Here is a 114,972-nt window from a genome sequence, read left to right as displayed (position 1 = left end):
AGCGTTTATCTGGTCGCTGCTGAATTTTCAACATGTTGAACATATTCCACGACCTATGACGGGTGCTGGCAGTCGCCGAGAAAATCGCGTAAGTAGGACAGGCCCTTAAGGGTTTATATTATATAGGTTTGTATAAAATCTTGATGGGAACACACAGGGTAATTGCACACATTCTTTTTGCCAAGGCAGGGGAATCAAGAACTAGAGGGCATAGGTTTAAGATGAGAGGGAATGGAGAGGGAATCTGAGGGCAACATGTTCACCAGAGGGTGGTGTGTTAATGCCAGATGAAGTAATTGAGGCAGGTATGACAACATTTAAAAGACGGAAGTAAAGAAGGGTCCCGACTGAAACATCACCAACCCATGTTCTCCACAGTTGCTGGCTGACCCGCTGAGTTACTCCAGTACTCTGTGTCCTTTTGTGTAAACCAACATCTGCAATTCCTTGTTTCACCATTTAAAAGATATTTGGGCAGGTACATGAACAGTGAAGCTTCAGAGGAATATGGGCAAAGGAGGTTAGCTCGGATGGGGCAGTTTGGTTGGCATGGACATAATCGGCCAGAGGGCGGTTTCCATGATGTATGACTCTTGGACTGTGGTGTGATTAGGGAAGAATACCACATAATGTATTATTAATATGTTTGCATACATGATAATTGCTTGCAACATCACTGATGGTGAATTTGGAATTCCAGATATTAAAACATAGAACGGTACAGCAGAATAACGGGTCCTTCAGTCTGAACAAGGGTCGCAACCTGAAATGGGATACACATCACTTCTCGCCATAGATGCTGCCAGTCCTGTTGAGTTACTCCAGCTTTTTGTGTCTATCTTCAGCCCACAATGTCTGTGCTGAACATAATGCCACCACCACCACCTCTTACCGACTGGTACATAAACTGTGTCCTTTCATTCCTTGTATATCCATATGCCTAGCCAAAAGTCTCTGAAATGCCACTATCATATTTGCCTCAACCACCAACCCTGGCAACATGTTCCAGGCACTCACCACCCTCTGTGTAAAAAAGTTGCCCTGCTTTAAACTTGACCCTCTCTCTTCAAAGCTATGCCTAGAATTTGATATATCCATCCTGCAAAAAGTTTGCGGAGATTTGTGACTTGCCCTCCAACCGTATATTGGAGCGGGCTAGATTCTTTACAAGAAAACAGCAACCTGAGGAACCTGTTGAATGTTTTATCGCTGACCTGCGCTATCATGCTCAGCGCTGCCGTTTTGAGAATATGCGGGATCAGCTCACCAGAGACATGTTGGTCACCGGCATGCTCGACCAGAAGCTACGCGCAGAGCTGCTGCGCAGACCAGATCTCACCCTAACTGAGGCTATGCATGCATGTCGTATAGCTGAGGTGGTGGAACCGCTACATGGGCAGAGGGGATCTGATAATCGGACTGTTAATCTGACCGGTGTTGCCATGCCTCGCCGCTAACAAAACAATGCTCGCCCTGAACCGCAGTTGTCCTATGCCGCTCGGGTTCCGTTGGTCAGGAAATGCCCCAACTGCAATTATATACACTCGATGCAGTCGTAATGCCCTGCATTTGGGAAAGCTTGCAACTTCTGCAAAAAGATGAACCATTTTTCAGCTGCTTGTCACTCCCGTGGGAACGTTCCTCCAGCTCCGAGACAAATTTTAAACAACCTTCAACAAGCTGATAACGAATTCGCTTCAGAATAGCCTTTTATATGTCATTCAGACCGAAGTCTGAACGAAATTTAAGCAGTCATACATACAATAAAAAACAACAATAAACACATATTAACATCCACCACAGTGAGGCCACCAACATCTCCTCACTGTGATGGAGGCAAAAGTCTTACGTCTGCAGTCTCTTCCCTCCTCTTCTCCCTCTGCGCTGAGGCTATACCCCCCTCGGGCGATGTTATAACAATCCCGCGGCTCAACACCGCGGCCCGGGGTGGTCGTAGCTGCAGCCCACCCAGACCTGCAGACGCAGCCGCTGGCCCGCGGCCGAACCCCGGACTCAGGCCACCGCCGCCAGAACACCGTCCCAGCCACCCTCACGTGAGTAACTGTCGACTTCAGCCTCGGGCCGGGCCGCCCCGACATGGGCGCCGAACCTCCCCCGAACCTCCTCCCGGGCCGGGCCGCCCCGACACGGGCATCGAACCTCCCCTTCGGCCGGGCCGGCCCCCCGACTCGGGCGTTGCTTCTTCCCCGGGCCGGGCCGACTCGGGCGTTGCTCCTCCCTTCGGCCGGGCCGCCCCGACATGGGCGCCGAACCTCCCTCGGGCTACGAGCGCCGCACCTCCCCGAGCTCGGCCGCTCCGACGGGAGCCTCGTTCCATCTCGGGCTGGCCGCTCCTCTCTTGTTTCACGGACCGCCCTCACGGGAGCGAACTCAGGGCGAGTCCTGACGTTCTCTGCCTCTGGAGCCTCGAGGTCACCAGCTCCACTTAGGCCTCAGCGCCGACGGAGGCAGAGAAGGGGAATACGACAGAAAAGTCGCATTCCCCCGCAGGGAGAGACTGCACACCCCGTTCCACCCCCCCCCCCCCCCAAATCACCACTAAAAAACCAAAAACTAGACTAACCAAACAGAATAAACAACACAAAAAACACAAAACAAACAGGACTGCCGATGAGCCGCTGCAGCCAGAGCCGTGCCGCCACTTTCCGGATTCACAGCCTTCTGTCGACACTGCCATTGACTCTGAATCCAGCATCTCCATGGGAGATGCCAGTGTTTACACTCTCCTCCACAACCAATCTCGCCTCACCGATCCTTCTGTGCTTGTTACTGTCAACAACAAATCCTTTACGGCCAAGCTAGATACTGGTGCCAAGGTCAATGTTATGTCAACATCCTTGTTCAGGAAGATAAGGAATAATGAGCTGTTAACTGCTGATCCCTCCATTTTACGTGCTTATGGGGGAGAAGTGCTAAAACCTGTGGGGAGGGCTACCTTCCACTGTGTGCTGAAGAAATCTTCACGTGACCTATCTTTCTTCATCCTTGACTGTGACTGTGTGACTCTGCTGAGCAATCAGGCGTGTCAGGATCTCGGGCTGGTGTCCTTTGACCGCACTGTTCACGAAGTGCGGGCGATGCTGGATCCACTCTCCGAGTACCCTGACCTATTCAACGATGAGCTGGGCAAGCTGCCCCTGGTATACAGGATCGCAACTGACCTGTCGGTCACACCAGTGATCCGGCCTCCACACAGGATGTCGTTTGCCATGAAAGGCAAGGTCGAAGCCATGCTAAAGAAAATGGTTGACATGGGAGTGCTTGCAGCTGTTAGCGACCCCACCAAGTGGGTTTCCACAATGGTCGCGACCATGAAGAAGGGTAAGAGCGAGATACGGGTGTGCATCAACCCCAAAGACTTAAATCTGGCAATAAGACGTCCTCACTACCCGATGAGGACTGTAGAAGATGTCGCTGCCCAGGTCGGCCAGGCCATGGTGTTCTCCGTCCTCGATGCCAGGAGCTCATTCTGGCAAATACCTCTAGACAAACGCTGCTCGGACTTAACTACTTTTGGCACCCCCTTCGGAAGATTCAGATTTTTGCGGATGCCGTTCGGCATCAACTCTGCCAGTGAAGTGTTTCAACGCTCCATGGAGCAACTGTTTGCCGGCCTGCCATGTGCCATTATTGTGGATGACATCCTGGTCTACGGTAAGGATGCTACTGAGCATGACCGCAACCTCCGACGGATTCTAGACCGCGCTCGCCAGATCAACTTAAAACTCAACCTGTCAAAGTGCAAGTTCCGTGTAGCTGAAGTACCCTATGTTGGCCACATCTTCACGGCCCACGGACTGAAACCTGATCCGCAGAAAACCAACGCTATCACCGAGATGCCTGCCCCTATCGACATACCCAGCCTGCAGCGTTTCCTGGGCATGGTCAACTATCTGGGGAAGTTCATCCCTGACCTCAGCGAACTGAGCGCGCCCCTGCGGCAACTGACGAAAAAGGACATTGCCTGGTCCTGGTTCCCTGGCAGGCTTTCGACCTTCTAAAGACAAGGCTGATTAACACACCCACTCTCTAGTTTTTCGATCTGCAACGTCCCATTGTGGTTACGTGTGATGCCTCTCGTTTCGGACGGCGCAGCTTGCCTGCAACTCCATGATGATGGCTCGCTACAGCCCGTTTCTTATGCCTCGCGCACCATGACAGACACTGAGCAGCACTATGCACAAATTGAGAAGGAGCTTCTTGCGGTTGTCTTCGCCTGCTCCAAGTTCAAGGACTTCCTTTTCAGTACCAGATTCACCATCGAGACAGATCATCAGCCCTTGGTGACCATCCTCAACAAACCCATTCATGTTGCTCCTGCGAGACTACAGCGCATGATGCTACAGCTCCAGCGGTTCGACTTTCTGATTGTGTACAAGAGGGGCACCGAGATGCATGTTGCCGACGCGCTGTCCTGGGCCCCCCGGTCCTCCTGTGACAGACACCCCTACGAGCAGGAGGATCTGCAGGTACTCAATGTCAACTTCATTCCCTCTAAACAGCTGCAGTGCCTGTTTGAGCACACCGCCAACGACCCTGACCTGCAACAGCTTGCAGCTGTCATCCGGCGCGGGTGGCCCAGCAGATGCACCTCGTTGCCTGGGCGCCCACCCTTTCTTTCTGGTTCGCGATGAGCTTGTGCTCCGGGACGGCATCGTCATCAAGGGTCACAAGGTGGTCGTCCCTGCCTCCCTATACGATTCGTACTACAAAGCTGCCCACATGGGGCATCCCGGAGCTGATGCCACCATCTCACATGTCCAGGAACAATACTACTGGCCCGGCATGGCCAAGTACATTCAAGCCCGGGTAGCTTCCTGTCCTGAATGCAACACCCTGGCCCCGCACCAGCAACGCCAGCCACTTCTGCAGCAGCCTGCGCCTGCCCTGCCCTGGTCCTCGCTAGCTGCCAACCTATTTGAATGGCGAGGCAAGCATTGCCTGGTATTGGTTGATTCATACTCCAACTGCTTTGAAGTGGACCTTCTCCCTGCTATCACCTCTGAAATGGTTATCAGTAAGCTGCGCCGGCATTTTGCTACTTTTGGTTCCCCAGTCCGTTTGCAGACCGACAACGGCCGACAATTCACCAGTGCCGAATTCCAGGCTTTCGCAGTGAGGTGGAACTTTACCCACTATACCAGCAGCCCCGATTACCCGCAGAGCAATGGCCTGGCCGAGCGCGCTGTCGTCCGCAGTGCCAAGAATTTACTCGAGCAGTCTCGCCTCTCCAATGGTGATTTCTACCAAAGTCTACTCAACCTTCGCAACATCTCACGGGACTCTACCATGCGATCTCCTGCCCAGCGTCTGATGTCCCGTGTTCTTCGCCCACCGATGCCGATCGCCCAACGGTCCCTTGTGCCTAAGGCCCTCCATCCTGCAGCCGTCCAGCAACGGATTGCTTACAAGCATGAGATACAGCGCCGCTCACATGACAAGTCCTGCCGCCCGCTCTCACCACTACTGCCTGGCCAGATCGTCCGCATGCAGACCACCACCGGGTTCTCCCGGCTCGCAACCGTTGTTGGTGTGGATGATTCCCCACGATCTTACCTGGTGGACTGTATACCGCTGCAGCCGCCAGCACCTGCTGGCCATCAATGAGCCTCAGCCTCCTTCTGCGGATCCCTACGCGCCTTCGTTGTGTTTCGAGCCTGTCATCTCTCCTTTCCCCGAAGATAACTGCTGGCCCCGGTCGGTTCGTTTGCCGCGTTCTCCTCCCACTGCTCTTCCTGGTTCCGGGCGACCCATCCCATCCCCTGCACGTTCTCCTTATCCTCCTTCTTCCCCGTCTCCTCCTCCTATCTCACCCGCCCCGCTTGGGTCACCTCCTGCTATCCCGGTTGGGTCTCCACTGACTTTCTCCTTCCCAGCTGCTACTGCCCCGCCTCCTCTTTTATCTGGTGGGGAGGGTGATGGTGCTGTACGCACACGCTCAGGTCGGGTTGTCAAACCTCCTGTTCGCTACGGTCATTTTGATTAATTTGGCATGTATTGTATAATCACACTGCCACTGTTATTATTTCATTTTAAATTTCTAAGGGAAAGGATGTAGATGGTTTATGCATGCAACCTATAATGTAGCTACCTCAATGCCACTAACCACGCCCAGTCATTTCAGTATAACTGTGGTGTCTTCCCTTTGCTCCGCCCCTGGTTCCAGTATGCCTGAAGACTATGTGCAGTCAGTACTGGAACGTGTTTAACATGCTTTGTAATAAAAGAGTTAGTAAAGATCACAGTTGTCAGACTGGCTCCTTTACAATTACCTACACAGATACAGTGCTAATGAAGAGTCCATGACTGGAAGCATTGATTCTCTTTCTCTCTTCACTGATGATGCTTGACCTGTTGAATGCTTGCAGTAGTTTTTTGCTTATGTATTGAAGACATTATTTGGCATAAACTTTACATGGATGAATGTTAAGGCCTGTTAGTAATACAAAACTCTCTGATCCGTCATCATTCAGCAAAATACACTTGACACACAGTAAGACGAGGGAGGGAGATAACGCTTGCAAATTTACTGTTTAATCTTGATCCAACTTTTGTTTCAAGTGGATTGGGATTTTTATTTGTACTAATCTGGTGAGATTTTATTTCCTAATATTGAAAATATTGTTATTTTTTCAAGATGACACAAAGACGTTGTGAGGACACATATTTATTAGCAGTACTGAATGTTAATATATAGCAGGTTCTATATCTCAATATCTTTTCTCCTTCCTAATATCACAGAACCGATTGTGACTGTGACTGTTTTTTGAATGGTGCTTAATTTTTGGTTTTAATAATCTTTCTGGTGAAAACATGAGTCGCAAAGTATGCATTAGATGCAGGAAACATGTGCCACTGTAACTGAAGTTGACACGAAAACATTCAGATGTTATATTTACTAATAATATGTCTACCAACATTTTTGGATATCCACTCAAAGTAATGGGACACTTTTGTGTAAACACCAGGAAATCCTTGTGCCCCACATTCTTTTCCCCAGCTAACTATTCCCCACACATAGGCATTATTTCTTTCATCGCTACAGACTAAAGGACCTCCAGAATCTCCTTTGCACGAGTCGATTTTTCCTTCCAGTTTTCCTAGACAAGAAAATGAAAATGAAAACAATTGTAAAGATCTTAAACTTTATAAAAAATTGAATTCAAAAGTTTGCGTGCATTTGGGTGACCTAAAGTAAAAATTATATATTTCATTTTTTACTGGTGAACTTTGACACATCGGGATCAATTTGAGTAATTGGATATTTCAGATTGAATTGAAAGCATTAAATAATTTGCAGAATATTAACAACAATATATGAATCAGGGATGCAAACTAAGTATGAACAAGCAACTGCAGATGCTGATTAATAAACAGAAGGACACAAAGTGCTGGAGTAACTCAGAAGGTCAGGCAGCATCTCCGGAGAACATGAATTTGGGCGTCTTTCGGTCTGAAGAAGGTTCTCGACCCAAAACGTCACGAATCCATGTTCTATGGAGATGCCCGTCTGACCTGCTGAGTAACTACATCACTTTGTGAACTGTGGTGCAGAAGCTAAGAATGTAGTGCTTTCAGGAAACCAGCAATTACATAATTTGATAAATTTGTTGTGTCGTTCCATGATATGAAATTCCAAGGCTTTAGAAACTCTGTATGTTCCTTTTTGATCCCGTTCAATTTGATAGTGCAGTTTCATTGGAGTTCTAAGGATTTTTTCTCCATTGTCTTATCGGTGTTATGGCACGAAAAAGTATTGAATACTTGGGCCAATGTGGCTCAGCTGAAAAGCTCTGTAGTTGTGGGATGGTCCCTTCCAGAGCTTCTGCCTCACAGAGACATGAGTTCAATACTGCCTGTGTGCATGTTCTCCCTGGGATATGTGTGGATTTGTAGATTGTAAATTGCCCCTAGTGTGTAGGGAGTGGATGGGAAAGTGGAATAACATAGGGATCTAGGATTACTGGTGCATGGTTCCTTAAAGGTCGAGTCGCAGGTGGTCAAAATGGCATTTGGCACTTTGGCCTTCATCAGTCAGAGTATTCAGTATAGAAGTTGGTGAGACTGCATTTTGAGTATTGTGTTCAGTTCTGGGTACCATGTTATAGGAAATATATTGTCAAGCTTGAAAGGGTTCAGAAAAGATTTACGAGGGTGTTGCCAGGACTGGAGGATGTGAGCTATAGGGAGAGGTTGAGTAGGGTGGGTCTCTATTCCATGGAGTTCAGGAAGATATATATCATAGAGGTGTACAAAATCATGAGAGGAATAGATCGGGTAGATGCACAGTCTTTTGTCCAGAGTAACGCTGTGATATAAATTTACCTTCAGCTATTCCCCAACCTGATACGATGCAGGTCTTGTTAGGTGTAAATAAGTAATTAGACCAGTGAATGGTAGGCCTCTAGGGAGTGTTGTAGAGCAGAGGGATCTAGAAGTACAGGTGTATGGTTCCTTGAACGTCAAGTCGCAGGTAGATAAAGTGGTCAAAATGGCTTTTTGCACTTTGGCCTTCATCAGTCAGAGTATTGAATATAGAAGTTGAGAAGTCATGTTGCAGTTGTATAATACGTTGGTGAGACCGCATTTAGAATATTGTGTTCAGTTCTGGGCACCGTGTTATAGGAAAGATGTCAAGCTTGAAATGGTACAGAAAAGATTTACAAGGGTGTTGCCAGGACTAGAGGCTGTGAGCTATAGGGAGAGGTTGAGTAGGCTGGGTCTCTATTCCATGGAGCGCAGGAGGATGAGGGGAGATCTTAGAGGTATACAAAATCATGAGAGGAATAGATCGGGTAGATGCACAGAATCTTTTGCCTAGAGTAGGAGAATCGAGGACTAGAGGACATAGGTTCGAGGTGAAGTGGAAAAGATTTAATAGGAATCCGAGGGGTATCTTTTTCGCACAAAGGGTGGTGGGTGTATGGAACAAGCTGCCAGAGGAGGTAGTTGAGGCTGGGGACTATCCCATCGTTTAAGAAACAGTTAGAAAAGTACATGGATAGGACAGGTTTGGAGGGATATGAACCAAGCGCTGGCAAGTGCATTATCTTTATTCTTTTACTTTTTTTAATTTCTCATCAACTGAACCAGCATCAACTAGACGAGTATTTACTCCTCATCCCTAAATCCTTCAACTGATAAGCTTGCTGCCATTGCAGGAAGCAGTTTCGGGGTAACCATATTGCTGTGGTTCTGGATTTTCATAGGAATCAAAAGGCATACTGGCATCACATCCTACGCACCATAAATCAATCACTTTCTGATTCATTTAGTGCCACAGATCTGACCATTTCTGGCCCAAACTGATTTCCATGATTGAGATCAAAGTTTTAATCTTACCTGCACATAGCATTCCTTCAAAAAAAGCAGATTGGTAAATTGCTGCACAGTTTCCAATAATTTCAATATCGGCATAACGAAGAACGTTCACGCGAACGCCATCTATAAATGGAAAACAGAGCAATATGACAACACTACAATTAAATATTACGTTATTTAAAACAATTTGTGCATATTCATAGTTCCCCCCAATTTAATACCTGAACTATTGAGAATGGAATTAAGAGAATATTGAATAATTGTCCCATAGATGATTTAATTTAATGTTTAATCCAGATACCCAGCATGTCCCTTGATAGAGAATACAAATATTTACCACCGTCTAAAGATGAGTTGTCCAATTATGGCCAAGCTTTCTGAAACTTATAACACTTCCACAAAAAACTAAAGGTGACAGATTTCTAACTAGAGGAAGTGTAAATGTTTATGCATGTAACATCGTACGTCCACTTATCTTTGGCAGAAATATGTGTGCATTTATTTTGGAATGTGCTTATGCACTTGTTAATATTAGTGTGTACATTTGTTATGTGTTTACTGGGTGATTTTGTTTATGCTGGCCAGTGTACATTCAACTGTGTGTTTCAGAAAGAACTGCAGATGCTGGAATAATTGAAGGTAGACTAAAGTGCTGGAGAAACTCAGCGGGTGAGGCAGCATCTATGGAGCGAAGGAATGGGTGACGTTCAACTGTGTGAGTGCTTTTGAGTGTTAAAGTGTGTGGGAATGTGTGTGCACGCGTGTGCAGGAATGAGCATGTGCGTTGTACTTTGTATGCAAGAACAAAGGGCGGCACGGTGGGGTAGCGGTAGAGTTGCTGCCTTACAGCCAGAGACCCGGGTTGGATCTCAACTACGGGTGCTGTCCGTACGTTCTCCCGGTGACCTGCGTTGGTTTTCTCCCACATCTTCGGTTTTCTCCCACACTCCAGAGACATACAGGTTTGTAGTTTAATTGGCTTTCTATAAATGTAAATTGTCCCTAGTGTGTGTGGGATAGTGTTAATATGTGGGGATTGCTGGTCAGCGTGGACTCGGTGGGCTGAAGGGCCTGTTTCCGCGCTGTATCTCTAAACTAAACTAAACACAGGCAATCAGAGGAGATGTGATAGAAGAACTTAGCGTAGAAGCTAATTGATTTTTACAAATCTCTATCATTTAGAGTCAGTGAATACCATTCGTGATTTTATTTACAAGTAAACTTTCAGATTATTATTGTGGACAATGTTTTCTTGCTTGTGGAAGTAAAGCCTGAAGAAGTTAAAATTCTCTTGCTTATTTAAGTTCAGAACAACATCAGAAGTTGTAAATGAAAGTTAACCATCAAGCCTTGGAGACCCACTACTAAGACTCTGAGGCCACAAAGCCCAATCTTTCTGACGTACACGTCTTAAAGCCAGTTGGTAGGCTAGAAGTGAAGGAAGAAAAATCAGAAATATTTAAGAAACAAAAGCACCATCAGAAGGTTTGGTAATTAGAGCTTTAAAATAATTGGTGATCATTTTCTTAGAAGGAAAACCTTCAGAATATTTTAGCATATAACGCTGTGATAAAAATTTACCTTCAGCTATTCCCCAACCTGATACGGTGCATGTCTTGTTTGTCGTAAATAAGTAATTAGACCAGGGAACACACACTGGTTGGACATCTTCACTCAGTGGAATACATTCTTCGTCTTTATAGACATGAACCACTTTTAATAACGCAATGTCATTCTCATATGTTCTGGGATTGTAGTCATAATGCGTAATGATCTTTTCGACTGGTAAAATTTCTTCTCTCTTTGAAATATCTCTTTTATTGTACTTTGCAATCCTTACAACGTAGTTAGATAAGTGATAAGGCCTAGAACAAAGATGAAAAAAATGAATAAAAGCAATATCAACCATAGCACAACCCCATAAGTTTTAAGATTTTTTTGGGGGCAGGGATAGGTCTGGATATTGTGGGGAAAATCAAAGCAGGTTACAATGTGATTAGTTCAGAAGCTAGGGAGGATAGATTGGGAGCCATTTTTTCACACAAATTGGTGGTGGGTGTATGAAACAAGCTGCCAGAAGAGGTAGCTCAGGCTGAGACTATCCCAACATTTAAGAAACAGTTCGACAGGTACATGGATGGGATAAAACAGGTTTGAAGCGATATGAACTAAACACAGGCAGGTGGGCCTAGTGTAGCTGGGACATGTTGGTCGGTTTGGGCATGTTGCGCTGACGGGCCTGTTTCCACACTGTATCACTCGGAGAAAGGGAATGTAGGTGAGGTGTTAAATGATGTTTAGCATCTATATTCGCCAAAGAGAAGGACTTGAAGGCCAGTGAGATCAATATGCTAAGGCTGTGATTGAGAAGGAGGTGGTTCTGAGGCTCTTGAAGAGCATTAAGGTGGATATGTCCCCAGGGCCTGATGGGATGTATCCCAGGTCATTGTAGTAAATCTTTATTGTCTTTCCTGAGTATTGGCCAGAGGAAACAAAAAAAAAACGTTGCTCAACCAGTGTCCATCAGTTTGCATTATGCTAAAATTAAAAAATACTGTGATGAGAAATTTAACACTCTACTAAAACATTCAACAGGAGGTGGCTCTGAGTGCTCTTGAAGCAAAGCATTTAATAGTCTTATAGCCTGTGGGAAGAAGTCCCATCCTGGGTTTTGCAGCTGATGGGATGTATCCCAGATGGGAGGATGAGGAAAATGCAAGCGATGGGTGGTATATTTGCAGGGATGGCTTGATGAGGATCTTTGTATCCAGCAGGAAGGGGAGTGCTCCAGCTGCACAGGCCTGTCCAGCTGGTCCCAGAGGCAGCTGGAGAATGGCCGTATTTTGACCCTTTGTTGTGGTGGGAAGTGAATAGTAGAGAGAAAGTCGCTGCTGGGCTCTCTTGACCAGAGCTGTGGTGGCCCGTGAGTCAGGTCATCAGACAGATGTAGTGGTAGGCTGCTGACCCTTTCCACATATTCGGAGAGAGGTAATGTGAGAGAAGTCAACCATTCTCTTAAAGATAGCGGAGTTAAGGGATATGGGGAGAAGGCAGGAACTGGGTACTGATTGTGGATGATCAGCAATGATCACATTGAATGGCGGTGCTGGCTCGAAGAGCCGAATGGCCTACTCTCCTGAACCTATTGTCTATTGAGATAGGAGTTACACCGGGAATGGGATAACTAGGGATAGCCAGCACAGCTTTGTACACGTCTGTTCGCGTCTCACTAACTTGATTATGTTTTTTGAGGAAGTGTCAATTGAGATTGATGAGAATATGGCGGTGAATATCGTATGAATGGGATTTTGATCAGCCATGATCAACGGCCTTTCGAAGAGCCAATGGCCCCTGAACCTATCATGGTACACGTTGTTCGCGTCTCACTAACTGATTATGTTTTTTGAGGAAGTGTCAATTGAGATTGATGAGAATATGGCGGTGAATATCGTATGAATGGGATTTTGAACGGCCTTTGACAAGGCCCCTCATGGTTAACTGATCCAGCAGATTAAGATGCACAGGATTCACAATGACTTGGTTGTATGGATAGAAAATTGGCTTATTCATAGAATACTGAGGGTTGGGGTGGAAGGTAGATATTCAGTCTATAGGTCTATGACCCGTTGTTCCACAGGGATCTTTGTTTAGTTTAGTTTAGTTTAGTTTAGAGATGCAGCGCGGAAACAGCCCCCTTCTGCCCATCGAGTCCACACTGGCCAGCGGTCCCCGCACATTAACACTGCCCTACACACACTGGGGATCATTTTTACAATTATACCAAGCCGACTAACCTACAGACATGTACAGTACGCCTTTGGAGAGTGGGTGGACACAGAAAATCTCAGAGAAAACCCACACAGGTCACGGGGAGAACAATAGACAATAGGTGCAGGAGTGGACCCATTCGGCCCTCGAGCCAGCACCGCCATTCACTCTGATCATGGCTGATCATCCCCAATCAGTACCCCGTTCCTGCCTTCTCCCCATATCCCCTGACTCCACTATCTTTAAACGCTCTATCTAACTTCCTCTTGAAAGCATCCAGAAAATCGGCCTCCACTGCCTTCTGAGGCAGAGAATTCCACACACTCACAACTCTCTGGTTGAAAAGGTTTTTCCTCATCTCCGCTCTAAATGGCTTACCTCTTATTCTTAAACTGTGCCCCTGATCCTGGACTCCCCCAACATCGGGAACATGTTTCCTGACTCTAGCGTGTCCAATCCTTTAATAATCTTATATGTTTCAATAAGATCCCCTCTCATCTGTAAAAATTTCCAAGCCCAGCCTCTCCATTCTCTCAGGATATGACAGCCCCGCTATCCCGCGAATTAACCTCATGAACCTACGTTGCACTCCCTCAATAGTAAGAATGTCCTTCCACAAATTTGGAGACCAAAACTGCACACAATACTCCAGGTATGGTCTCACTAGGGTTCTGTCCAACTGCAGAATGACCTCTTTACTCCTATACTCAACTCCTCTTGTTATGAAGGCCAACATGCCATTCACTTTCTTCACTGCCAGCTGTACCTGCACGCTTACTTTCATTGACTGATAAACGAGGACCCCCAGATCCCATTGTACTTCCCCTTTTCCCAACTTGACACCATTTAGATAATAATCTACCTTCCTGTTTACGCTACCAATGTGGATAACCTCACATTTAATGGCAAGACCCTTAACAGCATTAATATGCAGAGGGATCTTGGATTCCAAGTTCATACAGTAGCTTACTAAAGTTGGCAGTACAAGTAAATAGGGTGGTTGAGAAGGCATTTGTTATGCTTGCCTTCATTGCGAGGGGCATTGAATGTAGGTGTCAGGAAGTCATGATACAGCTCTATATGACCTTGGTTAGGTTGCATTTAGAGTATTGTGGGCCTGTCCCACTTACGCGACTTTTCCGGCGACTGCCGGCACCCGTCATAGGTCATTGCAGGTCGCCGAAAATATTCAACGTTGAAAATCCAGCGGCGACCAGAAAGACGCTATGACTCTTCGCGTGACTTGAGGAGCCGACTCACGATCATACAGGCGACACCCCGGCGACATGTTCTGGTCGCTGCTGGATTTTCAACATGTTGAAGATTTTCGGCAACCTGCAACGATCTGTGACGGGTGCCGGCAGTCGCCGAAAAAGTCCCGTAAGTTGGGCAGGCCCTTTACATACAGTTACAGGAAGGATGTGGAGGCTTTGGAAAACGTGCAGAGGGGGCTTACCAGAATTCTGCCTGGATTAGAGGGTCTCAGCTGCAGGGAGAGGTTGGATAAACCTGGATTGTTTTTTCTGGAGAGTCAGAGGGGAGTTTTGACAGAGGTGTATAAAATTATGAAAAGACATAGATTGGGGAGACAGATCCTTTTTCCCAGGGTGTAAATGTCCAGCACAAGAGGGCATGGCTATAAGGTGATAGGGGAAAAGTTTAATGCAGATGTGCGGGGCAAGTTTTCTACCTAGGGAGGCCTGGAATGCATTGCCAGGTGGTGGAGGAAGATACAAAGGTGGCATTTACGAGCCTTTTAGATACACATGAGGAATTTCAAGGAATGGAGGTCTATAGATCATGTACAGGCAGATGAGATAAATTTAACCTGGCATCATGTTCACTGCAAATATTCTGGGCTGAAGTGCCCGTTCCTGTGCTGTTTGTACTGTTCTCATTCTATAATCATAAGATCATCATCTGATAGGAGTAGAATTAGGCCATTCGGCCCATTCAGTCTACTCTGCCATTCAATCACGGCTGACCTATCTCTCCCTCCTAACCCCATTCTCCTGCCTTGTCCGCATAACCTCTGTCACCCGTACTAATCAAGAGTCTATCTATAGCTATATCCACTGACGGCCTCCACAGCCTTCTGTGACAAAAAATTCCACAGATGCACCACCCCCTGACTAAAGAAATTCCTACTATTGAGGGAATGCAGCGTAGCTTCATAAGGTTAATTCCCAGGATGGCGGGACTGTCATCTGCTGAGCGAATGGAGCGGCTGGGCTTGTATACTCTGTAATTTATGGCAAGTATGATATTGTGGGAATTACAGAGACATGGCAGCACGAGGGCCAGGGCTGGGAACTGAATATTCAAGGGCATACCTCCTATCGAAAAGACAGACAAGTGGGCAGAGGGGGTGGGGTAGCTCTGTTGGTGAGGAATGAAATTCAGTCCCTTGCAAGGGGTGACATTGAAATAGGAGATGTAGAGTCAGTATGGATAGAACTAAGGAATTGTAAGGGTATAAAATACCCTAATGGGACTTATCTACAGGCCCCCAAACAGTAGCCTGGACATAGGGTGCAAGTTGAATCAAGAGTTAAAATTGTCATGTCATAAAGGTAATGCTACAGTTGTTATGGGAGATTTCAACATGCAGGTTGACTGGGAAGATCATGTTGGTACTGGACCCCAACAAAGGGAGTTTGTGGAGTGCCTGCATGATGGATTCTTAGAGCAGCTTGTATTGGAGCCGACCAGGGAGAAGGCAATTCAATAGACATTCGAAAATAGACAATAGGTGCAGAAGTAGGCCATTCGGCCCTTCGAGCCAGCACCGCCATTCAATGTGATCATGGCTGATCATCCCCAACCGGTACCCCATTCCTGCCTTCTCCCCATATCCCCTGACTTCGCTATCTAGCTCTCCCTTTAAAGTATCCAGTGTATTAAAGTGTTTCCTCATCTCCATTTCACTATTTCATACAGAGAGTTGTGAGTCTGTCGAATTCTATGCCTGAGACGGTGGTGGAGGCCAGTTCTCTGGATACTTTCAAGAGAGAGCTAGATAGGGCTCTTAAAAGGGGATATGGGGAGAAGGCAGGAACGGAGTACTGATTGGGGATGTTCAGCCATGATCACATTGAATAGCTGTGCTGGCTTTAAGGGCAGAATGGTTTACTCCTGCACGTATTGTCTATTGTCTCCTCATCTTGTTCCTAAAATAACATCCTTTATTTCTGAGGCTATGATTTCTGGTGCTAGACTCTCCCAATAGTGGAATCATCCTCTCCACATCCAGTCTATCCAAGCTTTTCACCATTCTGAACGTTTCAATGAGGCCCCCCCCCCTCATTCTTCTAAACTCCAGCAAATCCAGGTCTGGTGCCATCAGACGTTCATAATATGTCACTAATCTTGTCAGACGCATAAGATAGACACAAAATGCTGGAGTAACTCAGCGGGACTGGCAGCATTTCTGGAGAGAAGGAATGGGTGACGTTTCGGGTCGAGACCCTTCTTCAGATACAGATGTATACTAACAGTTATGGGAACGATTTTTGTGGTAATGCCTGGATGAATGCAAGTCTTAATGAAATGATCCCATTAGCAAAAAATTGATTATTTCATACTTCTTCAGCAGCTATGTATCCAGATAGCTGATATAAATTATGTCATTACTCCATTAACGGAATGAAAAATTGTTGGTGAAAATGTCAGTGGCAAAGAATTATGGAAAATTAAATATTTGAGCAGAATGTATTTTTAGTGGAGGATGTCATCATATAAGACAGAATGCCAGGAAATTACCACAACCTGGCAAGGTTGCGCAGCGGTAGAGTTGCTGCCTACAGCGCTTGCAGCGTCGGAGACCTGTGTTTGGGCCCAACTACGGGTGCTGTCTGTACGGAGTTTGTACCTTCTCCCCGTGACTGCGTGGGTTTTCTCCGAGATCTTCGGTTTCCTCCCACACGCCTAAGACGTACAGGTTTGTAGGTTAATTGGCTTGGTATAAGTGTAAATTGCCCCTTGTGTGTGAGGGATAGTGTTAATATGCGGGGATCGCTGGTCAGCGCGGACTCGGTGGGCCGATGGGCCTGTTTCCGTGCTGTATTTCTAAAATAATCTAAACAACCTGGCAACCACCTTCAGATATTCAGCAGCTCAATCCCCATTGTGATTGGATTGATGGTATATAGAGAGTAGAGGGCTGAGTGTGATTAGAATTCTGAGCAAACATCAACCAACGTGTTGGGTATCAGATAAATCAGGCACTAAATAAGTATTTTGGTCTAATAATTGAACATTCACTAATTTACTGAATGGAAAGTACAAACAACACGAGGCAATTTTGAATTGATGTTTCTTATGTTTCAAATACGTTTAATTCTCTTTTGCGTCAGATTGTTTGATTTTGCATTCATCTGCACCAAAGTGCCTCAAGTGGGATACCATCTATTCTAGGAACTCCCCTGAAATCAAGCTTGGCAGGAGATAAGCTTGGGAAAATTCAGGATCTCGATCAGTAGGCCAGGTGGGCTGGGGAATGGTTGATGGAATTTAATACAGAGAAATATAAGGTGTTGCATTTTGGAAAATCTAACATGGGCAGGACCTACACAGTGAATGATAGTTGTAGAGCAGAGGGATCTATGAGTGCAGGTGCATGGTTCCTTGAAGTTGGCATCACATGTAGATAGGTTGATCAAAAAGGCATTTGGCACATTGACCTTCATCAGTCAGAGTATTGAGTATAGAAGCTGGGAGGTCATGTATAAACCTACTGATTCCCACAGCTACCTTGACCACACTTCTTCCCACCTTGCTTTCTGCAAAGACCCCTACTCTGTCGACATCACATCTGAGCCCAAGATGAGGTGTTCCATACCAGGACATCTGAGATATCCTCATTCCTTAGGGGACGGGGGTTCCCCTCTCCCATCATAGATGAGGCCCTCACAAGGGTCTCCTCGATATCCCGCAGCTCCGCTCTTACTACCCCTCCCCCTGGTCGCAACAGAGACCGATTCCCCCTTGTCCTCACCTTCCACCCCATCAACTGTTGCATACAGCACATAATCCTCCAACGCTTTCGCCACCTCCAACAGATCCCACCACTAGCCACATCTTCCCATCACTTCCGCTTTCCGCAGAAACTGTTCCCTTCGCAACTCCCTGGTTAATTCATCCCTTCCCAACCAAACCACCCCCTTACCGGGTACCTTCGCCTGTAACCACGGAAGATGCCACACCTGTCGCTATACCTCCTCCCTTGACTCGACGGGCAGGCGAGGCGCTGCTGCTGCTGAACTCCATGGCTGCACTACGTCGGGACGGGGGAGGCAGGAACCAGAGGCGGCGCTCCGACAGGGACCCTGACAATCTTTTACGGTGAGGCAGAGGTTCATATGCAGCTCCTCCAACCTCATCTATGGTATTTGCTGTTCCAGGTGTGGACTCCTATATGTTGGCGAGACCAAGGGCAGGCTCGGCGATTGTTTCGCTGAATACGTCCGCTTAGTCTGCCTTGCCCTACGCGGTCTTCCAGTTGCTAAACACTTTAACTCCCCTTCCAATCCCAGGCTGACCTTTCTGTCCAGGGCCTCCTCCACTGTCAGAGTGAAGCCCAGTGCAAATTGGAGGAACAGTACCTCATATTTCGCTTGGGCAGCTTACAACTCAGCAGTAGGAATATTGATTTCTCTAACTTCAAGTAACCCCTGCACCCCCTCGCTCTCTATCCCTCCCCAACCATAATTGTCGTACTAGTTTCACTGTTGTCTTGCTAAGTTTCACTGTCTGTATGACTTGTTATCACCTTTCCCACAGGCAACAATGGGCCATTGTGGGCTCCACCTTTCCTTGATCATCTGTGCTGACATTGATCTGTCTTTTCCCTTTCCCCTGACTTTAACTCCGAAGAAGCATCTCTAGGCGAAACGTATGGTTGCCAACTGTCCTGTATTAGCCAGGACATCCCGTATATTGGGCTAAATTGGTTTGTCCCGTACAGGACCGCCCTTGTCCCGTATTTGACTGCTACTACTTGGGTCGAGGGGACCTTCGCGTCGGAGCGCCGCCTCCGGTTCCTGCCTCACCAGTCCCAACATAGTGCAGCCCATGGAGTGCAGCAGCAGCAGCGCCTCACCCACGGCCGCCCCGTCGGTCGGCAGCCCGGCCAGGTCGGCACCTTCGCTTACCGCCGACACCACCACCCCTCCTTCTCATGGCCGATCATCGGCTCATGAGTTGGATGGGGCGCCGAACTTTGCATGCGACGTTGCGCGGCGAGGGCCAAAACTCCTCAGCTGGCCCGCCGGCTGGGCTTTGTGTGCAGTCCAGCACCCGGGCCAACTCATCATTCACCCAGCCATGGCCTAGTCAGTCAACTAATGGCCGTCAGGAAATTGTACCATATTTTGATCTTTTGTCCCTTACTTGCGAGTGAGAAAGTTGGCAACCCTACCGAAACGTCACCTATTCTTTTACTCCAGGGATGCTCCATAACCCGCTGAGTTATGCCAGCTTTTTGTGTTCTGTCTGCAGTTATATTAGACGTTGGCGAGGCCGCATTGAGAGTATATCGTTCAATCTGGGCATCATGTTATAAGAAAGATGTTGTTAAGTTGGGAAGGGTGCAGAGAAGGTTTACAAGGATGTTGCCAGAACACGAGGGTCAGAGCTATAGGGAGAGGTTGAGCAGCCCAGGAGTGCAGAAGGGGTAATCTTGATGTATACAATCACGAGAGGAATAGATTGGATTCAAAATTAGTCCACAATTTGATTGCAAAAGAAAATAAGGGAAATTAAGTAGATGTTTTGATAAAGTAATAGACTAAAAGAATTTGATCAGGTTTGAGAATCTGTACAACGTTTTACCAACATAAAATTGATCGATTGTTCAAAATTTCTAAATGTTATTTTACATAGATGAATGCTTTAACAAACACACAGAATGACTTTTGGAGAAAATTGATACATTTTTGAACCAGTAAGATTTAGAAAGAGTGTAATACTGTGAAGTTCAACTCTCTTCCTTATCACAGTTTCTTTCATTGCTGCTAATATCTGTCTTACTCTAAAATAGTATTAAAGAACATGGTAGTCATACCCACAAACTATTAAAGAGCACGCCGCTAGGAAAAATGGGAATTGGTAGATTTCATAGCCCATTGGTAGATTTCATTAGACCATTCAGTCCACTTCGCCATTCAATCATGGCTGAACCACCTTTCCCTCTCAACCCCATTTTGCCATCTCCCCATAACAACAGACAATGGACAATAGGGGTGGTCATGGTGGCACAGCGGTAGAATTGCTGCCTTACAGCAAAATGCGGCGCTAGAGACCCGGGTTCGATCCTGACTATGGGTGCTGTCTATACGGAGTTTGTACGTTCTCCCTGTGATCTGCGTGAGTTTTCTCCGAGATCTTTGGTTTCCACACACCAAAGACGTACAGGTTTGTAGGTTAATTGACTTGTTTAACTCGCTTGATAAAAACATCACATTATCCAAGTTGGTGATATGCAGAGCACGGCCCTGCCAACTACAAAATTCAGAAGGTTCAGAAGGTTCAAAGACAATATGTGCAGGAGTAGGCCATTCGGCCCTTCGAGCCAGCACCATCATTCAATGTGATCATGGCTGATCATCCCCAACCAGTACCCCGTTCCTGCCTTCTCCCCACATCCCCTGACTCTGGGGATATCTTTAAGAGCCCTACCTAACTCTCTCTTGAAAGTATCCAGAGAACCTGCCTCCACCACCCTCTGAGGCAGAGAATTCCACAGACTCACAACACATGACACCCTTACTAATCAAAAATCTGCCAATCTCCGCCTTAAAGATTACCAATGTTTTTCACTCCACAGCTGTCTGTGGCAATGAATTCCATAGATTCACTGACTAAAGAAATCTTACAAAAGAAATTCCTCCTCATCTCTTTTCTAAAAGTACGACCTTTTATTCTTAGGCTGTGCCCTCTGTTTGTTAACCCAATCATCCCCGGAATCATTCTCATAAACTTCCTCTGGACACTCTCCAATGCTGGCACAACCTTCCTACGATATGGAGCCCAAAACCGCACACAATACTCCAGCAATATTGAATAGACAATAGATAATAGGTGCAGGAGTTTGAGCCAGCACCACCATTCACAATGATCATGGCTGATCAATCCATGTGAGGGGCAAAGGAAATAATATTGAACTTAACTGAAGGTTGAGTCCCTGGGTGTACATGGCTTCCGTTTTAATAGAAACACTTTAGTCCAGAGATCACAAAATTCACAGATATCAGTGTGTACGCTAACCATTCCCCACCCGACCCAGTATTGGCATTACTGGCATAAAAGAAAGTGGGACAAAACAACCAATTTTTACCAAAAATCATTCTTTGTGATTGCTAAAGCATTCATCTATGCAATATAAAAGTTTGAAATTTCAAAAGTTCTATCAATTTTAAGTTGGTAACATTTTGGACTGATTCTCAAACCTGATCAAATGCTTTTAGTCTATTACTTTATCAAAACATCTACTTAATTTCCCTTATTTTCTTCTGCTGTGGACTAATATCTAACCCGATCTATTCCTCTCATGATTGGTTACACCGCTAGAAGATCACCCCTCATCCTTCTGTGCTCCTGAGCATAGATTCCCAGGCTGCTCATCCTCTCCCTCTAACACTGACCCTCAAGTCCTGGCAACATCCTTGTAAATCTTCCCTGCACCCTCTCCAACATAACAACAGCTTTAAGTGGCATTAAAAGTACAAAAGACTGATAAGCACGAATATTGGCTGAGAGTGGAGAGAGACTGAACTAGTTCTGGCAGTTGTAGAAGCAAACATTTGTACGTTCAACATTAATTCACATTGAATGATATTACGGAGCTCGTTGGTATCTTTGGGTGTCCATAAGTCGGGCATATGAAACCCAGGGATGGCTGAGGATATCACTTTTGGAAAGGTAAATGCAGGTGGTGTCGCCTTGTGGGAAATGTACAAAAGTAATGAAAAAATGTTAAAAAGCTAATTTTAAAATGGAGGACATGGTGCTTGGAGGGGGAGGGGGAGGGGAGAGAAAAAAGGAGGTATCGGAGCAGGGATACTTTGTAACTTTGTCATCGTCCTTTATGTGGTGACTATTTGCATACAGGCGGCGAAGAATTTGACTGCGACTTGCATGGAGGATGGCCGTATTCCAAAAGACATCCTCTATGGAGAGCTAACGTCTGGGAGGAGAACCGTCGGCCGCCCCCAGCTACGTTACAAGGATGTCTGCAGGAGAGATATGAAGGCGCTCAACATCAATGTGGAGTCCTGGGAGAGCCTTGCAGCTGACCGCATGAGGTGGAGTGGTATCCTGAACCAACATCTCCAAACGGGAGAAGAGAAACTGATGAACGCAGCGGCAGACAAGCGGGCACACAGAAAGGAGCGTGGCAACTCCAACAAAACAGAGACCACACACACAAATGTGACCTTTGCCACAGAGAGTGTCACTCCCACACTGGTCTCCTTAGCCACAAGCAACGCTGCTCCAGCCGAGGTTTGGAGCAAGCAGCCAACAACTAGGATGCATCGCCCATGGTCAGTCATGACCGAGGGGAGCCTACGATGTTGCATGTGACAATAAAGTGTTCCATTCCATGACATTAGTGGTCAAGTGAAGGTGAGATTTCGTACCTTAAACAATGGGCAGCGGTGAGAATCCAACAGCCGCCAATGAAGATACCCCCACAATTCAAAATGTTATTGCTATAAACAGCGATTTGCCATGGAAATTGTTTCTGTGGAAACAAAATAACATAATTTTCTTCTTTTAAAACAGTTAATCTGAAAAAAGAAAGTCGCAATATCATTATTTAAATTGCGTTGTTTCAAACAGAACTGAATACTTACGCATCAGGGGTGGCACGGCGGCGCAGCGGTAGAGTTGCTGCCTCACAGCGCCAGAGATCCGGGTTCGATCCTAACTACGGGTGTTGTCTGTACAGAGTTTGTACGCTCTCCCTGTGACCACGTGGGTTTTCTCCAGGTGCTCCAGTTTCCTCCCTCACTCCAAAGACGTGCAGGTTAATTGGCTTCTGCAAATTGTCCCTAGTCATGTGGGATGGATCTAGTGTATGGGCCTCACTAGTTGGCTTGGGCTCAGTGGGCTGAAGAACCTGTTTCCATTGCAGTATCTCTAAGCTAAACATTAGAGAATCGGAACAAAATGTCCTATAGCCTTTGGCTCCATATGAGTATCAACCATTCAATTACATAATTCTACAGAAATTGACGTTTTTCTTCTTGCTTTTTCAACTCCACACAATTGTTCTGCCTCCTTTCTATGTTTATTGGAAATTTATTGGAGCCAACCAGCTCATCTTCGGCAAGTGGGAGGAAACCGGAGTGCCTGGGGTCAGGGAGAACGTTCAGATCACGGTCGACCTTGGGCTCTGGAGCTGTGAGTCTGCACCACCTCCCCAAGACTCATGCATGATAGATCATTTCAGACCTAAACTTCCATGGGAATCTTCCAATTGTCCACTTATGTTAACGTCTTTGGAACTACTGGTAATTTCACGGTCAGGTGACCACCACGTTATCCAGTCCATATGCAGTGTGGTATATAAATACAAACCAACTTGCGATCCATCCTATACTATGTTTAAGAAGGAACTGCAGATGCTGGAAAAATCGAAGATAGACAAAAATGCTGGAGAAACTCAGCGGGTGAGGAAGCATCTATGGAGCGAAGGAATAAGCTCCTATTTCTTGGCTCCATCGATGCTGCCTCGCCCGCTGAGTTTCTCATGCATTTTTGTTTACCATTCATACAATGCTATGCTTCCCACACATATATGTTGCCATATTCTACACACAGTTTGAGAACTAATACTGTCACGGGTGGAGGTCTGGTTATGTTCTGCAAAAGCATCGTGGGAATAGATAAGTATAGGAATTAATAACGGCTGGCAAGAGATTGCCAGATGATTCATCTCTACACTTTGCGGCTGAAGTTCCTGTCTATGTCCCACCAGAGTGGTTGCTCTAGGGAGGAAACCCAAAGGACTGGCATGTTTGTTGCTCTGGATGAGTTGAGTGCACGTTGGATCCAACAAGGGGCGGCACAGTGGCGCAGTGGGAGAGCGACTGCCTTACACTCCCTGTGACCCGGGTTCGATCCCGACTACGGGTGCTGTCCCTATGGGGATTTTCACTTTCTTCTCATGACCTGCGTGGGTTTTCTCCAGGATCTCCGGTTTCCTCCCACACTCTAAAGATGTACAGGTGTGTAGGTTAATCAGCTTGGTATAATTGTAAATTGTCTCTGGTGTGTGTGGGGACGGTGGTCATGTGCGAGGATCGCTGGTCGTGGCGGACTCAGTGGACAGAAGGCCCTGTTCTCGTGCTGTATCTCGAAACTAAACTAAGAGATTATTATCAGGACTTGGCAAGATGAATGAAGGATCTTGATAACTGAATTGCATTATTTTATCTATTTGAATCTTTAAACTATTGCTATTCCGTAAGATACTATAATAGACAGACTGAAGATGAATATAAAACTCTGCAATCTGTGATTGCTGGTATTTATTACATTATTTGTCCTCTCCCAGTTGCCACCAGAGCTATGCTTCCAGTCTATTTCCTGGCTGCTTTTTTGATTCCAATGAAACTACCAGATGCCCCATTGAGACTTGTAAAGAAGGCAATGTTTCCTGGCTTTTCCAACAAACAGCCTCCGACCCCCATCTGCCTAGGGTTCGCTTAGCAAGTGGCCTAGCCGCAGGGTGCCACCATAATGTCATAATTTTGTGGTCTATGTTTAAAACCTGCATTTGAATATCGTTCTCTTCAAGTGAGAGGGTAAGAATTCCATGCCAAGGTCAAAGGGCAGCCTTCTCCTCATCCTCAACCATAGATTGACACAAAAAGCTGGAGTAACTCAGCAGGACCAGGCAACATCCCTGGAGAAAAGGAACGGATAACGTTTCTGGTCGAGGCCCTTCTTCAGACTATGTCGGCTATGTAATAATTACTTTATAAACTAAATAAATCTTTCAGTACTGGAATTGAGTAACAGCAATGTTAATGTCTCACAATCGTGGTTGTGTCTCACAAATTTGATTGATATTTTTGAAGACGTGACCAAAAGGTTGATGAGGGCAGAGCTGTAGATGTTGTGTACATGGATTTCAGTGAGGCATTCGACAAGGTTCCGCATGGTAGGCTGCTCTGGAAAGTTAGATCGCATGAGATCCAAGGAGAGATAGCTGAATGGATAGCAAATGGGCTCCATGGAAGGAAGCAGAAGGTGATGGTGGAAGGTTGCTTTTTGGAATGGTGTGCCTCAGGATTCGGTGCTGGGCCCGTAACTGTTTGTCATCTACATCATTGATTTACTTGAGAACATACAGGGCAAGATTAGCAAGTTTGCTGATGATATAAATGTGAGTGGTTTTGCAGATAGTGAAGAAGGTTGTAAACGATTGCAGCAGGATCTGGATCGATTGGCCAGGTGGGCTGAGGAATGGTTGATAGAATTTAAATATGAGAAGTGTGCGGTGTTGAATTTTGGGCCATCTAACATGGGCAGGACCTACACAGTAAATGGTAGACCTCAAGGGAGTGTTGTAGAGCAGAGGGATCTAGGAGTACAGTAGCAGGTGGATAAGTTGGTCAAAAAGGCTTTTGGCACTTTGGCCTTCATCAGTCAGAGTATTGAGTATTGACGTTGGGAGGTCATGTTGCAGTTGTGTAAAATATTGGTGAGACCACATTTAGAATATTGTGTTCACTTCTGGGCACCATGTTATAGGAAATATATTGTCAAGCTTGAAAGGGTTCAGAAAATATTTACGAGGTTGTTGACAGGACTAGAGGGTGTGAGCTATAGGGAGAGGTTGAGTAGACTGGGTCTCTATTCCATGGAGCGCAGCAGAATGAGGGATAATCTTTTAGAGGAATAGATCGAGTAGATGTAAAGAGGCTGTTGCCCACAGTAGGTGAATCGAGGACCAGAGGACATAGGTTCAAGGTGAAGGGGAAAAGATTTAATAGGAATCCGAGGGGTCATTTTTTCACTCAAAGGGTGTTGGGTGTGTGGAACAAGCTGCCAGAGGAGGTAGTTGGGTCTGGACTATCCCATTGTTTAACAAACAGTTGGACAGGTACATGGATAGGACAGGTTTTGAGGGATATGGACCAAGCGCAGGCAGATGGGACTAGTATAGCTGGGACATGTTGGCCGGTGTGGGCAAGTTGGGCCGGAGGGCCTGTTTCCACACGGTATCACTCTATGACTATCTATGACCAATGTTTGCCAACGTACGCTCCTACCTTCATTTCCAAGTCATTAATGCATATGACAAACGCTAACTTTCCCAGCACCAATCCCTGTGATCACAGGCTTTCAATCGCAGAAGCTACCTCTGGTTTCTATTCCAAAACCAGTTTTGGATACAACCACCACCAACTTGGGCTCTAGACCTTTGGACCAATCACTCATATGGGACCTTGTCAATGGTCTGACCGAATCCATCAACCACATTCCCTCATCTATACACTTTGTTACTTCAAAATATTCAATCAAATTAGTCAGTCAGGATCTTCCTGTAACAATCCCTGCCTTGATAATTTATTAATGCTCAGCCTCAGAATGTGTTTTCAATGCCATTGATGTTACCACATATGTAATTGCTTGGCTTAACCCAGGTGCTTTTCTTGAATAAAGATACCCTTAAAGTTAAAGTGTTTAAGAAGGAATGTGGTGATGCTGGAAAATCGAAGGTAGACAAAAGTGCTGGAGAAACTCAGCGGGTGCAGCAGCATCTATGAAGCTATTTCCATCGCTTCATAGATGCTGCTGCATCCGCTGAGTTTCTCCAGCACTTTTGTCTACCCTTATAGTTAAAGTTTAGTTTAGTTTAGAGATGCAGCACGGAAACAGGCCTTTCGCCCCACTGAGTACGTGCTGACCAGCGATCCCTGCACCTTAACAGTATCCTACACACACTAGGGACAATTTGCGCTTATACCAAGCCAATTAACCCACAAACCTGTACGTCTTTGGAGTGTGGGAGGAAACCGAAGATCTTGGAGAAAACCCACGCGGTTACGGCAAGAACGTACAAGCTCAGTACAGACAGCACCCGTGGTTAGGATCGAACCTGGTCCTTTGGCGCTGTAAGGCGGCAACTACCGCTGCGCCACCGTGCCACCTTAGTTATTTTAGGGTGATGACTTGAGTAGGCTCCGTTTTAAAAGGTAACTAGACCAAGTGCAGACCCGTTGGGTCTGTTTCCCCAACGGCGTTTGCGGGGGGGGGGGGGGGGGGGGGGGGGGGGGCTGTGGCATCACACTAACCTTAACCACCCCCCAAACATACAGGTGGGGGAATGGGGGGTGAGAAGAGGGGAGGGAGGGGAGAGGAGGAGGAGGAAACGGGAGAAATAGAAACATAGAAATTAAGTGCAGGAGTAGGCCATTCGGCCCTTTGAGCCTGCACCACCATTCAATATTGTGAGGAAAGAATTAACAGACATGGTTGATTTAGACTAGGGATAAAAAAATAACTTAGAAAGAAATAAGGCAGAAGCCAGACTGTTAGTAGAATAGAAAGTAACGATATAAAGAACTGAGAGAAATTCTAGATAAAAAGTAGCAGTAGAAAGACTTCAGCAGGAGATAGTAAAGAAATTAGAACGAAGGGGAAAGGGACACGAAGTCACGCTCAACTACGCATGCTTGATGAGATTACATGAATATGTACACGCACCCACTATGACAAGATGCCTAATTTAAATGCACATGCGATGCATTATAGGGGAGGTGTCTTTGACGTTGGGTGGGCGTTCCCAGACGTTCTCGTGGGAAACAGGGCTTTATGTTCTGATTGGAAGAAGCTCAATGGGGAGGGATGAGAATGTGATAATAATGAAATGAAATGTATAAAGACAGAAAGCATCTCCATCTTCGTTGTGCCTCTAGGGGACATCAGAGGAGAGGCACCTATTCTGCAGAATATGAAATTAATAAAAACACTTCTTTGTCTGAATTTGTCTCAAGAGCATTTGTGATTTTTGAATCTCACAATATGATCATGGCTGATCATCCAACTCAGTATCCTGTACCTGCCTTCTCTCCATACCCCCTGATCCCTTTAGCCACAAGGGCCACATCTAACTCCCTCTTAAATATAGCCAATGAACTGGCCACAACTACCTTCTGTGCCAGTGAATTCCAGAGATTCACCACTCTTTGTGTGAAAAATGTTTTTCTCATCTCGGTCCTAAAAGATTTACCCCTTATCCTTAAACTGTGACCCCTCGTTCTGGACTTCCCCAACATCTGGAACAATCTTCCTGCATCTAGTCTGTCCAACCCCTTTAAGAATTTTGTAAGTTTCAATCTTCTAAAATCTAGCGAGTACAAGCCGAGTCTATCCAGTCTTTATTCATATGAAAGTCCTGACATCCCAGGAATCAGTCTGGTGAACCTTCTCTGTACTCCATCTATGGCAAGAATGTCTTTGAGCATTGGGCATTGTGACATCACACGATGGAACGTTTACCAGGGGCTGGGGCTGCTTCTATGGGTGAGATGCCAGTTTATGTTTTAAATATTGGGGGGGGGGAGAAGGATTTGATTAAAAACGTGTACTTAAACATGGCGAAATGTAATGAGGAGCGGATACTTAGAAAGAACAAATTTTGTGTAAATATCTTCAGCAAGAAAAATTGAAGTAAGATTGTGATGTCCTTGTTAGGACAACCGATAATATATTGTAATACTATTATTGATCTGTGCAAGAGGGTAAGGACTGATACAGGTCTGGAGAAAGAGGTGGAATTTCCCTATGAATGTGGAGAAAGTGGAGCAATTATGGGGGGGGGGGCGGTGGAGAGGGGGGGAATTAAAGTGAGTCCAGTAGTAGTGGTAGTTAAATAAGAATAAGAGGATAAAGTTGGCAACACTGGTGAGTTGATAGAAATTTTAGTGTTTACATCCAGTTTCTGGGAGGTTGGTTCCCTCGTGCGCCTGTCGCATTTAGGCAACTTTTTAGGCGGCTACAGGAGACTATGCTTAAGAAAGAACTGCAGATGCTGGAAAAATCAAAGCTAAACAAGCAAAGACCTGAAGAAGAGTCTCAACCCGAAACGTCACCTATTCCTTCGCTCCATAGATGCTGCCTCACCAGCTGAGCTTCTCCAGCATTTTTGTCCAGACAGGAGACTATGTGGTCACCACATGGTCGTCGGTGGTGGCCGGGTTATCTCCTGTATGGTCGTTAGTAGTTTCCTCAGTTGCCGAAAGAGTCGCAGCATTATTCTGGCCGCCGAAAAATTTTCAACATGTTGACATTTTTCGGCCACAATGGTGACCTTGGGTATGACGCCAAATGAGCGTAGCTTGACGTAGGTGCTGTCGTAAGTTGTCGCCAGGTTAATATAGGCAGTCGCCAGGATGTCGTAGGTTGTTGTCAGGATGTTGTCAGGATGTCGTCAGGATGACGTAGGTTGTCGATGTTGCTGACTTCGGTGAATTTCAATGTTGTATTCGCCGGCAGTTGCCTAAAATATCGCCTAATTGGGACAGGCCCATTAGTCCAGTCGCCGGTTTTTCAGCAACCTGCTACAACTATGACAGTAGCCGACAGTTGCAGATAAAATCGCCTAAGTGGGACAGGCCCTTTAGTCGCACTACTTGTTTCCTTCTACCACAAGGTGGCAGGGGAATTTTCTTGACAGCAGTGGAGGCAATAATGATGCAACTGTCCCTCAAGGGTGACAACTCATTTTGTCTTGTTTTACACCATTGCATTATAGTCAAGACCTACCTAGAGATCTTAAGAACTGAAAGTAAGAGGGAAAAAAAAGTAAAATAAAGATTTCTAATTTTACCTTTGCAGCCTCCAGGCCTCCCAGAAGCCTCTTGGACCTCCCTGAGGTACGACTTGGCGTGTTACTTGTATAATTTGAAATCCCACAGGATATTTCAGGGAATGAAGACTTGAGTAGGCTCCTTTCTAAAGGTAACAATAACATGTTGTTTACCAGCCATGTAATACATGAAGTGCAAGTCCATTCATAAAAACAATTTAGCAGGGACAGGGTCCAAGGTAATTTGTACGTGTGGCAATTTTTACAACTCTTCCAATTTTCATTTAATTTCCATTGGCATAGAGTCATAGTCATAGAGTGATACTGCGTGGAAACAGGCACTTTGACTCAACTTGCCCACACCGGCCAACTTGTCCCAGCTACACTAGTCCCGCGTTTTGTCCATATCCCTCCAAGCCTGTCCTATCCATGTACCTGTTGAACTGTTTCTTAAATGTTGGGATAGTCCCAGCCTCAACTACCTCATCTGGAAGCTTGTTCCATACACCCACCACCCTTTGTGTGAAAAGGTTACCTCTCAGATTCCTATTAAATCTTTTTTCCTTCACCTTAAATCTATGTCCTCTGGTTCTCGATTCCCCTACTTTGGTGAAGAGGCCCTGTGTATCTATCCAATCTATTCCTCTCATGATTTGATTCACCTCTATTAGATCACCCCTCATCCTCCTGCACTCCAAGGAATAGAGTCCCAGCCTCCTCAACCTCTCCCTATAGCTCACACCCTCTAGTCCTGGCAACATCCTCATAAATCTTCTCTGTACCCTTTCCAGCTTGACAACATCTTTCCTATAACATGGTGGCCAGAACTGAACACACTATATTTATTTACATCGTGATTAATCCACGTGAGGATATTTAGTTAGTTAATATTCAGTTAGAAAAAATAATAATTGGAGTAATTTCTGTTGCGTCAAGTCAAATTAATTTCTCTCCATGTGAAACCAGTAGGTCAAACTGGTTTTGACCAAAGGTCCCAGTGGGAATGTGATGAAAATACTATAATGCACTGATGACACATGTAAGTTGACTGATAACTTGTGATGATGCGTGCCTTTCCTGCTTCTGGCCGTAGGGAGGAATACCATTGTTGCATAAATAACAATAGTATTGTACAACATGGAAAAGTAACACGTCCAACATTAAGGGCCTGTCCTTCTTCGTCTATTTTTTAGGTGACTAGGCTGTCGCCACGTGGTTGCCGGGGTGTCGCCTGTATGGTCGTGAGGAGTCTCCTCAGACGGTCAAAGAGTCGTAGCGTTTTTCTGGTCGCCATTGGATTTTGAAATGTTCAAAACTTTTTGGCGACAGTCAGCGACCGTGGTCTTGTCGTGGCTCGTCTTCTCCTGATGTAGGTGCTGACGTAGGTTGTCGCCAGGATGACATTGATTGTCACTGGTGCTGACTACAGTGAATTCCATTGTCATTGTCGTCATCCGTCGCCTAAAAAATGGCCTTGAGTGGGACAGGCCCATTACATCAGTCGCTGTTTTTTTGGTGACCTGCTACGACTATGACAGTCGCTGGCAGTCACCTAAAAAATCACCAAGTGGGACAGGCCATTTAGGGTGCAGATTTATGTTACTAGGTTACAGATTTTGGAAGATGTTTCGAGGGTGTGTTTGTTTCCCTAGTCTCTTCAATTCATGAAACAAAACAAGACACAGAAGTGCAATCATTTTTGTCTCTACCTCTCCCTCCTTCTAAACCATCTTTGAATGAACAAGGACGTTTTCAACCTGAGCATCATTTTGACCTGAAACACGCAGATGATATTTGCATTTGGATTTTAAAGGCCAGACGCCAAGCCATTGACTTGCTATCGCTGAAGTATTCTAGAGAATCCAGGCATCATGGCAACTTGAACGCCAAGGACCAAAGAAGACTGCAAAAAGTGGTGGTCTACTGCCCAGGTCATCACGGGTTTTGACCTCACTACCATCGATGGGATTTACAGGAGTCGCTGCCTTAAAAAGGGAGCCAGCATCATCAGAGACCCACACCACCCTGGCCACACACTCATTTCACCCCTGCTGCCATCGGGAAGAAAGTACAGGAGGCTGCAAACTGGGATGCACAGGTTCAGGAACAGCTTCTTCCCTGCAGCCATCAGGCTATTAACCACTACCACCTCAAATAAGCTTTGAACTGCATAGACTTGTTGCTTGGGAACGCTGATTTTGTCTTTATGCACTATTATTGTTTGTCTGTTTTTGTGTATGTGCATGTGTGTATGTATACTATATATATATATATATATATATATATGTGTGTGTGTGTGTGTGTGTGTGTGTGTGTGTGTGTGTGTGTGTGTGTGTGTGTGTGTGTGTGTGTGTGTGTATATCCTGTATATATATATATATATATATATATATATATATCATATATGTGTATGTGTGTGTATATATATATATATATTCACGCACTGAACTTTTTTTCTTGTTTATTATATTGTTTACAGTGTACTATGTTTACATATTGTGTTGTACTGCTGCAAGTAAGAATGTTATTGTTCTATCTGGGACACATGACAATAAAACACTCTTGACTCTTGACTTTTGACTAGTTCTTACACTCAGCATCATGAAAATCCCGATTTATATCCAAATTGCTCTCCAAATACAAAGATTTACGATGAGATCCTGAAAAACACAGACTGCTTCCCATATCTCTTGGCTGAGGAAGCCATTAATGATGAAATGCACAACTGCTTTCAATGGACTAGCACAGCCTTTGATTCACTGAAGATTTAGACCGCAGTCCTTGCACAGAATCCATGGTGTACGGGCAACGGTGAAGCCTGCCCGCCTGTGACCTGGACTGTCTTCAGCAGGATACCCCATTGCACTGGAAAAATGCACATTATCTCCATGTAATTTTCGAACATCTGTGTCCTCACCCGGGCCAGTTAACTGGGCTTTGGGGACCTGGTTACACTCAGTTCGCTGCGGTGTTTGCTTGCCTGTCGCCAGAAACAGACCCTCCATTCTGAGCCCCATCACGAGATGAGAGAGCAAGTGATCAACGCCTTCTTGAAGAAGTGAACCATCACCACCAACTCCTGGGCATTTTGGTCTAAGACTACTCAAGGTAGGGAAGACAAATTTGGGATGGTACTGACACCCTGTTACAAAAGAACACAAAGGCTCTTTCTAAGCAGAGGGAGGAACCCACTCTCACTGGCATCACGGCCAGATGCCGTGCGGTGCTGTCAGTCGGAAAGTTTACTTTAGCTTAGTTTATGGTCAGGTGTACCGAGGTACAGTGAAAAGCTTTAGTTGCGTGCTAACCAGTCAGCGGAAAGGCAATACGTGATTACAATCCAGCTAATAACAGTCTATAGACACATGATAAGGGAATAATGCCTAGTGCAGGGTAAAGCCAGCAAAGTCCAATCAAGGATAGTCTGAGGGTGACCAAAGAGGTAGGTAGCAGTTCAGCACTGCTCTCTGATTGTGATAGGATGATTCAGTTGCTTGATAACAGTTGGGAAGAAACTGTCACTGAATCCGTTTTCACACTTCTATACCTTTTGCCCGATGGGGGAGGGGAGAAGAGGAAGTGGCCAGGGTGAGACTGGTCCTTGATTATGCTGCTGGCCTTGTCGAGGCAGCATGAGGTATAAATGGAGTAAATGGAAGGGAGGTTGGTTTGTGTGATGGTCTGGGCTGCGTCCACAGTTCGCTGCAATTTCTTGCGGGCTTGGTTGGAGTTGTTTCTAAACCAGGCTGTGATGCATCCCGATAAAATGCTTCCTGTGGTGCATCTGTAGAAGTTGGTGAGAGTTGTTGGAGATATTACCTGGAAGCTGTACTTCTTCATTGGTGATGATTTCTCTCTTGCTAACTATGCTCAAACTAATTGCAGAAAAGCTTTAGGGTTAGGGAAAAGCTTTTTAATACCCCCTTGAAATAAAACTAATGCAATAGATCATGGCACAAGGAGACCTGTCTGATTTATGGCATCTAATAAAGTAATTCATTGAGAGAAACATTATCTGAGACATTAGGTAGAGGTGCAATATAAATTAAAAACTCAGTTAAAAATTGGCTCAGAAGAAAACTGGAATTGTTCACTCCATTTCTGGAAAACAAATGGTATTTTTGCTTACCTGTTGTGTCGTCTTTTGTCGACTTTGTTTCTGGTTAAAACAAAGAACATAAATATATTAATGGTGAGCACAGTGCAGCGGCTGCCATTTCATACTTCTAATATTGCTCTGGTGATTTGTAACAGCTGCCACAACATAAATGTACAAGCACAATAAACGGAATGCCAAATCATAAACAGCCCATTATGTTGGACTGAAGATGTCATATACTTAGTTTAATTGATGTCGTCACAAGAAACTGCGACTTTTTCGGCGGCTGCCGGCACCTGTCATAGGTCATTGCAGGTCGCCGAAAATTTTCACCATGTTGAAAATTCAGCAGCGACCAGAGAGACGCTACGATTCTTTGGGCAGCTACTCACGACCATACAGGCGACACCCTGGTGACCATGTGGCGGGGTGAAGCCTGTGTGGTCGTGAGTAGTCACCCAAAGCGTCGTACCTTGTTCTGGTCACCGCTGGATTTTCAACGTTGAAAATTATTGGCGACCCGCTGCCACTGTGATGGGTGCCGGCAGTCGCCGAGAAAGTTGCGTAAGTGGGACAGGCATGTAAGAGAGGTTGGCTTTGATGATCTCAGGTATTTATACCAAGTGATTGTTTTGGGGAGCAGATTAAATGCAGGTGTAACTCCTAATAGCTCAGGGGAGGAGTGTAGAAAGAGTCTCAGGTGCGTGGAGGCACGGCAAGCGTGACACTTCTTCTCGACCCGAAACGTCACCAATTTATTTTCTCCTGAGATGCTGTCTGACCTGCTGAGTAATTCTGGCTTTTTATGTCTATCGTTGGTTTAAACCAGGGCTACAGTTCCTTCCTACATGTAAGCGAATCAAGGATTTGCTCAAAGCCTCCTTGCTAAGTTCAAAGCCTCCCCACTAACTCCTGGGAATTTATGTCCAAGACTGGGGCAGCACGGTGGCGCAGCGGTAGAGTTGCTGCCTTACAGCGTTTGCAGTGCCAGAGACCTGGGTTAGATTCCGACTACGGGTCCTGTACGTATGGAGTTTGTACGTTCTCCCTGTGACCTGCGTGGGTTTTCTCCGAGATCTTCGGTTTCGTCCCACACTCCAAAGGCATACAGGTTTGTAGGTTAATTGGATTGGATTTGTATATTAGTGTGTTTAGGCTTGAGTTAATGTGCGGGGATCGCTGGTCAGAGCAGACACGGTGGGCCGGACCTGTTTCTGCGCTGTATCTCTAAACTAAACTAAACTAAACTAAAATACTCAAGGGAGAGAAGGCATATTTGGGATGGTACTGAGGCCATGTTACAGAAGAACACAAAGGCTCTTTCTAAGCAGAGGAAGGAACCCACCCTCAGTGGCCAGAGGCTGTGTGGTGCTGCATTGGGACAGATACCTGGAAGCCGTAATTCTTCATTGCTGATGATTTCTCTCTTGCTATCTATGCTCAAACTAATTGCAGAAAAGCTTTTTAATGCCACCTGAAATAAAATCAATGCTTTAAATTATGGCACAGGGTGATGTGTCTGATTTCTGGCATTAATAATGTAATTGATTAAGGGGCTGTCCCACTTGGGCGACCTAATTGGTGAGTTTAGAAAAGTTTGAAAAAATGTCATGTTGAAGACCTTCGACTATGTAGAAGACCTCCTTCGACCTCCTTCGACTATGTTAAAGACCAGCTTCAACTAGCTACGACAAACCTCGGGAAAATTGGACACCGAACAGTGGAGAGTGAAGACGATCTCCTTCGATCTCCTTCGACCTCCCTTTGACCTCCATTCGACTTTGATGAACTATCCATGACTACCTTCGACTACCTTCGACTATGCTCGATTACCTACGACTGGCATGCCGACCTACTACGACCTACAACGACTAAACCTACGAGTAAAATAAGTATCGATTTTTTTCCATGGTGACATTTTTTTACGCGCCGGCATTTTTTTAACATATTGAGGCCTCGTTACGCGGAGACCACTCTCGAGCATGAAGGAGAGTTTCAAAGACCTCCTATGACCTCGTGTCGACCATGCTGCGAGTATGAGTCGAAGGCAAACTCGTCAGAACTCGCGGTCGCCCAAGTGGGACAGCCCCTTTAGGGGGAAACATTATCTGAGACTAATTTCCTTGTCCTTGATTCAAGTTAGTTTATTACATTTGCTGCTCACAAAAATGGTCTAAATGCTGGGATATCGAATGCAGCTTGAGGGACCACTTTATGGAGTACCTCAGCTTAGAATGTGAGCAAGCCACAAGCACTCCTGTCAATTTACTTTTCCAGCTAACTCCCACTCTGAGGTTAGTTCCTGGGAAGGCAGGATTCACATATGATGAAAGATTGGGTCGACTGGGCTTGTATTTACTGGAATTTAGAAGGATGAGAGTGGATCTTATGGAAACATTTACAATAATTAAGGGATTGGACAGCTAGGTACAGGACATTTTTACTCAATGTTGGGATTTAGGCGGGGGAGGGCTGGAGAGAGACGGAATTGCAGGGGTTACTTGAAGTTAGAGAAGAAACACTTTTTCTAACTTCAAATAACCCCTGCATTCCCGGTAAAGTTGCAACCTTACAAAGAATGCAGCGCCGGAGACCCGGGTACGATCCTAACTACGGTTGCTATCTGAACGAAGTTTGTACGTTCTCCCCGTGACCTGCGTGGGTTTTCTCCGAGATCTTCCATTTCCTCCCACACTCCAAAGACGTACAGGTTTGTAGTTTAATTGGCTTGGTAAATGTAAAAATTGTCCATAGTGTGTGTAGGATAGTGTTAATGCGCAAGAATCGCTGGTTGGCGCGGACCCGGTGGGCCGAATGGCCTGTTCCCTAAACTAAACCTATTTCCTTTATTACTTAGACAAAAATGCTGGAGAAACTTAGCGGGTGAAGCAGCATCTACAGAGCGAAGGAAATAGGCAACGTTTCAGGTCAAAACCCTTCTTCAACACGAAACGTTGCCTATTTCCTTCGCTCCATAGATTCTGCCTCACCCGCTGAGTTTCTCCAGCATTTTTGTCTTCCATCGATTTTCCAGCATCTGCAGTTCCTTCTTAATCCTTTATCACTGTTACTTTTTTGCATGTTTCATTCATTTGTTCTATATTTCTCTACATCACCATCTATATATCTCATTTCCCTTTCCCCTGGCTCTCAGTCTGAAGAAGGGTCTCGACCCGAAACATCACCCATCCTTTCTCTCCAGAGATGCTGCCTGTCCCGCTGAGTTACTCCAACTTTTTGAATCTATCTTCGGTTTTAACCAGCATCTGCAGTTCCTTCCTGCACTATTAAAACAACCATTGTTTTTGAAATTTCTTTTGTTATTGCGAGTCTGAAACTTTCTAACCCCTAACCCCCTTTTCCTCATTGACCCAACTTCTTTCACAAAACATTTTTCTACAACAGAGGCTTCTTAGGAATTAAACTATTGTATTACGTATAACAGAACTACCTGTATTCAGTAAATCATTGCAAAAATTGTTTAGTTTAATTTATTGTCACGTGTATTGTCACAGTGTATTGTCACAGTGAAAAGCTTTTCGGTACGAGGTGCGGTGAAAATTAATCTGGTTGGTTCCTCTTCAGTTACTTGCTTATTAGCCATGGAAAGTTTTCACTGAACATTTTAATGCAAATGGGAGAACTAACGTCACAATTTAGTAATGTAATGTGGCCCAAAACTTAAAACACTTTCGCATGTAGAAGGGAAATGTGCATAATTGTAGAGGACAATCATTGTATGAAGGCTGGAGATATTGCATTTTATTCCTTAACCTTTGCAAGCAGGCCTTCAAGTTGCAAGGTTAAAGCCACGGAGTGGTCGAAGGAGCTATGAAAACAACGGGCTGATCCCACTTCAGGATTTACTTCAGCATTATCTGTTTTTATTATAGATTGTCAGGACCTGCAGGTTTTTCATTTTTATTTTTAGAGGTTAGAGTGGCTGGGCCTGGATTCATAAAAGCATAAGTGACAGGAGTAGAATTCGGCCCAGCAAGTCTACTCCACCATTCAATCATGGCTGATCTATCTCTTCTTCCTAACCCCATTTTCCTGCCTTCTCCCCATAACCCCTGACACCCGTACTAATCAAGAATCTATCCATTTCTGCCTTAAATATATCCACTGACTTGGCCGCCACAGCTTTCTGTGGCAGCAAATTCCACAGATTCACTACCCTCTGACTAAATAAATTCCTCCTCATCTCCTTCCTAAAAGAACATCCTTTAATTCTGAGTCTAAGGCCTCTAGTCCTAGACTCTCCCACTAGTTCTCCCACTAGATTTTCAGTAGCACAAAAAAATAGGGAGAATATTATTATATAAACCAATAAAATTCTCACAGCATGAGATGGAGTACGGATAGTTTTGATATAATACGTGTTTCCATAATTGCAAGTGTTAGATTAGGGAAAACTACTTGTATTATGCAGGCCGAATTAGCTATCAGACGATTTAGATCAGGTACTTTAGAATCACAAAATTTATAGTGAATATAGTTTGCAAATGACAGTAAGTAAATAAGTAAGTAAGTAAGTACGTTTTATTTATATAGCACGTTTTAAGTCAACTCGCATTGACACCAAAGTGCTTTACATAAATTAAATAATAAGTAAGGTTTGGAGGTCTTGATTTCTAGGATGCTGGTGGTCAATGCAATTCACCCAGGATTTCTGCAGTGTGTCTGCTGAAGTTAGAATTAGTGACAGGGGCAATGGACATTGAATAAATGCAACGTATGGGAAGGAACTGCAGATGCTGGTTTAAACCGAAGATAGGCACAAAACGCAGGAGTAAATCAGCGAGACAGATAGCATCTCTAGAGAGAAGGGATGGGTGACGTTTCAGGTCAAGAAGAAGGTGTGAAGAAGGGTCTCGACCTGAAACGGCACCCTAAATGTCCTTCTTTCCAGAGATGCTGCCAGTCCCCCTGAGTTACTCCAGCGTTTTGTGTCTATCCTTGAATAAGTGCAAAACAGGCCATCCCCATTGCCTAGTTCTCTTCTGTGGCTGATGCCAATGCAGATTTCCATGCTTTTGACAGTCACCCAGCAATTGAAGCAACGGCTAGTCTTCAGATGGTGTTGACAGTTTACTCTTCTGTCAGAGATGGGTGGTCAGAGATGACCATATCCAATGTCTGTGGAGCTCTGGGCACAGCCTAACAACTCAGAGTCAGAATTAAAGCTGTAAAACGGGAGGTATCCTCAGATCTGGCAGCAAAGTGGAGAGAGAAAGAGTTAATGTTTCTGGGCAGTGAACTTTCATCAGAGCAGGGAGGAGACACAAGAGACTGCAGACGCTGGAATCTGGAAGGAAAAAAACGAAATGCTGGAGAAACACAGCGGATCAGACACTGATCTGCTGAGTTAAGGGGCATGTCCCACTTGAACAACCTAATCCACGAGTATAGACCCTAGACAAGTTGAAAAAAATGTCAAGGTTGTGGTGAACTCGCCGAAGTAAAAGACCTCCTACGACCTCCTACGACTATGTCTACGACCTCCTACGATCCCCCCCCCTTGACCTCAGTCTTCCACACCTAAGACCAACTACGACTAGCTACGAGTGGAAAATGGAGAGTTTCACTCAAAGGATCACTGAGACAATGTTTTAACTCTATTTCACATTTCAACTATCGAAAACATTTTGATTTTGTGTGTAGGGACCACTATAAAATTGCAAGAACCAGAGATTAAATGTGAGGTATTTGTAAATACAAGGCTAATTCAATGATGTGCTGAATGTGTCTATGTGAGTAAACAGCCTGGGGAATAAATAGATAGATTGGTAACTACCAATATAGTGGATGCATTAGTGATAATATTTAAAAACTCTTTAGATTTTGGAGTAGTTCCTGAAGATTGGAGGGTAGCTAATGTAACCCCACTTTTTAAAAAGGGAGGGAGAGAGAAAACGGGGAATTACAGACCAGTTAGTCTAACGTCGGTGGTGGGGAAACTGCTAGAATCAGTTATTAAAGATGGGATAACAGCACATTTGGAAAGTGGTGAAATCATTGGACAAAGTCAGCATGGATTTATGAAAGGTAAATCATGTCTGACGAATCTTATAGAATTTTTCGAGGATGTAACTAGTAGAGTGGATAAGGGAGAACCAGTGGATGTGTTATATCTGGACTTTCAGAAGGCTTTTGACAAGGTCCCACATAAGAGATTAGTATACAAACTTAAAGCACACGGTATTGGTGGTTCAGTATTGATGTGGATAGAGAAACACAGAAACATAGAAATTAGGTGCAGGAGTAGGCCATTTGGCCCTTCGAGCCTGCACTGCCATTCAATATGATCATGGCTGATCATCCAACTGAGTATCCCGTACCTGCCTTCTCTCCATACCCTCTGATCCACCTAGCCACAAGGGCCACATCTAACTCCCTCTTAAATATAGCCAATGAACTGGCCTCAACTACCCTCTGTGGCAGAGAGTTCCAGAGAACTGGCTGGCAGACAGGAAGCAAAGGGTAGGAGTAAACGGATCCTTTTCACAATGGCAGGCAGTGACTAGTGGGGTACCGCAAGGCTCAGTGCTGGGACCCCAGCTATTTACGATATATATTAATGATTTGGACGAGGGAATTGAATGCAACATCTCCAAGTTTGCGGATGACACGAAGCTGGGGGGCAGTGTTAGCTGTGTGGAGGATGCTAGGAGGCTGCAAGGTGACTTGGATAGGCTGGGTGAGTGGGCAAATGCATGGCAGATGCAGTATAATGTGGATAAATATGAAGTTATCCACTTTGGTGGCAAAAACAGGAAAGTAGACTATTATCTGAATGGTGGCCGATTAGGAAAGGGGAAATGCAACGAGACCTAGGTGTCATGGTACACCAGTCATTTAAAGTAGGCATGCAGGTGCAGCAGGCAGTGAAGAACGTGAATGGAATGTCAGCATTCATAGCAAAAGGATTTGAGTATAGGAGCAGGGAGGTTCTACTGTAGTTGTACAGGGTCTTGGTGAGACCACACCTGGAGTATTGCGCACAGTTTTGGTCTCCTAATCTGAGGAAAGACATTCTTGCCATAGAGGGAGTACAGAGAAGGTTCACCAGATTGATTCCTGGGATGGCAGGACGTTCATATGAAGAAAGACTGGATAGACTCGGTTTGTACTCGCTAGAATTTAGAAGATTGAGGGGGGATCTTATAGAGACTTACAAAATTCTTAAGGGGTTGGACAGGCTAGATGCAGGAAGATTGTTCTCGATGTTGGGGAAGTCCAGAACAAGGGGTCACAGTTTAAGGATAAGGGGGAAATCTTTTAGGACAGAGATGAGGAAAACATTTTTCACACAGAGAGTGGTGAATCTCTGGAATTCTCTGCCACCGAAGTTAGTTGAGGCCAGTTCATTGGCTATATTTAAGAGGGAGTTAGATGTGGCCCTTGTGGCTAAAGGGATCAGGGGGTATGGAGAGAAGGCAGGTACAGGATACTGAATTGGATGATCAGCCATGATCATATTGAATGGCGGTGCAGGCTCGAAGGGCCGAATGACCTACTACTGCACCTAATTTCTATGCTTCTACCACACTATTATTAATTACTGAGAAATGCAATAATCTTGAAGATTATTTCTTACCGTTACAGTTCTTTTCATCACTTCCATCCAAGCAATCATCTTCGCCATCACATATGGAAATATTTGGAATACATATGTCTGTCTTGCAGTGGTAAGATTCTTTGCATTCTATTGTAACAATAGAGAAAAAGGTATCAAGCTTAAAAGGGCCTGTCCCACGAGCATGCGACTGCATGTGGCAAGCGCAACCTAACGTTGTCGCTTGAGCCGTACTGCCTCGCTGGGCCGGCCCCACTTCGAATGCCAGAGCCGTATGGAGTTGTTCGGAGCTGGTCCCGAAATCGCGCGGGTTTCCGAAAAAATGACACTGTCCAAATATTCCGCACGACAACGGCCTGCCAGCCCGCAGCCGCATTGAGGCCGTACGCACTGCCTCGACGGGCGTGCGAAGTGTCTCAACACCGTACGCAGCATCTTGACACCGTACGCAGCGTCTTGATGCCGTACGCAGCGTCTTGAAGGCGTACGCCTTCGCTCGAACTTCATGTCAACTCGTACGGGATCACTCAACCTCTGCGCGGCCCCAACTTCCGGTTTAGTCGCGCTCGCCGCATGCAGTCGCATGCTTGTAGGACAGGCCCTGTACAGGAATTACTCAACCTCCGTTCGGCCCCCACACGGCCCCTACATGGCCCCCGCACGGTCCCCGCTTCCGGTTTGGTCACGCTTGCCGCATGCAGTCGCATGCTGGTGGGACAGGCCCTGTACGGGGATCACTCGACCTCCACGCGGCCCCCGTTTCCGGTTTGGTCGCATGCTCGTTGGACAGGCCCTTTAGGCAATGGCGGCGCTGTGGTAGAGTTGCTGCCCTAAGGGCCTGTCCCACTTGGCGATTTTTTTCGGCGACTGCCGGCGTCATATCAGAGTCGCCAAAAGATTTTGAACATTTCAAAACCCAGCGGTGACAAAAAAATGTTGCGACACTTGAAAAAACACCGCGCGTCAATACGTCATCACACCGCATCACAGCACGTCACCGCCGCAACACGGTGACCGGATACGTCAGTCAGTGATGCCGGCAGTCATCGAAAAAATTGCCAAGTGGGACAGGCCCTTGACAGCGCTTGCAGCGCCAGAGATCCCACGCGCAAGTGGGACAGGCCCTTCAGGGCGTGGAAGTTAGTGGAGTGGCTATTACTAAGGAGAAGGTGCTTGGGAAATTGAAAGGTCTGTAGGTGGATAAGTCACCTGGACCAAATTGACTGCTCCCCAAGGTTCTGAATGAGGTGGTTTTAGAGATTGTTGAGGCATTAGTAGCGATCTTTCAAGCATCATTGGAGATCTTTCAAGAATCATTACTCCGCTGTTCAAGAAGGGAGTGAAGTAGAAGAGTGGTAACTAAAGGACGGTTAGAGTGATTACAGTGCTTGGTAAGGTTTTAGAGTCCATTATAAAGGATGAGGTTTGTGAGTACTTAAAGGCACATGATAAAATAGGCCGAAGACACCATAGTTTTGTGAAAGGGAGATCTTGCCTTACAAGCCTGTTGGAATTCTTTGAAGAATTAAATAGCAGGACGGACAAAGGATAGTCAGTAGATGTCGTATACCTAGATTTTCAGAAAGCCTTTGATAAGGTGCCACACGTGAGGCTGCTAAGGAAGATGAGAGCCCATGGTATCAAAGGGCAGACACTAGCATGGATAGCTGGTTGGCTGGATGGCAGAAGGCAAAGAGTGGCAATAAAGGGGGATTTTTCCGGTTGGCTGCCAGTGACTAGTGGAGTTCTGCAGGGGTCGGTGCTGGGGCCGCTACTCTTCACGTTGTATGTTGTATATCAGGACTTTCATATGAAGAAAGACTGGATCGACTCGGTTTGTACTCGCTAGAATTTAGATGATCGAGGGGGGATCTTATAGAAAGAAAGTTACAAACTTCTTAATGGGTTGGACAGGCTAGATGCAGGAAGATTATTCCCGATGTTGGGGAAGTCCAGAACAAGGGGTCACAGTTTAAGGATAAGGGGGAAATCTTTTAGGACCGAGATGAGAAAAACATTTTTTACACAGAGAATGGTGAATCTGTGGAATTCTCTGCCACAGAAGGTAGTTGAGGCCAGTTCATTGGCTATATTTAAGAGGGAGTTAGATGCGGCCCTTGTGGCTAAAGGTATCAGGAGGTATGGAGAGAAGGCAGGTACAGGATACTGAGTTGGATGATCAGCCATGATCATATTGAATGGCGGTGCAGGCTCGAAGGGCCGAATGGCCTACTCCTGCACCTATTTTCTATGTTTCTATATTAATGATTTGGACGAGGGGATTGAAGGCTTTGTGGTCAAGTTTGCAGATAATTAGAAGATAGGTAGGGGGCAGGTAGTGTAGAGAAAGCAGGGACTCTGAAGAAGGACTTGGACAGGTTGGGAGAGTGGTCAGAGAAGTGGCAGATGGAATGCAGCATAGCAAAGTGTGGAGTCGTTCATTTTGGTCGTAGGAATAAAGGCGTAGACTATTTTCTAAATGGGGAGAGAATTCAGAAATCAGAGGTGCAAAGGGACTTGGGAGTGCTGGTGCAGGATTCCCAAAATGTTAATTTGCAAGTCGAATCGATAGTAAAGAAGGCAAATGTAATGCTAGCATTTATTTTGAGAGGACTAGAATATAAAACGGGGATGTAATGCTGGGCTTTATAAGGCACTGGTCAAACCACATTTGGAGTATTGTGAGCAGTTTTTTTGCCCCAAGGATGTACCGAGGAGAGGGTCCAGGGGAGGTTTACAAGAATTATCCTAGGAATTATTGGATTAACATATGATGAGAGTTTGTAGGCACTGGGCCTGTACTCGCTGGAGAGTAGAAGGATGAGGGGAGACCTCATTGAAACTTACCAAATAGTGAAAGTCCTTGATAGAGTGAATGTGGAGAGGATGTGTTCACTAGTGAGAGAATCTAGGACCAGAGGTCATAGCTTCAGAGTAAAAGGACATCTTTAGAAAGGAGATGAGGAGGAATTTCTTTAGTCAGAGAGTAGTGAATCTGTGGAATTCATTGCCACAGGAGGCTATGGAGGCCACCAATGGATATTTGTAAGGCGGAGATTGACAAATTCTTGATTAGTACTAATGTCATGGGGTTATGGGGAGAAGACAGGAGAATGGGGTTAGGAGGGAAAGATAGATCAGCCATGATTGGATGGCAGAGTAGACTTGATTGGCTGAATGGCCTATTTCTGCTGCAATAACATGATAGATACAAAATGCTGGAGTAACTCAGCAGGTCAGGCAGCATCAGGCTATCTTTTGGTGAAGGCGATGCTTTCTTTTTTCCAGAGATGCTGCCTGACTCGCTGAGTTACTCCAGCATTTGTGCCTCTCTTCGGTGTAAACCAGCGTCTGCAGTTCATTCCTACGCCTGCAACTTATGAACCTTTCCAAATGCGAGTAAATCCTGCCCCTAAGAATCCCTGACAATGTAAACCATTGTTATTTAAAATGCTAAGGACATGACATATACTTCAAGGTTTGTGTGGAGAATATGTGATGTACAGTAATTTTTTTTGAGTGCTTGTTATTCATACAGTATGTTCATACAACCAGCACCCCTGATTGCCCATAAATATCATATGGTTGAGAGTATACTCCATATGAAAAACTGTTGCAGAATATTAATAACAATACTCCAATGACTATGTTAGTATAAATCAAGGACAAGTACTTATGTTTACCTGTGCAGCACAACTCATCACTCAGGTCCGCACAGTCATCAATGCCATTGCAAACATTCTCAAGAGGAATACACTTGCCATTTACACATTTAAATTCAGTCCCGGTGCAGACCTTATCTGGTAATGAAAAAACAGAAAGCATTTTAGCAAAATATTCAGCCAAACTGGGCGGTACGGTGTCGTAGCGGTAGAGTTGCTGCCTCACAGCACTTACAGCGTCAGAGACCCGGGTTCGATCCCGACCACGGGTGCTGTCTCTGTACTTAGTTTGTACGTTTGACCTGCATGGGATTTCTCTGAGATTGTCGGTCTCCTCCCACACTCCAAAGACGTATGGGTTTGTAGGTTAATCGGCTTGGTATAAGTGTAAATCGTCCCTGGTGTGTGGAGGATCGTGTAAAGGGCCCGTCCCATTTTCCCGACCTAATTCACGACCTCTGCCGAGGTTACCCTTGACTCATACTCGCACATGGTCGTCACGAGGTCGTAGGAGGTCGTAGGAAGTCGTAGGTAGGTCGTGGCAGGCCGTGATGCTAGTCGTAGGTACTCGTGGCATCAAGTAGGTCAGGGCGTTTTTTCTAGCATGATGAAAAATGTCCACGAGTAAAAATGATTGTGAATTAGGTTGTGAAAGTGGGACAGGCCCTTTAACGTGCGGGTATCACTAGTCAGGGGTGGACTTGGTGGGCCGAAGGGCCTGTGTCCACGCTGTATCTCTAAACTAAGACTGCATGATCCAACATCCCGATTGTCGGACTGGGAACAGAGATAGACTGTTACTTTGCACCCTTCTAACTTAATGGGGTCATTGTAACCTGGTGCAAATCACTGTTGTCTATTAATGACATGCATCTACTGTGTTCCATTGAGCTCTTCTGTACATCACAAGCCCACCACAGAAATATTCAGTTTTCCTCTTTTCCTCGCATCCCCAGAAGGAGAATAAAGGAGAAACCATCCCCACTCAAGTGGTCTCCTAATGTTTTCCGTAACAATTCAAGCACAGGTGGTGTTTCGTTTAGTTATGTTTAGATGTACAGCACGGAAACAGGCCCTTCACCAAGCAACGATCCCCGCACATTAACACTGGGGACAATTTTCCATTTTACAGCAAGGCAATTAACCTTCAAACCTGTACGCCTTTGGAGTGTGGGAGGAAACAGAAGATCTCGGAGAAAACCCACGCAGGTCAAGGGGAGAACGTACAAACTCCGTACAGACAGCATCCGTTGTCGGCCTCGAACCTGGGTCCCCGGCGCTGCATGGCAGCAGCTCCACCGCTGCGCCGTGGAGTATAGGTCTTTTAGCAATGACATTTAATGATAAAAATCAGACACCTGGAGGATAATGATAGCATTTCACAGCAGCAAAGTAGCCTTTCTTGCAACCTGCCATTGGAGCTCCAATGTTCTTGAATTGGAAACATTCTGATAAGCTGGTTTCAAACCCCCTGCAGCGTGAATTATTAGCCCAGTTGACCATCTTAAATATTCCTGGAATGTGTACATTTTTTAAGAGGCTCTCTGCTCCCCTGCAAAAAGAGAGAAGAGTTAGGGAGCATGCAAACAGGTTGGCAGGAACCATCACACATCTATTTAGGCTACGTGTAGGAAGGATCTGCAGATGCTGGTTGAAACCGAAGATAGACACAACAAGCTGGAGTAACTCAGCGAGACAGGTAGCCTCTCTGGAGGGTTTTGGGTCGAGATCCGTCTTCTGACTAAAACGTCACCCCATTCCTTCTCTCCAGACATACTGCCTGTCCCGCTGAGTAACTCCAGCTTGTTGTGTCTGTCTTTGATTTACAGTATCCTCTTTCAATTTCCCACAATCATCACAATTCCAACGGATTCTACCATTCGCTTTACATCCTGGCGGAAATTTAGTGGCCAACTAATCTACCAGATCTATTCCCCTCATGATCTTATACACCTACCCGTGGAATTCTTTGCCACAGAAAGCATGCCAAGTCAGTGGACATTTTTAAGGCAGAGATGGATAGATTCTTGGTTAGTACAGGTGTCAGAGGTTATGGGGAGAAGGCAGGGTTATTAGGGAGAGATAGATCAGCCATGATTGAATGGTGTAGATTTAATGGGCTGAATGGCTTAATTCTACTCCTATCACCTATGACCTTATGACCTCTATAAGAACCCCTCATGCTGCATGGTGGTGCTGCCTTCATAGTCATAGAATCATAGAGTGAACAGTGTGGAAACAGGCCCTTCAGTTCAATTTATCCAGACTGGCTAACATGTCCCAGCTACACTAGTCCCACCTGCCCACGTTTGGTTCATATCCCTCCAAACCTGTCCTATCCATGTACCTGTCTAACTGTTTCTTAAAGGATGGGATAGTCCCTACAACGACCTCCTCTGGCAGCTTGTTCCATTCACCCACCACCCTCTGTGTGAAAAGGTTACCCCTCGGAATCCTATTAAATCTTTTTCCCCTTCACCTATGGTCCTCGATTCTCCTACTGTGAGCAAGAGACTCAGTGCATCTACCCGATCTATTCCTCTCATGATTTTATACACCTCCATAAGATCACCCTTCATCCTTCTGCGCTCCAAGGAATAGAGACCCAGCCTGCTCGACCTCTGCCTAAGCTAAGGCCCTGAAATAGCATTAATTAATTAATTAATTTATTTAATTCTTTATTTCGAACAGAATAAAAGAATACAAAGCAAGTGTGAAACAGCATACAAAAACAAACAAAAAAACAAAACAAGAATATTTATGAAGTGTCATAAACAATATTTATAAATAAATGAAATCATATGTGTCCGAAAAGGAGCAGGAAGAAGCCAAAGCTTATTAATTCCCACCCCTTATTCAACTGCTTATAATTATCTTATACGAATTTAGCAGCTATAAACACCCATTCCAATATGTACACCAAATTATTTACATTTGTACACTAATCAAATATTTACAAAGCCATACAAAAAAAAGAGTGAAACAAATAAAAAATAAAAAACCCTCCTGTACTATACAGTATCTCGTAGTCATATATACAACCCATCACTCTATAATCACCCTTCCCAATACAATCAGTATAACAAATATCCCACTCACAATCACCTAACCTCATCCCAATATCCTTTTAACAAAGTGCTTTTGTACATCTTTTCAAACTGAATTATGCTTGTGCTAAGATTTATCTCCTGTTCCAAACCATTCCACAAATTCACTCCACAGATTGCTATGCACAAGAGTTGTTCTAACATTGAGTTTTTTTTTAATTAAGTTCCCCTCTCAAATTATACCCACCCTGTCTTTCCATAAACAGGTTTTGTATATTTCCTGGAAGTAAATTATTTCTTGCTTTGTACATGATTTGTGTAGTCCTAAATTTAACTAGATCAGTGAACTTCAGTGTATGTGACTTTAAGAATAATAAATTGGTATGTTCAAGATATCCAACATTATTGATAATTATTATTGCTCTTTTTTCTAATTATTATTACTCTCTAATTATTTTCTAATTATTATTGCTCTCTTCATAGCAAAAGGATTTGAGTATAGGAGCAGGGAGGTTCTACTGCAGTTGTACAGGGTATTGGTGAGACCACACCTGGAGTATTGCGTACAATTTTGGTCTCCTAATCTGAGGAAAGACATTCTTGCCATAGAGGGAGTGCAGAGAAGGTTCATCTGACAGATTCCTGGGATGTCAGGACTTTCATATGAAGAAAGACTGGATAGACTCGGTTTGTACTCGCTAGAATTTAGAAGATTGAGGGGGGATCTTATAGAAACTTACAAAATTCTTAAGGGGTTGGACAGGCTAGATGCAGGAAGATTGTTCCCGATGTTGGGGAAGTCCAGAACAAGGGGTCACAGTTTAAGGATAAGGGGGAAATCTTTTAGGACCGAGATGAGGAAAACATTTTTCACACAGAGAGTGGTGAATCTGTGGAATTCTCTGCCACAGAAGGTAGTTGAGGCCAGTTCATTGGCTATATTTAAGAGGGAGTTAGATGTGGCCCTTGTGGCTAAAAGGATCAGGGGGTATGGAGAGAAGGCAGGTACAGGATACTGAGTAGGATGATCAGCCATGATCGTATTGAATGGCGGTGCAGGCTCGAAGGGCCGAATGGCCTACTCCTGCACCTATTTTCTATGTTTCTATGTTTTTGTAATGTGCATACCAGCTGTAGGTTGGTTTTGTAGGCGTTACCCCATATCTCCACACAGTAACTCAGATATGGCAATATGAGTGTATTATACAGAGTATGCAATGATTTGTGGTCCAGAACGTGACTTCATTTTCTGAATATTGCTATAGACTTTGCTTTGACGTGGTTTATATGTGGTTTCCAGCAGATTTTGTGGTCTAAGATCACGCCAAGAAATTTATTTTCATATACTCTTTCTATACTTAATGTGATCTATTTTCAATTGTACTTGAGAGTTTGTTTTATGTTTTCCGAATAGCATAATCTTTGTTTTGCTTAAATTTAGAGACAATTTGTTGACATCAAACCACTGTTTTAATGTACACAAAAAAGCTGGAGAAACTCAGCGGGTGCAGCAGCATCTAGGGAGCGAAGGAAATAGGCAACGTTTCGGGCCGAAACCCTTCTTAAGTCTGAAGAAGGGTTTCGGCCCGAAACGTTGCCTATTTCCTTTGCTCCCTAGATGCTGCTGCACCCGCTGAGTTTCTCCAGCTTTTTTGTGTACCTTCGATTTTCCAGCATCTGCAGTTCCTTCTTAAACGCTGTTTTAATGTATTCATTTCTGATGCGATGACCTCCAAAAGCTGCTTCAAATTGTCACCGGAACAAAAAATATTTGTATCACCGTCAAATATAATCAATTTCAGTATATTTGATACTTTGCATATGTCGTTAATGTATATTATGAAAAGCTTTGGACTTAACACAGACCCTTGACGTACTCCACAAGTTATGTTCATGTAAGTTGATTTATGTTCATCTATTTCTACAAATTGTTGCCTGTTTCTTAAATAGTTTCTCACCCAATCCAATCATGATGCCAAAGTAAAATGTCGTGATTTATGGTATCAAATGCTTTTTTTAAGTCTATGAATATTCCCACTGCAAGTTTTTTATTATCTATGCAATTTGTGATTTCCTCAATTAATTCCATTAGTGCAATGGATGTTGATCTGTCTGTCCGGAATACATATTGACTGTCGACCAAAAGCTTATCTTTTTCAAAGAAATTGTCAAGTCTTTCTGTAAAAGGTTTTTCAAGGATCTTGGAGAATTGGGAGAGTAAAGAATCAGGCCTGTAATTTGTGAAATGGTGTCTATCCCCAGTTTTATGTAATGGTATTACTTTTGCTCTTTTCATTTTGTTCGGAAATTTACCGGATTGAAAAGACAAGTTACAGATATGAGTTAATGGTTCTCCAATTTCTTCAATAACTTTTTTTATTATAATCATATCAATATCATTCCAATCAGTAGAGGATTTGCTTTTACATTTTCTTACAGTGTCTATGATTTATTTTCCTTCAACTGCTCTAAGAATGATAGAGCTAGTATTTCTATCGCAAAGATCAGTATCTGCCCCTTCTTTTGTTTCTGGGTCATTAATTTTTTTCTGCCAAATCTGGTCCCACATTTACAAAGAATTTGTTAAAACCATTAACCGCATCATCCCTATTATTTATTGTCTTGTCTTTCTCAATAAAATACTCAGGGTAGCCTGTATTTTTTGATCAATTTCTAATAATACTATTTAGCACTTTCCATAAACCTTTCATATTGTTTTTATTATTCTCTAATATTTTATTATAGGATTAAAATGACACTCAGAAGCACAGATCTCAATTATTTCATACCCAGAAAACTATGTGTCATTTCTTACAGTTCAAAGTTGAGTTGCCTGCAGACCACATTTGCCTCATGCATTGTCCAACTCTTCTTCTTCTTCTGGCAAATGGGTAGCTTTTCCGCGGTTTGATTAAAACTGAAAAAAACAACTCCTTGTGTCGAATTATCAGACTCGAAATGAACATTAGTTTGTCCTAGAATTGAAATAAAATTGATATGTTTACATACATGATAAGTTTACACATATGATTATTTGTGTGACCATTTATTACTATAGATGGTGGAACAGATTAGAAAGCAGCCTTTCAACTCTGGGTCCTTGTTTACATTCTAATTTATACTGAAGAAAGATCGGCTGATGTACTTCTGGATTCAGCTGTTAAAAACAAGGGAACTGAAGGCATCGGCCGATACCTCTGCAGTGGGTACACCTGTGGAGAGGCTGAATGGGAAGAGCCTGTACTTGGGGGTATTAGCTACAGGGAGAGGTTGGACAGACTTGGATTGTTTGGTCCAGATCCAGAGCCAGCAACATTATGGGGGACCCCTACCACCCCAGCAGCGGACTGTTCCAGCTGCTACGGTCAGGCAAACGCCTCCACTGTCATGCTGTGAAAACAGAGAGGATGAGACGGAGTTTCTTCCCACAGGCCATCAGGACTGTAAACTCTTATCTCACCAGGGACTAATTTACTGTACTAATTTACTGTTGTGTTGTGTCTTTTTAAAATTGTTGTTTTTTTCCTAACATGTAAATACTGATTTTGTTCTATTCTGTTCTGTAGTTTTTGCACAATCCACAGGCATTGGCACTTTCATTTCACTGCACACCTTGTTTGTGTATGTGACAAATAAAGTTGACGACTTGACTTGACTGGTCTGGATTTGTGGATTGTCCTGATGGAAGTATATACAATTCTGAGAGTCATACTGTAGATGGGGTGGCCAGGCAGAACTTTTCACCTAGGATGGAAACTCTAAATACTAAAGGGCATAGATTTAAAATGAGCGGGCCAAAGTTTAATGGAGATGTACAGGAGATGACTCTTTGGAGATCTCTCACGACCATAGGAGACCTTTCACGACCATACAGGTGACCCCTGGTGACATGTCATGGGTGACCTCTCATGACCATAGGAGACCTTTCACGACCATGGTCTCCTATGGTTGTGAGAGGTCTCCAAAGAGTTGTAGCATCTTTCTGGTTGCCACTGAATTTTCAACATGTTGAACATTTCGGCGACCTATCACGGGTGCCGGCTGTCACCTGTAAAGGTCGCGTAAGTGGGACAGGCCCTTTAGTGCTCGTGCAAGGATATACCTAGAACCAAATAGCGAGTGAGAGCAAGTAATAACAATGATTAGTTTCGCTTTAGGTCTTGGTCTATTATTGTCATGTGTGCTAAGATACAGTGAAAAGCTTTGATTTGTATGGTATCCACACAGATCAAATGTACCATATATAAATAAAATCGATCAAACTCAAGTACAATAAAGGGGGAAATACCGTGGGTGTAATATAGTTCTCAGCTTTGCAGCACATTGCAACGCACCAGTTCCATAGACAGGGTCTGATGTCTTCTTTGGGTGGAGGTGAGTTGGACAGTACTCCAGCTCATTGAAGGACCATCCAGAAGCCTGGTGACAGAGGTAGGGTTGACAACTGTCCCGTATTAGCCGGGACATCCCGTATATTGGGCTAAATTGGTTTGTCCCATACGGGACCGCCCTTGTCCCGTATTTGACTGCTACTACTCGGGTCGAGGGGACTGTCGGGTCAGAGCACCGCATCCGGCCCCCGCCTCACCCGTCCCGACGTAGTGCAGCCCGTGGAGTGCAGCAGCAGTACCTCGCCCGTGGCCCCGTCGGTCGGCAGCCCGGACAGCTGTCTGACCTTCGGACCTTCGCTTACCGCTGACACCACCGCCCCTCCTTCTCATGGCCAATCATCGGTTCATGATCTGGATGGGGTGCTGGACTGTGAGCATGATGTCGCACGGCCCGGGCCAAAACTCCTCAGCTGGCCCGCCGGCTGGGCTTTGTGTGCAGTCCAGCACCCGGGCCAACTCATCATTCACCCAGCCACGGCCGAGTCAGTCAACGAATTGCCGTTGGGAATTTGTCCCTTATTTTGACCTTTTGTCCTTTATTTAGGTTTGAGAAAGTTGGGAAGTTGAGGCAGTGGTGTGCCTTCTTGGCTGTCCCATCAATGTGGTTGATCCACCATTGGTAATATTAGCGTCAAGGAATTTGAAGCACTCGACCATTACCACTTCGGCATTACTGATGCTTGTACTCCACCTTGCTTCCTGAAGTCACTAATTAACTCCTTCATCCCTTTCGACTGTCAGTGTGCGCTTTCAAGCTCCTCTGCTGTAGGGGAACATGAAGAAGTTGGAATGGCCAGAGTGGTTCGTCATTTGATTGTGTCTGCTCTGTGTGATAGCCTGGACTACATCTACAACTCTCTGGAAATTATGGTGGTCTTGGACAGGACTGATCCTAAACCAAGCTGTGATGCAACTCTATTCATTGGAGTGCAGGAGGATGAGGGGTGATGTTACAGAAGTGTATAAAATCATGAGAGGAATAGATCAGGCGCACAGTCTCTTGCCCAAAATAGGGAAATCGAGGACCAGAGGACATAAGTTTGAAGGTGAAGGGGAAAGGAATCTGAGGGGTAACTTTTTCACACAATGGTGGTGTGTGGATGTATAGAACAAGCTGCCAGTGGAGGTAGTTGAGGCTGGGACTCTCCCAACATTTATGAAAGCTACATGGATAGGACAGGTTTGGAGGGATATGGACTAAACGCAGGCAGGTGGGACTAGTTTAGCTGGGACATGTTGGCCGATGTGGGCAAATTGGGCTGAAGGCCTGTTTCCACATTGTATAGTGATATGATTTCTATAGTCATAGCATCACACTCTATGACTATAATTTCTATATCACTGAAGTGCACCGCACGACTGCACTGTACATAGATGATTTAGAAACATAGAAACATAGAAAATAGGTACAGGAGTAAGCCATTTGGCCCTTTGAGCCAGCACCGCCATGATCATGGCTGATCATCCAAAATCAGTACCCTGTTCCTGCTTTTTCCCCATGCCCCTTGATTCCGTTGGCCCCTAGGGCTATATCTAACTCTCTCTTGAAAACATCCAGTGAAATGAAAATGTTTCTAATCATCTTTATCATTGCCATCAAGTTTGGCAGCATTTTTCTACTCAATTGGTGACGAGCTGCATGCAAATTTTTCATTGCAATTCTATACTTTTATTCTCACCTGATGAGCATTCTCCAAAGTGGGAGAACTTGTCACGATTCCTCTGACATTCAAAACTTTTCAGTTGGCAGTAAGACCTAAATCTTCGATTATTGGTTGAGCAGACTGGGGATTCAATCTTCGGACATTGATAAGGCACCTTGCACACACATTTCCCATGAAGGCATTTTTCCCAAGGTTGGCAGAAGACTTTCTGACATGATTTGTAGGTATAATTTTCATGTAAACAGTCCTCAGACAGTCTTTGTAGGCGAGCGACTGAAGTATTTGAAGTCTGTGGAATATCAAGATAGAAAATTACTATAACTATTTTTCAATGTTCAGTTTTTCCAACCATTCCTATTAAATCTTTGCCCTCTCACCCGAAATCTGTGTGTTTTGGTTCTTGCTTCCCCTACTCTTGGTATTCTGCACTTACCCGATCTATTCCTCTCATGATCTTATACACCTCGATAAGATCACCCCTTAAGAGGCTGTCCCACTGTGGCGACCTAATTGGCGAGCTTAGAAGAGTTTAGGAGAGTTTGAAAAAGTGTCATATTGAAGACCTCCTTGACTATGTTGAAAACTAGCTTTGAGTAACTACAACTAGCTACGGGGAAATTGGAAAATAGTGAAGACTGAAGACGATCTCCTTCGGCCTCCCTTCGACCTCCCTTCAACTATGATGAAGACTATCAATGACTACCTTCGATTACCTTCAAGTACCCTCGATTACCTATGAATAACATGCCGACCTACTACAACCTACTTCAAACCTCCGAGTAAAAAACTATTGATTTTTTCCATGGCGATCGTTTTTTACTCGCGAGCATTTTTAAGCATGTTGAAAAATACGCCACGACCTAGCTGAGGCCTCGAGTACGCGGGGACTACTCTTGAGCATGAAGAAGAGTTACAAAGACCTCCTAGGACCTCGTGTCGACCATGCTACGAGTATAAGTCGAGGGCAAACTCTTCCAAACTGGCCAATTAGGTCACCGCAGTGGGACAGGCCGTTTATCCTCCTGCGCTCCAAGGAATATAAACAGATTATAAGGTTGTATGGCATGGCTTAGAGTTTGAAATGGGATAGAATTCCTACATCAGTTTATACTTGTAGGCGGTTCTCCTTCAATAAATCTTAGACTTTCTAAAAAATCTATTTACCACATCAATAAACAAGGTGCCAGAGAGATGCGGCAGGTCAGGCAGCAGCTCTGGAGTGAAATGGACAGATAATGCCTTGGGCTGGAACCTGCTTCAAGACTGGAGTAGAGGACAATAGTTTGTGGTAAGAAGTGAGGGGAAAGGGTGGGAATTGTGCTGGGAAGTGACAGTGAATTCCGGTAAGGAGGAATGAATTAACAAATAAGTCAGGTGAGACAGAGAAGGGTGGATATTTAATTCTTTAGTTTAGTTTTGAGATACAGCACGGAAACAGGCCCTTTGGCCCACCGGTCCACGCTGACCAGCGATCCCCGCACATTAACACTATCCTACACCCACTAGCGACAATTTTACATTCATACCAAGCCAATTAACCTACAAACCTGTACGTCTTTGGAGCGTGGGAGGTCACCGAAGATCTCGGAGAAAACCCACGTGGTAGTGAGCTGCCAAATGAGGTAGCTGATGCAGGTACAATCACAAAGTTTAAAAAACATTTGGACAGGCACATGGATAGGACAGGTTTAGGGGGATATGGGCCAAATGCAGGCAGGCCGGACTAGTGTAGATGGGGCACGTTGGTCAAGTTGGGCCAAATGACTCCATTACGCTATCTAGATCTCCAAGGCCAAGGTTGAGAGATCCGTCTCGCGAGTGGACCCTTGGAAAGCATCATGGCCATGTTCTCAAAGGCTGAGTGAACCAGTGGGATGTAATTTTCAACCTCTCACGGTTGGTCCAAGGTCCTCACCAGACAAAGGACATGCAAGAAGATGAAGGTGACATGCTTCAATAACTACGGACCAGTGATACTCATGTCCATTGCAATGAAGTGCTTTAAGAAGTTGGTTTATGATGCATATCATGTCCTACCTCAGTAATTACTTTCAATTAATCTACCACTCCGACAGTTTGACAGTGGATGTGATCACACTCGCTCTCCAGCCTGTACTGGACCACGTGAAACTTGTAGGTCGGGCTGTTGTTCATCAACCTCAGCTTGGCATTCCACGCCATTGTCCCTTCCAAGCTGACACAAACTCAGGGAACTGGATCTCCGCTCATCTCTGTGCAACTGGATCCTCGACTTCCTCATCAGCAAACCTCAATCAACACTGATTGGCAACACCACCTCATCCTAGCAAACCAGGTTTAACTCAAGGCAGGCACAAAATACTGGAGTAACTCAGCAGGTGAGGCAGCATCTCTGGAGAGAAGGAATGGGCGACGTTTCGGGTCGAGACCCTCAGACTCAAGGCATACACTCAATCCCCTGCTTCTCCCTCTCCCTCTATACGCAGGCACAGCACCACCACCTTCTTCAAATTCACCAACAATACTAGTGTCATTGTACGCATAATGGGCTACATTGAATAAAAGCTCAGAGGGAGTTCAACAACTTGGTGAAAACAGGCAAGAAGAACACTCTTGCCTTCGACGTTAGCAACACCAGGAACTGATTGTTGACTTCAGCAAGGGAATGTTGGTGACCCATTAACCTGTTGTCATTGGTGCAATGGCTGTGCAAACGTCAACAAATTTAAGTTTCGAGGCGTACATATCTCTGAAAATCTGTCTTGGGCTCAGCACATTGATGTAATCACAAAGAAAGCTCTTTGCCCATTCTATTTCCTCAGATGCTTGAGATGATTTGGCATGTTGAATTTTCACAAGAGTACGGTAGAGATTGTAGACTGGTTGAACCAGTGTTGGTTTGGAAATTCAAATGCTCAAGAAGCAAGAGGCTGCAGGAAGTTTGGTTTGGTTTGGTTTGGTTTGGTTTGGTGATACAGCATAGAAACAGGCCCTTTGGCCCAATAAGCCCATGTGACAATCGATTCACACAAATTCTATCCCACTTTCTCATTTCCCATTGCATGCACATTATGGGGAATTTACAGAAGCCAACTCACATGGACATAGGAGGAAACCCATGCGGTCACAGGGGGAATGTGCAAACTCCACACAGTCAGCACCTGAGGTCAGGCTTGAACCCTGTTGTCTGGTGCTGTGAGGCAGCAGCTCGACCAGCTGCGCCACTGTGCCACCAAACTGGCGGGCAAATACTTATCCTTCGTGATATTGACTTTCCCAACATCGAAAGGATCCACAGGAATTTCAGCCTCAAGAAGGCAGCTAATATCATCATAGACCCACACCACCTTGCTGCTACCATCGGGAAAAAGGAACAGAAGCCAGAGAACCTAGTGTGGATGATACAGTGGGATTATATAGTGTGAACGGGTGACCAATGGTCAGCGTGGACTCGGTGGGCCGAGCGGCCTGTTTCCATTCTGTATCTCTTAGCTAAACTCTAAACTAAACCAAGACTAAGCAACATGGAAACATAAAACAGGAGCGTGAGGATGTCATTTGGGCCTTGTGAAGGGACAAGGAGGATGAGCATGATAGACACAGGCTGCTGGTGTAACTCAGCAGGTCAGGCAGCATCACCGGAGAAAAAGGATGGGCGACGGTTCGGGTCGGGAACCTTCTTCCGACTGGAGGATGAGGAGGAATTTCTTTAGCCAGAGGGCGGTGAATCTGTGGAATTCATAACCGCAGATGGCAATGGAGGCCAAGTCATTGGTATTTTTAAAGTAGGATAGTTTCTCTTGTGGCAGGATCTAGAAAAATGAGGAAATGATCCCATCTCCCTCTTTTGTTTTCCCCAGCCAATCTATCATCTACCTGCCTCTCTCTCCCAACTCCACCCCTCCCCCTTCCGACTCCATCTTTCCATCATCCTCCATCCATCACTTGCTAGCTCTTGTCCCATCACTCACCCTCTTTATCTTGTCTACCTCCTCGTGCCACCCAGTCCTAATGCAGGCCTTTGGCCCAACAATTCGGGCGGCAAGGCGGCGCAGCGGTAGAGTTGCTGCCTTACAGCGCTTGCAACGCCAGAGGCCCGGGTTCGATCCCGACTACAGGTGCTGCCTGTACGGAGTTTGTACGTTCTCCCCGTGACCTACGTCCATTTTCTCAGAGATCTTCGGTTTCCTCCCACACTCCAAAGACGTACAGTTTTGTAGGTTAATTGGCTTGGTGTAAGAGTAAATTGTCCTTAGTGTGTGTGGGGTAGTGTTAATGTGCGGGGATCGCTGGTCAGTGCGGACTCGGTGGGCCGAAGGGCCTGTTTCCGCGCTGTACCTCTAAACTAAAATAAAACTAAATTATTTCCCCCCCCCAGAGATGCTTCTTGACTACTGAGTTCCTCCAATACATTGCTTGTTGCTCCATATTCCAGCTATGGGTCATCAGTAGGAATTGTCCATTTAAAACAAAAATGAGGGGAGTTTTGCCTTGAAATATCCTTCCTCAGTGGGTGGTGAATGAAGAGTATTTGCATAATATTAAGGCAGGATTAGATCGATACTCGAAAAACAAATGGGTGAAGCGTCATGGTGGGAATCCGAAGTAAAATATTCACAGTCACAGATTGATGCAGGCCCTTCAGCCCAACTTATCCACACTGGCCAACAATGTCCCAGCTTCTCTAGTCCCACCTGCCCGCCTTTGGTCCATATCCCTCCAAACCTTGTCCTGTCCATGCATCAGTCTAGCTGTTTCTCAAGCGATGAGATAGTCCCAGCCTCAACCACCTCCTCTAGCAGCTTGTTCCATCCACCCACCAGCCTTTGTGTGAAAAAGCTATCCCTCGGATTCCTATTAAATCTTTTCCTCTTCACCTTAAACCTATGTCCTCTGGTCCTCGATTCCCCTACTCTGGGCAAGATACTCGGTGCATCTACCCGATCTGTTCCTCTCATGATTCTATACACCTCTATACACCCCTTCATCCTCCTGCACTCCAAGGAATAGAGACCCAGCCTGCTCAATCTCTGCCTATAACTCACATCCTCCAATGCAGCTGTAGGTCCTGAAATATCATTAAAATGATGCACAGAAGCACAGATTTCAAACCCAGAAAACTATGTGTAATTTATTACAGATCAAAGTTGAGTTGCCTGCAGACTACATTTGCCTCATGCATTGTCCACTTCTTCTTCTGGCAACCAGGCACTTTTTCTGCGGTTTTGATTCAAGCTGAGAAAAACAACCCCTTGTGTCGAATTGATTCACCTACTCTGGGCAGTTACAGCAGATTGCTGCGAAAGTTACAACAGATGAGCCATGATCTTACTGGATGGCAGGGCAGGCTGAAGTGACCTCCTCTTGCTCCCAATTCATGTGTTTGTACGTCCACAAATTCCTGAATATAATGTGGTGATTTGGTAAGATTGATGAGGGAAGGCATTTGGATGAGAGTACTTGGCTTTGGTAATTCGCTTGGAACTAGCCTGCACTTGTTTAGCTGCATCAAAAACTTTGGGTGCTCACGTGGATGTTTGGGCAGCTAGGACACCTTGGACACCAATGTTGCTGAGGATTCCCTGGGTATCAGAGCACTCCAAGAATGGATTATCTAACATATTACTGAAGGATAGGATCAAGCATCTGCCACCATCTTTTAACAACATAATGTTAATTGCAAACCCACCCTGCTAAGCCAATGTAATATTTTTGTCACCAATATAAAGTCAAAGATTCCTAATTCAAATTTGTATGGCTGCCTTGAAAAAATGGTTGTAAAAGCTGCCCAATATCCCATTAAAATACCTCATTAAAATTAAACCATTTAGTTCATAATGTCTCTCCATTCAATACATCAGTTCAGTCAAAGAGTCATAAAGTAATACAGTGTGGAAACAGGCCCTTCGGCCCAACTTTCCCACACTAGCCAACATGTCCCAGCTACACCAGTCCCACCTGCCCGCCTTTGGTCCGTATCTGTCCAAAGGGATTTGGTCCAAATCCCTCCAAAGTTTTCACTGACTTAAATCTCATTTGATAATTTCATGATATAACCACTGATGCTGGCTTCCCCTGTCTGACTGATTGATTGATTGATTGGAATTGAGTTAAAGATACAGCATGGAAACGGCCCTTCCATCCACTGAGTCCATGTGAACCATCAACCACCCATGCACACTATGTTCACACATTCACAACCACTCCCTGTACATTAAGGGCAATTTACTGAGGCTGATTAAGTTACACACCCAAGTGGCTTTGGGATGTGGGATGAAACTGGAGCACCCAAGAGATATTGTGCAAACTTCACACAGACAGCACCCGAGATCAGAGTCAAACCGGGTCTTTGGCATTGTCAGCCAATAGCTCTACCAGCTTCGCCACTGTGCTCCAGACTAGTATTTTTTCCTATTACTATCCTCCACATTATTTCTATGTTTACAAGTTTTGTGTTCAATGCATAACTTAAATGTCGGCGGCACGGTGGCGTTGCAGTAGAGCTACTGCCTTACAGCGCCAGAAACCCGGATCCGATCCTGTCTACGGGCGCTGTCTGTATGGAGTTTGTACGTTCTCCCCGTGACTTGTGTGGATTTTCTCCGAGATCTTCGGTTTTCCTCCCACACTCCAAAGGCGTCCAGGTTTGTAGGTTAATTGGCTTGGTAATAAATGTAAAATTGGCCCTAGTGTGTGTAAGATAGAGTTTGTGTGTGGGGATCGCTGGTCGGTGCGGACTCGGTGGGCTGAAGGGCCTGTTTCTGCACTGTATCTCTAAACTAAACTAGATACTAAATATGGCTCATGTGCTGAAGAATGACAGCGGTTTTATTGACAACCCTGGGTAAACACCACTTTGCACCTAAACCACCCCTTCTCCGGGCACTTTCCTTTGCAACCACAGGAAATGCTACACTTGTCGCTTTACCTCCCCCCCTTGTCTCCATTCAAGGAACCAGACAATCTTTCCTGGTGCGGCAGAGGTTCACCTGCACCTCCTCCAACCTCATCTATTGCATTCGTTGCTCTCCTTGTCAGCTGCTCTACATCGGTGAGACCAAGCGTCGGCTTGGCGATGGCCTCGCCCAATACCTCCGCTCAGTTCGCAATAACCAACTTGATCTCCTTGTGGCTCAGCACTTCAACTCCCCTTCCCATTCCGAATCCGACCTTTCTGTCCTGTGCCTCCTCCATGGCCAGAGTGAGGCCCTCCGGAAACTCGAGGAGCAGCTCCTCATATTTCGCTTGGGTAGTTTACACCCCAGTGGTATGAACATTGACTTCTCCAATTTCAGGTAGTCCTTGCTTTCTCCCTATTTCCCCTCCCCTTCCCAGCTCTCCCACAGCCCACTGTCTCCGCCTCTTCCTTTCTATTTCCCCCCCCCCCCCCCCCCCCCCCCACCCCCACATCAATCTGAAGAAAGATCTCGACCCGAAACGTCACCTATTCCTTCGCTCCATTGATGCTGCCTCACCCGCTGAGTTTCTCCAGCATTTATGTCTACCTTATGATTTCTCTAATTTCAGGTAGTCCCTACTTTCTCCCCCTCTCAGCCCTCAATCATATAATTATATAACCATATAACCATATAACAATTACAGCACGGAAACAGGCCATCTCGGCCTTTCAAGTCCGTGCCGAACACTTATTTTCCCCTAGTCCCATCTACCTGCACTCAGACCATAACCCTCCATTCCTTTCCCATCCATATACATATCCAATTTATTTTTAAATGATAAAATCGAACCTGCCTCTACCACTTCCACTGGAAGCTCATTCCACACCGCTACCACTCTCTGAGTAAAGAAGTTCCCCCTCATGTTATCCCTAAACTTCTGTCCCTTAATTCTGAAGTCATGTCCTCTTGTTTGAATCTTCCCTACTCTCAATGGGAAAAGCTTATCCACATCATCCCACTGTCTCCACCTCTTCCTTTCTTCCTCCCGCCCCCCACCCTCACATCAGTCTGAAGAAGGGTTTTGGCCCGAAACGTTGCCTATTTCCTTTGCTCCATAGATGCTGCCTCACCCGCTGTGTTTCTCCAACATTTTTGTCTACCTTCCCTCATTTTGAAAATCACCAATTGAGAATTTGTTTCCTGCTCCAAAATCATCACAAGTAAATGAATACTATCCTTTAAATTGCATCAACTCTAATTTGATCATTGGTTTATTATGAGTAAATTTTCACATGACTAATGAAAATGCATGTCAAGGCAATTGGTCAATTCATCAAATAACAGTTTAATCAAATCGTGGCTGCACATGTGCAAATATCCCTGAAGATGGCAGCACCAGCCAAAACAAGGCTTTGTTACAGTGCATTCCGAAAATATTCAGACCCCTTCACTCTTTTCACATTTTGTTACGTTGCAGCCTTATTCTAAAATTGATTCAATTCATTTTTTTATCATCCATCTACACACAATACCCCATAATATTAAAGCAAAATCATGTGTTTAGAAATGTTTGCAAAGTGATTAAAAATAAATAACTGAAATATCATATTTACATAAGCATTCAGACCTTTTGCTATGACACTCAAAATTGAGCATAGGTTCATCCCGTTTCCATTGATTATCTTTGAGATGTTTCCGGAACTTGATTGGAGTCCACCATTGGTAAATTAAATTGATTGTAAGTGATTTGGAAAGGCACACACACCTGTCCATATAAGGTCCCACAGTTGACAGTGCATGTCAAAGCAACAACCTAGCCATGAAGACAAAATAATTGTCCATAGACCTCCAAGACAGGATTGTGTCGAGACACAGATCTGCAGCATTGCAGGTCCCAAATAGCACAGTGGCCTCCGTCATTCTTAAATGGAAGAACTTTGGAACCACCAGGACTCTTCATAGAGCTGGCTGCCCAGCTAGACTGAGCCATCAGGGGAGAAAGGCCTTGGTCAGGGAGGTGACCAAGAACCCGATGGTCATTCTGACAAAACTCCAAAGTTCCCCTGTGGAGAAGGGAGAACCTTCCAGAAGGACAACTATATCTGCAGCACTCCACCAATCAGGCCTTTATGGTAGAGTGGCCAGATGGAAACCACTCCTCAGTAAAAGGCACATGACAGCCTGCTTGGAGTTTTCCAAAAGGCATGAGAAACTTTGGTCAGATTCTCTGGTCTGATGAAACCAAGATTGAACTCTTTGGCCTGAATGCCAAGCGTCATGTCTTGAGGAAACCAGGCACCGCTCATCACCTGACCAATACCATACCGACAGTGAAACATGGTGGTGGCAGCATCATGCTGTGGGGATGTTATTCAGCGGCAGGAACTGGGAGACTAGTCAGGATTGAGGGAAAGATGAACGGAGCAAAGTACAGTGAGATCCTTGATGAAAACCTGCTCCAGAGCGTTCAGGACAGACTGTTGTGGAGGTTCACCTTCCAACAGGACAACGACCCTAAGCACACAGCCAAGACAACGCAGGAGTGGCTTTGTGCCAAGTCTGTGAATGTCCTTGAGTGGCCCAGCCAGAGCCCGGACATGAACCCGATAGAACAAGGGCTGTGAGTATTTAAATCGAGTGCGGGGCTTTCTTTCACAGAGGCCCGGGAACCATTGGAGCGAGTGGAGGAAGGTCGATTACCGAAATCTGTAACGTTCCACACTCCATAGGGAGGGTTCTGGTGGAAGCCGCTGATTGGTGGAAGCAGACTAGAGGAAGCAGCTGATAGGGTGCAACCTCAGGTTAGCATTTCTGCTTTCTGGTTAAAGGTACAGTGTTTTTTGTTTATATAATAAAGGTACAGTTTAAAGGTCAAGAGGGAGCAGCTGTTGTGAGTCAGATACCTGCTGATTTCTCCCAGCAGTTTCTATTGTATTATACTTGTATCGGATCCAGGGTAAGGCGGGAGAATGACAGCCAGGGCAGTGTACTGTTCTGGATGTCAGATATGGGAGGTCATGGTGTCGGATGGCCCTCCAGATGTCCACATCTGCACCAGGTGCAATGAGATGGGGTTCCTAAGGGACCGTATTAGGATCCTGGAGCAGCAGCTCGATGACCTCTGTCTGGTCAGGGAGAGTGAGGCGGTCATAGAGGGGAGTTATAGGGAGGTGGTCACTCCAAAACCATGGGAGAGAGACATGTGGGTCACGCTAAGGAAGGGCAAGGGGCAGAGGCAGGGACGAGTGAGTACTCCAATGTCGGTACACCTCGCAAATAAGTACTCCTGTTTGAGTACAGATGGGGGTGACAGCCTGCCCGGGGGGTAACGACAGCGGACGGGCCTCCAGCACAGAGACTGGCCCTGTTGCTCCGAAAAGTAGGGACAAAAAGAAGAGGGCAATAGTAATTGGGGACTCTATTGTTAGGGGGTCGGATAGGTGATTCTGTGGACGCAGTCGGGAGACCAGGATGGTGGTCTGACTCCCTGGTGCCAAGGTCTCGGACTTGTCTCAACGCATCCAAGATATCCTTAAATCAGAGGGAGAGGAGCCTGAGGTCGTGGTACATATAGGTACCAATGACATAGGTAAAAAAAAGGGAAGAGGTCCTGAAGGGAGGATTTAGGGAGTTGGGAGGAGAGTTAAGGAAAAGGACCAAAAAGGTATCAATCCCAGGATTACTACCTGTGCCACGCGACAGTGAGAGTAGGAATGGAGCGAGGTGGAGGATAAATGCGTGGCTGAAAGACTGGTGCAGAGGGCAGGGATTCAAGTTTCTGGATCATTGGGACTTCTTTTGGGGAAGGTGGGACCTGTACAGAAAGGATGGGTTGCACTTGAACCAGAGGGGGAGATAATAAACAGAGAATAAGAGGCGGGGGGTTTCTTAAATGTGCATATTTTAATGCTAGGAGCATTGTAAGAAAGGTGGATGAGCTTAGAGTCTGGATAGACACCTGGAAGTATGATGTTGTGGCGATCAGTGAAACATGGTTGCAGGAGGGCTGTGATTGGAAACTAAATATTCCAGGATTTCGTTGCTTCAGGTGTGATAGAATTGGAGGGGCAAGAGGTGGAGGTGTTGCATTGCTAGTCAGGGAAGATATTACAGCAGTGCTTTGGCAGGATAGATTGGAGGGCTCATCTAGGGAGGCTATTTGGGTGGAACTGAGAAGTGGGAAAGGTTTAGCAACACTTATAGGGGTGTATTATAGACCGCCAAATGGGGATCGAGAATTGGAAGAGCAAATATGTAAGGAGATAGCAGATATTAGTAGTAAGCACAAGGTAGTGATTGTGGGAGATTTCAACTTTCCACACATAGACTGGGAAACACATTCTGTAAATGGGCTGGATAGGTTGGAGTTTGTAAAATGTGTGCAGGATAGTTTTTTGCAGCAATACATAGAGGTACCTACTAGAGGAGGGGCAGTGCTGGACCTCCTGTTAGGAAATGAGACGGGACAGGTGGCGGAGGTATGCGTTGGGGAGCACTTCGGGTCCAGTGATCACAATACCATTAGTTTCAATATAATTATGGAGAGGGTCAGAACTGGACCTAGGGTTGAGATTTTTGATTGGAGAAAGGCTAACTTTGATGAGATGCGAAATGATGTAAAAGGAGTGAACTGGGACATTTTGTTTTATGGGAAGGATGTAGCAGAGAAATGGAGGACATTTAAAGGGGACATTTTGAGAGTACAGAATCTTTATGTTCCTGTTCGGTTGAAAGGAAACAGTAAAAATTGGAAAGACCCTGGTTTTCTAGGAAAATTGGACATCTTGTTCGGAAAAAGAGGGAGATCTACAATAATTATAGGCAGAATGAAGTAAATGAGGTGCTTGAGGAATATAAGGAATGTAAAAAGAATCTTAAGAAAGAAATTAGAAAAGCTAAAAGAAGATATGAGGTTGCTTTGGCAAGTAAGATGAAAGTAAATCCAAAGGGTTTCTACAGCTATATTAATAGCAAAGGATAATGAGGGATAAAATTGGTCCATTGGAGAGACAGAGTGGACAGCTATCTGCAGAGCCAAAAGAGATGGGGGAGATATTGAACAATTTATTTTCTTCGGTATTCACCAAGGAGAAGGATATTGAATTATGTGAGGTAAGGGAAACTAGTAGAGTAGCTATGGATACAATGAGTTTCAAAGTAAAAGAAGTACTGACACTTCTGAAAAATATAAAAGTGGATAAGTCTCCAGGTCCCGACAGGATATTCCCTAGGTCATTGAGGGAAGTTAGTGTAGAAATAGCCAGGGCTATGACAGAAATATTTCAAATGTCATTAGAAACGGGAATAGTCCCCGAGGATTGGCGTACTGCGCATGTTGTTCCATTGTTTAAAAAGAGTAAACCTAGCAATTATAGACCTGTTAGTTTGACTTCAGTGGTGGGAAAATTAATGGAAAAGATACTTAGAGATAATATATATAAGCATCTGGATAAACAGGTATTCACCAAGGAGAACAGTCTGATTAGGAACAGTCAACATGGATTTGTGCCTGGAAGGTCATGTTTGACTAATCTTCTTGAATTTTTTGAAGAGGTTACTATGGAAATTGACTAGGGTAAAGCATTGGATGTTGTCTTATATGGACTTTAGTAAGGTTCCTCATGGAAGCTTGGTCTTTATTCTCTGGAGCGCAGAAGGTTAAGGTGGGACTTGATAGAGGTCTTTAAAATGATGAGAGGGATAGACAGAGTTGATGTGGACAAGCTTTTCCCTTTGAGAATAGGGAATATTCAAACAAGAGGACATGACTTCAGAATTAAGGGACAGAAGTTTAGGGGTAACATGAGGGGGGACTTCTTTATTCAGAGAGTGGTAGCGGTGTGGAATGAGCTTCCAGTGGATGTGGTGGAGGCAGGTTCGTTGGTATCATTTAAAAATAAATTGGATAGGCATATGGATGAGAAGGGAATGGAGGGTTATGGTATGAGTGCAGGCAGGTGGGACTAAGGGAAAATAATTGTTCGGCACGGACTTGTAGGGCCGAGATGGCCTGTTTCCGTGCTGTAATTGTTATATGGTTATATGGTTCTGGGACCTGAAAATAGCTGTGCATCGACGCTCCCCATCCAACCTGGCAGAGCTTGAGAGGATTTGCAGAGAAGAATGGGAGAAATTACCCAAATATAGGTGTGCCAAGCTTGTAGAGTCATACCCAAGAAGACTTGAGGCTGTAATCGCTGCCAAAGGTGCCTCAACAAAGAACTGAGTAAAGGGTCTGAATACTTATGTAAATGTGATATCTCAGTTTTTTTTTTAAATTACTTTGCAAAAATTTCTAAACACCATTTCTAAACAATTTCATATAATTATAATGGGGTATTGTGTGTAGATTGATGATAGATTTTAGAATAAGGCTGTAACGTAAAGAAATCTGGAAAAAGTGAAGGGGTCTGCATACTTTCTGAATGCACTGTATATACTCAATACCTAACTGCTGAAGGCCTTCTATACTCAATACCTGACTCATGAAGGTCTTCCATATTCATACCTGGCTGATCAAATCAAATCAAATTTATTTATAAAGCACATTTAAAAACAACCCACGTTGACCGAAGTGCTTTGCAAACCAGAGCAGGTAGCTAAAATCACAAAAAGAAACAGACACACACAGGAATGCACACTGCTACAAATAATCAACTCAAAGACACAAAACAAAGATCAGCCACATCAGGGGGATTCAAACGCTAGTGAATAAAAATAAGTTTTGAGCCTGGACTTAAAAGAGTCGATGTAGGGGGCAGATCTGATAGGGAGGGGGATGCTGCTCCACAGTCTAGGGGCCGCAACTAACTCTAGGTCACCCCTGAGCTTAAGTTTAGACCACTGGACAGCCAGGAGCCCCCAAGTCAGCCGACCTGAGGGACCTGGAGGTAGAGCAAGGGGTAAGGTGGTCTGTGACATAGGGGGAATGCTGATGAAGGCCTTTGATACTCAATACCTGGCTGATAAAGGCAAGCATACCACACACCTGCTTGACCAATCTACCTGTGTTCTCACTTTCAGGGAGTTATGGACTTGGAGCTCAAGATCCCTCTGTTCATCAACACTGTTGGGGGGTCTTGCTGTAAACTGTTCACCTTCCCTTTACATTCCAAAAGCGCAACACTTTACACTTGCTCAGATTAAACTCAATCTGCCACTTCTCCGCCCCGATATACAACGGATCTATAACCCTCTGCATCCTTTGATAGTGTTCCTCACTATTTGCATCTTCACTAATCTTGGTATTATCTGAAAACTTACCAGCTAACCCATCTGCATTTACGTTCATCGACACAAAATGCTGGAGTAACTGAGCGGGATAGGCAGTATCTCTAGAAAGAAGGAATGGGTGATGTTTCGGGTCGATACCCTTAGGGTCGATAATCAAAGATGCTGCCAGTCCTGCTGTTACTCCAGCATTTTCTGCCTATCTTCGGTTTAAACCAACATCTGCAGTTCTTTCCGATTCATTTATGTTCAAGTTATTTATATATATCACAAATAACGGAAGATCTAGCAGATATCAATGTGGAGCACCACTGGTCACAGACCTCCAGTCAGAATAGAACCCATCCACAATAACCCAACATATTGCTGGGTATCTTCTGTGGATAAACCAGCTATGAATGCAATGGACCCCATGCATCTTAATCTTTTGAATCAGCTATCATATGGAGTTTTATCAAATGCCGTGCTGACTATATCCTCACCATCTCAATCAGAGAGTCATAGACTCACTGAGTTGGACAGTGTGGAAACAGGGCCATTGGCCCAACTTGTCCATGCTGGCCAAGATGCCCCTTATACACTAGTCCCGTTAGCATTAGAGCCGCTGCCATCCAGCGCAGAGACCCGGGTTGGAGGTTTCAATGTTTCAAGGTCAGTTTATTGTCACATGTACCAATTAAGGTGCAGTGAAATTCAAATTACTGACCATGTGAGTTGTCTGTACGGACTTTGTAAATTTTACCCACTTTGGCTCAAATAGAAACATAGAAACATAGAAATTAGGTGCAGGAGTAGGCCATTTGGCCCTTCGAGCCTGCACCACCATTCAATATGATCATGGCTGATCATCCAACTCAGTATCCCGTACCTGCCTTCTCTCCATACCCTCTGATCCCCTTGGCCATAAGGGCCACATCTAACTCCCTCTTAAATATAGCCAATGAACTGGCCTCAACTACCCTCTGTGGCAGAGAGTTCCAGAGATTCACCACTCTCTGTGTGAAAAAAGTTCTTCTCATCTCGGTTTTAAAGGATTTCCCCCTTATCCTTAAGCTGTGACCCCTTGTCCTGGATTCCCTAACATCGGGAACAATCTTCCTGCATCTAGCCTGTCCAACCCCTTAAGAATTTTGTAAGTTTCTATAAGATCCCCTCTCAATCTCCTAAATTCGAGAGAGTATAAACCAAGTCTATCCAATCTTTCTTCATAAGACAGTCCTGACATCCCAGGAATCAGTCTGGTGAACCGTCTCTGCACTCCCTCTATGGCAATAATGTCCTTCCTCAGATTTGGAGACCAAAACTGTACGCAATACTCCAGGTGTGGTCTCACCAAGACCCTGTACAACTGCAGTAGATCCTCCCTGCTCCTATACTCAAATCCTTTTGCAATGAAAGCTAACATACCATTCGCTTTCTTTACTGCCTGCTGCACCTGCATGCCTACCTTCAATGACTGGTGTACCATGACACCCAGGTCTCGCTGCATCTCCCCCTTTCCCAATCGGCCACCATTTAGATAATAGTCTGCTTTCCCGTTTTTGCCACCATAATGGATAACCTCACATTTATCCACATTATACTGCATCTGCCAAACATTTGCCCACTCACCCAGCCTATCCAAGTCACCTTGCAGTCTCCTAGCATCCTCCTCACAGCTAACACTGCCCCCCAGCTTAGTGTCATCCGCAAACTTGGAGATATTGCCTTCAATTCCCTCATCCAGATCATTAATATATATTGTAAATAGCTGGGGTCCCAGCACTGAGCCTTGCCGTACCCCACTAGTCACTGCCTGCCATTGTGAAAAGGACCCGTTTACTCCTACTCTTTGCTTCCTGTTTGCCAGCCAGTTCTCTATCCACATCAATACTGAACCCCCAATGCCTTGTGCTTTAAGTTTGTATACTAATCTCTTATGTGGGACCTTGTCGAAAGCCTTCTGGAAGTCCAGATACACCACATCCACTGGTTCTCCCCTATCCACGCTACTAGTTACATCCTCGAAAAATTCTATAAGATTCGTCAGACATGATTTACCTTTCGTAAATCCATGCTGACTTTGTCCAATGATTTCACCACTTTCCAAATGTGCTGCTATCCCATCTTTAATAACTGACTCTAGCAGTTTCCCCACTACCGATGTTAGACTAACTGGTCTGTAATTCCCCATTTTCTCTCTCCCTCCCTTCTTAAATAGTGGGGTTACGTTTGCTACCCGCCAATCTTCAGGAACTACTATATGTACCTATATGTACCACGACCTCAGGCTCCTCTCCCGCTGATTTCAGGATATCTTGGATGCATTGAGACACGTCCGAGACCTTGGCACCAGGGAGGCAGTCCACCATCCTGGTCTCCCGACTGCGTCCACAGAATCACCTATCTGACCCCCTAACAATAGAGTCCCCAATTACTATTGCCCTCTTCTTTTTGTCCCTAACTTCAGGAGTAACAGGGCCAGTCTCTGTGCTGGAGGCCCGTCCGCTCTCGCAACCCCCGGGCAGGCTGTCACCCCCATCCATACTCAAACATGAGTACTTATTTGCAAGGTGTACCGACATTGGAGTACTCACTCTTCCCTGCCTCTGCCCCTTGCCCTTCCTTAGCGTGACCCACATGTCTCTCTCCCATGGTTTTGGAGTGACCACCTCCCTATAACTCCCCTCTATGACCTCCTCACTCTCCCTGACCAGACAGAGGTCATCGAGCTGTTGCTCCAGGATCCTAATACGGTCCCTTAGGAGCCCCATCTCGCTGCACCTGGTGCAGATGTGGACGTCTGGAGGGCCATCCGACACCATGACCTCCCACATCTGACATCCAGAACAGTACACTGCTCTGACTGTCATTCTCCCGCCTTACCCTGGATCCGATACAAGTACAATACAATAGAAACTGCTGGGAGAAATCAGCAGGTATCTGACTCACAACAGCTGCTCCCTCTTGACCTTTAAACTGTACCTTTATTATATAAACAAAAAGCACTGTACCTTTAGCCCACTGTACCCTTGGCTCACTGTACCTTTAGGCTCACTGTACCTTTACTAAAGCACTGTACCTTTAACCAGAAAGCAGAAATGCTAACCTGAGGTTGCACCCAATCAGCTGCTTCCTCTAGTCTGCTTCCACCAATCAGCGGCTTCCACCAGAACCCTCCCTATGGAGTGTGGAACGTTACAGATTTCAGTAATTGACCTTCCTCCACTCGCTCCAACGGTTCCCGGGCCTCTGTGAAAGAAAGCCCCGCGCTCGGTTTAAATACTCACAGCCCTTGTTCTATCGGGTTCAAGTCCGGGCTCTGGCTGGGCCACTCAAGGACATTCACAGACTTGTCACGAAGCCACTCCTGCGTTGTCTTGGCTGTGTGCATAGGATCGTTGTCCTGTTGGAAGGTGAACCTCCACAACAGTCTGTCCTGAATGCTCTGGAGCAGGTTTTCATCAAGGATCTCACTGTACTTTGCTCCGTTCATCTTTCCCTCAATCCTGACTAGTCTCCCAGTTCCTGCCGCTGAATAACATCCCCACAGCATGATGCTGCCACCACCATGTTTCACTGTCGGTATGGTATTGGTCAGGTGATGAGCGGTGCCTGGTTTCCTCAAGACATGACGCTTGGCATTCAGGCCAAAGAGTTCAATCTTGGTTTCATCAGACCAGAGAATCTGACCAAAGTTTCTCATGCCTTTTGGCAAACTCCAAGCGGGCTGTCGTATGCCTTTTACTGAGGAGTGGTTTCCATCTGGCCACTCTGCCATAAAGGCCTGATTGGTGGAGTGCTGCAGATATAGTTGTCCTTCTGGAAGGTTCTCCCTTCTCCACAGGAGAACTCTGGAGTTTTGTCAGAGTGACCATCAGGTTCTTGGTCACCTCCCTGACCAAGGCCTTTCTCCCTGATGGCTCAGTCTGGCCGGGCAGCCAGCTCTATGAAGAGTCCTGGTGGTTCCAAAGTTCTTCCATTTAAGAATGACGGAGGCCACTGTGCTATTCGGGACCCGCAATGTTGCAGATCTGTGTCTCGACACAATCCTGTCTTGGAGGGCTATGGACAATTCTTTTGTCTTCATGGCTAGGTTGTTGCTCTGACATGCACTGTCAACTGTGGGACCTTCCAAATCACGTACAATCAATTTAATTTACCAATGGTGGACTCCAATCAAGTTCCGGAAACATCTCAAAGATAATCAATGGAAACGGGATGAACCTATGCTCAATTTTGAGTGTCATAGCATTGAGTGTCATCGTACCTGCCTTCTCTCCATACCCTCTGATCCCCTTGGCCATAAGGGCCACATCTAACTCCCTCTTAAATATAGCCAATGAACTGGCCTCAACTACCCTCTGTGGCAGAGAGTTCCAGAGATTCACCACTCTGTGTGTGAAAAAAGTTCTCCTCATCTCGGTTTTAAAGGATTTCCCCCTTATCCTAAACTGTGACCCCTTGTCCTGGACTTTCCCAACATCGGGAACAATCTTCCTGCATCTAGCCTGTCCAACCCCTTAAGAATTTTGTAAGTTTCTATAAGATCCCCCCTCAATCTCCTAAATTCTAGAGAGTATAAACCAAGTCTATCCAGTCTTTCTTCATAAGACAGTCGTGACATCCCAGGAATCAGTCTGGTGAACCTTCTCTGCACTCCCTCTATGGCAATAATGTCCTTCCTCAAATCCCTTAAACCCTTTCCTATCCACATAACTGGTCTGTTTAAGAAAGAACTGCAGATGCTGGTAAAATCGAAGGTAGACATAAATGCTGGAGAAACTCAGCGGGTGAGACAGCGTCTATGGAGCGAAGGAATGGGTGACGTTTCGGGTCGAGATCTTTCTTCAGACTGATGTGGGGGTGGGGTGGGGGGGGGGGGGGGGAAGAAGAAAGGAAGAGGCGGAGACAGTGGGCTGTAGGAGAGCTGGGAAGGGGAGGGGAAAGAGGGAGAAAGCAATGACTACCTGAAATTGGAGAAGCAAATGTTCATACCGCTGGGGTGTAAACTACCCAAGCGAAATATGAGGTGCTGCTCCTCCAATTTATGGTGGGCCTCACTCTGGCCATGGACGAGGCCCAGGACAGAAAGGTTGGTTTCAGGATGGGAGGGGGAGTTAAAGTGCTGAGCCACCGGGAGATCAGGTTGGTTATTGCAAACTGAGCGGAGGTGTCGGTCAAAGCGATTGCCAAGCCTAAGCTTGGTCGTACACATAACTGGTCTAATGCCTTTCAAATGTTATTAAACCTGTCTCAACTACTTCTCGTACTCTCATTCTGAAAAAAAAGGATCCTGACCTGAAACATCACCTATCCATGTCTTCCATAGACATATTCTCGGGCAGCACACTGGCACAGCGGTAGAGTTGCTGCTTCACAGCGCCAGAGATCCGGGTTCAATCCTAACTACGGGTGCTGTTTGTGTGGAGTTTGTATGTGTTCCCTGTGACTGTGTGGGTTTTCACCGGGTGCTCCGGTTTTCGCCCACACTCTAAAGTGCATGTGTGTCGGTTAATTGGCTACTGTAGATTGTAAATTGTCCCTGCTATGTAGGATAGAGCTAGTGTATGGGGTGACCACTGGTCGGCGTGGACTCGTTGGGCCAAAGGGCCAGTTTCCATGCTGTATCTCTAAAGTCTAAAGTAAAGTCTAAATTGAGGTTCCCCAGCATTTTGTGTCTAATTAAATCTATCCCATCTCACCTTAAACCCATATCCTCTAGTTCTTGCTTCCACTGCACTGGAAAAAAGAGTCTATGTATTCACCCTATCTAGTCCCCTCGTGGTTTGATACACCTCTATAAGAGAACTCCTCAGCCTCCTGCAGTCCTAAGAGAGACAAAAAATGATGGAGTAAAGGGCCTGTCCCACTTTCACAACCTAATTCACAACCTTTTTTACTCGTGGACATTTTTCATCATGCTAGAAAAATGCCCCGACCTACTTGATGCCACGAGTACCTACGACTAACATCATGGCCTGCTACGGTCTACCTACGAACTCCTACGACCTCATGACAACCATGCTGTGAGTATGAGTCAAGGGCAAACTCGGCAGAGGTTGTGAATTAGGTCGTGAAAGTGAGACAGGTCCTTTACTCAGCAGCATCTCTGGAGAAAAACAATAGGTGACGTTTCGGGTCGAGACCCTTCTTCAGACTGCTCAAGTGCTAGCCTGTCCAATTTCTCCCTATAGTTCATGACCTTAAGACCTAGCAACATCCTCATAAATCTTCTCTGCATTCTTTCCAACGTAATACATATCCCTTCATACACTCTTAAAATCTTTTTGGAATCTCTTTAATCATACCTGCCAGAGCCATTTCATGCCTCCTTTTCCGTCTTGGTTCTATTATCCTCCAGGGAAACCTTGATCCGAGCTGTCTTGACCTAATGCCTCATTCTTTCTCCTGACCAGAGCCTCAATTTCTATGGTCATCCAGGGTTCCACCTTGCCATGCCCTTTACTCTAACGGGAATATGCTTACCTTAAACTCTCACTATCAACCTTTAAGAAGCAAAACAATTTCAAGACATCTCTTTGCTCACTTACAACCTACTCCAATCATCTTTTGCGAGTTTCTATGTAATAACATCAAAATTGGCCTTGTACCATTTCTGAACTTTAACTTATGGACTAGCCCTGTCCTTATCCAACTCCAACTTGACTCCAACTGGTCCAGAACGCAGCCGCCCGACTCATCACCCACACGAAATCCTGGCATCACATCACTCCAGTCCTCAAACAACTTCACTAGCTTCCCATCTCCCACCAGATCACCTACAAAATCTTGATCCTCACCTACAAAGCCCTCCACCATCTGCCCCCCCCCCCCCCCCCCCCCCCCCCCCCCCCATCTCACTGACCTCCTCTCACCCTACCAACCCTCACGGTCCCTCAGATCAGCTGGTCTCCTCTCCATCCACAAGTCTAACCTCCGCAGTTTTGGGGACAGAGCCTTCTCCAGGGCAGCTCCCAGGCTCTGGAACTCCCTCTCCCAACTGATCCGCAATTCCGTGTCCCTCACCATCTTCCAGTCCCGCCTCAAGACCCATCTTGTCACCTCTGCCTATCCTTAGCCCCACGTCCCCCTCCCTTTTCATCTGTGCATTAATTGCCTCATATTGTGTTTTGAATTGAATTCTGTCTTTACTTTGTGTACTAGTCATGTCTCTACTATTTATTTCATTCCCCTTACATGTTTTTCCTCTACCTGCTAAATTTTTGTATGGTGTCCTTGAGACTCTTGAAAGGCGCCCATAAATAAAATGTATTATTATTTATTATTATTATCCACAACTATTTTAAAGCTAGGTGGTGCAACGGTAGAGATGCTGCGCTTACTGCGCCAGAGACCCGGGTTCGATCCCGATTATGAGTGCTGTCAGTATGGAGTTTGTACGTTCTCCCTGTGACCAAGTGGGTTTTCTCTGAGATCTTCGGTTTCCTCCCACACTCCAAAGACATACAGGTTTGTTGGTTAATTGGCTTAGTATAAATGTAAATTGTCCCTAGTTGGTGTAGAATGGTGTTAGTGTGCGGGGATCATTGGTCGGTGCGGACTCGGTGGGCCCCAGGTACTTCCTGTGCAACCACAGGCGATGCAACACCTGTCCCTATACCTCCTCGCTTGACTCCGTCCAAGGACGCCATAAGTGAGGCAGAGGTTCACTTGCACCTCCTCCAACCTCACCTTCTGTATCCGCTGTTCCAGGTGTGATCTATATATCGGCGAACACCTCCGCTCAGTCCGCCTAGGCCTACATGATCTGCCGGTTGCTAAACACTTTAACTCCCCCTCCCATTCCCACACTGACATTTCAGTCCTGGGCCTCTACTGTCAGAGTGAGGGCCAATGCAAATTGGAGGAACAGCACCTTATATATCGCTTGGGCAGCTTACAACCCAGCAGTATGAATATTGACTTCTCTTACTTCAAGTATCCCTTGCTATTCCTCTCTCTCCATCTCTCCCTCACCGTAGTTCCCTCCAACTAGTTTCCCTGTCCTCCTGATTAATTTTACTGATTGTATGCCTCATTGTCACCTTCCTCTCAGCTAACAATGATCCATTCTACATTTCCTTCAACAGCATCTGCTTTGATCTGTTGTATTCACACCTCACCCTTCCATATCTCTAATCTCGTTCTCCCCTGACTCTCTGTCTGATGAAGGGTCTCAACCATAAAAACGTCACCCATTCCTTTTCTCCAGAGATGCTGCCTGTCCCCCTGAGTTACTCCAACATTTTGTGTCTATCTTAACTGTCAGGCCTCCAGCATCGAAGTAAATGCAATTTAATAGTAAGATTAAATGAGAACTTACCAGTTTGAAGTTTGATCTGTATTTTATGAGGAGTTACGATGAGGGATTACGGGAAGAACCCGCTCAGTGCGCATGCGCGGCATACTTCCAAGCAGCGGTGTGGAATCACAGATAGACACAGTTATTGAAGTAAGCATAGTAAAGAAAAGGAGACATCAGTTATCAGTTTGACCTATATTATGAGGGTGGGAGCGGAGGGCACGTAATCCCTCATCGTAACTCCTCATAAAATACAGATCAAACTTCAAACTGGTAAGTTCTCGTTTAATCTTACTATTTTACTTCGGAGTCATGTGAGTGACTACGTGAAGACTTCATAGCTCTGTGATTTCAAACCGTGTAACAGTTTTATTTCACTCACTGCCGAAGTTCTTGAGGGAGGAAGTGTGTTATCGTAACCAACCAATGAATCTGTTTTTCAAGAAACAAAAATGGTATTTAGTAACAATAACAAATTAATTGCTCCCCCGGGCTTAAATTAAATATTTGCAGTTTGTAAACATTTTCTGCAAACAAGTCAGGTTTCGTCAACGGCTTATTGTAAAAATTTTTGAATGTCGTTTCACTCGACCATTCTGCTGTCATCAGAGTATGGTCAACCGGTACGTCCGTTCTTTCGGCCGTTGATGTGGACGCTGCCCTGGTGGAATGAGATTTGAAAAAAGTTAGTGTCTATTCCGGCAGCTTTTAGTACCTGCTTGAGCCATCTTGCAATGGTTTGGCTCGTTACCCGGCCATGAGGTTTTTTGTGGCTGACCCATAAGGCTTTTTCACTCCCTCTGATGTTATAGGTTGTGTCTATATAATATAGTAGATAGGTCATGACACACAACCGCGGCTCTGGCGGGTAAGCCCGGAACACCACAACTGGATTGGCTATACCTGGCCTGCTCTGTTCTACCAGACCCTGGATGATGAACGAGATCTGGTCTGGGGTGGTCACCATGTTGTCCAGTCGCAATCGATGTAGTGACTGGACCCTCTGAGTGGATACAAGTGCCATCCACATGAGCGTTTTCAGGGTAGTTTGTTCGAGGCTGAGGGATCTGGCTGGTGGCCATCCCCTGAGGTACGTCAGGACCACACTGACATCCCATAAATGGGTATACCTTGGTCTAGGGGTTTGATGTTATAGATGCCCTTCATTAATTTGACCACCAGTGGATGGGATCCCATCGGCTGTTGTCCTGGTGCTGGTTTCAAATAAGCAGACAGGGCACTCCTTGCTGTGTTGACGGCACTGTAGCTGATTCCTCTTTGTGGTGTAGGTAGGCCAGGAACTCCAGTGCGTTGGTGACTGTTGCTGTTGTGTACGTGGTCCCTGTTTCCTGGCAGTACTTCTCCCATTTCTTGATGCTGGTTAAGTACTGCTTCTTAGTGGATGTTCGAAAGGGATGCTGACATGGTGTTGATGGTTTGTTCTGACTTCAACAGACATGTCATGAAGTACTGGGAACCATGGCTGTGTAGGCCAGTCGGGTACTATCAAACCCTGATGCAGAGTCCATCTGTAGTTTTCGTAATACCTGACTGATAAGGGAGGGAAAACATAGAAGAAGGAATTTCCCCAATCCAGCGTGAAGGCATCTACTACCGCTGCTGCCTCTGGGTCTGGTTCCCAAGCGACATGCATAGGTATCTGGTGATTTAGCCTTGATGCAAATAAATCGATATCTGGCGTGCCATATTGCTTGATAATTTTTGCAAATACTTTGGGTTTACATCCATTCGATGTTATCATTGAATTTGCGTGACCTGAGGTCTGCCACTGTATTTAGCTTACCTGATAGGTAAGTTGCTGACAGCCAAATATGTCTTTTTGACACACCATTGCCAAATTGTGTTGACCAATTTGTCGCATGATAATGATTTTATGCCTCCCATATGGTTAATGTAGGCCACCACCACCACAGAATGTAGTATTATCCATTCGTAACCGTACATGCAAGTGATGCATATTTGATGTATATGCTTTTAATCCATAAAAGGCACCCAACATTGCTAAATAATTAATGCCCCGTGTAAGTAGTAATGATGATTTTAGGTTAGTCCATCTACCACCTGTTAGATAATGATAGGGCTGAAACTATGCCAGATTTTATAATGCAATTGTGTAGCCAGGAATGCTGCTGCCATTTTCCCAATTACACTTGTCGAATAGTTGGTTGCTCGTTGACCATTAAATTGTGGCATAATTGTGCCAATTCAACCGTTTTGTCTTTTGGCAAGTTACAGTCATATGGACTTAATTAATTGTGAAGTCTAAGTAGTCCATGATAGTGGATGGCTTCAACTTTGATTTATCTGGATGTAAAACAAACCGCAGGGTTTCGAAAACTGTTTTGTAGCTGAAAAACAGCTGACATAGCCAATTCCATGGTCTTCTTATTAGTTTTGCCAGGGCTGGTTTTTAATGAATAACCTTGACGTTACCCCCATGGGGTAACTGTCATAGTTGCCCCATCCAGGTAAATTTTAGGTATCTGCGTAGATCCTTTTGAATGGGTACTGAATAGTAAGCATATTTGAGGCCAAGGCTTGCCATAAAGTATCCTTTGAAATTAGATTCCTTATTTTACATATTTTTTGTAGGCACCAGACCCACCTACCTCCATGGATATGGCCATTTCTTCTGTCTCTTCCCAGACCAGCGAGTCTGGCGCGTTGTCTGACGTGGCGGTAATGTTGGGGGGTGGCGCATTTTCCATGGGGTCCTGCTCTGGGCCGTGGTCTAAAAGACTCCCGGGCATAAAAAAAATTGCGGTCCCCAAGCTTTCACCAGTCCCATATGGTAGACGTCGACTGGTGGACGCGATGGGGTGCTGCCGCTTGGGTATTGTATTTTTGGGGTTTGCTCGTCCTGGGACCTGCCCTCATGAGGCCGGAAGTTTTTATTCCCATGAGGTTTTTAGCCAAAGAGTAGTGAGTCTGACTCAGTGGCTGGGGTTTAGCACAACCCAAATTCGGGATTTAGGGCAGATCTTATGATTTATATACGGAAGTAATTTATCTCGCCCTGCGTGTTGCACAACAGTGCGAGAGTGATTTGTTAGTTAGTGGTCATCTCCGTATTGTCCACAGAAAACGAGCAAATGGTGTGATGGCTGACGTCAGGAGCCTGAGGATCCGCTGCAGTATCAGCTCCTGGTCCGAGTATTTGTCCCAACGTGCCCCCAGATTTGGCTGTTGACTGCCAGCACTTTGAAGGACTATAATTTATTGGAGCTGTACATTTTAAAGCCTCATTAACCACCTGCTCCTGTAGGTGCCTGTCAGAGAGGTGGTCAATGCTGGCCGTTAGTTTTTAGGCTCTAATGGCCTTCCTGCATGTGGGGTAGCCACGTAGCGGTCCACACACACCCAGCAGCTCTTCCTGTTCCTGCACCCCTGGCATACTCCCGAATTCTTCAGCCAGCGACCCCCTCTTCATGACCAGCCCAGCCCTGGTCGCCCCAAAGCTAACCACACTAAGGAGGAAGCGATGGGCAGTGCCCAGGCACTGTGGAGGGTATGCTTGAACCCTCCAGCGAGACTGCCCCTCACGTAGCGTGTCTCGCAGGAGCTCCTGCTCCAGGAGCCGCTCCAGCGGCTCAGGCGGCTGTCTCTCTCCCATGCGGGTGGAGAGACGTCCCCTCCGACAAGTCGGAAGCCACCGGCCGCATGCCTCTTTGGATGGCTAAACATCCAGCCCACAGCTCAGGCACTAGCGGGACTGGGCTCGGCGCGGTGATGGGGATAGCGGAGCGCCCGGTAATTGTTCCTACTGACTGTTGCTGCCCCCCCCTGCAATGGAACGCTCCTCCGCTGGAGTCGAGCGGGGGACAGGTTCTTCTAGAACTTTTGTGCCTTGTAGAAGCGAGAGCGCCCCTCAAGCAGCGCGTCTTGCAGGCACCTGCTCCGAGAGCCGCTACAGCGGCTCAGGCGGCTCTCTCTCCCCCCGTGCGGATGGAGAGACGTCCCGTCCGAAATCGGGAAAACACCTGCCGGATGCCTCTTCGGGTGGCTATGCATCCAGCCCGCTGCTCAGGTACTAGCGGGCTGGGCTCGGCACGGTGTCGGGGAATAGCGGAACACCGGGTAAACGCTCCTACCGCCTGTTGCTGCCCCCCTCCCTGACGGAAAACGTTCCTCCTCGAACGGGGGACAGTTTTGTTCCAGAGCCTTTTTCTCTGCCTGTAAAACACAAGCAGAAAAAGGCTCCCCTGTAATAGAAACCCGACCTCAGGGTACTCACCTGACGGTCCATTTCATTCTGTAGCGGGAGCGCCTAACTCCTGTTGCAGCCGCTGTTGCACTGCTGGCGTTAATGTCGCGCATGTGCGCTGAGCGGGTTCTTCACGTAGTCACTCTCGTGACTCCGAAGTAAAATCCAACAGTCTTTCCTCCCTTCCTGACCTAATCTTGCCTATCCTTTCTACTGAATTTTCTGCCATTGACTTCTGTACCAACCTTCAGCCTTCCACCGGTCTCACCATGACATTGGAGACCATCGCCCTGCCAATCTAATTTAAACCCTCTTGAGTAGCACCAGCAATCCTGCCCGCAAGGATATAGGTGCCCGCACAGTTCCCCTGCAACCAGCCCTTCTCTTACAGATCATCTCTGCCCCAGACGAGATCTCGGAGGCCCAAAAAATCAGAATCCCTGCTCGCTGCACCAATTCCTCAGCCCCACACTCACCTAACTGTCCTCCTATTCCTACCCTCACTAAAACATCGAACAGCAACTTTGTCTCCCTTCGTCCCCATTATGCCAAGTTAAACTAATCTCGACTGCCTGCACATGAGCTACACCTCTCCATTCCCTGCAAATACGTGATTATCTAAAAGCCTCTTAAATGCCCCTTCTGTATCTGTCTTTACCACCACCCTTGTCAGCGTGAATGTGCACTGAGATGAATCGATCCCTTTGCACTGAGTCTTAATAATAATAATAAATAATAATAATAATAATAATTTTATTTATAGAGCACTTTAAAAACAAACATAGTTGCAACAAAGTGCTGTACATCACTAATCATTGACAAAAAAGTTAATACACACCAAAAATACCAATCAAAAGAAATAGTAGGAAAAGACATGTAAAATAAAGAAAAATCAAAAACACCAAAAACAGAAGCAAAGCCTCAGGCATGGTCAAAAGCCAGGGAGTACAAATGTGTTTTAACACTGGATTTGAAGATGGACAGTGAGGGGGCCTGTCTGATGTGCAACGGCAGGGTGTTCCAGAGTGCCGGAGCAGCAACAGAGAAGGCTCTATCCCCTCTGAGCCTCCGACTAGACCTCGGTACCTCCAGGAGCAGCTGACCAGCTGACCTGAGGGACCGGGCAGGAGCGTATGGGTGGAGCAGCTCAGAGAGGTAAGGCGGGGGCGAGCCCATTCAGAGATTTAAAAACAAATAACAGTATCTTAAAATGAACTCGAAAGTGCACCGGGAGCCAGTGGAGGGAGGCCAGAATTGGCGATATGTGCTCCCTCTTTCGAGTCCCTGTTAAAAGGCGAGCAGCAGCATTCTGAACCAACTGGAGACGAGCCAGTGAAGAACGAGCAACACCAAAATAGAGCGCGTTACAGTAATCCAGCCTAGATGTAATAACCGTCTATCAGCTAGACCGAGCCCGGAGGCAAATTTTTTCCCTGATGAACTCAGAGTTTATTGTTCCAGTTTCAAAACAACACAGAAAATACTGCAAATAGACACAGAATGCTGGAGTAACTCGGCGGGACAGGCAGCATAGAGTCATAGAATCATAGAGCGATACAGTGTGGAAACAGGCCCTTAGGCCTAACTCGCCCACACCAAATAACAATGTCCCAGCTGCACTAGTCCCACCTGCCTGCGCTTGGTCCATATCCCTCCAAACCTGTCCTATTCATGAACCTGTCTAACTATTTCTTCAACGATGGGATAATCCCAGCCTCAACTACCTCCTCTGGCAGCTTGTTCCCTGCACCCACCACCCTTTGTATGAATAACTTACTCTGGAGAGAAGGGATGGGTGACGTTTCGAGTCAAGACCCTTCTTCGGACTAAGAGTCAGGGGAGGGGGAGACTAGAGATATGGAAGGTTGTGTGAAAATGACAGATCAATGCAGACGATGATAGGGAAATGTAGAATGGTTCATTGATGGCTGAAGGGAAGGCGACAACGAGGCATAAAAACAGTAAAATTAATCAGGAGGACAGTGAAACTTGTCAGAGAACTAGGGTGGGGGAGGGACGGAGAGAGAGGGAAAGCAAGGGATACTTGAAGTTAGAGTAATCAATATTCATACTGTTGGGTTGTAAGCTGCCCAAGCGAAATATGAAGTGCAGTGGTTCTCCACTATTGCTTCACTAACTCTGTCGCAATTCCTTAAGAGCCTGTCCCACTTGGCGATTTTTTTCGGCGACTGTCGGTATCTTTGACTGACGTATCAGGTCACTGAAAAAGTCGAGGCGAGACGACGTGTTGACGCGTGGTGTCTCCTCAAGTGTCGTGACATTTTTTTTGTCACTGCTGGATTTTGAAATGTTCAAAATCTTTCAGCGACCGTGATACGTCAGGCAATGACGCCGGCAGCCGCCGAAAAAATTTGCCGAGTGGGACAGGCCCTTAAGGCAGGCTTTTGAGAATTTTATTTCAGTAGAATGGAGGTGAGGAAACACAACTTTCTCAGTAGTAAAAATGGCAAGTCATTGGGCAGCATAAATGTGCATGATATTATCAGCAGTGATGTACGATTACTGGCAATTATTGGTCAATACCATTGGCCAATACCAATTCCACATCTGTAGAATAAAGAAATTAAAGGAAACATATGGCAAGTGCAACAAACTGAATATAGAGCAGCAGTAATAGGAGTGCAGAACTTACGCTGCATAAAGAAGTACTTTAAAAAAAATTAAGACGGTAAAGAGGGTACACAAAATATCACTGGCATACAGTTTTAAGAAATGTCATAAAGAATTTTATATGTAGGGTAAGATTATTGAGTTATAGTCAGAGTTGTACAGCACAGAACAGACCCTTCGGCCCACCTTGTCCATGTCAACCAAGTTATGCTCATCCAATTTGCCAGCATTTTCCCATATCCCTCTAAACCCTTCTGATCCATAATTGTCCAAATCTATATATAACTAAAAGTCTTATCTTGTTTGTATGTATGTATGTCCTTCTTGCCCTTCTGTCTCTGCCCCTCTCTCTCTGTCTCTCCCTATTCTCTCCCTGCCCTCACTCTCTACCCCCCCCCCCCCCTCTCTAGATGAGCCTGCGAGTTGGGGGCTATGCATCAATGGATAGGCGGTTATGGGGGTAAAAGGAGCAAATTAATAATATTAATATAATATCAAGGGGGGTAGTTAGCGTGTGTGCGGGGCGGTAATTAGTGTGTGTGATGCCACATGCCGCCCCCCCCTTTGAGCTTTCATTTTAACCATGCCCCTCACGATCTTGTACACATCAATAAGGTCAAGAAAGTAACCAGAGAAAGAGTCGGCCCAACAGTATCCTGAAGTGATGACTGAATATGTGGTGAACGGGGAATATGGAATATGTGCTTTCCTCGGCTAGTATGTAGAATATAAGAGTATTAGTGTATTGGTATTAGACACCAAATGCTGGAGTAACTCAGCGAATAACTCAGCGAGACAAACAGCATCTCTGGAGAGAAGGAATGGGTAACGTTTTGGGTCGAGAATGATTTTTCTCTTGATACAGGGTTTAACATATGATGAGCATTTGACGGCACAGGTCCTCCACCTGCTGAAGTTTAGAAGGATGAGGGGGAGCTCAATGAAACTTACCGAATTGGATAGATGTGGAGAGGATGTTTCCACTGGTGGGAGAGTCTAGGACTAGAGGTCATAGCCTAAGAATTAGGAAGGAGATGATGAGGAATTTCTTTAGTCAGAGGGTGGTGAATCTGTGGAATTCTTTGCCAGGTCAATGGATATTTTTAAGGCAGAGATAGAAAGATTCTTGAATAGTACGGGTGTCAGGGGTTATGGGGAGAAGGCAGGAGAATAGGGTTAGAAGGGAGCGATAGATCAGACATGATTTAATGGTGGAGTAGACTTGATGGGCCGAATGCCCTAATTCTGCTCCTGTCATTCATGACCTTATGATCTACAGTTGGATAACAGTAAAACACAATCAACAGACTGAAAAAGATTGTAGTACTTGTTGCTTTAATGCTGGTTGATGTTTCTTTGCTTTCTTTCGGTAACAGAACCTGAAGAACCAAATAAGAACATAGAGCAAGTTTTTTTGATGACGTGACCAAAAAGGTTGATGAGGGCAGTGCTGTAGAAGTATATATGGACTTTGGCAAGGCATTCAACAAGGTTCCGCATGGTCGGCTGCTCCAGAAGGTTAGATCGAATGGGATCCAAGGAGAGATAGCTGAATGGATAGAAATTTGACCATGGAAGGAAGCAGAGGGTGATGGTGGAAGGTTGCTTCTCAGACTGAAGGCCTGTGACCAGTGGTGTGCCTCAGGGTTCGGTGTTGGGCCCATTGCTGTTGCTATCTATCATCAATGATTTGGATGAGAAAGTACATGGCATGATCAGTAAGTTTGCAGATGACACAAAAGTGGATGGTTTTACAGATAGTGAAGTAGTCAAAAATTGTAGCAGGATCTTGATCGGTTGGCCAGGCGGGTGGAGGAATGGTGATGCAATGTATACAGAGAAATGTGAGGTGTTGCATTTTTGGAAGTCTAACATGGGCAGGACCTACACAGTGAATGGTAGGCCTCTGGGGAGTGTTGTAGAGCAGAGGGATCTAGGAATGCAGGTGTATAGTTCCTTGAAGGTGGAGTTACAGGTAGTTTGGGTGATCAAAATGGCTTTCAGCTCTTTGGCCTTCATCAATCCGAGCATGGAGTATAAAGACATGTTGCAGTTATTTATATAAGATGTTGATGAGGCTACATTTAGAATATTGTGCACCTTCCATACCCTGCAACACTGCTCTCTCTCTCCATCCCCGCACTTGCAACATGGGCAGAGTCCCCCTAGTCCTCATCTTTCATCCCACCAGCCGTCACATACAACAAGTAATTCTCCGTCAGTTTCGCCACCTCCAACGTGACCCCACCACTCACCACATCTTCCCATCTCCCCCCATGTCTGCCTTCCGCAAAGACTGCTCCTTCCACAACTCCCTTGTCAATTCTTCCCTTCCCTCCAGTACCACCCCCTCCCTGGGCACTTTCCGTTGCAACCACAAGAAATGCAGCAGTCCTGTCCCCTGTCCCTTTACCTCTGCCCTCGACTCCATTCAAAGACCCAAGCAGTCGTTCCAGGTGCGACAAAGGTTCACCTGTATCTCCTCCAACCTCATCTACTGAATCCGCTGCTCTAGATGTCAGCTGATCTACATTGGTGAGACTAAGCGGAGGTTGGGCGATCGTTTCGCCGAACACCTCCGCTCGGTCCGCAAGAACCTACCTGACCTCCTGGTGGCTCAGCACTTCAACTCCCCCTCCCATTCCCCGTCCGACCTCTCTGTCCTGGGTCTCCTCCATGGCCAGAGTGAGCAACACCGGAAATTGGAGGAACAGCACCTCATATTCCGCTTGGGGAGTCTGCATCCTGCGGGCATGAACATTGAATTCTCCCAATTTTGTTAGTCCTTGCTGTCTCCTCCCCTTCCTCAGCCCTCGGGCTGTCTCCTCCCATCCCTCAGCCCTCGAGATCCTCCTCCTCCTTTTTCCTTCCTTCTCCCCGCCCCCCCCTATCAGTCTGAAGAAGGGTTTTGGCTCGAAAAGTTGCCTATTTCCTTCGCTCCATAGATGCTGCTGCACCCGCTGAGTTTCTCCAGCATTTTGTGTACCTTTAGAATATTGTGTTTAGTTCTGGGCACCAAGTTATAGGAAATATGTTGTCAAGCTGGAAAGGGTACAGAAAAGATTTACGAGGATGTTGCCAGGACTCGAGGGTCAGAGGTTGAGCAGGTTAGGACTCTATTCCTTGGAGCGCAGGAGGATAAGAGATTATCTTATAAAAGGGTACAAAATTGTGAGAGGAAGAGATTGGGTAAACGTACAGTCTCTTGGCCAGAATACGGCAGTTGAGAACCACAAGACGTAGGTTTAACGTGAGGGAAGAAAGATTTAAAAGGAACCTGAGGGGTAACTTTTTCACACGTAGGATGGTGGGTGTGTGGAGCAAGCTGCTGAAGGACATAGTCGAGGCAGAGACTATGGGAACGTTTAAGAAACATTTAGACATGTAATGTCAAACGCAGGCAGGTGGGACTTGTGTAAATGGGACATGTTGGTCAGTGTGGGCAGGTTGGGGCGATGGGCCTGTTTGAACGCTGTATGACTCAATGACTCTAAAGGACCACTTGGCCATCATTTGCGCCTCATACACGCATCATATGTTAAATAGGTCAACGCGTCGTGGGTGTAATTCAACGGGACAGGAAGCATCTCTGGAGAGAAGGCATGGGTGACGTTTCTGGTCGAGACCTTCGGACTCATCAGGGGAAAGGGAAACGAGAGATATAGACAATGGTGTAGAGAGATATAGGACAAATGATTGAATGAAAGATATGCAAAAAAGTAACAATGATGAAAGATGCAGGCCATTGTTAGCTGTTTGCCCAGTGAGAACGGGAACCTGGTGCGACTTGGGTGGGGAGGGATGGAGTGCATGTGTTACCATCTCTGGAGAGAAGGAATGGGTAATCAAAATTAGCTTGCAGGTTTGTGAGGCAATTGGGAAACATAGAAAAATAGAAAATAGGTGCAGGAGTGGGCCATTTGCAATATGTGGGCCAAAATCAGTACCCCATTCCTGCTTTCTCCCCATATCCCTTGATTCTATTAGCCCTAAGAGCTATATCTAACTCTTCTGTGGCAAAAATAATTTGATTACAACAGTGGAGATCAATTATATAGAGCCTTTTTTAGAGTGCATTGGGAATAATGTGTACAGATCCAGCCTCCCTACTGAATTATTAGAGTAAAACATAGGGTGGGAGATTGCAACCTTCACGTGGTCCGCCGTGTTTCGACGAATGCAATCAACCCGGCGTGCACAATCAAATAAGATCAAATAGAACAAGTTGTCATACAACTTTAGGCTGTGCACGCCATACACAAGGAGAAGAAGAGTAAAACATGAGTATCCAGGCTCTGAATATGATGAGGCAAGGTAAAGGAGGAACACTAAACATGGTCATATCAATAAAATGTCACTGTTAATTGTAGTGATTTATTTGTAATTCTCTTTTTCTCTTGATACAATTGGATAGCAGTCAATCACAATCAATAGGTTACAATAAATCAGTACTTACTGCCTGGGCGCTCGTAGATGTTTCATTGCTTTCTTTCTGTAACGGAACCCGCAGAAATTTCAGATTCAGATTCAGATTCAATTTTAATTGTCATTGTCAGTGTACAGTACAGAGACAACGAAATGCATTTAGCATCTCCCTTGAAGAGCGACATAGCAAACGATTTGAATTAAAAAGCAAACGATTTTAATTAAAAACCTAAAATTTGGTAACGTTGCTTGGAATTAACATCAATAGTATTATCATAGCACATTTACATAGATCCTTGAACAATGAAGTACGCTAAGTCGATTCACAGATTACCATAAGGGTGGCACGGTGGCAGCGGTAGAGTTGCTGCCTCACAACCCCAATAGATCTGCGTTCGATCCTGACTACGGGCGCTATCTGGATGGAGATTGTATGTTTTCCCCTACGTGGGTTTTTTTCCCCCCCGAGATATTCTGTTTTCTCCCACGCTACAAAGATGTGCAGGTTTGTAGGTTAATTAGCTTGGTAGAAGCACACATTGTCGCTTGTGTGTGTAGGATAGTGTTAATGTGCGGGGATCACTGGTCGGTGCGGACTCGGTGGGCCGAAGGGCCTGTTTCTGCCCCGTATCTCTAAATTAAACTACACAAAAAAGATAGAGAATAAAGAAATAAAAATTTGGTTCATTAACATGATAAGAATAGCTTAGTATTTGTTAAAGACAGACACAAAACGATGGAGTAACTCAGCGGGACAGGTAGCATGTCTAGAGAGAAGGAATGGGTGATGTTTCGGGTCGAGCTTTCTAAAGACTGAAGATGGGTCTCAACCTTGTGGTTTACCCAATCTATTCCTGCTTTCTCCCCATATCCCTTGATTCCGTTAGCCCTAAGAGCTATATCTAACTCTTCTGTGGCAAAAATAATTTGATTACAACAGTGGAGATCAATTATATAGAGCCTTTTTTAGAGTGCATTGGGAATAATGTGTACAGATCCAGTCTCCCTACTGAATTATTAGAGTAAAACATAGGGTGTGAGATTGCAACCTTCACGTGGTCCGCCGTGTTTCGACGAATGCAATCAACCCGGCGTGCACAATCAAATAAGATCAAATAGAACAAGTTGTCATACAACTTTAGGCTGTGCACGCCATACACAAGGAGAAGAAGAGTAAAACATGAGTATCCAGGCTCTGAATATGATGAGGCAAGGTAAAGGAGGAACACTAAACATGGTCATATCAATAAAATGTCACTGTTAATTGTAGTGATTTATTTGTAATTCTCTTTTTCTCTTGATACAATTGGATAGCAGTCAATCACAATCAATAGGTTACAATAAATCAGTACTTACTGCCTGGGCGCTCGTAGATGTTTCATTGCTTTCTTTCTGTAACGGAACCCGCAGAAATTTGGTAACGTTGCTTGGAATTAACATCAATAGTATTATCATAGCACATTTACATAGATCCTTGAACAATGAAGTACGCTAAGTCGATTCACAGATTACCATAAGGGTGGCACGGTGGCGCAGCGGTAGAGTTGCTGCCTCACAACCCCAATAGATCTGCGTTCGATCCTGACTACGGGCGCTGTCTGGATGGAGATTGTATGTTTTCCCCTGCGTGGGTTTATTTCCCCCCCGAGATATTCTGTTTCCTCCCACGCTACAAAGATGTACAGGTTTGTAGGTTAATTAGCTTGGTAGAAATGTAAATTGTCGCTTGTGTGTGTAGGATAGTGTTAATGTGCGGGGATCACTGGTCGGTGCGGACTCGGTGGGCCGAAGGGCCTGTTTCTGCCCCGTATCTCTAAATTAAACTACACAAAAAAGATAGAGAATAAAGAAATAAAAATTTGGTTCATTAACATGATAAGAATAGCTTAGTATTTGTTAAAGACAGACACAAAACGATGGAGTAACTCAGCGGGACAGGTAGCATGTCTAGAGAGAAGGAATGGGTGATGTTTCGGGTCGAGCCTTCTAAAGACTGAAGATGGGTCTCAACCTGAACCGTTACCCATACCTACTCTCTAGAGTTGCTGCCTGTCCCGCTGAGTTACTGCAGCATTTTGTGTCTATCTTCAGTGTAAACCAGCATCTGCAGTTTTTTCCTACACACTTAGTATTCGCTGTTTGGGTTTGAAGATTGATGCACAAAGCTCTTGGTCCACCAGGCAGAAGTGACTCCAAGCACAGGAAAAAAAAACTGCTGGAGAAACTCAGCAGCTCAGGCAACATCAGTGGAGGTGAAGGGATAGTTTTTGGATCAAGATACTGTGTCAGGACGAAGGGTGCAGTGAAGTGTGGCCAGTGTCAATATGAGAGAAGGAAGGTGAGGCAGTGGCTGGCAGGCACAAGCTAGAATTAAGTGGGCAGATGGAGCCAGGTGAGGGATGAGAAGGTGCAGTTGGTGGACAGTGGTGGGTGGGTGATAAGTGGACACATAAGAAGATATAGATAGATGGTGGAATTTGATAAGTAAGGAAGGTGATGATTAGAAGCAAATAAGGGAAGAATGATGTGCATACGGTCATGGTCTATGAAAGCCAGCATACCCTATGCTTTCTTTACAACTCTATCTACTTGTGTAGTCACTTTCATGGAGTTATTAATTTCAAGTTCAAGTTCACATTTATTGTCACATGCACCAATTGGTACAGTGGTATTTGATTTACCATACAGCCATATTAATAAAAAGAACACAATACATAATAGAGTTTAACATAAACATCCACCACAGTGGAATCAACGTTTCCCACTGTGATGGAAGGCAATAAAGTTCAGTCATCTTCCTCCTTGTTCACCCGTGGTCGGGGCCTTTGAGCCCACCGGTATGCAATCGATATGAACATTGACTTATCCAATTTCAGGTAGTTCCTGCTTTCTCCTCCCCTTCCCAGCTCTCCCTCAGCCCACTGTCTCCGCCTCTTCATGTCTTCTTCCCCCCCCCCCCCCCCTTCCCCAGCCACCCTCACGACCCAAAACTTTGCCTATTTCCTTCGCTCCATAGATGCTGCCTCGTCAGCTGAGTTTCTCCAGCATTTTTGTCTACCTTCGATTTTCCAGCATCTGCAGTTCTTTCTCAAACATTTTGGCAATTTCAGATGTCAGCTGAATAGCAGAGCATCTGTTAATTATGTTAGCAGAAAGAAAACCACATCTTGCATAACAAAGGGGCATAAAGGGAAGCTGTTGACACATGACAGGATGTCAGAAAGACTATTTCTTTATTTTGCTTTATTATGACAAAAAGGTTTAAATAATAATACTCTTACTGCCCTACTGACTCTACTGTTAGATAATGCAGTACCAGGAGAAGTAACTACCATTAATACTACTTCATCAGCTTTTATAACCACACATAAGAGGAACCATTTCACATGAATACATGTGACATGGACTTAAGTGTATAAATTTGCTGTGAATGTTATTAATCTGTGGAGTTGCTCGTCTAGCCTTTGACTAGGCATTCTTCCCTTGCGTGCAAGTAAAATTTTCCCCTTGCGTGCAATCTGACGGTCATGTTATTTTGTGTGTGCACGAGAGTCTTACATGGAGTGAAGATTTTGTACTTTATTGTGCAGGAAGGAACTGCAGATGCTGGTTCAGACCGAAGATAGACACAAAAGGCTGGAGTAACTCAGCAGGACAGGCAGCGTCTCTCTCGAGAGGGAATAGATGACGTTTTGCGTCAAGACCCTTCTCCAGACTTCAAACTGAGGAACAGAGTCTGAAGATGGGTCTCGAACCAAAATGTCACCCATTCCTTCTCTCCAGAGATGTTGCCTGTCCCGCTGAGCTACTCCAACATTTTGTGTCGATACAAGGTCCAGTATATTCCCTTCTCAGGTTGAAACATTCTAAGTGAGCTTTCTTTCTGTGACGGAACCTGTCACTGTTTATTGTAGTGATTGATTTGTAATTCTCTTTTTCTCTTGATACAATTGGATAGCAGTCAATCACAATCAATAGGTTACAATAAATCAGTACTTACTGCCTGGGCGCTCGTTGATGTTACATTGCTTTCTTTCGGTAACGGAACCTGCAGAAATTTGGTAACATTGCTTGTGAATTAACATCAATAGTATTATCATAGCACACTTACATAGATCCTTGAACAATGAAGTACGCTCAGTTGATTCACAGATAACCATAAGGGTGGCACGGTGGCGCAGCAGTAGAGTTGCTGCCTCAACCCCAATAGATCTGAGTTCGATCCGGACTACAGGCGCTGTCAGGACGGAGTTTGTATGTTTTCCCTGTGACGTGCAAGGTGTTTTTTTCCGAGATCTTTGGTTACTTCCCACACTCCAAAGACGTACAGGTTTGTTGATTAATTGGCTTGGTATAAATGTAAATTGTGTGTGTAGGATAGTGTTAATGTATGGGGGTCGCTGGTCGGTGCGGACTCGGTGGGCCGAAGGGCTTGTTTCTGCCCCGTATCTCTAAACTAAACTACACTAAAACGATAGAGAATAAAGAAATAAAAATTTGGTTCATTAACATGATAAGAATAGCTTATCATTTGTTAAAGACAGACACAAAATGGTGGAGTAACTCAGCGGGACAGGCAGCATCTCTGGAGAAAAGGTATGGGTGAGGTTTCGGGTCAAGCCTTCTAAAGACTGAAGAAGGGTCTCGACCTGAAACATCACCCATTCCTTCTCTCCAGAGATGCTGCCTATCCCACTGAGTTACTCCAGCATATTGTGTCTAACTTCAGTGTAAACCAGCATCTGCAGTTCCTTCCCACACACTTAGTAATCGCTATTTAGTTTTGAAGATTGATGCCTGAGCTTTTGCACAAAGCTCTGGGCCCACCAGGCAGAAGTGACTCTTAGTAGACTTCTCAGCTTTTGTAACCACACCTAAGAGGGACCATTACATGTGAACACATGCAGCTTGTGGACTTGAGTGTATAAATTTGCTGTGAATGTTATTAATCTGTGGAGTTGCTCGTCTAGCCTTTGACTAGGCATTCTCCCCTGCGTGCAAGTAAAATAATGGTGCAATCTGACGGTCATGTCTTTTGTGTGTGTGCACGAGAGTCTTACATGGAGTGAAGATTTTGTACTTTATTGTGCAGGAAGGAACTGCAGATGCTGGTTCAGACCGAAGATAGACACAAAAGGCTGGAGTAACTCAGCAGGACAGGCAGCATCTCTCGAGAGAGGGAATAGATGACGTTTTGCGTCAAGACCCTTCTCCAGACTTCAAACTGAGGAACAGAGTCTGAAGATGGGTCTCGAACCAAAATGTCACCCATTCCTTCTCTCCAGAGATGTTGCCTGTCTCGCTGAGCTACTCCAACTTTTTGTGTCGATACAAGGTCCAGTATATTCCCTTCTCAGGTTGAAACATTCTGGGTGAGCTTTCTTTCTGTGACGGAACCTGTCACTGTTTATTGTAGTGATTTATTTGTAATTCTCTTTTTCTCTTGATACAATTGGATAGCAGTCAATCACAATCAATAGGTTACAATAAATCAGTACTTACTGCCTGGGCGCTCGTGGATGTTACATTGCTTTCTTTCGGTAACGGAACCTGCAGAAATTTGGTAACATTGCTTGTGAATTAGCATCAATAGTATTATCATAGCACATTTACATAGATTCTTGAACAATGAAGTATGCTCAGTTGATTCACAGATAACCATAAGGGTGGCACGGTGGCGCAGCAGTAGAGTTGCTGCCTCAACCCCAATAGATCTGAGTTCGATCCTGACTACAGGCGCTGTCTGGACGGAGTTTGTATGTTTTCCCCGTGACGTGCAAGGTGTTTTTTTCCGAGATCTTTGGTTACTTCCCACACTCCAAAGACGTACAGGTTTGTTGATTAATTGGCTTGGTATAAATGTAAATTGTGTGTGTAGGATAGTGTTAATGTATGGGGGTCGCTGGTCGGTGCGGACTCGGTGGGCCGAAGGGCTTGTTTCTGCCCCGTATCTCTAAACTAAACTACACTAAAACGATAGAGAATAAAGAAATAAAAATTTGGTTCATTAACATGATAAGAATAGCTTAGCATTTGTTAAAGACAGACACAAAATGGTGGAGTAACTCAGCAGGACAGGCAGCATCTCTGGAGAAAAGGTAAGGGTGAGGTTTCGGGTCAAGCCTTCTAAAGACTGAAGAAGGGTCTCGACCTGAAACATCACCCATTCCTTCTCTCCAGAGATGCTGCCTATCCCGCTGAGTTACTCCAGCATATTGTGTCTAACTTCAGTGTAAACCAGCATCTGCAGTTCCTTCCCACACACTTAGTAATCGCTATTTAGTTTTGAAGATTGATGCCTGAGCTTTTGCACAAAGCTCTGGGCCCACCAGGCAGAAGTGACTCTTAGTAGACTCCTCAGCTTTTGTAACCACACCTTTATTGTGTAGGAAGGAACTGTAGATGCTGATTCAAACCGTAGATAGACACATAAAGCTGGAGTAACTCAGCAGGAGAGGGAGCATCTCTGGAGAAGAGGAATGGGTGACATTTCGGGCCAAGACCCTTCTTCAGACATCAAACTTAGGAACAGAGTCTGAAGAAGAGTCTCGACCCAAAATGTCACCCATTCCTTCTCTCCAGAGATGTTGCCTGTCCCGCTGAGCTACTCCATCATTTTGTGTCTATACAAGGTCCAGTATATTCCCTCCTCAGGTTGAAATATTCTGGGTGAGCTTTCTTTCTGTAACGGAACCTGTCACTGTTAATTGTAGTGATTTATTTGTAATTCTCTTTTTCTCTTGATACAATTGGATAGCAGTCAATCACAATCAATAGGTTACAATAAATCAGTACTTACTGCCTGGGCGCTCGTAGATGTTACATTGCTTTCTTTCGGTAACGGAACCTGCAGAAATTTGGTAACATTGCTTGTGAATTAGCATTAATAGTACCATCATAGCACATTTACATAGATCCTTGAACAATGAAGTACGCTATGATATGGGTGATGTTCCTAAGAGGAACCATTGCATTGTGAGGACGGAACGTCGAAGGACGGGAAGCCGAAGCAAACAAGTGGAAGCCAAGATACCGAACGGAAATGACGCCAAAATCCAAATAACCGAAAGGGCACGACGCCTAAAAGCCAAATAACCGAAATGGCACGTTGCCAAATGGATACAAACCCGAACGGACTCCACACCCAAAGGACAATCCGCAGAAAGGACATGACGTCAAAAAGCCGCCGAATGGACATGACGTCTCCGGGGACGGGATTTTCCGAGATCTTGTCAGCGATAGCTCCAGACACCTGCATCCATCACATCACTGACCGGGGGAGACGGGAGGGTGAGGGGGATTTTTAATTTTCCTTCACCGCTTTTGGACTTTCCTGAATATAAAATAAAACCACATGTGTTTGGAACTTTCGGTTGATTTAACAAAATGATAATCCAAATTGGTTCCATAGATATTTACACCAACAGTAACGAGGGTCTCGATTTAAAACATCACCCATTCCTTCTCTCCAGAGATGCTGCCTGTCTCGCTGAGTTACTCCAGCAATTTGCGTCTACCTTCGGTGTAAACCAGCATCCGCAGTTCCTTCCTACACTGTTCTAGTAAATCTTGTCTGCGCTCTCTGCTGTGCTTCCCCGCTGTACAGTGGAATGTCCAATATCCCAGCCTTAGTGAAACCAATGTTTTAACGAACACAATCTCCTTGCCTTTGTACCCTGCACCTTCAGTTACAAACCCGTGCAAATGGTTGGCATTGTTGATACTGCATATTTTTTTTTACAATTTTCCCAATCTATTTGTGTATTTCCTATTGGAAAGCAGAATATAGTTGAGGCGGTCGTGTCGATCAGACAAAAACTGGTTCCGAAATTTGTTTAATTTCGCCCAATGCATTTGATGATGGTTTTCTCTACAACTGACCCACTTTTCCAACCCGTAGGAAATATGCGACCAGGACTGTCATATCACAGAACCGACTCGGGGAGCTAAGATATTCGTTAAAAAATGAATATCTTTTTTTTGTCTGGTTTCTCGATTCACACCCAAAGGACCACTGGCCTTCAACATGCACGGTAGTGTAATTATTGTGGTAGTCAAAATATAATTGTTACAGCGTTACTGTTGGTGTAAATATCTATGGAACCAATTAGGATTATCATTTTGTTAAATCAACCGAAAGTTCCAATCACACAGGGTTTTATTCTATATTCAGGAAAGTCCAAAAGCAGCGAAGGAAAGTTAAAAATCCCCCCCACCCTCCCGTCTCCCCCGGCCAGTGATGTGATGGACGCAGGAGTCTGGACCAATTGCTGACAAGGTCTCGGACAAATCCTGTCCCCGGAGATGTCATGTCTGTTTGGCAGCTTTTTGACGTCATGCCCGTTCTGCGGATTGTCCTTTCTGCGTGGAATCCGCTCGAGTTCGTATCATTTCGGAGTCAAGCCCTTTTCGTTATTTGGCTTTTAGGCGTCGTGTCCGTTCAATTATCTGGCTTTTCAACTTTTTTTCCGTTCGGCATCTTGGCTTCCATTACTTCGCTTCGGCTGCTCGTCCTTCAACGTCCCGTCCAGATACCACCATTACATGTGAACACATGCGGCGTGGACTTGAGTGCATAAATATGCTGTGAATGTTATTAATCGGTGGAGTTGCTCACCTGCATTTGACCAGGCATTCTCCCCTTGCGTCCAAGTAAAATAATGGTGAAATCTGACGGTCATGTCTTTTGTGTGTGCACGAGAGTCTTACATGGAGTGAAGATTTTGTACTTTACTGTGTAGGAAGGAACGGAAGATAGACACAAAAAGCTGGAGTAACTCAACGCGACAGGCAGCATTTCTGGAGAGGTGGAATAGTTGACGTTTCATTTCAAGACCCTTCTTCAGACTTCAAACTGAGGAACAGAGACTGAAGACGTGTCTCGACCCAAAATGTCACCCATTCCTTCTGCCCGGACATGTTGCCTGTCCCGCTGAGTTACCAGCATTTTGTGCCTATACAAGGTCTAGTATATTCCCTTCTCAGGGTGAAATATTTTGGGTGAGCTTTCTTTCTGTAACAGAACCTGTCACTGTTAATTGTAGTGATTTATTTGTAATTTTACTTTGGAGTCACGTGAGTGACTACATGAAGAACCCGCCAGGACGCATGCGTGTCATATCGCTACACGCATTGTGAAACGACAGGCGGTGTGGAACGACGTTCCCCTGCAGCGGCAAGTTTAAAAGCCGGGACCGACAGGTAAGTGGTTACTCTGCGGTCATTATTGTTCCCATACTGTTTCACAGGTGGGGAAACGATGGACAAATCGAAAAAGTCAACTAGAGCTGCGACAAAGCTGGCGGGGGATGACCACAGAGTTGCGGGTAGCCAGCAGCGGCCGGCGGCACAAGAATCACCTGTAATGGGATCAGTTGTGCCCGACTTAGCCCCCGCACCGGCCAGATCAACACCGCGGCCGGGCGGGAAGGCAAAACGAAAAACAAACAGAGCCGTTGACTCTGATGAGGAGCCGTGAGGCGCCAGCGAGCGTGCGCGCTGGAGCCGGATGGAGCGGCTTATGGAGCAAATGCTCCAACGTGACAGACTCCGGGAGATGGAGTCTAGTCACCGTGGGTCATACATAACACCCACAGCAGCACCTTACGTAGGGCTGCACAGTGCATCTCCCTCGTCAGAGGGGAGTACTGGGGGTCAATTCTGGGCTGACCCCGAAGAGGGGTTTGCCGAACAAACTACAAGTGTGCAGGGGGTGCAGGAAGGAGAAAATCTACTGGACATGGTGTCCAACTACATACAGCCCGATCAGACTGGACGAAACCCAGAACAGAAACTAGCTGCCAGCATTGATTTCCTGTCATTCAAGCAACTACAGGAACAGGCTGTGATGGACACCACTGCCAAATATCTGGCACCAGGAAATTGCGTATTCCTGAATGTTCCAGTCGTGAATAATTGTATCTGGAAACACGTCGGAGCAGGAGTTAGAAGCCTGGATGTCAAGCTCCAGAAAATACTAAAACTACTAACAGCAGGGATCACAGCATTCGCTCGCACAGTGGATGGGAAGGAAATGTCGCAAGAACAACAGGATGCACTGGCACTATTCTGCAATACGCAGTATGAAATCAATAGTATCAGAAAGAGTGCCATCCGACCTGCCTTAAATCCAAAATTTGCAGGCCTGTGCAAACCTGGAGACACAAAGCCACCAATATTATTAATTGGGGGAAACCTGTCCAAGCAGGTTAAGGAGCTTGATGAGGAGGCAAAAACCCTGGGGCTCATAAAGGCAACAACAACAAGAACCTCCCACAGCCAAAGACAGCACCCTTACGCACCCACCAGCAGAACAAGAGAAGCTGGTGAAAGCTCGAGGGCCGGGCATACAGGACAGCGGTCTTTATTAGGCCATGGCCCAGACCGGCCTTAGTGGAAAATGCGCAAACCCCAAACCCAAACCCAAACCCAGACACCGGCGCCTCAACCTCCTCGAAGACTACACAGGAAGAAGTGAACCTTCCACTGGTAACCATGGAGGTAGGTGGGTTTGGTCCCTTACAAATTATAGGAAGTGTGGATAACACACATATTGGTGGAAGATTACACTTATTTTGGGATGCATGGAGTACATTAACTACAGACACTTATATCCTAAACAGTATCCAGGGATATACCATTCAATTTCTGCACAAAAATAGCCCCCCAGTTCAGCATGTACCGAACCGAACGTTCGTACTTTCACGAAAAGAAAAATTAGAAGCGCATGCTGAACTGGTGAGACTTCACGCAAAGGGGGTAATTGAAAAAACCCAACACGATTCTCTGGAATTTGTGTCTAATATCTTTACCAAAAACAAAAAAGATGGTGGTTGTCACATCATCATAGATTTGACCAAATTGAATACATGTGTGCAATGTTTCCATTTTGAAATGAATATCTTTGTTACTGCCAAACAATTGATTTCCAAAGGCTACTTCATGGCTAGCATCGACTTAAAAGATGCTTACTATTCAGTGCCTATACGGACTGACCACAGACGGTATTTAAAATTCAACTGGATGGGGCAGCTCTGGCAGTATAGAGCTCTACCAAAAATTTTGAAACCAGCCCTGGCGTTTCTTCAGAAACAAAAACATATGATCATGGCCTATCTAGATGACATATTAATTGTGAGCAAAACTTTGGAATTAGCCAAACTAGTTGTATCAGCCACCAAACAATTGTTTGAGAAACTGGGGTTTATCATCCATCCAGTTAAATCTAAACTAACGCCTTCCACCATAATGGATTATTTGGGGTTCACTATTGACTCAGTTCACATGTCGGTGACTTTACCAAAGGACAAGGCTACAGTCTTAACTGAGGCCTGCAACAACCTCATTGACATCAGTGAACCATCTATCAGATTGGTAGCAAGGGTGATTGGCAAAATAGTGGCTGCTTTTCCAGCCACACAATTTGGACCTTTGCATTATCAAAATTTACAAAGGGCAAAAATACAAGCACTCAAAATTAATGCTGGTCATTTCGATAGACCAATGAAGCTACCAATCAAAGCAATTATGGAATTAAAATGGTGGAGGTATAACATTCGGCATTGTTCCAGCCCTATCATTATCAGCAACCCCGCAGTGGTGCTACAAACTGATGCCAGTGCACTTGGTTGGGATGCTACCAATTCCATCTCCAGCTGTGGAGGTAGATGGAATGCACAGGAGGCATCATTATTACAGACACTTGGCATAAACTACATGGAAATGTTGGGTGCGTTCTATGACCTAAAGTCCTACTGTTCTGGAATATATCACCAGCATGTTAAACTACAGATTGACAATACCACTGTGGTAGCATATATCAACCACATGGGTGGAATCAAATCGACATCATGTGACAATCTGGCTAATACAATTTGGCAATGGTGTATCCAGAGAAATATTAGGATATCAGCTACTTACCTACCAGGTAACCTAAATTCAGTGGCAGACACCAGGTCACGCAAATTCAATGCAAACATTGAATGGATATTGGATTAAAAAAGTATTTGCTGATATTGGCACGGTATGGAACACCAGATATTGATCTATTTGCATCTAGACTCAATCACCAGTTACCAAACTATGTTTCTTGTGAACCAGACCCTGGGGCATCAGCGATAGGTGCTTTTTCGCTGTATTGGGGGAAATTGTTTTTCTATGCATTCCCTCCTTTCTGCCTCATCAGTCGGGTATTACGCAAAATACAACAAGACTCGGCGTCTGGTATTTTGGTAGTGCCCGATTGGCCTACTCAACCATGGTTCCCTGTGATACTCGACATGGTCTTAGAACCATGTATCACCATCCTGAAACTACCAGATTTGTTGGTTCATCTCGTAACTGGGGATAGCCATCCATGTCATAATAATAATAATAATAATAAATAATAATTTTATTTATAGAGCACTTTAAAAACAAACATAGCTGCAACAAAGTGCCTTACATCACTAATCATTGACAAAAAAGTTAATACACACCAAAAATAACAATCAAAAGAAATAGTAGGAAAAGACATGTAAAATAAAGAAACATCAAAAACACCACAAACAGAAGCAAAGCCTCAGGCATGGTCAAAAGCCAGGGAGTACAAATGTGTTTTAACAAACTTATTAATTTGTAGTCTAAAGAAACCTCTACTGGGACTGACGGACCGAACATTGAACATTATCTCAGCGGCCCACAGGCAGTCCACCAAAAAACAATATCTGGTATACATCAGGAAATGGGTGATATATTGTTACAGAAACAACATCACTTACAGCTTGATGAAGATAATGTCTGTTCTGGAATTCCTGGCAGGCCTCCATTATGATGAGGGGCTCAGTTACAGTGCCATTAACTGTGCCAGAAGTGCCCTTTCAGCATATCTATGGCGAGGATCAGAGCGCATTCTGTTGGGACTCACCCCCTGGTAACCAAACTTATGAGGGGATTTTTTAATAGCAATCCCCCAAGAACCAGGTACTCTCAAATATGGGATGTGAGTATTGTCCTAACGTTGCTAAGGAACTGGTCTCCAGCAACAGCTCTGTCCCTGCAAAAACTGACACATAAAACAGTCATGCTGATGGCTTTGGTCACAGCACAAAGGGTACAGTCTTTACATAAGTTAAGGCTGGACAATATGACTTCTTCAACAAGAAATATAACTTTTCATATTCACGAATTAGTCAAACAGAACAGACCGGGATCATCAGGCCTAAAAATAGAATTTAGGGCTTACCCTATAGATTGTCTATGTATAATAAGACATTTATTGTTATATATGGAGAACACCAAAAACATCAGAGGCAATGAGATGGCACTACTAAACAGCCACAGGCAACCCCACAAAAAAGTGTTGGTTCAAACTATTTCCAGATGGCTGAAACAGGTTTTAACAACAGCTGGGGTGGATACTAACATATTCAAATCTCATTCCACCAGGGCTGCAGCTACATCGGCAGCTATGGAGTTGGACGTACCGATGGACCAAATCCTGGAGACAGCAGGATGGTCAAGGGAAAAAACGTTCCAACAATTCTACCATAAACCAGTAGTTAAACCTGGAACTTTTGCAGAATCAATTTTAAGTTCTGTAATATAATTTCACCCCGTGAAATAGGGGCTATAATTTGTTGTTAATAAATTTATCATGGATTTTCAATGTCGGATTCATGTTTAAACATGTTAACACAATTCCTCCCTTAGTCAATTAAGATAGAAGTGATGCATGGACTCGTTTCCACGGCATGAAATCACAGAGCTTTGGAATCTTCACGTAATCACTCATGTGACTCCAAAGTAAAATAGTAAGATTAAATGAGAACTTACCAGTTCGAAGTTTGATCGTTATTTTATGAGGAGTAACGTTGAGGGGTTACGTGCCCTCCGCTCCCACCCTTGATCATAAAGTTCAACTGGTATCATCTTCTCTAATCTTACTATGTTCAGTCAATACTGTTATCTGTGATTTCACACCGCTGCTTTGAAGAATGACATGCATGCGTCCTGGCGGGTTCTTCACGTAATCCCTCAACGTTACTCCTCATAAAATATCAAACTTCGAACTGGTAAATTCTCGTTTAATCTTACTATTCTCTTTTTCCAAAGACTGAAGAAGGGTCTCAACCCGAAACGTCACCCATACCTTCTCTCCAGAGATACTGCCTGTCCCAGTGATTTACTCCAGCATTTCGTGTCTATCTTCAGTGTAAACCAGCAACCATGAGAAAAATATTTTTCACACAGAGAGTGGTGAATCTGTGGAATTCTCTGCCACAGAAGGTAGTTGAGGCCAGTTCATTGGCTATATTTAAGAAGGAGTTAGATGTGGATCTTGTGGCTAAAGGGATCGGGGGTATGGAGAGAAGGCAGGTACAGGATACTGAGTTGGATGACCAGCCATGATCATATTGAATGGCGGTGCAGGCTTGAAGGGCCGAATGGCCTACTCCTGCACCTAATTTCTATGTTTATGTTTCTATCTGCAGTTCCTTCCACACACTTAAGGGCCTGTCCCACTTGGTGATTTTTTCGGCGACTGCCGGCTCATTGACTTACGTATCAGGGTCTCCGAAAGATTTTGAACATTTCGAAATCCAGCAGCGACAAAAATAATGTTGCTTGAGGAGACACCGCCATCACGTCGCATCACGCCACGACTTTTTCGGTGACTTGGCAGTCGATGAAAAAAATCACCAAGTGGGACAGGCCCTTTAGCATTCGGTATTTGGTTTTGAAGGTTGATGCCTCAGCTTTTGCACAAAGCTCTGAGCCCACCAGGAAGCAGTGACCCCTAGTAGACTCCTCAGCTTTTGTAACCACACCCAAGAGGAACCATTTCATATGAATACATGCGACGTGGACTTGAGTGTAAAAATATGCTGTGAATGTTATTAATCTGTGGAGTTGCTCGTCTAGCCTTTGACTAGGCATTCTCCCCTTGCGTGCAAGTAAAATAATGGTGCAATCTGACGGTCAAGTCTTTTGTGTGTGTGCACGAGAGTCTTACATGGAGTGAAGATTTTGTACTTTACTGTACAGGAAGGAACTGCAGATGCTGGTTTAAATCGTAGATAGACACAAAAAGCTGGAGTAACTCAGCGGGACAGGCAGCATCTCTGGAGAGAAGGAATGGTTAATGTTTCGGGTCGAGACCCTACTTCAGACTTCAAACTGAGGAACGGTGTCTGAAGACGGGTCTCATGCTAAAATGTCGCCCATTCCTTCTCTCCAGAGATGTTGCCTGTCCCACTGAGTGACTCCAGCTTTTTGTGTCTATTCGAGGTCCAGTATGTTCCCTTCTCAGGTTGAAATATTGGGTGACATTCAGGGGAGGCCAATCCCAGCATCATTGGTAACAGCCGGGTCCAATTAGGGTTTGGCCATCAAAAGCTTTTCAGCCTACTCCCTATAATTCCCAGTCTTTCCAGGCAGAGGAGAGAAGGGAGGGATGGGAGGAAGGGAGGGAGGGAAGGGAGGAAGGGGAAGGGGGGAAGGGAGGGAAAGGGAGGATGGGAGGGAGGGAGGGAGGGGGAGGGAGGGAGTGAGGGTGGAAAGGGAGGGGGAGGGGAGGGAGGGAAGGAGGGGAGGGAGGGAGGGGGAGGGAGGGGGGAAGAGGCGGGGAGGGGGGAGGGAGGGAGGGAGGGAGGGAGAAGGGAGCAAAGAAGGAAGGCGGGAGGGGAGCCTTGCGACTTGTCGCCTGTAAGGTCGTGAGTAGTCGCCCAAAGAGTCGTATCTTTTTCTGGTCGCCGCTGAATTTTCAACATGTTGAACATTTTAGGCAACCTGCTGCGACCATGATGGGTGCTGGCAAGTCGCCGAAAAAATCTTGTGAGTGGGACAGGCCCTTTATTAGACAAAATCTGGCAGCTAGCCATACAAAAAACTATTAAGGTGGCTGGTCGAAAGCTGGGCCAAATCTCAAGGAGCACCTTAAAAAGGGAGGGAATGGTGTTTGTAGCATTTTGCAGCAGGGATTCAAGTAATTGGTGATTTGACAGTGAAGATGTTGCAGCCGACAGTGGAGTAATTGAGCGAAAGGCCAGAAATTGGGAATGCAAATATCTACAAAAACTATATTCAGGCGGTTGGTTAGCCATCATTCCACGTACATCAGCAAACAGGGATAGGTGAAGGGACGGCAGATATTGCACAAGTTTGAATATGTGAAGCAAGAATTTGGAAGATCTCAAGTTAATGGATGACTAGACGTGGGAGTCAGGCCAGGATTGTAGTGGAATAACCAGGTTTAGAGGTAGCCACGCAGAGATGAAAGTTTGAGCAACAGATGAATAGGGACAGAATTAGGAAATATCATGCGTTAACTCGCTACCTTTCAGTGAAAACTGAAGATAGGTAACCAAGTACTTAATGTTGAAAAAATAGAGAAATGCTGGCTTAATGGAGTAAATAGCCTGCAGAGTTAGCATAAAGTAACCTGATTTATAGCACAGAGATAAACCCTCGGGTCGGCTTTTATGCGCCATGCAACCACATCCTTCTACCTGCTTAAAGAGAAGGCTGACATCTGCGGCATGAACCGAAAATGTCAAAGGCAAAAGTTTACCTAGACAACAGAGAGAAAAAAGCCACAGCGGAGATCCATACACAGAAAAACAACAAAGAAATTAATATACGCAAGAAGCCAAAAATGATTATAACTGAAAATACAAAGAGGCGGGATTTCTCCTTGCATTTCTTCTGACAACCTATGCTGCTTTATTCTTCAAGCCAGTGGCAGCACTACTGGGAAATCAGGCCCGCTCTTCATCCAACCAAGTGGATTACCACAGCAGAATGAATCTCATCTTGTTTTTTGTATCAACAATAATTTATTTAATTACGATTACGATACGAAGGACATCCTCGTGATTGAGGCAGTGCAGCGCGAGATTAATCCCTGGGATGGTGGGACTGTCATATGAGGAGATATTGAAAAGACTAGGCTTGTATTCACTGGAGTTTAGAAGGATGAGGGGGATCTTATAGAAACATATAAAATTATAAAAGGACTGGACAAGCTAGATGCAGGAAAAATGTCCCAATGTTGGGCAAGTCCAGAACCAGGGGCCACAGTCTTAGAATAGAGGGGAGGCCATTTAAGACCGAGGTGAGAAGAAACTTTTTCATCCAGAGAGTTGTGAATTTGTGGAATTCCCTGCCACAGAGGGCAGTGGAGGCCAAATCATTGGATGGATTTAAGAGAGCGTTATGCCCCTGTCCCACTTAGGAAACCTGAACGGAAACCTCTGGAGACTTTGTGCCCCACCCAAGGTTTCTGTGCGGTTCCCGGAGGTTCCCAGAGGTTTTTGTCAGTCTCCCTACCTGCTTCCACTACCTGCAACCTCCGGCAACCACCTGCAACCTCCGGGAACCGCACGGAAACCTTGGGTGGGGCGCAAAGTCTCCAGAGGTTTCCGTGCAGGTTTCCTAAGTGGTTCAGGGGCATTAGATAGAGCTCTAGGGGCTAGTGGAATCAAGGGATATGGGGAGAAGGCAGGCACGGGTTATTGATTGGGAATGATCAGCCATGATCACAATGAATGGAGGTGCTGGCTCAAAGGGCCGAATCGCCTCCTCATGCACCTATTTTCTATGTTTCTATGAAACAAAACAGTGGTGACACACCCACCACCATATTACAAAATCACCAAATTATCTAGACACTAAATTATCAAACAACTACAGTATGTTACATTCCTTACAAATATATTAAATAACTACTATACAACTATGTCTCTCTCTGTCTAACACCACCTGGGTGCGGAGGTAACCCCGAAAAAAAGGGGCAAGCATCTGGCTCGGGCAAAGCCTTCTTCCGCCAAGTGCCAGCTTAGCTCGGCCATGAATCCGACCTTGGTCTGATGCCCACAAATGAGCACCTTTCAGCTGGTGACACTTCTGTAAAGGGCCTGTCCCACTGTACGAGGTAATTCAAGAGTTCTCCCGAGTTTTCTCTGATTCGAACTCAGAGAATTACAGTAATAGCCACACGTAGGTACTCGGGGCTCTAATTGGACATTTGTCAACATGTTGAAAAATTTTCACGAGCTTACCGCGTTTCCCGAGTACCTGCCGCTAGTGTTACGAGCCGCTAAGAGACGTCCCGAGCTTCGACGTACCCGCCACATAAATTCTACGTAGTCACCACGAGTTTGATTTTTTTAAACTCGGGAGAACTCTTGATTTACCTCGTACTGTGAGACAGCCCCTTTACTTTGCAGAAGCCCCAACTGATCACATCTGCTCACAAGACATAGACCAAGTCATGGATCTTCCAGATCTGAATCACACAATAAGGTCATGAGGTCATAAGTGATAGGAGCAGAATATAAGGTCATAAGGGATAAGAATAGGCATTTCGGCCCATCAAGTCTACTCCGCCATTCAATCGTGGCTGATCTGTCTCTCCCTCCCAACCCCATTCTCCTGCCTTCTCCCCGTAACCCTTGACACCCACCCCTCCGTACTAATCAAGAATCTATCTATTTCTGCCTTAAAATTATAAGGCTTTTATAAAACAAGACATTCATAAAATATAAAAAATATGCCTTAATACAGGTGCTGTCAGTGCACGCTCATAGGGTTACTGAACATACTGCCACTGGCATCGGTAATGAAATATCCAGCTGAGCTACGATCACTGTTGTTATTAAGAATGAAAGTTTTTACCTTTTGCTCAATTGCAGTAACAAAAAGGCACATCAACGAGAGCAGAGGGACGGAGAGGATCATGTTAAAGCCTGCGCCTGTACGAACTCCTCACTCTACTGCAAAATCACGCACATCAATAGCACATCTGCACTGACAAATCAATGTTAACTGATTAATTCTAAACCAAGTATTGAGCAAGCACCATCAGATCTCAGATAAGTTCAACACCCAACCGTTGAAGCTGTTGAAAGCAGTTTGCACAGTACAAATATTTTTCGGACAAGTTGACTCTGTGAGCAGCAGGTGATTTCAGTGCCAATGGCCATTTGGAGTTTTTGATGGGGTTTTTCCCCCCATTCCTGACCTATTTTGTTATTTCTCCTGGTGATAGTTGAGCACAAAGTGTGGACTGAGAGACTTGATGTCAAGTAACAAGGTTTGGGAGTGTGGAGAGCGACAGAGAGAAACGCTGGCACAAGGAGAACAAAGGAGCACTGTGAAAACAGCCTTGTGAAGAACATCTGGTGCGAGCGAGTTGAAGGTAACTTCATACGTAGCGCGGCCTTGAGAAGATAAGGTGCCCGGGAATGGCCTTTTTGCATAGGACCCGTATGATGAAAATGAAAATATCAACAGGCCACATAATTAAGGATCACCGTAAATTGTAGGAGTAGCACCTCATATTTCACTTGGGCAGTTTGTACTCCACATTGAACATTGACTTCTCTAATTTCAGGTAGTCCCAACTGTCTCCTTCCCTTCTCAGCTCTACCTCAGCCCTCTGGCTCCTCCTCTTCCTTTCTTCATCCAGCCCCCCCCTCCCCCCCAATCAGTCTAAAGAAGGGTTTCGGCCCGAAACGTTGTCTATTTCTTTCGCTCCATAGATGCTGCCGCACCCACTGAGTTTCTCCAGCATTTTTTTCTACCTTTGATTTTCCAGCATCTGCAGTTCTTTCTTAAATAATTAAGAACTCTCCAGCCCGAGAAAGAACGAAGATGCATTTTGTTTATTCAGCACTTGGATGAGTGACAACTCGAAATGATTGACTTCAGAATTGTGAGAGCCTTGGGTTAGAACAACGGTTTCCTTTGGGAGTTTGAAGGGAAAATGTAATATAAAAGAAGGGCGGACCGAGTCTTTGGGGGCAATGACCCCAGGAACAACCACGGCAAGAAGAAGGGACACGAGTTTGGAACTCTGAGAAGACTACTCCAACCAACAGAGTGACTCTGCCCAATTCATCCATATGGGTAATACCCGAGTCCAAGTCATGGGTTTTGCGATTTAGTTTAAGAAGTGATAAGTTGAAATAGTAAAGTAAATGAGAAGTTATTGGGAATCAATGGTTTGCATGCATGATTAAGTTACTCGAGTGTTAATAAAGATTATGTTGCGCTAAACCTTGGTTGAGTCTTTTGTTGGAAACGTCAGTTGAAACCCTTTGGAGGTAATAGAGTCAACAAAAGACACTGCAGTCCCCTGTTGATGTGTGTTGCCATGTCATAAACTGGCAGTGCTTTCTGAGTCAAAGCTTTAGGCCATGTCAGGGCGGTCACGGTGGCGCAGGGGTAGAGTTGCTGCCTTACAGCGCATGCAGTGCCAGAGACCCAGGGTCGATCCTGACTACTGGTCCTGCCCGTACGGAGTTTGTACGTTCTCCCCGTGACCTGCGTGGGTTTTCTCCGAGATCTTCGGTTTCCTCACACACTTCAAAGACGTACAGGTTTGTTGGATGGTGTTAATGTGCGGGGATCGCTGGTCGGAGCGGACTCGGTGTTTCCTGCATGATGTGGGAAGTCAGGGACACCGCTGGTGCTTTGGACAACTACACCTGCAGAAAGTGTGTCCAGGTGCAGCTCCTGAATGAATGGGTTAGGGAACTGGAGCAGCAGCTGGATGACCTCAGGGCCATCTGGGAAATGAGAGTTTCGTGGACAGGACCTACGGTGAGGTTGTCATGCCAAGGATACAGGAGGAACAAGGGTGGGAGACTATGAGAAAGAGGAGTAACCGTGGGATGCAGGAGACACCAGTAGCTGTGCCAAATGAAAACAGGGACGGCCTCTTTGGAACTGTCCGGGGAGACGATGTTTCCAGTCCGAGCGGCGGACATGTCAATGGCCCCAATCCTAGCGATGAGACTCGACTGGCCAGACCAACGTCGGGCAGAGCTAGTGGTGGGTGACTCCATTGTCCAAGGTGCTGACAGGAAATTCTGTGGCAGCAGACGAGACGCGAGGATGGTGGTGTTCAGGATGTCTCGGACCGACTTCAGAACATCCACGAGAGGGAAGGTGCACGTGGGCACAAACAACGTCGGGAAGAAGAGGAAGGATGGTCTGCAACGTGAGTTCAGAGAGTTGGGAAGAAGACTGAAAGGCAGGGCTTCTAGGGTGGTTATCTCTGGATTACTGCCAGTTGCTTGTGCTGGTGAGGGCAGGAACAGGGAGATAGGGGATCTGAATGTGTGGCTGGGGGGCTGGTGCAGAGGGCAAGGATTTAGATTTATAGACCACTGGGATCTCCTCTGGGGTAGGGGTGACTTGTACAAAAGGGACGGGTTACACCTTAACTGGAGGGGGACCAATGTTCTGGCAGGCAGGTTTGCTAGGGCAACACGTGTAGGTTCAAACTAAATAGTGGGGGTGAGGGATTGACAAATTGGGTGTATAAAGATGGAGTTAAAGTGGAAGTGAGTACAGGAAAAGCTACAAAAGGCTCCTGATTTAATGGAAAGTTCGAGAAGGGATAAGAGGGTAAGGTCAGAGCCAATAGTGTGAGAGGGGAGGTGAATGCCGAAGTTAAAGTGTTGTATATGAATGCGCGAAGCATAAGAAATAAAGTGGACGAGCTTGAGGTTCAGTTAGAAATTGGCAAGTATGATGTGGGAATCACAGAGACATGGCTGCAAGAGGGCCAGGGCTGGGAACTGAATAGTCCTTTCGAAAAGACAGACAGGTGGACAGAGAGGGTGGGGTAGCTCTGTTAGTGAGGAATTAAATTCAATCCCTTGCGAGGGGTGACACTGAATCAGGAGATGTAGTGTCATTGTAGTGACAGTCTTTGAAGAATTCTGATGATTCGAACGACCTGGAAGTGCTTACACCAAATCATATGTTGAAGACCAATCCAATACTATCACCTGGACTCCTCGTGAAAGAAGTTTTGTATATGAGCCGCAGATGGAGACAAGTACAATATATGGCAGATCTTTTTTGGAAAAGATGGACACGTCCCCCACCACTCCCCCCCCCCCCCCCCCCCCCATGTTTTGTAATCCGGACGTTATCAGCCACTTTCTAAGGGCTGATTCGGCCCGTTCATGGGGCCTTTCAGCACCCGGCGCAGCTTAAAATCAAATTGCTGCATCGAGACGATTTAAGCTCTCGATGTTGAAGCCCTTGCCGGCCGATGAAAGCCCCCACAAACAGGCCGATTCAAGCCCCACGATTCAGGGCTGACGAAACTGCTGTTGCTGTTGCCCAAGGCCGAAGCCTCGCATGCGTGCGCGGGTGTATGCGCATGCGCGCACGCGCCTGCCAAGAAATTGTGTCCCCTGCATGTTTTGACAGCGATTTCCGTACCTGCTCTAGAGGGCGGTGGGGGACAATTCTCTGGATGCTTTGAAGAAAGAGTTGGATAGAGCTCTTAAAGATAGCGGAGTCAAGGGATATGGGGATGGCAGGAATGGGGTACTGAGTGTGGATGACCAGCCATGATCACAGTGAATGACGGTGCTGTTTCAAAGGGCTACTCCTGCACCTATTGTCCATTGCACTAAAGATAGGGGCAGTGGCAGAGGAGGCAGAGAACTGCACACGTGTGCAGATCCTTGTAGAGTTTCCAAAGAGACAAGATTCAGATTAATTTTTCAGATCTGGGCATTGCAGCCAGGGCCAATATTAATTGGCTTCCATAAATGCTCTTGTATGACTGGCCTATGAGCTACCTTTTGAAGTTCATGCTTTCTGGATCTGCATTCACCCAATCAATTGAATATTTAATAACAAGGTGTGAGGATCGCGGTTCGGCCTCTACAGAAATGGGGAGAGAAACGCCTCTACCCTATGGAGGGGCGAGGACAGTCATAGTCGTTTTGAGTGACCGCTGATGATAATGTGGATCAGGCAGCATCTCTGGAGATAACAGATGGTGACGCTTTGTCCCTTCTTCACACTGAAAGTATGGTGTATGTGGGAGTGGGGGGGGTGGAGGGTGGAGAGCTGGAGGCGAGAAAAGACTAGGACCATTCAGGGCCGGGCCACAAATGACCTCAGGCAGGGTGGTGCAACAAATGACCTCAGGCAGGGTGTTGCTACAAATGATGTCAGGCAGTCAGAGAGGGTGGTGCCCGAGCACTGCCCTGCCTGATGTCATTTGTGGCCAGCTCCTCTTCACCCCCCCCCCCCCCCCCCCCCCCCCCCACCTCGCACTTTCAGTCTGAAGACTGGTTCCTACACGAAATGTCACCCACCCTATTTCTCCAGATTTGCTGCCTGACCCGCTGAGTTACTCCAGCACTTTGTGTCTATCTTTGGTACAAACCAGATTCTGCAGTTCTTTGGTTCTTCGAGAGATAGGTGGATACAGATTTTTTTGATTGCAGGGTGGGTGGACAATGACCAGAGATGAAGAGGGGACAAAGAAGGAGACAAAGAGGAGTGAAATGTAAAGCCAGAGGAAGGGATATGGGAATACAGGTGGGAGGGGACAGGGCAAGGAGATTATAAATAAGGTCATAAAGAATAGGAGCAGAATTAGGCCATCCAGCCCATCAAGTCTACTCCACCATTCAATCATGGCTGATCTATCTATCTGTTCTCCTGCCTTCTCCCCATAACCCCTGACATCCATACTAATCACAAATCTTTGCCTTAACCTCTGCCTTAAAAATATCCATTGACCTGTCCTCCACAGCCTTCTGTGGCAAAGAATTCCACAGATTCACCACCCTCTGATGAAATAAATTCCACCTCATCTCCTTCCTAAAAGGAACATCCTTTAATTCTGAGCCTAGTCCTAGACTCTCCAATTAGTGGAAACACCCTTTCCACATCCACTCTATCCAAGCTTTACACTATTCGGTAAATTTCAATGCGGCCTTTCCTCATCCTTCTAAACTCCAGCGAGAACAAACACAGTGCCGTCAAACGCTCATCATATGTGAACCTACTCATTCATGCGATCATTCTTATAAACCTCCTCTCCTGAGCCAGCATATCCATCCTCGGATACGGTGCCCAAAATTGCTCACAATACTCCAAATGCAGCCTGACCAATGCCTTGAGAGGTGAGAATGGGTGTGCAGGGGAATTAGGAAAGGGTTAGTTAAGTTTAGTTTAGAGACAGCGCAGAATCAGGCCCTTCAGTTCACCGAATCCTCACCGACCAGAACATTAGCACTATCTTACCTACACACCAGGGACAATTTACCCTTATACTAAGCCAATTAACCTACAAACCTGCATGTCTTTGGAGTTTGGGATGAAACCGAAGATCTCGATGAAAGCCCACGCAGGTCACGGAGAGAATGTACATACATCGTACCAACAGCACCCGTAGGTGGGATCGAACCCGGGTCTCCGGTGCTGCAAGCGCTGTAAGGCAGCGAATCTACCGCTGCGCCACCGTGGTTGTTGCATAAAATTGAAGAATTCAATGTTAGTATGATTGGGTTGTTAGCTACCCAAGCAGAATATGAGGTGCTATTCCTCTAGATTGCATGTGGCCTCACTCTGACAATGGAGGAGGCTTGGAGCAGCAAGGCTGTCCTGGGAATGGGAAGGGGAGTTACCTGTAAATTGGGAGCCACCAGGAGATTCAGCAGATCAAAGCAGACCCAGCATTTTTTTAAATATAAAACCACTACAAGATTATGTTAATCATAATCAACACGTTTTACTCTGCATTACCAGGCCTGTGATAATATGAAGAATTGCAAAGATAATATAACCAATTATTAACTCATCTCTTTGTCACTATTTACTTTGCTAGATTCGACAACATTCGTCAAGGGCATATGTACATGGAGTAAACAAGAAAATATTGGTGCAAGATTTGTAGCAATGTACTGTAACTTCATTTTCTACTTAAGGTCATGCGGTTATAAGTGAGAGGGTGCAGAATTAGGCCATTCGGCCCATCAAGTCTACCCCACCATTCAATCATGGCTGATCTATCTCTCCCTCCTAACCCCATTCTCCTGCCTTCTCCCCATCACCACTGACACCCATACTGGTCAAGAATATATCTTTCTCTGCCTTAAAAATATCCATCGAATTGGCCTTCACAGCCTTCTGTGGCAAAGAATTCCACGGATTCACTGCCCTCTGGCTAAAGAAATTCCTCCTTCTTCTCCTTCCTAAAGGAACATCCTTTAATTCTGAGGCTATGACCTCTAGTCCTAGATTCTCCCGCTAGTGGAAACATCCTCTCCACATCCACTCTATCCAAGCCTTTCCATATTCAGCACGTTTCAATGAGGTTCCCCCCTCATTTTTCTAAACTCCAGCGAGTACAGGCCCAGTGCCACCAAATACTCATCATAATTTAACCCACTCATTCCTGGGATTATTCTTGTAAACCTCCTCTGGACCCTCTCCAGACCTAACACATCCTTCCTCAGATATGGGGCCCAAAATTGCTCACAATACTCCAAATGCAGCCTGACCAGTGCCTTATAGAGCCTCAGCAGTACATCCCTGTTTTTGTATTCTAATCATCTTGAAATAAATGCTAGCATTGCGTTTGCCTTCTTTACTATCAATTTGACTTACAGATTAACTTTTTGGGAATCCTGCACCAGCACTCTCAGGTCCCTTTGCACCTCCGACTTCTGGATTCTCTCCCCATTTTGAAAATAGTCTACGCCTTTACACCTATGACCAAAATGGACAACTCCACACTTTGCTACACTATATTCCATCTGCCACTTCTATGCCCACTCTCTCAACCTGTCCAAGTCCTTCTGCAGAGTCCCTGCTTTCTCTACACTTCCTGCCTCTCCACCTGTTTTCGTATCATCCGCTAATGTGGCCACAAAGCCTTCAATCCCCTTGTCCAAATCATTAATATACAACGTGAAGAGTAGCGGCCCCAGCACCGAGCCCTGCGGAACTCCACTGGTCACTGGCAGCCAACCAGAAAAAGCCCCCTTTATTGCCACTCTTTGCCTTCTGCCATCCAGCCAACCTGCTATCCATGCTAGTGTCTGCCCTTTGATACCGTGGGCTCTCATCTTCCTTAGCAACCTCTCGTGTGGCAGCTTATCAAAGGCTTTCTGAAAATCATCCGTAAACAACATCCGCTGGCTCTCCTGCTATATATTTTCTCAACGAATTCCAGCAGATACGTTTGGCAAGATCTCCCTTTAATAACGCCTTGCTGACTTGGACCATTTTTTTAATCATAAACCTCTTTGTATATGTGGTAGTTTTGGGACAAATCTCATTGTCACACTGCACAGAAATTGGCTTTCCGGCCCAACTTTTCCATTCCAGCCAACATTCACCGTCTCATTTGCCCACGTCTGACCCATATACCTAGGTATGTTACAAAACCTACCTGAATCGTCATTGGGAATCTGCCCACAGCCATGTCGGCGATTTTGGCGTTGTTTGGAGGGGGCGGGTTTAAAACGCGATTTTTAATAGGCTGTACTAATCGCACATGTTCAGCCTAGTAAATCATTAACGAAAAATCGCTGCAAGACCCGGTCGCAAAAGGTATTATTAGTTTTATAGGCCTCGATAATATAGTTATAATAGTTTTAAAATTACTCTCTGATTTTGCAACCTCTCGCAGCCCCAGGGTTTTATAAAGCAAACAATTAAAGGTATGTACCTTATTTTTACATTAAATGGGGCATGTATATAACCCTGAATATCAAGTTATCTATAACGAATAGTTCATTTTGGGCTTTTTATATCCCGCAGTATTTTTCTCGGCATTTGAGGGCACTAATCCAGCGCTATGTCGTTCTAAACCAGCGCGTTCCACATGAACCCACTAGAAAGCCGATTTAAATGGGCATTTATTTACAGCAATTGAACACTAAATTCCTTCCATTTGGCCTATAAATTAATGTAAATTAGATATAAAAATCATGTTATATTGTGAATTGTTTGTGAATAATCTTTGGACACTTAGGCTATTTAAAAATGTTAATCTTTCCTTAAGAAATGGGCGTTTGACTTCCAAGATCACAGCTTTTTTGTAATGTCCATTGAAAATCAATAGGGAACAAGATGCTAATTTCCGAGTATGAAAATGGTCATAACTTTTTT

General features: G+C 45.3%; 1 protein-coding gene across 6 annotated transcripts; it reads right to left on the bottom strand.

Annotated features, from left to right (window-relative positions):
• Positions 1-6,672: 6,672 nt before the first annotated feature.
• Positions 6,673-106,849, bottom strand: cfi (complement factor I). Of its 6 annotated transcripts, XM_055644483.1 has the most exons (17): positions 106,706-106,849; positions 94,850-94,886; positions 93,553-93,600; positions 92,051-92,098; positions 89,407-89,442; positions 88,082-88,117; positions 54,393-54,666; positions 51,138-51,297; positions 46,634-46,827; positions 45,297-45,413; positions 41,635-41,742; positions 34,065-34,094; positions 29,957-30,081; positions 22,749-22,852; positions 10,924-11,207; positions 9,364-9,465; positions 6,673-7,121 (listed from the first exon to the last, which is right to left on the bottom strand). In XM_055644483.1, exons 1-17 carry the CDS (start codon positions 106,765-106,767, stop codon positions 6,904-6,906), a joined length of 1,983 nt encoding a protein of 660 aa, XP_055500458.1. In that variant the 5' UTR covers positions 106,768-106,849; the 3' UTR covers positions 6,673-6,903. The 6 variants fall into 6 exon arrangements, with proteins under 6 accessions (XP_055500458.1, XP_055500467.1, XP_055500477.1 ...); XM_055644492.1 differs by lacking the exon at positions 89,407-89,442; XM_055644502.1 differs by lacking the exon at positions 93,553-93,600.
• Positions 106,850-114,972: the final 8,123 nt, after the last annotated feature.

This window comes from Leucoraja erinacea, chromosome 1 (assembly GCF_028641065.1).
Source record: "Leucoraja erinacea ecotype New England chromosome 1, Leri_hhj_1, whole genome shotgun sequence".
NCBI classification, from domain to species: Eukaryota; Metazoa; Chordata; class Chondrichthyes; order Rajiformes; family Rajidae; genus Leucoraja; species Leucoraja erinaceus.
This window is presented reverse-complemented; position numbering and strand designations above follow the sequence as displayed.

What these genes read in the sequence shown, in the direction of transcription:
- cfi (XM_055644483.1), bottom strand. Translation starts at nt 106,767, where the DNA reads ATGATCCTCTCCGTCCCTCTGCTCTCGTTGATGTGCCTTTTTGTTACT. An exon ending in AGGCAACTCAACTTTGAACT is followed by an intron (nt 46,828 to 51,137) that starts GTAAGAAATGAC and finishes CTCTTTTTGCAG; the next exon opens with GGGAGCAGAGAGCCTCTTAA. An exon ending in TGATGAGTTGTGCTGCACAG is followed by an intron (nt 41,743 to 45,296) that starts GTAAACATAAGT and finishes TTGTTACAATAG; the next exon opens with AATGCAAAGAATCTTACCAC.